The sequence below is a fragment of the Antechinus flavipes genome, chromosome 5 (assembly GCF_016432865.1).
Source record: "Antechinus flavipes isolate AdamAnt ecotype Samford, QLD, Australia chromosome 5, AdamAnt_v2, whole genome shotgun sequence".
In the NCBI taxonomy this organism is placed as follows: Eukaryota; Metazoa; Chordata; class Mammalia; order Dasyuromorphia; family Dasyuridae; genus Antechinus; species Antechinus flavipes.
The window spans coordinates 121,764,409-121,908,587 of record NC_067402.1 but is presented as its reverse complement, the minus strand read 5'-3'; the positions used below and the strand labels follow the sequence as shown (position 1 = coordinate 121,908,587).

The window sequence follows — 144,179 nt, the reverse complement described above, 5'->3', positions numbered from 1 at the left end:
AAAGTGAACAATTTTTATAATGACAACAATGAAAAGACAAACCACTGTGAAGGCTAAGAGTTCTGATCAACACAATGACTACCCATGTTTTCAAAAGATTGATGATGAAGCATGCTGTCCACCTCCTGACAGAGAGATGACAGACTCAGGGTACAGAATGTGACATTTTTGAACAAGGCCAATGAAGGAATTTATTTTACTTGACTAAAGGTATTTGGTTTTTTTTTCCCTTAGCATTTTATTTTTCCAAATATAAAGATAGTTTTCAACATTTATTTATTTTTAAAGTTTTTATTTTCAAAATATATACATGGATAATTTTTGATATTCACCTCTACAAAACTGTGTTCTAATTTTTTCCCTCCCATATGACTATACATGGCTTTAATTTCTTCATATGAAAATTGTTCATATTTTTTGACCACTTAATAATTGGGGAAAGACTTGTATTCATATAAGTTTAACTCAGTTCTCTAAGTATATTGTCATGGGACATTTTTTCTTCTTTTGTCCCAATGGGGAACAGTAATTTTAAAAAATAGATTTCTGTTTATTTAAAAAAAAACTTTAAATTTTTTAAAGTGAAAGTGTCTTTTTGACAGTGTATTTTTTCCAAATTCAGCAATAACAAAAGCAACATGAAATTATATTCAATTGTTTGTCTTAAACTTATTAATGTTATTTATTTATGTCATATCACTGCAATTAAATTTAAAATTCTTGATTATAGAATCAATATTATTGATCCATTATCATCTCTTTATTGAACTAATATAATATTTTATTAACAATAACAATAATTTGTTTTTTTAATTTTATGTAGCATTTTCCCATTTATATGTAAAAATAATTTTAATATTTGTTTTTAAAACTTTGAGTTCCAGAGTCTGCCTTTCTCCATTCCTAACATTTCCATTGAGAATGTAGGCAATTCAATAGAGTGTGTGTGTGTGTGTGTGTGTGTGTGTGTGTGTGGTCAAGCAAAACATTTTCAACAATTTGTTTTTAACAATTATTTTATTTTTAATAATGTTTAATTTTTAAAAACAATATATATTGCTCTTTAAGTTTTATAAAGCATTTTACATCTATTTCATTTGATTCCATATGTAGCAACCCTATAAAACAGGCACTTGTTATTATTCTCATTCTACAATTAAGATAACAGAAGCTTGGGGCACTTAAGTGAATTATTTAGACTCACGCAAAAAGTGTCTGAGGTGGGATTTGGACTCACCTTCCTGACTAAAAACCCAGTGTTCTGTCCACTGTACCACCTAGCTGCTTCTGCAGTAGTCTCAGAGACTCACTAATGCCTTTAAGTAAAAATAACAGTACTTGAGCTTAGTATCAGAGCTCTTCAAGTCTAGCATCACTTAGCTTTCCAAACTTATTTCTCATTGCTCTCTTCTGGGCAATGCATTCTCCATGTAGCCAAATTATCCTTCTGGGTTAAATAAAAAGCTAGATAATAAATTTTAAAATAGACAAAAAGCCTGCTTTTTAGATGAGTCATGATGATATGTGACGGAAGTAGCTTCTATGGAGCATTCCTAGACATTTTGCAATTAGATCTGCTTTGATCTAATCTGTCTTTGATTGGCTAAAAGGGAAAAATCAGAATTAAGGACATTTTCAAAAGGATCTAAATTCCCTTCATCTTTATTGTCTTCAGCTGCTCTGTCTTGGCAAGATATCTGGTAGTGCTATGAATGAAAAGGCCTTGGCCTTTCTTCCTTCTGAGGAAGATGTGAGGTCCCCTGAGAATGAAGCTTGGTCCTGTTATTTCCTTTACCTATGTTAGGTAAAAGAGAATAATCTGCAACCCTGCAAGTTTCAAAAAGTCAGGAGAGCAGGCCTGAAGGATTATGGGAACTGGAGTCTACAGCAAGGTTTTTTGAATCAGACTGTCATTACTGCCCTAAGGGAGAAAGAGTGACAACCATGAAGAATGACATTCAGTGGTCTCTGAATACCAGTGATTGCTGAGACGAAGACTCATCTGGAATCAGAGCATCTCTGGATATGGAATTGGTCAGACCAATAGTAGAAACTGAATTAAGTTGAAGCCCACTTTACCTGAAGGTAAAACAAGATAGGAAAGAGTTAGCCTTTGAGACATTGGTGAGGAAACGTTTATTTTTTTTTCCTCTTCACTCTGTCTTCAAAGTAAACTTCTCTTTGTAAATGCTCCATAGGTTTCATACATTTTTACTACTGACTCCCAAATTGGATTGACAACAGAGCTAGCAGCTTAGCCTTTTAATGGCCTCAGAGATACTGGAGACAATTTTCTTCTCCTTCAGTAACCAGGCTATCTTTAATTCCATCTGAGAAAGATATTGACATTTCAAAAAGTCATCACCTAGACTTTTCCAGTTAGTTTAACAGCTTGTTGTCAGCCCATGTTCTGAGATTTGGTCCTGGGCATTCAAGGCTAAGTAGATGGCACAGGGAACAGAGTGCAGGCCAGAAGTCAAGAGGATCTCAGTTCAAATTCATCCTTGGAGACATTCTGGCTATATGACCCTGGGAAAATCATTTAACTTCGTTTGTCTCAGTTCCATTACCTGTAGAATGAACCGGAAAAGGAAATGGCAAAAAAAGACATAAGTCTTTGCCAAGAAAATCCTAAATGGAGTCATAAAGAATTGGAATGACTGAACAATTTGAGGACTACTTGCTTCCTTTAGAATCTTTAGTTTCCCTCAAGGCTCTACTCCCATCTCTTCTATGCTCTTCTTGTACCACTTTTTTCTGGGCATTCTAATTTTTAGTGCTCTTTTCCTCTCCAAATTATCCTGTATATACTTTTTATACACATTATATCCCCAATAGAATGTAAGTTCCTTGAGAGCAAAAGCTAGTTCATACATTTTCATCTTTTGTTCCTCCGGTCTTAGCATGATACTTTGCATCATTTTTCATTTGCTTGTTTTCCTCTGTTTTACAGAATCTCTTATTAGTGACAGGAACTCTTGGAAAAGAGGTTCTACCATTTCAGGTACCATTTTCTCTACAATTTATTGTCTTGGAGAGCTGCTAGAGGCACTGAGAGATTAAGTGATTTAGCTAGTCACACAGTCAATATGTGTCACTGTCAAGATTTGAATGCAGGTCATTCTGATCCAATGATCCGCTTTTCACCAAGTCAACATGTTACCTGTCCTTACATTGAGGAGGCAGTTAATAAAAGATGGATGTTATCCACCACCTGTTCCTGACTTAGTATAGTTCTTTACACAAAATGTTTTCCAAATTGGGATTTGAATTTTACAAATGTAAAAGCTGAAAAGTATAGGGCATAATGACTTGCCAGAGGTGACAAGAAGAAAGGATGATTTGGATAACATAACCATCTTAAAATTATCATTTTAGCTAAAATAATGAGCGTTTCACCAATAAATTCATTAAATAGATTTTTCCATATGTCCTCTTTATCTCCTTTCCATAGACTTTTAATTTTCATTTAACACTTGATTTTTTAAAAGCTTTACAACATCAGGTGCAAGCAAGGACAAATTAACCAAATTGCATTTTCTTAACACCTATTGCATGCCAAAATATTTTGCTGAGAATTTTCAGGAAAAACTGTTATACCTGGTCATCAACAAAACTTAAGAAAAGATTTAGAGAAACAGCAAGAGGGTTATTCCAAGACTGATTAATCTTTAATCTTATCATTATGACCCCTTAGAATTCCTGGATTTCTTCAGAAACTCTGTATGTGTATGTATGTGTGTATATATATGTGTATATGTATATATATATATATATATGAATCCCTTTCTACTGATACATATTTAGAGTTAAGAGTTTTCATATATATATATCAAGATATATATATATCAAGATGGTTGGATTTGGGATCAGGAAGACCTGGGCCATTTGTGAGCTTTGAGAGCTTTCTTTGTCTTAAGTTTCCTCTTTTGTAAAATAGAGGTTATAATAGCACTTATCTTTTTATTGTTCAGTCATTTCCTTTATGTCTCTTCATTATCCTACTTGGAGTTTTCTTGGCAAAGGTACTGGAGTGATTTTCCATTTCCTTATCCAATTATTTACCTTGCAATTCTCTTTATCTGAAAATTAGATGGAAATTATATAAATCACTTCAAATTTATCATTATAATTTTAGCCTCATCATCATTATTATTATCCACATGCTTTTAACTTTATAACTTTCCTTTTAAATTTAAATTTCTGATCTAGAAAAAATAACAACAAAATTCATATGGAACAATAAAAAGTCGAGAATCTCAAGGGAATTAATGAAAAAAAAAATCAAATGAAGGTGGCCTAGCTGTACCTGATCTAAAATTATATTATAAAGCAGCAGTCACCAAAACCATTTGTATTGGCTAAGAAATAGATTAGTGGATCAGTGGAAAAGGTTAGGTTCACAAGACAGAATAGTCAACTATAGCAATCTAGTGTTTGACAAACCCAAAGCCCCTAACTTCTGGAAAAGAATTCATTATTTGATAAAAACTGCTGGGATAATTGGAAATTAGTATGGCAGAAATTAGGCATGGACCCACACCTAACACCATATACCAAGATAAGATCAAAATGGGTCCATGACCTAGGCATAAAGAACGAGATTATAAATAAATTAGAGGAACATAGAATAGTTTATCTCTCAGACTTGTGGAGGAGAAAGAAATTTGTGACCAAAGATGAACTAGAGACCATTACTGATCACAAAATAGAAAATTTTGATTACATCAAATTAAAAATCCTTTGTACAAACAAAACTAATGCAAACAAGATTAGAAGGGAAGCAACAAACTGGGAAAACATTTTCACAGTTAAAGGTTCTGATAAAGGCCTCATTTCTAAAATATATAGAGAACTGACTCAAATTTATAAGAAATCAAGCCATTCTCCAATTGATAAATGGTCAAAGGATATGAACAGACAATTTTCAGAGGATGAAATTGAAACTATTACCACTCATATGAAAGAGTGTTCCAAATCATTATTGATCAGAGAAATGCAAACTAAGACAACTCTGAGATACCACTACACACCTGTCAGATTGGCTAAGATGACAGGAAAAAATAATGATGAATGTTGGAGGGATGCGGGAAAACTGGGACACTAATGCATTGTTGGTGGAGTTGTGAACGAATCCAACCATTCTGGAGAGCAATCTGGAATTATGCCCAAAAAATTATCAAATTGTGCATACCCTTTGATCCAGCAGTGTTTCTATTGGGCTTATATCCCAAAGAAATACTAAAGAAGGAAAGGGACCTGTAATGTTTGTAGCAGCCCTGTTTGTAGTGGCTAGAAACTGGAAAATGAATGGATGCCCATCAATTGGAGAATGGCTGGGTAAATTGTGGTATATGAATGTTATGGAATATTATTGTTCTGTAAGAAATGACCAGCAGGATGAATACAGAGAGGACTGGCGAGACTTACATGAACTGATGCTAAGTGAAATGAGCAGAACCAGGAGATCATTATACACTTCGACAACGATATTGTATGAGGACATATTTTGATGGAAGTGGATTTCTTTGACAAAGAGACCTAACTGAGTTTCAATTGATAAATGACGGACATAAGCAGCTACACCCAAAGAACGAACACTGGGAAACAAATGTGAACTATCTGCATTTTAGTTTTTCTTCCCAGGTTATTTATACCTTCTGAATCCAATTCTCCCTATGCAACAAGAGAACTGTTCGGTTCTGCAAACATATATTGTATCTAGGATATACTGCAACCTATCCAACATATAAAGGACTGCTTGCCATCTAGGGGAGGGGGTGGAGGGAGGGAGGGGGAAAAAAATCGGAAAAGAAACGAGTGCAAGGAATAATGTTGTCATTATAAAGTAATCATTAAATTAAAAAAAAATTTTAATTTCAACAGATTTGTGGGAGGGAAAATGTATGGGAGTGGGTTATGTATGTGTGCAAAACCTTACTATACACAATTTTCAATTCTCCACACTTACACACACACACACACACACACACAACAACAACAACAACAACAACAACAACAACAACAGCTTCTTCAAGAACATTCTCAGGATAATTACTTTAACTGTACTAGGTAAGCCACTTGCAGCAGAAAAAAGCTTCTTCCAAAGGTTGCTGAATGCCAAGGTAGAATATCCTGGAGGACTAACTGTGAGTTCAGAATGACTGCCCATATGCTTGGTCACCTATACTATTATTCAGCCAGTGTTCCCAACTCTTTCAAGGCCAAATCAAAAGAGAGCACTTAAGGATGAATAATAAGCCTTATTTCTGAATGGTTTATGTGAGTGAGAATAAGGTAACCTCCAATCACACTGCTATTGAATATTCATTGCTGCTTCCTCTGTAGAGCGAAGCAGAAGATCATCATGAAATTATATCTAACAGGAACAATGAAGACAGTTGCACTCCAGTACTCTTCTCCATAACCTCAGGAGCAGGACGTGCTATATTCTTTAATAAAGCTTACCTGAATAGATAATTCATGTGGGGTGGAGCCAAGATGGTAAAGAGAAGCCAGGAAATTGCCTGAGTTCTCTGTAGTTTCCCTTGGAAGCAACATAATCAAGCCTTTAAAATAATTCTGGAGCAACAAAATCCACAAAAAGAGCAAAACAATTTGCCAGCCCAAGAAAACTTAGATGAACTTCAGGAAAACCCTGTCTCACTTGAGGAGCACAGCTCAGCTCAGATGGAGCTGGGACAAGCCACTGGGAGATTTTTAGCCATGACACAGGTTAGTAACCAAGCCACTGAGATTCTGGCTTACAGGTTTGTGACACTGCAAGCCAGATGTGGGGCCTCCAGCCCCAATGCAGCAGGCAAAGTGCCAGCCCCCAAACCAAGGGTACAACAGATGTGACTAGGCAGTACCCACTCAGTGCAGTGTACAAGCCACTAGAACCTTAGGCCCTGGAGCAAAAAGCCAGTGATCAGATTTCTAGAACTCAGCATAAGAAGCTTAGCACTGTGTCTCCTGTGCTTCAGGAACAGAGCTCGTTTAAAAAATGAGTTAAAAAACATAAAAGAGTGCTGAATTTAGAAAGCCACATTAAAGAATCAGAGGGCTCATAAAATGATATTCTGAAGAGAAAAAGAGCCTAGATTACAAATACAAATCAATTACTTAGCAAAATTGTGAATGTTTTTAATAATATTTCATTTTTTAAATACATGCAAAAATAGTTTTCAGCATTTACCCTTGCAAAATCTTGTATTTCAAATTTTCCTTCCTCTCTCTCTCCCCTTCCCCAAGACATTAAACAAGCTGAAATATGTTAAATACGTGCTATTCTTCTAAACATATTTACATATTTGTCAAGCTGCACAAGAAAAAGCAGACAAAAATTGAAAAAAAAAAAACATGAGAAGGAAAAAAATTAGCAAACAACAATGACAGCAACAAAAGGTGAAAACATATGTTCTGATCCATGTTCAGTCTCTATAGTTCTCTCTGGTATTTTCTCTCACTTGCTTATAGGAATTGTCTCAAATCATCTCATTGTTGAAAAGAGCCAAATTCATCATTTTTGATCATTGCATAATCTTGTTGTTATGGTACACAATCTTCCCTTGGTTCTGTTCATTTAACATCACTTCAAGTAAGTCTTTCTAAGCTTTTCTAAGAGTAGCCTCTCATAATTTCTTGTACAACAATAATATTCTATTATATTCATATACCACAATTTATTCAGCCATTCACTAACTGATGGCCATTCAATTTTCAGTTCCTTGCACTACAAAAAAAAAAGACTGCTAGCAATCTTTTTTACACAAAACATCCGTTTTGTAATCTCTTTGGGATAAAGCATAATATTATAAGGGAAAAGATAGATTCAATGAAGTAGGGACTTTCAAATTTTCCTGATGAAAAGACCAGAGCAGAACAAAAAAATCTGATCTTCAGATGCAAGATCCAAAAAAAAACATAAAAAGAAAACAGGAAAGAAGAAAAAACAAAACAAAATATGTTATTCAATAAGAATAAACTGTTTATATCTCTACACAGAAAGATATTACTTTTAAGTCTTGAGAACTGTATCTCTATTAGTATAGTTAGAAGGGGTATACATAGGCAGAGGGTGTAGATGTAAGTTGACTTTGATGGGATAATATAAAAAATTAAAAGGTTAAAAAAAGGATGGTATAGGAGAAGAATAAAAGGAGAGGTAAAATGGGGTAAATGATATCACATGATAAGAACCAGTAATATAATAGAGGAAAAGAAGGGAAATAGGGTGAACATTATTTGAACCCTAATTTCACTGGATTTGGCTCAAAGAAGGAATACACACTCAGCTAGGTATAGAATTTTATCTTATCCTATAAGGAAGTCAGAGGAGAAAGGGGGAGAAAAAAGAAATGAAGCTAATTGAAATAAGGAGGACTGAAGAAAGGGAAGAAATAGGAAGGAAAAGGGAAAGAAAAGGAAGAGGAAGCTGATAGAAGGGAGGGCAGATTTAGGGAGATGGGGATCAGAAGAAAAACACTAGTAAGGATGTATATATATGGTGAAAGGAGAAAGAAAAGCATGAATAGATTAAAAAAAAGAATGGATGGAACTACATAATTAATAATCATAACTATGAATATGAATGGGAAAAACCCCTCCATAAAATGGAAGAGGATAAAGAGAATTAAAAACCAGAATCCTGCAATATGTTGTTTACAAGAAACAAATTTTAAAAAGAGAGATACACACAGGGCTAGAGCAGAATATATTATGTTTCAGCTGAAGTTAAAAAAAAAAACACCAAAAAACAAAAAAAGCAGGAGTAGCAATCCAGATCTCAGACAAAGCAAAAATAAAAATAGATTTAATTGAAAGAGATAAGGAAATAAACGACATCTTTCTAAAAGAGACCATGAAGTAATATCATGTCCCAAGTAGGATAGCATCCAAATTCTTAGAGGAGAAAATAAGTGAGTTACAGGAGGAAATAGACAGCAAGACTATACTAGTGGGGAACCTCAAACCTTCCTCTCAGAACCAGATAAATATAAACTCAAAATAAACAAGAAAGGTTAAGAAGATATATAGAATTTTAGAAATGTTAGATATGACAGACCTCTGGAGAAAACTGAATGGAGTTAGAAAGAAATACACTTTTTTCTCATGGTACAAGGCAATTGCACAAAAATTGACCAAGTATTAAGGCATAAACATCTCTCAAATGCAAAAAGGAGAAATATTCAATGTATCCTTTTCAGATCATGAAGCAATAAAAATTGCATGTAATGAAGAATCATGGAAAAACAGACTAAAATTAATTAGAAACCAAATAATCTAATCCTAAAGAATGAGGGGGTCAAATAATTTCATCCAAGAAAATAACAATAATGAAACAACATACTGACATTTATGGGATATAGCCAGAATAATATTTAAGAGAAATTTTATATTTCTAAATGCTTACATGAATACAATATAGAGAGAGGATGTCAATGAATTTGTCATGAAACTAAAATTTGAAAAGGAACAAATTAAAATTATATACCAAATTAGAAAGTTGGAATGCCAAAAAAGGAATTAAATTGAAAATAAGAAAACTATTGAACTAACAACACTAAGATGTGTTTTTATGGGAAGAAAACAATAAAATAGATAAACCTTTGGTTAATTTGATTAAAAAAATAAAAACAATTACCAGTATCCTAAAGGAAAAGGATAAATTCACCACCAATGAAGAGCAAATTAAAGCAATAATTAGGAGCCATCAAATCTGACAATGTAAGTAAAATTGATGAATATTTACAAAAATATAAAATGCTCAGATTTTTAAAAAAGGAAATAAAATATTTAGATTAGCCCATTTTAGAAAAGAAATTAAATCAGCCATCAATTAACTCTAAGAAAAAAATTCCAGGGCTAGATGGATTTACAAATGATAGTACCAAATATTTAAAGAACAATTAATTCCAATACTATAGAAACTGTTTGAAAAGTAGGTGAAGATGGAATCCTACCAAATTCTTTTTATGACATAAATGCGGTGCTGATACACAAATCAGAAAGAGTCAGAACAGAGAAAGAAAATTATAGACCACTCTCCCCAATGACTATTGATGCAAAAAAATTAAATAAAATATTAGCAAAGAGATTACAGCAGTTTGTTACCAGGATAACACATTATGATAGTTTAGATTTATATAAGGAAGGCAGGGCTGGTTCAATACTGGCAAACTGTCAGCATAATGAACTACATCAATAGAAAAGCTAACAGAAATTATATGATTATCTCAATAGATACAGTGAAAGCTTTTGACAAAATATAGCACCCATCCCTATTAAAAACAGAAAGCAAAGGAATAAATAATCTTTTAAAAAAGATTTTAACTATCAAAATTGAAATGACTAAATGTACAACCAATAAAGATGAAATCAAAGCAATTATTAGTGTAGTTTGCCCCATGTTATACTGATACTGACAATTTAAATGAAATGAATAAATGTTTATAAAAACATAAATTGCCAAGATTCACAAAAGAAGAAATGGAGTTCACGAATAGCCCTATCAAAAAAATGAAAATGAAAAAGACATAAATTTGCAAGTGAATTCTACCAAGTGTTTAAAAAATAAATCAATTCCAATACAATATAAACTCTATAGCAAAATATGAAAAGAAGGAATTCTAACAAGTTTCTTCTACGAAGTCAATTTGTGATAACTAAACCAGGAAGAGGAAAAATCAAAGAAAGAAAACGATAGGCCAATTCCAATTTCCCTAAAATTGTGAATAAAATACTAGAGATGAGATTACAGCAGTATATCGCAAAGATCATATACCGGGACTAAGTGATATTTATATTAGAAATGAAAGGCTCAATTAGTTCTAGGAAAACTATCAACAAAACTGATCATATCAATAATAAAAACAAAAAGATCATGTGAATATATTAGTAGATGCAAAAAAAAACTTTTTGACAAAATACAACACTCATTGCTATTAAAAACACTAGAAATCATAGGAATAAGTAGAACTTTCTTCAAATGATAAGTAGTATCTATTTAAAACCAAGAGCAAGCATGTATAATAGGGATAAACTAGAATCTTTCCCAGTAATATTAGAATGAAGCATGGATATCCATTATAATTATTATTATTTAATATTTATATTATAAATGATAATTATAGCAATAAAAGAAAGAAAATAAATATAAGGAATAAGAAAAAACAATGAAGAAACAAAGGATCATTCTTTGCAGACAATATAATATTTTATATTTAAGGTTTAAAAAATGTATATTTAAAGTTAAAAAATATTTATATTTAAAGAACTCTAGAACTAGAAAATTAGTTGAAATATTTAATAACTTTACTATAGGTATAGGACATAAAATAAACACATATAAATCATCAGCATCTCTGTATGTAATCCAAAAAATCCAAAAGCAAGAGATAAAAAAAATTCCATTTAAAATAATTGTAGACTATATAAAATACTTGGAAGTCTACTTGTCAAGACCAACAGGCACCATATGGACATAGTTACAAAACCTTTTTTACACAGATATATTTAATTAGTTAGAGAAAAAATAATTGCTCATAGGAAAACTGAGACAATATAATAATGATGACAAATATATTTAAATTAATTTGTTTGATGCCATACTAATCATACTTCCAATGAATTATTTTATAGAGCTAGGAAAAAATGAATAACATAATGAAAGCTCAAAAATATCAAAGGAAGCAATGAAAAAAGTGAAAGGAAGGTAGTCTAGCAGTACCAGGTTTTAAACTATATTACAAAGCAATAATCAAAAAATATGATACTAGTTAAGAAATAGAGTGATTGAAAAAAGTAGAGTGATGGATCACTAGAATAGCTTAAGTATATAATATACAGTAGCAAATGACCATAATAATCTAGGGTTTGATAAAGTAAAAGATCTTTGGGGGCAAGAACTTACTATTTGACAAAAATTGTTGGAAAAACTGGAATGCAGTTTAGCAGAAACTAGTCATGGACTAATATTTCATAGTATATACAAAAATTAGGTCAAATGGGTGATACAAGTATATTAGGAGATCATAGAAAATTTTACTTGTCAGATTTATAGATAAAGGAAGAATTAGTGAATAAAAATGAAATGGAGATTACCACAGGAAGTAAAATGGATACTTTGATTATATGATATTAAAATATGTTTGAACTTGCATACACACACGTGCGCGCATGCACACATACACACACACACACACACACACACACACACACACTGTGGCCGAAATTAGAAGAAAAGGAGTTAATTGAGGGAAAGAATTTATAGCAAGTTTCTCAAATAAAAGTTTCAGTTAGCAAGTATATATGGAACTGAGCCAAATTTATAAAAATAAAATCCATACCCCATTTGTTAAATGTTCAAAGGACATGAGTAAGCAGCTTTCAGAAGAAGAAATCAAAGCTTTCAATAGTTGTATAAAAGAGTGCTCCAAATCACTATTGATTAAAAAATGCAAACAATGCTTAGGTACCATCTTAAACTTCTCAGATGGACTAACATGACAGAGAAGGAAAATGACAAATCCTAGCAAAAATATGGGGAAATGGGGACATTAATATGCTGTTGGTGGAATTGTGCACTGGTCTAGCCATCCCAGAGAACAATTTGGAATTAGGCCAAAAGAACTATAAATTTTTATCTCAAAAGAATCAAAGAAAAATTTTAAAAGGATCTATAAATACAAATATTAACAGCAGCTCTTTTGTAGTGGCAAAGAATTGGACATTGAAAGGATGCCCACTAGTTGGAGAATGGCTGAACAAGTTGTGGTATATTATTATTACAGAATATTGCATTAGTATAAGAAATGATGAGAGGGTTGATCTCATAACAACCTGTGCTGACTTATATAAATTAATTCAAAGTGAAGTGAGCAGAACCAAGAGAACATTGTAATGGTAATATCAATGTTGTAGAAATGAACAACAATGAAAAACTTAGCTATTCTAATCAATATGATTTAAGATAATTCCAAAGGAATCATAAAGAAATATGCTGTCTATATCCAGAGAGCAAAATTGATGAACTCTGAGTGTAGGTTAAAGCATTCTTTCTCTCTTTCTTTTTTATCACATGGATAATATGGAAATATGTTTTATATCACTTTGCATATGTAAATTTGTATGATATTTCATGCCTCCTCAAAGGATTGTGGAGAGAAGGAAGAGACAAAGAGAGTTGGAAATTCAAAAATTTTAAATGAATTTCAAAGTAAGCATAATTAGTATTTTTTAAACACAGTTTGAATGACTGTTATGTGTACAAGGGATTTGATTTTCTACTTTTATCCAGCAGATGAACTGCCAGAGAAGCAATGGGTGGAAGTTGCAGTGAAGTAAATTTTGATTAACCAACATTTCCTAAAAATTAGAGCCTACTGAAAGTAGAATTTGCTGATTCTAAAGTTAGTGAATACTCACTAGGAGTTTTTGTGTTCTCATGGAATTATTAAATGTCAGGATGTTTCCGAGGGGATTATCATTTAGACAAGGTTTGAGTAGATGGTCTCTGAGGTCTCAGTTAAAAAACTGAGGGGCTGAGATTCTGCAGTTTTGGTTCTGTTCTTCTGGGAATCATTTGACATGCTTATCTCTTTTTACTCTGTAGGATGTCCTCTCTTTTGGTGATATCTCTGCCTCCTCCTCCCCATTCTTCACAGCATGAAAAGCTATTTCTTCCTCATTGGCTCCAGTTCATGAACAATTTTATTGGTAGGTGGTCCTTCTTTCCTTCTTTATTGTCATATTATTTAAATTCTAACACATGTTAAAATTCTCCTCAAAACCTTCAGGTTTTTTTTTTCCTTTTCCTTCTCCCTTTTAAAGTTGTCTTTTGTGATCAATCCATTAGACAGTACCTTATTTGAACTGCCACATGATTTGAGGTACTTATATATGAATTTCTACCTCTAGAAATGATGTTGAGTGATGTGGCAATATTGTATCTATTGAATACTAGTATTATAGCAAAACTTCAAGAACCACCTCCATTTTGGGAGACTATTTCTAAATAGGAGAAACATTTGTATTTAAATACATTTTTGTTTACATGTTAAATTTATAGTTTTATTCAAAGAATAGTCATTTGTAAATCATAACGTTCATGCTAAAAAACTTAACATGTTTTTCTTACTTCTTCATTTTTCTTTCTTTCTTCATTTTTTTACAGTCCCTGAGGCAATAGCTAGCTCAATGAATGTGTAACATCTTTAGGGAGAAGAAACTGGTCAAAATAGGGCTGCTATCCAACTACCACCAGTGTGTACTAAAGGCAACTTTCCTAAAGAACCAATACTGAATTTAACAAACAAACAAACAAAAAAACTATTCATGATTTTAGCTATATATACCTGGGCCAACCAGTGCTCCCAAAGTTTCAAAGTCAAAACACCAGTGAGGCTTTGCTGATAAATTGCATGAGAAGCTCAGTTCTCTCTCCGTCTCTCTCTGACTCCTTCTGTGTGTATCTCTCTTGTCTCTCTCTGTCTTTCTTACTGTCTCTGTCTCTTTATCTCCATCTCTGTCTTTCTCTCTGTGTCTCTCTGTGTCTTTCTCTGTCTCTGTCTCTTTCTCTATCTCTGTCTCTGTGTGTGTTTATATATATATATATATATATATATATTTATCCATCTCATTCTCTATCATCTCCCTTTCCTTTACCTTCAATCTTTGCCAAAATCAAGATGTTTTCCAAGATGTATCCAAGATGGATAATATATATATATATATATATATATATATACACATATACATATATATATACTCCTATATTTATTTATTTATATATTTATTATTTAGTATATATTTATATTTAGTATATATATATATATATATAGTATATATTTATAGGAGTATAAATAAATAAATATATCCAATGTAACTGATGTAAATTGTATTGCTGCCAAAGATCTGTCCTCTCATTCTCTAATGGATGCTGGTGCTTGAGTCTTGTCAGTAGTTTCCATTAGATCAGGGATTCTTACATGGAAGTACCTGAGAATGCATATCTCAGCATGTGCATTCCCTATACTCATTATCCATCCAGGACATGACCAGCAATTATTGTACTCTTCAGTAAACCCTGGTGGAATATGCAGTACACTGGACTTTCCTTTTGCCTTTTAGTGGTATGGTATAGTGTTAATATTTAGCATATAACTCTCCATATTAGAGAATGTGAAGGAGAGATTGATCACTTCTCTAATCTTTGGTATTAGGCCTTGCTTATAAGACAAAAATCAAGTGAATTTAATATAGATGCATTATTTGATATAGTGGAAGGAAGGCTGAGTGTGAAATCAGAAAGAATTATGCTCTGCCACCTTCCTTCCTGTGTGACCTAGGATAAAGCATTTTAACTACATAGGTCTCAGTTTCTTCATTTGTAACATGAGGAGTTTGGATTAGAAGACTTCTAAAAGCCTAAAATTGTGCCATAAATGTTCTATAGAAGGTCAAATACTGAACCTAAAACTTACAAATCCTTTGAACAAATAATGAAAAGATGAGTCTCTTTGGAAAACATCTTGATTTTGGCAAAGATTGAAGGTAAAGGAAAGGGAGATGATAGAGAATGAGATGGATAAATAGTGTCATGGAAATAATGACTGTGAGTTTGGGACAGACTTTGGGAGTAAGTAGAGGATAGAAGGACCTCCTGTGAGTTGGTCCATGGGGTCATAAAATACTAGACATGATTGAATTGCTGATCACAACAAACTACCTTCTAAGCTCTGGATTTATACTCTTATAAATCAGTATCCTTTCTTTTAAATTGTCCATTGAGTGCCTCTAATCAGAGCCATAAACACCCCACCAATAACTTTTAAAATGTGTATTAAAATTAAGTTCATTTCTATGGTTGATAAAAAATCAACTACTTAGAACTTAAAGCCATGAAAAATGAAGAATGCACTGTGGGAAGAGGAAGAATCATATCTTTACTTACAGAAGAAGGGAAAGAAAATTGTCAAAAGTATTAGATCAGAGGACAGCATCTTGTAAGGTTTTCTACATTATTTTTGCTGGTTTTTTATAAAGTTGAGAAGAGCACTTTATGGCATGTGAAATAAAGATAATCATGTTGTCACTTCCATCTAAAGCATAGTGGTGGGATTAATAAGACAACACTGAGAGTATTGGATGAAGGGAACTAAGTACAAAGTACTTCTCTGTGGAGAATTATTGAAAAGGATATTCCATAAAATGAAGGCTAATTAAAATAGACATGCTGTTTATAAGTGAAAGGAAGATCAGACATTTTTGCTGTGACAGCAGGAATGCAGGACAAAGATCATCAACTCCACTTATCAGCCTCCCTAGTGACTGTCAAATGTTAAAGGTAATTTAAGTAGTTAAGGTTCTAGCTACCAGGGACAAGGCAGGAGTTGAAAGGTTAAATATATGTATTTATTCCCTACCTCTGAAAGATTGAGTGGAAGTTACAGACCATATTAGGGTAAGAGACATCAAAGAAAGAAAGATAAAACCTATACTCTGTGTTTGGGAAGAGAATTTATTTACCCTGATAGGAATGGTCAGTCAGTTGGTCAGCCAATAAATATTTCTTAAATGCCTACTTTTCACTAAGCATCAAAGATGCAAAAAGAAGTAAAACAGTCCTTATTCTCACCTAGTTCACAATCAAATGAGGAGACAATAAGCAAACAAGTACGTTTGTTTGCCATATACAGGACAAATAAATAATTGAAATGATTAAAAGAGAGAAGAACTAGAATTAAGTGGGATTTAAGAAAGACTTCCAAGAAAAGACTGAAGTAATTACTAGAAACTTTTAAGTGAGGGAAAAATAAATAACCAAGGTTATGAAAGCCATCAAAACAATGGGTTTATGTGTCTATACTTTTTACTTCTGACAAAAGATTTCAAAATGTCTTGACTAGCCTTTAGTCACCACCCTTTAGTTGGAAGAGAGTGAATTCAACATTCAGGCTAATATTAGGCAGCTTTAGTGGAGGCAAGGGAAGGTGTGGGTCAATAGGGGTACAGAATGTGTCCAGAAAGTACAGTTTCAGTGGGGGCAGAATGGAAAAATAGCAGCAAGGGCTATTTCCAGAATCTTATTATTGGAGAAGAGCTACAAAGTTGGAAAGTAGTGAAGTGGAAATGCTTGCCCTGAAACAGAAGAATGAAATGTGCATTCTGGTCATGATTGGGGGGCACTGGTAGGTGAAGGGGGACTAAGCATCTATATAGCATCTACCACACATTACTTAAGTGCTTTATATCATTTGACTCTCACAATAATCCTGAGAAATAAGTGCTGCTATTTTCAGATACAGAAACAGAGGCAAGCAGAAATTAAGTGATTTGGCTAGAATCACACAGCTAATAATTGTCCAAATTCAGATTTGAACTCAGGTCTTCTTGACCTGCATTGTTATAAACCCTATTATTTTTTGGAATTTTCTGGGGGAGTTTGCTTTTTTCCCATTCTGTGGGAAATTATATCACTTGATATGTATACATGTGAAGGGAGTGGCAGAGATCAACAATAAAAAATATTTGATCCTCCCCGTTACTGACTTTGTTATTCTGTCCCAATTAGATGCCTTGTATTTTATTAATAATTCCTCATAGGACTGCTGGTAGAGAACTGGGAATTTGGGCTATGTTTGCACGATTATGATTAACCAAATATCCCATCATGAATCAAAGGGAAACAAAGGGTTCCAGGATTTGATGATGATGATAATGATGACACTAATAATAAGATAGATGTATGTATGTGTATATGAAGAATGAACCCCTGGAAGCTAGGAGTCCATATTCAGACTGTTTTTCTCAGCCAATCAAGCATCAGTGCCTTAAATCTTTGGAAGGACCTTCTGGATCTTCACTAGTAGAAGCTGAGTCTCATCTCTTTAGGTGGGCTTTGGTGTGACCAATGCTAAGTAGGAACTGAGCTACTATCCACTGGGGACTTAATGGGTAAAATAATGCCCTGAAGCTATAAGGAAAGTATTTATGAATTAGGTCTAGCTATATTTTAAAGTAAATATCCCTTTGTAAAAACTAGTCAATTTAAAATTTCACTGATCCCTAATAATAGGGGAATATTGGTGATGGGGATTCAAGTTAGTGGCAGAGAAGAAAGGGCCCACCCAAACCCCTCCGGGTATCTTGGAGGACATTTGTAGCTTTGATGTCTTTGAGAAAGTAAACCAGAGTATTCACACTAAATAGGATAATAGATTTAGGTATAGCTCTAAAGAAAATTGAGTATGATTTCCTCATTTTATACATGAAGAAATCGAGACTCAGAGAGGTTCAGTCACTTGCTCATGGAATCACATAGCTACTATATATCTTAGGCAGGATTTAAACCCATACTGTACCAATGATGTCAAACTCAAATAGAAATGAGGACGTATGGGATCCTATGGACCAACATTGACTTAGAAAACTGCTTACTAATATTCTCTATGTTTTCATGTATTTTTATTTTGTTAAATATTCCCTAATTACATTCTACTTTGATTCAGGCTACACTCAAAAACACTGTGGGCTACATATCTCCAGTGGTTGTGTATTTGGCACTTCTACACTATATAATACTGTTATGGGCCAGAACTCTTGTACTTGAAACAAGGATTCTTACAAGGTCTTAAGTCAGTGCAATTGATAAGACAATGGTTATCTAGTTTAGCATGTGAGTTTTCTAGTTCAATACATGTACTTAACACTTAATATAGTTTTACAAGATTCACACCTATGATGATATAATTATGATAGAGCATATAAAGCTGGGACAAATTCAGCCACAATCAGAGCTGGAGAGGATAAGAGGACTGGAGGCAGGAGCTCAAGCTCTCGGAGCCAAGGAGAGACATTTATTCCATCTTCATCAGCATCCTGGTGGCTGGCCTGTCCTCCTGCTCTCCCACTGAGACCAAGGCCCATCTGAAGGGCCTCAAGAAAGCTAACTGGGCCCCAGGCAAGGAGACAACAAAGAATTTGGACTCTGGACTTTTAATACCTGGCTATTCTTGTGGAAATTAATCTGCTGAAACAAAGGCTGGTCCAGAGACCTCCAGAAAACCAACCAAGAACAATACATAATACTATCTCTGAAAGGTCTGGGTTGAATCCTGCCTTAGATATTTACTGGTGGTGAATCCCTGGACAAGTTACTTGTCTGGCTTCCTTGTCTCTCAAATGAGAATGATAATAAATGGTACAATGTTATTATGATGACCAAACAATATAATGTTTACTGAGTGCTTTGCAAACTTTAAAATACAATATAAATGTTAGCAATTATTTTTCCAATGACAAATTCTTTTTATTCATACAAACAAAGCAAAAAAATAATGTTGGGTTTGATGATGGCCTCAAATTCTCACAATAGTACAAATGAAGGGCATGAAATGTACTAACAGTTCTAAGAAATATGCCACGTAAAGCCCATTTCAAGTAGTTCTTCAAAACTTCATCTCCTGATTATAGCCATTTGGGAGAGGGAAAAAAATCAATGAGAAAATCTTTAGCTTGTAATTAGGAACAATTTAAGTTGATGAAAAATTTATCAATTTCTATAATGGTTTCATTCCCAAGACTTCTCAGAACTAAAGAATATAAGATGTGTCTTTCTTTCCATTTCTCCCATTTCTCCTGCCTGCTTCTCCATTTTTAAATCTACTATATTATAAAAATTCATGTATACTTTTATCTTTATTTGGTAGCAATAAGCTTTATAAAAGCTTTATAAAAAATCTTTGGAATTCTAGAAAATACTGAACCAAAACAAATATTTTTGTTCTTAGTCTTTGTGTTGTGTGTGTGTGTGTGTGTGTGTATGTGTGTATTTTTGGAGGCAGAGAAGACATCTTGAATTGTACATGTCAGCTTTATTTTAACTGGGAAAACTGACCAATAGGAATTCAGTCCTTTGAGTATGGGTGGGATGCTCAACATGGTATTTGCCTGTGTGGTAACTTGGTACATTTTTTCTGGATATGTGTGCTAGTGACATAATGGAGAGACCCTGCCTCCAATTCTTATATTGGTCAGGCATTTTGTGGCATCTTCCTTTCACTAAATGAAGGGTGCTCCCAAAGAAAGAACACTGGGAAATGAATATAAACTGCTTGCATTTTTGTTTTTCTTCCTGGGTTATTTATACCTTCTGAATCCAATTCTCCCTGTGCAACAAGAAAACTTCGGTTCTGCACACATATATTGTATCTAGGATATACTGTAACCTATTCAACATGTAAAGGACTGCTTGCCATCTGGGGAAAGGGGTGGAGAGAGGGAGGGGAAAAATCGGAACAGAAGTGAGTGCAAGGAATAATGCTGTAAAAAATTACCCTGGCATGGGTTCTATAAATAAAAAATTATTTTAAAAAAATGATTTTTTGGAATATGGTAAATAAATAAATGAAGGGTGCTGAAAACCCTTTTAATTGGCTGCTAAGCTAGAACTAAAGGTATCTAGAAAAGGTATGAAAAATATGAAATCTTTCCCGGATGGAAGGAAGAAAAAATTTAGTTTAAGTCTCTAATTGGAAAAGACCCTTCCTGAACTAATTAGTATGCAGACTCTTAACACATGGTACTTATTTTCTTCTATTTCTATTGTATTTATTCTACCCTGATTTTAGGTTAATGAGAAAGTTTGTCCAGGGGAGCTTTAAAAGGAGCTTTAAAAGAAGAGGTCCAGAAGTGGGAGTCCAGATAAATCCACTAGCCAAGCCAACTCTGAGAAGCAAACTTCATTTTCCCACTGGACTTATTCCTCTGAACTCCTGTATTTTGCCTAAGGAACTTCTTCATCTTGAAAGATCACTTCAGCTTTGAAACTCACCTTATTAATATCCTTTGCCCCTGGATTGTAGAATGGATTAGATTCTCCCTAAGCCTCCGGTTTAAGAAGGGTACCACTTTAAGAATGAACTTTCTCTTCTCAGGGACTAAAATGGTAGATGAATGGGTTCTCAGTTTCAAAATCTTTGTACTTTGCTTTTAGTAAATAACCCATTTCTAAAAGCTAATTCAGTCTGGCTGAGCTAATTAATATCAACTGATAATCAATAGGAGAAATGTAGAGCTGTGGGAATCCAACCTGTCAGGACTTTTGGTAGTTAGAAAAGTAAATCCAGAGCCCTATATGTACTACATTAGAAAATTGTAAATCCTTGCTTACTGGAATAGTTAATGAAATCTTTTTCTGTATTTTTATGAATTATGTAAAAACATCAATAATTCATATTTAATCATTTTAGAATGTATGATCAATTGATGCAGAGGTGTAAATACTTTATATGTTTGAATCAGTAAAGGGTTTATTCCCTAGGGATCTCACAGTAGCTAGCCATAGAACGTAATACAACCGTCCAATATTATGTGTTTAGTTGTCACCGATACCTGTAAAGTGAGGACCCCAATCAACTTGTTCTTCCTCTTTGCCATAGCAGACAGATCTTTTCTCAAGCTAAACTGCCAAGCATTCAAACTCTGCTGAAGAGAGTATAACTCTGATGGGCTGACCACTTTGTTTGAATGCCTAAAGTACATCTACCTAAAAGACTTTTACAGAGAACTCATATCAGGGTTAAAAGAAGATATATAAAGATACCTTCCAGCTCTTTCTGAAGAACTTTGGATCTGATTACATGACATGGGAGACACTGGCAAAGAACCAACCAGCATGACATGCCTCCATCAAAGAAGGTACTCTATGACTAAAGTAGAGCTGTAGTGGCTCAAAAGAAATGTCAGAAGTGCGAATTTAAGACATTTCCACATATGGACTATTTATTGCTAATCTGTGGTAAAGTGTTATAAATTAATATGGGTCTGATTAACCACCATTGGACACACCGTCCCCGTTTCCAACATAATAATTGCTTTTTGATCCTCTTCAAGAAAAAGGACAACAAACTGACCATTGGGCAAACTCCCAGCTTCTGTCACTTTGATGCTCTTTTTTCTTTCTACCCTACAGTCCATATCATCCTAATGCATTGTACCACGGAGACCTAGTTCTATTTTTCGCAAATTCCTTTTCCCTTCTGAATTTCTTCATTTGATACACTTTGCATCTTCTTCTGCTAACAGAAACTTGGATCCCTATTGTGCCTACTAAAGCACTGGGCAAGGAGAGAAGGTAGACTTACTCTTCATTTCTTACCCTGCCTTTTGGACTGTCTCTTTATCATTATCACTCAGCAACCCCTCTTACTTTAAAGTTCTTTCCACACATCTTTATCAATGGATCCAACTCTTGGTCATAGTCATCTACTGGGCTCTTGTTCATTCATTCTGTCTTCTTTCTCGAGATGTTTAAGCTTTATGGAAAGAATGTAGTATTCCAAAAAATACCCAAACAAAACAAATACTATGGGAGTGGGTATCTTGAATTGTAAATGTCAGCTTTAGTCTGAATTTTTGTTGGGGAAATGGAAAGGCAGTGGATGGATTTATAGCACCATCTCTTTTTCTCTACTCTCTCCCTGCTTTTATACTTGAAAACTTTAACAAATAATTCCCTGTTCACCGATAAACTTTGGCTTCAACAATTATAACCTACATAATTACTCAACCTCAGTCAACTGTTGTCATTCTTTGATCTTATCTTTTTACTTCCATGATCCAAAACAATGAATTTTTAAAATTAGGTTCTCCTACATTTTAATCTCTCTGTTTCTTCATGACTGTGTGCTTTATTTGGCTTCATGCCTTGAGTTAAAGCAAAGACCCTGGTCCAGATTCAGGAAATTGCCACTTAGGAAGGTGCTACAAACCAGAGCTTTATTATTATATGGTGCAGCAGCTAGGCAAACTAAAACATATATACACAGTAAATGGCAACATAAACAGAGATTCATCCCCATGGATGTAAATAAGAGAAGGAAATGTGTCAGGGAAGAAGCACATTCAAAGATGGTGTTGCAATGACAAAATTTTTTACCTTAAGAACGTTTGAGAACAGGTGCAAGATTTGGGAGGGGCATTTTGAATTAGATCCAGATGTAGTAGAGAAGTTTTGAAGTCACTTCTTGATATCAGGCTTTAGTGAGGATAGGAAATGGAGAGTTTATTGGAGACACAAACAGGAGAGTAAGGGGAGTGACTAATAATACCTCTCTAAGGCAATAGAATAGAAAACTAGTTCAGACTCCTGCAGGCAGTTAAGAGTTATATCAAATCAAAAACTGCTAGCCTTATCTGCCTGACATAAAATTAACAATGCAAATATATACATTATTCATCTATGTGCTTTTATGAGCATTAAGACTTCTTCGCATAAGTGACTCTACATTGGAGTCCAACCATTATAGCCATAATATACAGTTTATAATTATTGTTATTGTTTCTTTTTTATCATGAATTACTGCCCTTCTAACTTGCATCTTTTCTCTATCACTTTATAAATCATCTCCTAGATTCACTTTCTTCCTTTCACAGTTTTTATGCTATAATTGTCCTATGTTTCTAATTATATATTATATATGATATATATATGTCTCAGAATATATATTCTCTACCTTTGAGTCATTTGCCATTTTATCTTCTAGCACTAAGATCTAGCTAAATCCCAACATTGGATTATGTTCACCATCTACCTTTTTAACCCTAACGTTTGCTCTGTTAAAACACTTCTGAAGACACACACTGTTGCTGACTGGATTCTTTATGTTGTTTATTTTTCCTGATTGGTTCTTCAATTGCTATACATTAGTCTTAATTTATTTTTCTTGATTAGTTCATGATTTTTCATGACCTTGTTCGGGGTTTTCTCAGCAAAGCTAGTGGAATAGATTGCCATTTTCCTCCCCAGCTCATTCTACAGATGAGAACTGAGGCAAACTGGGGTAAATGACTTAACGAGGGTCATGAAGCTTGTAAGTATCTGTGGCCATATTTGAATTCAGACCCTCCTGACTCTAAGGCTGGTGCTCTATCTATTGTACCACCTATCTGCCCCTCAGTCTTAACTGCCAAATTCTAACTCTGAGTTAGCCCCCCTCATCTAGTTTCTCTACTCCTACTCACCCACTGCTGAATGTTACTGGACTGAGTTTTCTGGAAATTTATGTTTATTTCTGACTGGGAGTTCACTATGGCATAGCAATCTTATTATTCTTCTCTGAGTAATTCTATTGCTTTCTCCCCAGAGCCTATTCCAGATTTTCATTTTATTCCCTTTCATGCAATCTGTATTCCAACCAAACTAGCTTAGTAACTGTTTCCCATAGTCAACTTGCCATCGTTATGCCTTTGTATGTATTATAACCCCTTCCTTCAGTAAATTGTAACTCCTTTAGAGTAGAAACTGAATTAAGGAAGACTCATTTCTAGAGTTAAACTTCAAAAAAATTTTCTTCCAATTTCTTCCTGGATAATTTAATATCTTATCATTAGTCTGTTTTCTGTGATTTGGTCCTGGCAATAAAGAGCAGATAAGTAAAGCAAGTGGGTAGACTGCCAAACCTACAACTGCCTAAAAGACTATTTTACAGAAAATTCAAACAAGGCAAGTGCTTACATAGAGGTCAGAAGAAGGAATACAACGACACTTTCAAGGTCAGGCAAGTCTTTGGAAGATTTCTGCCTGAATAAACATCCTACAAGGATAGAAATCATTTTATTGTTCATGTCAGGAAGTTCTACAAATAACCACTTTCATACTTCTCTGCAGGGACAATGACACCAAATCAAGAAATAAATGAAGATGTGAAAGCACAAAGAAGTTTCCCTCATTTTAGTTAAATTTTTAGTTTTCATGAGTTTGTGAAAATATTTAAGGATGGAGTACTGAACATCAGAAGAAATAAGAATAGCTGATTGAGAACTTTAAAATTAATTGAATTTTCCCATTATAAAAATTACCTTCAACTTCAGAGGATCTTTTTCCTTTTCCCCTTTGCTCCTTTTCTGAAAATGAAAATTTTCTGTTCTTATTTTATACACTGAAAGGCAATCAATACGGTAAATATCATAATTATTTCTGTTAAACTGGATGAACTACAAAGTTCAGTTACTTGAAACTCTTCTGTAACAAAACTTGAAGACACTGAAAAGTAAATTCAATAATACAGTTATCTACTTAACCAAAGAAGATAAAAGGGTATGTGTATGGGGGTGGGGAATAAGATCTTTATTCCAATTTTCACTCTACTGATGAAGAGTTAAGCCTACATTTTCCTTCTCAGGGTCCTGGGAATAAGGCTCAGAGCTGATTTTTCTTTTTTGCCATTGGCTCGAGGCCTCACTGATGTGCTTCCTCCAAGATTATTGGCCAAGAATAAATTTAACATGTCAGTTGCTACTGTTGTTGTTTAATCATTTCAGTGTGTTTGACTTTTTGTGAACCCCCATTTGGGATTTTCTTAGGTATTGGATGATTTGCTGCTTTCTTTCCCAGCTCATTTTACAGGTGTATAAATAATAAAGGGCCATAAAGAGACAATTAACAAAAAAAGGAAGCATAAACTCTGAAGGTATGAATTATTTTAACATTTTTAATAGAGAAATGTCCATGCATGCAACTTCAATATCCTCTCTCAGCCTCACCCTAAACCTGACAAAATTACTGAATAACAAAAACTGATGCTTATGAAACTTTGGAGAGCCATAACTATTTTTTCAAAAATGTTCTCCCCATGTTTGTTTAGCTTAGTACCTGATACCTAATAGCCACTTAATAAATACTTTATTGTTTATTATTTGAAGAAGAATCTGACATATGCAGCTAACAAGGACAAAGATCAGACTGAAACAGAAAAAATAAAGTTAGGCGTTACTAGTGTAAACATTTATTGTAAAAAGTTGTGGTCATTTAGGAACTTGGAAGATTTTCTTTTGTTTTTTGTTGACATTGCAAAATTTACAATTAAAAAATATTTAATTGAATAATCCCAAACGTCAATATAAAAATAAAATATTAGGTATCTTGAAAAGTTTTAATGCATACATACAAAGGATTTGTATTATACAGGATATGTGTGTATGTGCATATATATATACATATATATATTACAATATATATTATATTTGTATTTTATTTCATAAAAGATCATTTACTTTACTGGAATTGAGTTAGCATATTAGTTTCAGGATTCGCCCTCTTTAAATAAGTGTTTTTTTCCCTCTTTCCCTGTTATTTTCTTTGTTTTTATAATTTATGATTTCAGCTGTATAGGCAACTTCTACCATAAACTTCTCCCACTGAAGAAGCTCTGAAATTTCCAGGCAATTCAAAATATCAGACATGTCTGAAAAACTACCAAGTTAGTTGACTTGCACATAACCACACAGTTTGTATGTGTCAATGATAAGACAATGTCATGTTTTCCTGTTTCCAAGGTCTGCCTCTGTCTCCTCAGCCATGCTGCTCCTCTCTTTAAATGGCATTCATCTTTAATTTTAACATGAATGGTTTTTAGATATCTCACTTTCCTACGCATTATCATCTATGTTCCACGAATAGTGTTGGCAGCTTTCTTTATGAACCCTGGCAGCTACAGGCTTTCTCACACACACTAAGCTGGGGAGTTACCCTTTTGACATCTCTTCAGCAGCACTTGTGTGACTGGGTCAGTGAGTTATTATGCACTCTTTGCCTCTATGATTCTTGTTCTGCAAAAATTATACCTCATAGATTACTGAAATGTCAGAAATATCATGTAACTTCTCCTTTATTAAAAACAAATTTACATGTATTTCCAATACTGGGTAATAATTTGCAATTCTATTTTTCCTCATGCTTATTTCCACTAAGCTACTTCATTTTCCCTTTATATTTCATTCCCCTTTTCTATTCTTTTCTCCATTCTTTGCTGCATTTGAAAAAAGATATGTTAGAAAGCAATTTATGCAACACTTACATTGTAAAGCAAAATAATTTTGAAAGTCTTAAGAACTCTAAATTATGGGAAAATAACCATTACTCCAGAAGATTAACGATGAAGCATGCTATTTACCTCCTAACAGAGAGGTGATAGGTTAAAGATACAAAATGAGGCATACATTTTCTAATATGGTCAAAGAGTGAAACCATTTTGCTTGATCACACTTATCTGTTAGGTTTTGTTCTGCTTTGGGTTGTCAGTGGATGATGGGGGGGTAGTAGAAATAATAATGCTAAAAAAAACTTTAAGTGTACCTGAAAACATGTTAATTACATAGAAGAAAACAAAAAAATTCCAAAAGAGAAACATAAACAAGAAAGCATTAAAATCACACTATTGAATTTATTTTACACTTAAAAAACAAGCTGTACATGATTGAGATTCATAATTCCATATGCAATATTCTTTTTGTAATTTGTGGATTCAATTTTTTTATAGGTGACTGTACAAGTTTATAATAAAATTTGATTAAAACAGAAAATAAAGCTGTAAAGATTTTTTTCAGAAAAGTTTTTTTTAACATGTTTATTAAAATTTCTGAGAATGTATTTCTTTCACTGTGCAACTGCCATAACTCATGCAAACAGAATAATCCAAGATCTATTCCACCTACTGGCCATTCAGTAGGTCTCTTCTGATTATAGCCTTCAATCTTCACTTAAAGAATACATCCTGAGTAAAATAACCTAAATCAAAAATATTCGCCTTGCATACTGTAAACAGGAATATGTTGTCCTTTGTCCTAAAAATATACCTGAATGAATAAATAGGAAAAAAATAAAGGCTTCTTTAGTAACCCTAAGTGATCCTACCTTCTAAGGGAGCAATTCTGCAAAAGATCTGCTAATTATAAGTGTAAATTCCTTTCACTTAAATAAAAACCTTATAGTATGGTTGGGTGGCACATTGGATAGAGCAGGGGCTGGAGTCAGGGAAACTCATTTTCCTGAGTTCAGATCTAACCTCAGAAACTTTCTAGCTGTGTGAACCTGAGCAAGTCACTTCATCCTATATGCCCCATTTCTTCATCTGTATAATGAACTGAAGAAGGAAATGGTAAACCATTCCAGTATTTTAGTCAAGAAAATCCCAAAAGGAGTCACAAAAAAGTCACAGGAATTTTGGGTTCTCAGTGTTGGAGACTCAATTCTACCCCTATAGAATTAACAAAGGACCGTTTTAGAATTGTTTTAGGTGAGGTCTACATTAAATTCACTTTCACTTTATTGCATTGAATACTTACTTGCAAAGTGAATTCTGAACTCTGATCATCCTGGAAAATGGCAAAAGGACATGCTTTTAGAAGAGTGGACACGGATAATCTACCCCATGTGCTTCTTAAAGGGTTTCATGAGTTTCTTTCTCCACTCCCACATTCAATTTTTTTATCCTTTTGAAATCTATTTACAATAAATAATCGAGTAATATTGAGGGGGCGAAGAGTAAGATTGAGGCAGAAATAGAAAAGAGAGTTAGCCCTTCATTTATAGGGAACTTTGATCTCATAAATAATGTGGTTATTCTTTTCCATGATGCAGATCACATTGAACTCATCCTAAAAGATGCTAAGTCAGGTTCCCCTATAAATTTCCACAAGATGTCCATAACCTCCTGAGTGTCCTCTTGACTTCTTAAATATACAAATAGAGCACAAAGACCTATTTTCTGGTTATTCCTCAGTCTCATAAGTTGTTTTTTTTTTCTTATACCTCTGAATCAAAAACAAAATAAGAAATTTAGCCTACAAACAAAAACAAGCAAAAAATCCAACAACAGAAGTATGGTCTAGCCCCAGCCTGTTGATTATTGTGTGTGTGTGTGTGTGTGTGTGTGTATGTATGTATGTATGTATGTATGTATCTCTAGTCTTTTTATATATATATATATATATATTTATGTATCTCTAGTCTTTTTAGTATCATGGTTTAGCCAGAATGACTTCTTCTTTGTCCATGAATTCTGGAGTCATAGTACTATCCCAACAAATCAACCTTCTCCCCATAATCCACCTGGTCCTCTCTTCTCCCCAAACCTTATATCTGAGATGATTAGATTGATTTACTATCATCTTGATAGCTCTCAGCCTACCCTTTGTTTCTGAAAATCCCAAATGGACTTCTGGAACATCACTTAATAATTTTTGATTTACATTGTAAATCACATAACTGAGAATACACAACCATTGTCAAATTACCTGAGAAAACAATCCAGTGCTTCACTAAGGTGAACAGATGTTAAGATAATTGAGTACTTCATTCAGGTGAATCCATGTTAAGATAATAGCATCAACCCTCAATCTAACTCCTTCAGTAACTACTTTAACAGTGAGACATTGACTCTACTAGAAACTGCAGATGTCAACACAAATAATGAGAGTTCTTCCTCAGGGAACTCATATGTTACCTGATGGTTACAACATGTACACAGATAAATTTAAGGCAAATGCAAAACAAATACAACTGTAAAAGTACTGACAACTGGGAGGAATAGGAAAGGCCTAGTGTTTGAAGTAACAGCTGAATTGTGTTGCAAAGGAAACTAGAGTTTATATGAGATATAGGTGAGAAGCTCGAAGGCATCTTAGACTTGTATAAAATTCCTGAGGCAGGAGATGACTGTGTTTAGTGAGGAACAGATAACAGTATGAGTGATAATATGAAAGGGTAAATAAGGATAATGTTGTACAGGGTTGTCATAAAGAAAAGAGGAAGTCAGAGAAGATTTTTTGAGCAGAAATGTGATATGGATGGTAATGGGCAGAGTCGAGATGGATGAGAAAAACCAGAAAGTTGCCAGATCTCTATCCACAGCTTTCCTCGGAAACAACATTAAATCAATCCTCTAAATGGATTCTGGAGTCACAGAATCCACAAAAAAATAGAGCGAAATAATTTTCCAGCTCAGGATAACTTGGAAGGACTTCAGGAAATGTCTGTGTCACTTGGGTAAAAGGGGAGCACAGCCCAGCTCGGTGCCTAGGACAGCCAGTGGGAAACTGTTAGCCACAGCCCAGATTAGCATGGGCCTTCCATCCTGGCTCAGTACTCTTGTGGCCTAAAAAGTCAACTGTAAGGGTTCCAGTCCCTGTATAACAGGCTAATTGCCAGCCCCCACACAAGGGTGCAACAGGCAACTATCCCAGTGCAGTGGGTAAGCCACAAGCACCCAAGGCCCCTGGACTCTAGCACAAGAAGCTTGGGATAGTGGCCCTGTGCTGCAGGAGTAAGCTCAACTTTGAAAAATGAGCCAAAAAAACAAAAAGCATCAACCACAAAAAGCTTAGAAAGCTTCTATGGCAACAAGGAAGATCAGAACACAAATTCAGAAGAGCACAACACTGTCAAAATACCTTCAATTTAAATATTGGGAAGCCAGTCAGGATTACACAAGACATAGCAGCTTCTACATTAAAGAATCAGAGGGCTTGCAACGTGATATTCCAGAAAGAAAGGGACCCTGGATTACAATCAAGAATGAACTATTCAGAAAATTGAACATAATCTTTCAGTGGGAAAGATGGGTGTTCAATGAATTGAGGAATTTCCACACTTTCCTGATGAAAAGACCAGAGATGAACAGAAAATTCAATTTTCAAATGCAAGACTCAAGAAAAGCATAAAAAGATAAATAGGAAAGAAAGAAAAAACCCATGTTATTCAACAAGGTTAAACTATATCTCCATATGAGAAGATACTAGTAATTCTTGAGATAGAATAACTACAGAGTCATTCTTGTATTTCTGTTAGTGCAGTTAGGAGTATCTATAGACAGAATGTTGTGGGTATAAGTTGCCTTTGATGTGATGATATAAAAGATGATATAAAAGAATTAAGAGGTGGGGAAAAAAAAGGATTGAATATAAGCAATCTATCAAAATGTGGAAAAGTCAAGAATGACTCTAAGTTTATGCATTTGAAAGGAATTTATTAATGTATATACATACACACATATATTAATGTGCATATTTGCAGTCTATCCAAATTTAATATTTCTACAGTTTGATAAGATTTAATTGATGATTAGATTCATGACTAAGTGTTTAATTATTACAATTTTCTAAAACTTCCTCAGAATACTCATTCTAAATAATTCCTCAGCCCATCTCATTAAGTTGTGATTTTGAAATGTTTTCCATGAAAGAATCCAAAGACATTGATATGCAATAAGAAAGAAGGATTGAAGAGGTTAAAAATATTAGTGAGGAAAACTATTCCTAGGTATACACTCTAAGATGGCAATTACTGTTGAATTCTATCTTTACATGTATCTTTAAAGGGAATTGTCTTTGTTGTTATATGAATGTTCTAAAGTAATTGAATAAACAAACAACTACTGTAGAGCCACATTAAATGCTAGACTAAGCACCTTCAGGACCCTGTGGTGGAAAGAAATTTACCACCTGGCTTCCAGGTGACTTGACTTAAAAGTGGATTTATAGGCCATCTCACCTACATAGTGTTATTATAAGGAATCAATACACTGTAAGTGAAAATTTCTGTTTGAACAGTGTAACTAAATTTTAATAAAAGGCACCTGGGATTTGAGAGCAGGAAAAGCTTCTATTGATCAAAACTGACCTTTGGGCCAAACACAATGTGTCCCTGAATGAGGTGAGAGGAGCAGGAGGCGTAATGTTTTATATTGCAGGGATTCTACTTTTCTAAAACTCCACAGTTATGAAGAGAGCAAAGAGGATTAATAGTGGGTGTCTTAGCTGATGTTTCCTTTTTTCTTTTTAAACATTTTATTGATGTTCTTTTATTTTTTCCTTTTACATTTTTCTTTTCCCAATGACTATTCCTACTAGTGAATCCCCTTTTTGGAGAGGGGAAAAAGGGTAAGTGAGGAGAGAAAGAGAACATTTCACAATGACTCTAGGCTGAGTCTATGGCTATCTATTCAGTATTCTTATTTGTGATTCCATATTGTAGTGGTCTGCTCACTCAGAATGCAATAAAAATAACTTTTTATCTGGAAAGAAAAATTATGATAAAAGTACAAATAAAGAAGGAAGAAATAGAAAAAGGATAAATTTACCCTATCTCAGTGTGGCCACAAGGCAGCTAGGTGACTTAGTGGATGGAATGCCAGAACTATAGTCAGGAAGACTCCTCTTCCTTAACTAAAATCTGACCTCAGACCCTAACTGTATGACACTGGGCAAGTCACTTAACCCTCTGTGCCTCGGTTTACTCATCCATAAAAATGAATTTAAGAGGAAATAGTAAATCACTCCAATATCTTTGCCAAGAAAATTTCAAAAAGGATTATGAAGAGTCAGATGTGACTGAAAAATGACTTAAAAACAACGGGGCTATAAGTTCTATCTAGGCAGATAATTCCTTAAGGTTGTCCACTGGTCATGTGTCAAGATAACCTGGGCCCATGTCCTCTCCTTAGGAGCCTAAATTTCCCAGACTTTTTCCTGTGTAACTTTTGACACCTCATGATCCCTCTTGTCAACTGAAGAAAAACTACACCTATCAACCACCTTGTCAATGAGGACTACATTTGTCATTTTAAAAAAGTATATTCAAGCAACATAAATCGATACATTAGCCATTTCTGAAATTGCATAAGTCATTCTTCTTACAATCCAACACTTTCTTGAGGATAAGTAGAAAGTATCTTTGATTTGGTAGTATTTTCAGTTCTCCTAATCTTCCAATTTCTTGGGAACCATGCAAGAGAACTAAGCCGATGCTTCTTGAGATTGTTAAGGATTTTCATTGTATGGGCCAAACTGAGGTGGATAGTTGTGCTGAATTTTAATAAATAGCAATCAAAATGCATCAGAGAAGTAATCCAGTCAAACAGTTTTTTGCTACCCTTTAATACACTTGAATATTTACTACAAGGATGTTAGATAAAAAGTCCCCTTAAATGCAAACATAGAACTTCTATAGAGGCAAAAAAAAAAAAAAAAATGGAAATGAAGCATGTGTTCTTGCTTGGGTTTTGAAAGAAAATATGATACAGCCATTTAACAAAATCTTATTGTACCATAAGAAACAACAAATATAAGAACATCAGAGAAAGAAGGGAAGACTTTTATACACCATTGATTAATGAAGTAAGCAGAGACAGGAAAACAATATATACAACAACATAAATGAAAAGGATAAGATTTAATAAAGTTGAATTCTGTGCAGATGTTGTGACCAATCTTTGCCTGAGAGCAGAGACATGGAAGTGTATCACTGCCCTATCACTGGAGATTATGGATGGATGTGTAATGTGGCACACTAATATATAGTAGATGAAGTTGCTGTATTGGTTACTTCAGCTTAAATTTTTTTTGCTGTTAAAAGGGAAGGTTTTAGATGATCAATTCTGACATACATGGTTTCCTTAACAGTGATGTGATTCAAACCAATTCCAATGGTCTTGTGATGAACAGAGCCATCTGCACCCAGAGAGAGGACTGTGGGAACTGAGTGTGGCTCACAGAATAGTATTTTCACTTTTTTTTCATTATTCACTTGAATTTGTTGTCTTTTTCCCTTTTTCCTTTTTTATCAAATTTTTCTTGCTCAGCATGATAATTATGGAAATACATATGAAAGAAATTGCACATGTTTAACATATATTGGATTACTTGCTGTCTAGGAAAGGAGGTGGGGGGAAGGGAGGAAGAAAAAATTTGGAACACAAGGTGCATGTTTAAAATTATGCATATATTTTGAAAATAAAAAAGGAAGATGGGATAGAGGAAGTATTGTATCTTGTTGTAATACAATTATATCAGAGAATATATTTATATATCCTGTGATATGAAAATATAAGATATTGATTGGTAAAAGTGAAAAATATCCAGGAGTTGCAAGTAATTAAAAGGAATGCAAATTTCTTATGTTAGAGGCAGAGAACTCTGGTTCATACAAGAATTACAAGTGTTTAATATCCTGGATAGCTTTGTAAGTTAGGTTTTGATTTTTCATGGTGATGTTGAGACATTTTTCAGTAGTGTCTGATTCTTCATGAGCCTGTTTGAGATCTTCTTGGCAAAGATACTTAATTAGTTGACTAATACCTTCTCCCACTCATTTTACAAATGAAGAAATTGAAGCAAACAGGGTTTAAATGACTTGTGCAGGGTCATATACCTAGTAAATTTCTAAGTCAGGATTTGAACTCAATTCCTCCTGATTGCAAGACCAGTGCTTTATCCATTGTGCCAGCTAACAGCACTAGTTTTTTGTGTTGCAATATAGTTAATCTTGCTCTGGAGTCAGAAGACCTGAGTTCCAATTCTGTTCCTGATATATAAAAGCTGTGTGTCTTGCTTACTTACGACTTGCTTGGGCAAGTCTTGGTTTGAGCTCTCGATCTATTATCCTACAGTTGGATCTAATTTTAGAAGCTTTTGTCCCAGACACAAGGAAGTCCAGATATATCAGACTACTAGAGGAAACTCTGGATGTTTATGGGACTATACAGTTTTGACAGGATTGGTCTCTCTATGGTGAAGGAAAATTATCTTGAATCATGAATGATAAAAATTACTATATGCCAAGTTTCAAGCAAAGTGCTAGGATTATAAATATAAAGGAATTTCCTGCTTTCAAAGAGTCAACATTCTAATGGAGGGAAACAATATATAAAAGGGGTGCAATATGGGGTAAAAATGGTTGGAAGTGACAGGGAAGCCAGGTTCTGGGGGAAAGGATATGAAAACTCAAATATCTATCAGGGAGAGTTAAAGATTTCAGTTTGGGGGGGAGGAGGGAAGGACAACATAGGAAAGTCTTGTCTTCTGGCTTGGTTGTCCATGTACAAAACCTAGTACCATGTCTTCAGGTGGTCCAGAAAGATGATCAAGATAGCCTTATCATTCTTTCTCAGTTTAATGTTTTAGAAACTCTAGCCTTCTTCAAGGCTTAGTTTAAGGAGCTTTGACTTAAAGACTTTTTCTGATTCCCTATTTATCAGTTTTTTGCCTTGATGTGTGTGTATATATACATGTATATGTATATTTATTGTATGACTGTGCATACATGCATGTATATGTACATGTGTGCATGTCTTTAAATATACACATATGAATATATATACATACATACACACAAATACAAATTAAGGAGGAATTAGGGATTCTAAGACATGAAGCTGAAAAGGGAGAGCATTCTAGATATGGGATACACACTTTGCAAGGTCACAAAAGTAGTCATTAAAAGGAAATTAAGAGAAATAGCTAGTAAGACAATTTGGCTAAAAAGTACAGTAAATAAGAGAAAATCATATGAAACCACACTGGAAAGATAGAGTGAAGCTAGATTATGAAGGGCTGTATATTCCAGAGGCCATAAAGAGTCTCTAAAGCTTCCTGATCAGGGAATGGTCAAGGTCGGACTTGTGTTGTGGAAGGCTATAAGCTCTAATTCTGATTTGTATTTTGAACAAAAAAGTTAGCAAGAACTAAAGAGCCAAAAAACAATCAGGAAAATCCTGGAGAAGTCATTTTTAAAAAATTAATCGTGTTATATGATTATTCATCTTTGGCTAATTTTATTTAGGACCATTCTGTGGTTGGTATATTGCTTCCTAGATTTGAAGAATTATAAGAACAGAAAAGATGCACCAATAATAAAAGTTGGCTTTCAAAAAGGCCTTCTTAAATTCAGTGACTAGTTGAATTATCTGAGACTGGGGGGGGGGGGGGAAGAGAGGGAAGGAGGGAGGAAAAGGAGGAGGAGGTGGGAGGGAAGAGGGAGAAAGAGAGGAAGGAAGGGGAGGGAGAGGAAGGGGAGGGGAAGGGGGAGAAGGAGATGGAAGGAGAAGGAGACAGAAGGACAGATAGAGAGAGAGAGAGACAGATGGACGAACAGAGAGACAGACGGACGGACAGAGAGAGACAGACAGACGGAGAGAGAGAGAGAGATGGACGGACTGAGAGAGAGACAGACAAAGGGACTGAGAGAGACAGATGGAGGGACTGAGAAAGAGAGACAGATGGACAGAGAAAAAGAGAGACAGATGGACAGAGAGAGACAGACGGACAGAGAGAGAGAGAGAGAGATGGACAGGCAGACAGACAGAGAGAGAGACGGATAGACAGACAGAGAGAGGGACGGACGGACAGAGAGAGAGACAGACGGACGGACAGAGAGACAGATGGCCAGACAGAGAGAGATGGACAGAGACAGAGAGAGACAGAGACAGACAGAGACAGACTGACAGAGAGATAGAGACAGAGATTCAAGAAAAGAGAAGCAGATGGCGATAATGGGAAGTGATGGTAAAGAATAAGGAACTGGAAGGGATGCCATTGTCATATAGATATGAAGACCACTAGGTACTCTATAAATACTCTAGTTTGGGTGTTTTTTTACCCTGAGTTTACTGAGCTAGGGGAAAAATTACATTTCCTACAGTATAAGGATAGTTCTGAGACATTTTTCTTCCCATTGCTACACTAAAGAATCCATTTATTTATCATCCCCCTAATCTGAATAGCTGAGTGCCTCTCTGAAGTATTCAGAAAGTCTCTGAGAATTAGATATACTGTGCCAATAAACACATAGTCTCAAGGAATTTCTAAATTGTTCAATTTTATTAGAGTTTGATGAAGTGCTTCCCAAAAGGCAAACGATAATGTCTAAATTATCGAAGGCATAAGTAGCAGTCTAATCTACTCAATAGTAAAAAAACAAAACAAAACAAAATAAACAAAATCAGTCAATAGGTTGTAAGTTTTGTGCTGATAAATAAAGCCAGGTCTAGTCCTTTATTCACTTTTCACTATTTAGCTGCCTTATCTAAAGGTTTTTGATCCCAAGGAGTTGACAGAACCCCCTGAAGCAGTCTATTCTGTTTTAGAATAACTCTAATTGTTGGGAAGTCTATTCCAAATAATGAGCCTCAATTTCCATCTCTCTCAACAATGGGAACTAGTTGTTCTTTCACAGGTCAAGCAAGATTAAATCTAGTTCTTTTTCAACATAAAAACCCGTATTTGAAGACAATTATCATATACTCTCTAAGTTTTGTCTTTTGTAGAATAAATATGCCAAGTTAACCTCCCCACCTTCTTTTTAATGTGCTGTAGCTAGGCTATCCCAAAATATAATGCTTAGAACTAAGCACATTATACTAAATGTTGCCTGAACAAAGCAAAATAATTTATAAGAAATCTAGCCATTCTCCAATTGATAAATGATCAAAGGATATGAACAGACAATTCTCAATTGAAGAAATTGAAACTATTTCTAGCCATATGAAAAGATGCTCCAAGTCATTATTAATCAGAGAAATGCAAATTAAGACAACTCTGAGATACCACTACACATCTGTCAGACTATCTAGAATGACAAGGAAAGATAATGCAAAATGTTGGAGGAAATGTGAGAAAACTGGGACACTGATACATTGTTGGTGGAATTGTGAACACATCCAGCCATTCTGGAGAGCAATTTGGAACTATGCTCAAAAAGCTATTAAAAAGCTTTGACCCAGCAGTATTATTACTGAGCTTATATCCCAAAGAGATTTTAAAGAAGGAAAGGGACCTGTATGTGCAAGAATGTTTGTGGCAGCCACTACAGTGGCCAGAAACTGGAAACTGAGTGGATGCCCATCAATTGGAGAATGGCTGAATAAATTGTGGTATATGAATATTATGGAATATTATTGTTTGGTAAGAAATGATCAGCAGGATGATTTAAGAAAGTCTTGGAGAGACTTAGATGAGCTAATGCTGAATGAAATGAACAGAACCAGGAGAACATTGCATACAATGACATCAACATTATGTGATGATCAACTTTGATAGATTTAGCTCTTTCCAGCAATACAATGATATTTTTTTCTTTTTTAATTTTCTTTTACTTTTTTATTATAGCTTTTTATTTACAAGATATATGCATAGGTAATTTTTCAGCATTGACAATTGCAAATTCTTTTGTTCCAACTTTTTCCCTCCTTCTCTCTACCCCTTCCCCCAGATGGCAGGTTGATCAATACATGTTAAATATGTTAAAGTGTAAGTTAAATACAATATATGTATACATGTCCAGTTATTTTGCTGTATAAAAAGAGTCGGACTTTGAAATAGTGTGCAATTAGCTTGTGAAGGAAATCAAAAATGCAGGTGGACGAAAATAAAGGGATTGGGAATTCGATGTAGTGGTTCATAGTCATCTCCCAGAGTTCTTTCCCTGGGTGTACTTAGCTCAGTTCATTACTGCTCTATTGGAACTGATTTGGTTCATCTCATTGTTGAAGAGAGCCACGTCCATCAGAATTGATCATCAGATAGTATTGTTGTTGAAGTATATAATGATCTTCTGGTCCTGCTCATTTCATTCAGCATTAGCTCATCTAAGTCTCTCCAAGTTTTTTTGAAATCCTCTTGCTCATCATTTCTCATAGAACAATAGTATTCCATTATATTTATATATTGCAGTTTGTTCAGCCTTCCCCAATTGATTGGCATCCCTTTGATTTCCAGTTCTTTACCATGACAATGAGAACTGCTATAAACATTTTTGCACATGTGAGTCCTTTTTCCCTTTTTATGTTCTCTTTGGTATATAGATATAATAGTGGTATTGCTGGATCAAAGGGTAGGCACAGCATGAAGATCCTTTAGATATGGTTCCAAATTGCTCTCCAGACACTTGTTATTTTTATTATCATGTTGGACTATCAACTCTTATTGAATTCATATACCACTAAAGTCCTCACATATTTACAAGGAATATCTAGTGCATCTTCCCTATCTGTGTGAATTGATGATTATTTGAAGAGTAGATTTTATATTTATCCCAATTAAATTTCACATTATTCAGTTAATATCATTTTTCAATTTTTTATTGTAAGTTTATTTTTAATACATATTGCTTTATGAATTACATTGGGACACAAAAATCAGAGCAAAAGGGGAAAACAATGAGATAAAAAAAGGAAAAAAAAGAAGTAAATATAGGATATGTTGATTTACATTCAGTCTCCTTAGTTGTCTCACTAAATGCAGACGGCATTTTCTATCCAAAATCTATTGGGATTGCATTGAATCACTGAATTACTGAAAAGAACCAAGCCTTTCATAGTTGATTATTACAAATTCTTGCTGCTATTGTGTTCTTATATTATTGTATTGTATTCTGCTTGTATTATCGTATTGTGTTCTGCTTATTTCGCTCAGCATCAATTCATCTAAATTTCTCCAAGCCTTTCTATAATCAGCTCATTACTCATTTTTTACAGAACAATAATATTCCATTACCTTCATATACCACAACTTGTTCAGCCATTCCCCAATTGATGAGCATCTCCTCCTTTTCCAATTCTTTGCTACCACAAAAAAGGAGGTGCTACATAAAACTACAAAACACTTTGCACACAAATAAAGTCAGATCTAAACTATGGGAAAAATATCACATGCTCTTGGATAGGTCAAGCGAATATAATAAAGATGACAATACTCCCTAAAATAGTCTATTTATTTAGTGCTATACCAATCAAACTCCCAAGTTTGATTTCCAGGTCTACTGACCTAGAAAAAATAACAACAAAATTCATCTGGAAGAACAAAAGATCAAGAATTTCAAGGGAATTATTGGAAAAAAAAAAACAAATGAAGGTGGCCTAGCTGTACCTCATCTAAAATTATATTATAAAGCAGTGGTCATCAAAACCATTTGTTATTGGCTAAGAAATAGACTAGTTGATCAATGGAATAGGTTAGGTTCACAGGACAAAATAGTCAATGACTATAGTTATCTAGTATTTTACAAACCCAAAGGCCCCAGCCTTTGGGATAAAACTCACTATTTTTATTTAGAAAAAAACTGCTAGGAAAATTAGAAACTAATATGGCAGAAACTAGGCATTGACTCTCACATAATGTCATATACTAAAATAAGGTCCAAATGGGTTCATGATCTGGAAATAAAGAATGATATTATAAACAAATTAGAAGAAACCTTTGATCCATCAGTATTTCTGCTGGGCTTTTATCCCAAAGAGATCTTAAAGGAGGGAAAGGGACTTCACATGTGCAAAAATGTTTGTGGCAGCCCTTTTTGGCAAGAAACTAGAAACTGGGTGGATGCCCATCAATTGGAGGATGATTGAATTAATTATGGTATATGAATGTTATGGAATATTATTATTCTATAAGAAACAATCAGCAGGATGATTTGAAAGAGGCTTGGAGAGCCCTACATGAACTGATGCTAAGTGAAATGAGCAGAACCAAGAGAACACATGACAACAAGATTACATGACAAATGTGATTCTTTCTAACAATGAGATGGCTGATGCCAGTTCCAATGATCTTGTGATGAAGAGAGCCATCTCCTCCCAGAGAGAGGACTGCAGGAACTGAATGTGGATTACAACATAATTCTCACTCTTTGTTGCTGTTTGCTTGCATTTTGTTTTCTTACTTATTTACTTTTTTAATCTGATTTCTCTTGTGCAGCAAGAGAATTGTATAAATATGTTTATACGTATTGGATTTAACATATATTTTAACATGTTTAACATATATTGAATTGCTTGTCTCTAGAGGAGGGGTAGGAGGAAGGAGGAGAAAAATCTGAAACATAAGGCTATGCAAGGGTCAGTGTTGTCAAATTATCCATGCATGTTTTGAAAATAAAAAGCTTTATTTAAAAAAAAAAAAAAGAAAAAGAAAAAGCTTTAATAAAACAATTTTTAAAGAGATGCTATGAACATTTTTGCGCATGTGGTTCCTTTTCCCTCCTTTATGATTTCCTTGGATTACAGACCCAATAATGCCACTGCTGAGTCAAAGGGTATGCACAGTTTTATAGCCCTTTGGACATAGTTCCAAATTGTTCTCCAGAATGGTTGGATCATTTCACAACTCCACCAACAAGGCATTAGTGTCCCAGTTTTCCCACATCCCCTCCAACATTTATTTTTCTCTTTTCCTGTCATTTTAGCCAATCTGAGAAGTATGAGGTACCTCAGAGTTGTTTAATTGGCATTTCTCTAATCAATTGTGCTTTAAAGCATTTTTCATATTACTATAAATGACTTTAATTTCTTCATCTGAAAATTGCCTGTTTATATTCTTTGACCATTTATCAATTGGTGAATCACTTTTATTTGTATAAGATTTGCACAATTCTTTATATATTTTAGACATGAGAATTTTATCAGAAATACTGGCTGTAAAAATTTTTCCCAGCTTTGTACTTCCCTATTAATTTTGTTTTTGTTGGTTTTGTTTGTGTAAACCCTTTTTAATTTAATGTAATCAAAGTTGTCAATTGTGACTTTCATAATGTTCTCTAGTTCTCCTTGGGTCAATCCAAAGATCTAATTGGTAAATTATCCCTTGTTCTCCTAATTTGTTTATGGTACCATCCTTTATGTTCAAATTATGTATCCATTTTGACTTTATTTTGGTATGGGATGTGAGATGTAGTTTTATGCCAACTTTCTAAAATATTATTTTCCAATTTTCCCAGCAATTTTTATCAAATACTAAGTTCTTATTCCAGAAGTTGAAGTTTGGGGGTTTATCAAATACTAAATTGCTATAGGCCTTGATTACTATGTTGTTTGTACCTAATCTATTCCACTGATCCACTACTCTATTTTTTAGCTAGTACCAAATAATTTTGATTATTGCTGCTTTATAATATAGTTTTAGTCTTGTCAAAAACTAAAAGCCACCATCCTTTGTATTTTTTTCATGAATTCTATTAATAGTCTTGACTTTTTGTTCTTCCAGATGAATTTTTTTATTATATTTTCCAGTTTTATAAAATAATGTTTTGGCAGTTTGATTGGTATGGCATTGAGCAAGCAGACCAATTTAGACAGAATTGTCATTTTTATTATATTAGCTCAGCTTAACCATGTACAATTGATATTTTTCCATTTGTTTTAATCTGATTTTATTTGTGTGAGAAGTGTTTTGTAATTGTGTTCATATAGCTCTTGAGTTTGTCTTGACAAGTAGACTGACAAATATTTTATTTTGTCTACAGTAATTTTAAGTGGAATTTTTTCCTTCCTCTTGCTTATGGGCTTTGTCAATGACTTTTGTTGCCATAGAGTTGAGCAAAATAGATTCTAATTATTGCTTCAATTTCTTCATTGGTTTTAAGTTCGCCCCTTTTATTTTTGATGCTGGTGATTTGTTTTTTTTTTTTCTTTCCTTTTTCTGATCAAATTAACCAAAGATTTATCTATTTTGTCAATATTTTCATAAAAATCTTAGTTTTATTTATTAGTTCAATAGTTTTCTTAGTTTCTATTTTATTAATCTCTCCTTTGAATTTCAAAATTTCTAATTTGGTATTTAATTGGGGGGGTTAGTTTTTCCTTTTTTTTAGCTTTTTTTTTAGTTGCATGTCTATTTCATTTATCTCCTCTTTCTCTGTTTTATTTATGTAGCTATTTAGAGACGTAAGAACTTCCCTAAGAACTACTTTGGCTCCATCCCATAGGTCTTGGTAGGTTGTCTCATTATTATCATTTTCCTGGATGAAATTATGTCTTTCTGTGACTTATTGTTTGATCCACTGATTCTTTAGAATTCAATTATTTAATTTCCAATAGGTTTTTAGTCTATTTTTCCCTGATCCTTTATTGAATATAATTTTTATTGCACTGTGATCTGAAAAGGAAGGATTTGTTATTTCTGCCTTTTTGCATTTGATTGTGAGGTTTTTATGCTTTGGTCAATGGTCAATTTTTGTGTTCTATGTTCTTCTGAAAAAAAAAAAAGTATATTCTTTTCTGTCCCTATTCAATTTTCTTCAGAGATCTATCAAATCTAGGTTTTCAAGGATCTTATAGTTTTGCTATCTATTTCTTGCTGTAACTGGCTTAAAATCTTCTCTAGGAATCTGCCTGATCTACCACTTGGTACATATACATTTAATATTGTTACTACTTCATTATTTACAGTATCCTCTTTCAAGATGTACTTTCTCTCCTTATCTCTTTTGATAAGCTCTATCTTTACTTTTGCTTTATCTGAGATCAAATTTCTACCTTTTTTTTTTTTAGTTCAGCTGAAGCATAACAAATTCTGTTCAGCCTTTTACCTTTACTCTGTATGTGTCAAATGTGTTTCTTTACAAGATATTTTAGCATTCTGTTTTTTAATCCACTCTATCAGCTTCTGTTTTATGGGAGTGTTCATTCCATTCATATTAACAGTTAGGATTACCAGCTCTATTTCCCTCCATCCTGTTTTCTCCTCTGTATATACTTTAGTTCTCTTTTTCAACCCAGTCCTCAATAGTGTTTTTTTTACCCACCCTACCCATTACTATATCTCCTATCACCCCTCCTCCCTTCTCTTAGTAGTGTTTTTTAACCCACTCCACCCACTGCCTTATCTTCTATCAACCCTTCCCCCTTCTCTTACATCCCCCCCCCCCCCATGTTTGTGCCTTCCCTTCTATTCTGTCCCTCCCTTTTCTTTTCCTCTTTTTGCTCTTACTTCATCATGGGGTTAGATAAATTTCTATACCCAACTGAATGATTAAATTATTCCCTCTTAAAGCCAAAACTGATGAGATCAAGCTTCAGACAGTGCTCATCCCCCTCCCTTCTTTCTCTCAATTGGAATAGGTCTTTTGCACTGCTTCATGTGAAGTAATTGTTCCAGTATACCTCCCCTTTCCTCTTTTTCCAGCACAGACTTTTTCCACCCTTTAATGTCTTTTTTCTTTGATGTCATCGCTTCAGAGTCCATTTACAACCACATGTTCAGTCCATGTGATGCCCCCTTTTGTCTGCCCCAGTGACAAATACAGTTCTCAAGAGTTATAGATATTGTTTTCCCATCTAAGGATGTAAATAGCTTAAATTTTCAATATTATATATTTTCCCCCTATTTACCTTTCTATGGTACTGAAGTCCTGTGTTTCTGGATTAAATTTTCTGTTTAGTTCTGGTGTTTTCAGAAAAAGTGATTGAAAGTCTCTTACTTTTCTAATCTGCTGACTCTTTCATACATACTTCTCATTTCTTTTCTTTTGTTTTTCTTCTACCTCTCTTATTTGCCATTTGAAATCTTTTATAAGCATTTCCAAGAAGCCTTTTGGGGCTTGAGGCCAATTTATTTCACTCTTTGAGTTTTCTTCTTTGGATATTCTGTCCTCATTTAAGTTTGTGTTTTTGTCTGTCCTGTAACCATAGTAGCTTTCTATGGTCAAGTTGTTTTTTTGTTTCTTGCTCATTTTCTTTCCTTTTCTTTTGGTATTTCCTCTTTTTTATTTTACTTTTAAGATGGAGCTCCTGGGGTAAAGATGGCAATGTCCCAAGCTTCCTGTGCAGCTCTGGTTTTGAGCATAGGAGCCCCTTATGTTTGTAGTTATGCCTGCTCTGTTCAGGAAACAACCTCATTTCCCAGAGTTTGCCTTCTGAACTGGAACTGGAAGCTGTCCCACTGATTTGCTCCTGTACTGAGCCAGGATTGAGGATCTTAGTTGCTAAGATCCTCTCACAGGATCTCTCAGAATCCCAGCTATCTGACTTGAGCTGAACACTTTTTTCAACCCAGTGACACTGACCTCTCCTGCAATTTTTCCAGTTTATCTTGAGCTGGAGAATGGTTTCATTTCATCAGACTGTTCAGAGGCTGGGTTCATGTGGTTTTCGAAGGAAATAGAGAGCATGAGACAGCTTCTTGACTTTTTTTTATGCCATATTCTAGTAGGTTTTTTCATATTCCAGTTGATATTTTTAATAACCTATCTATATCCTTTTACATACTAATTGTCATTGTGTCAGTTACAAATTTTACAGATGTGCCATCTACAGCTTTCATCAAAATCACTGATAAAAATGTTGAACAGCATCGTTCTAACAGAAAAGTGAAATTAAGTAACTTATCCAGCATCTGTTACATCAACATTTATCTCTTCTCCTATAATAGCCCTATGCTTTCTTTGATGCATTTCTTTTTTTTATATCTAACTTTAAAATACCCTTTTTTGTTGTCTTTTGTTCTCGCTGACAGTACCAATTAATTCTAAGTTTTGGCAAACTCATGAAACTGTTTTAACCTCTTCTTGGATACTATCTTTGGATTATTGCTCCTTTCCATCAATTCCTTCCTGCATTCTATCTGCTGCTCTCTATGGGGCCAATCTTGACAAGACCTTGTAGATAATTTTGGTTTTTTTTTCTTTCTTGTCATTTAAATTTAATATTGTTTTCATTAAATTCCAAAGATTACAAGTAGACCTCCATTTTCTAGGCATTGTAAGGTATAATTCATGGACAATAATCTTTGATTACCATTTTATTTATTTATTTTTTTATTTTTTCACATCCAGGCATGTGAACAGTTTATTATTTAAATAATATTTATTTTCCCCATCTACCTTTTTATGTTTCTCTTGAGTCCTGTGTTTAAAGATTAAAATTTCTGGTTTTGTTCTTTTTTTTTTTCAATAGAAATGATTGAATGTCTTTTACTTCACTGAAGCTCCATTGCCTCACCTGAAAGATGATGTTCAGTCTTGCCTGGTTGTAACTTAGTTGCAACTACAGCTCCTTTGTCTTCTGGAATATGGTACTCCAGGCCCTCTATTCCTTCATTGCATACTCTGCCAGATCTTGGGTAATCCTGACTTTTTCTCCTTGATACTTGAATTGCTTTTCTCTGGCAGTTTTCCTTGAAATTATAGTTCTGGAGTGTTGCAATAAGGGTTGTAGGTTTTCCTTGTGGGATCTATTTATGGAGGTGATGGATTCTTTCAGTGAGTATTTCTCCCTGTATTTACAGAATATGGGGGAAGTTTTCCTTGATGATCTCTTGAAGAATACTATTCAGGCTCATTTTTGGTCATGGTCTTCAGATAAACTAATAATTTTTAAATTGTCTCTTCTGGATATATTTTCCAGGTCAGCTGTTTTTCCAATGAGATATTTTACATTTTCATCCATTTTTCATTTTTTATTGTTTCTTTATAGTCTCATAAAGTCCTTAGCTTCCATTTGCTCCATTCTAGTTTTTAATGTGTGATTTTCTTCAGTTAAATTGATTACCATTTTAAAAAAAATTATGATTCAAAATAACCAAATGCCATCTTATCCAACTTTTATCTCTTAAATCTTCCTTTCATTACTGCAAGTCATCATTTCAGTCATGTCAAACTCACCATGACTGTATTTTGGATTCTTCTGGCAAAGATATTAGAGTGGTTTACCTTTTACTCTAATTACTGCTTGATATATAGTTAATTGGTAGAATTTCTGAAAATACCCCTATAATGTTCAAATTTTGCCTAAGGTTTAACATCCTTAGCATCCTTTCTAAATTCTTTCTAGTTGTACCACAGAATTGTTAATTTAAGTATTGGAAGCACCATCTATTGCAAACCATACTTGATCAAAAATCTACAGCATTATCAAAGAGGGAGTTATCCAACCTCTATGTTAATATCTCTACTAAAGGAGAATACATTGTCCTGAGCCAACTTATTCAACTTTGGGAAATCTCTTCATTTTTTTTTAATTTTCAGTAGTATTTTATTTTATAAATACATGTAAAGATAGTTTTAAACCTTCATTTTTGAATTCATGTTTGAATGAATGAATGCTCATTTTATCACTTCTATCTGTATGACTTTAGCCCTCAATTGTCTCATTTGTAAAATAAGGAGGAAAAGACTAAATCATCTTTAAGTGTTCTTCTAAATTTCAACATTTCATCTCAAATTACTTAAGAAAACACACATGTAAAACCTTAGGATTTGTTAGGAAGAGTGCTGAGCTTCCTCCAATACTAATTTTTCAAGTGAATGAGTTTAGAATACGTTATGGTTTATGGATAGACTGGAGCTGAGAAGAAGTTACCTATAGTCAGTTCTAAAGAAAAAATAGAATGTTTGAGACTGAAAACATATTATAATTATCTTAATTTCTAATCTGCTATATATTGTATGCCTATGGATGTCAATTTTAAAAGTTATAAAAAATTTCAAAGAGAAGATTTGTACACAAAAAATTTCTTACCAATATTCATGTGACAGGCAAAATTAGGGTCCTAGTTCCATTTTTCTAAGTAGGAAGGTAATTTAATATATATATATATATATAAAATTAGGATATATATGTACATATAATTAGGACATATATATATATCCTAATGATAGATTTGTTGTCTAAATTTGCTTGGACTGTATATCAGGGAGAAAAACTGAAAAATACCAACATTAATTTTTTTTAGGAATTGAGGGAACATATAACTGCAGACAATAATGAAAAAGCTTTTAAACTTTAAACAATGTGTTAAAGGAACATCTGTTGCTTTATCAGAAAAATGGTTAAGTAGAGATCCTAAATGGGATTTTCAAAATGGGATTCAGAGTCATTCATGCCTTGAGTTAGGCATTCCAGGCAGCACAGTAATTAGAGAGCTAGATTTGAAGTCAGAAAGACTAGGTTTAAATCTCATCCCCAGCATTTTCTATGCATGTGATCCTGAAGAGGATTATTAAATAACATATGTTAAGTATTTTGAAAACCTTAAAGTGTACCATAAACATTAGCTATTTTAAAATATTATTTTTATATTTTATAATACATGTTAATAGTTAAAATTCTGATAGTTTGTTTCCATGAAGCAAAGGAAGTCTAATGGGATAAAGGGAAGTGAGAATCCAGAAGTGTGGTAGTCACTTGCTAATATTGTGAAAATAATGCTTCTTTAGACAGGGGAAGAATAGCCTTCACTTTCATAGACTTTCTGGAATTTCAAGTTTTTGTTTATCTCCTGAGGCAAGGAAATATTACTGTATGTTTGATTCAGCCACAAGAGTTTATGAAAACCAAAATTAGTTCTATAAGCCACTATTTATAACAGAATAAAGAAATTCTCTTGGAAATAAGCATCATCCATAGTATGGGGAATAACAATAGCTTAGTATGTGATTGGATACAATTATGTGGAGTACTTTACCTCTTTGAATGTCCCCTTTAGTCTTGCCTTCATTTTCCTTTAGCCTGGAAAAAGAGAAACTTACATTTCTGGCTGCAGTTAAAACTGCCACATTAGGTCTCATTTTATCAGTTTTTTTAGGTCTCCTTTAACCCCACTTTTTATCTCTTGTTCATGCCCCTAGCATGCTGAAGGGAAAGACTGCAGAGGAAGTATGACTCTCTCCTGCCAGTGTTTCCGTTTTTCTCCTTTCCCAATCCAGCCACAGTCCCAAAAATGACATCATATTTCCCTGCCTAAAGAAATTAGTGACATCTCCAAATCCTAGCAGTCTATGCAGGTCTGGGCAAAACTCCCTCTACTTTCCCCAACAGGTTGAATTACATGAACAAGATTATTGGATATTTATTGATTATTCATAAATGATTAGATGTAGCAGAAGGTATATTTTCTTCCTCAGCCATAGCTAAAGGAGAGATCAGTACACTAGAGAGTTTTTAAGGTGAAAACCAACAAACATATTTGAAAGGTGTGGGAGTTGATGGGGGGGATGTTTCTTGAGATGCTAAGATTTGTGGAAGAAGATTGGGTGAATGATGGGAATTGCTGATGGAGCCCTGCAGTTCAGGCACAGATACACAGTGAGTAAGCACTTAGTGAAATTGCTTCTATTATCTAGACTAGAAGTGATCACAAAAGAGATACATGTATTTAGAGTGACAAAGCTTACCTGTAAGTGACTGTCAAAGCTAAAATAAAAGCCACCATTTATCTTGAGTAGGAGGACAGAGGCTTTTGTTTAGGAGTGCCCTGTGAAAGTCAAAGTTAGGTCCTGACTGAGTGTAGGTGGGAACCTGGATTACTAAACATGATGCCATCACAAAGTTCTGGAGAATGTATTTGCTTTAATTCAGTTATACTAACGTTTGTTTTATGTTTGAAGCAATGGGGATACAAAGTTTCTGGCCTCATGGAGAGTATATTTAACTGGTGAGGGATGAGATGAAGAGGCAGTAAATATACCATATACACAGCGTAAATACAAATAAATTTCAGGTAGAGAGGTGCCTTGAAGAGCACTAATGAGTGGAGGAACCTAGAAAGACCTCAAAACAGAAGCATTTGAATTATTTTTCCCAACTCAAGTTTATTGTATTTTCATGTCTGAATTTTTTCCCTCCTACCTCTGCTCCCTGCCCCCCATCTCACTAAAAAAGCAAGAAAAAAAAAAACCCATTCCAAATATGTATAATTAAGCAAAAAATGTCCTACATTACCCATATCCAAAAAATTAAATAACAGCAACAAAACAAGCCTCAATTGACAGAGTGTCCCACGACACTCTATCTAGAAAAGAGTAGTATGTTTCATCATGAGTCTTTTGGACTTTTGGGGGCCATTGTTGATCAGACTGAACTGCTTTAAGAGAGAAGCTAGGGATTTTATGATGAAAAAGTGAGAAGGAAAAGCATTTCAAGTATGGAGGAGAGTCCATACAATGGCAAGGAAGAAAGAGATAGGTTGCCACATACTGAGAATAAGAAATGGCTAGTTTGTCTGAAAGATAGAATTCACAAAGGGCTACAATATGTGAAAAGTCTAGAAAAATAGGTAGGGGGTAAGAGAGGTGAGAATCTAGAAATGATTGTGAAGAGTCATAATTCCAGGCAGAGAAATTTATAGTGAAACTAGTGAAGTTTCTTAAGCAAGGGATAGATATATTCACATCTATTCCTTAGGAATATCACTTTTGCCGCAGTATAGAAGATAGTTTAGGAGAGAGAAGAGGCTGGAGGTAGGGAATCCAATTTGTCAGATTATTACAGTAATCTAGGTAATAAGTGAAGAGGAAGTGAATTTGGGTGATGGTTTATGTGAGTGGAAAGAAGGGAAAGGAACAAGAATTTATTAAGTACCTACTTTGTGCTAAACAGTGTGCTAAATACTTTATAATCTTAACTCATTTGATCATCACAACCACCCTGAGAAACAGGCATTTTTATTTTTAATCCCTATTTCATACCTAAGGCAATTGAGACAGACAAAAGTGACTTGCTCAGAGACACAAAGTTAGTGTGTGTTTGAGATCTTTCTAATTCTAATTACAGGACTCTGTCCAAAGTAGTAGCTAGATGCTTCTAAAGCCAAAAATAGATGTGGGAGATATTGTGGAGTAAGAATCCACAACTGATTGTATAAAAGGATGAGGAAGAGTGAAGATGACTCCTGGGTTTTCAATCTGGATAATGATAGTCCCTTCAACTGAAATGGGAGATTCAGAAAAAATCATGAGTATGGCAGAGAACATGAGTTCTGCTTAGTTTATGTTGAGTTGGAAATGTCTACAGGATATCCACAGTGATGGTTTTTCCCCATCCTGTACTGTGTATTTGGTAGAAGTTGGGAGTAATTTAGAAAAATTGTTCATGCTGGAAAGTTGGCATTATTTTTCTTGAGAACAAAACTAAACTACTTATTATAATTGGTAAAGTTATTTTTATTTTCTCATAATGGAATATGTACCAGGCTATATGTAAGGAACTATTAGGTTTTTTAAAAAGGGCAAAATTACAATAAATGGTATTGGTCATAAATAAATGAGTTTACCACATGAAATGAATGTTTGAATAGAGTTTTTGTGAAATGTTTTCTTGAAGCCACAGAAGACTGATATACTCAAGAATTTTGTAAAAAAAAAATGGATTTATTTTTATATGAATATATTGGTAACCTTTACATAAGATTCATGGAGATAAATACTAAATATTTAAAATGAATAATTTAAAAATCCCTTAAATATCTTCTATAACTTATACAACTACTCACTCACTTACAGACATCTAATTTTGCCAGGATTTCTACTGTGATTTTTATTTTTACAAGACCAAACCAAGCCTAACAAAGCACTTTTGATAATATATATGTATATATGTGTGTATGTATATATATATATATAAATTTAAAATAGCCAAGTAATGGTCAGGGTTGTTTTTTTTTAACTTTTCCTACATGGATTCATATTATTAGAGCTGCTTTTTTGAACATAGTTTTTGTCACTTTTGCCCCTTTAACAATGTAGTTATCAAATGCCAATCTTGACCTTCCTCTGGAACCTTGCTTCTTGCTTGTAGTTCCCAGTTTACATAAAATCATGACCTATTTTTTCTCTTTGTCTTGAACTTTTGTTTTTTCCCCCAATTGTTATACCTCCCCTCTTTTAATTTATGCCTGTCTGTGAAGCTTAGTGAAAGCTTAAATTCTGTCAGTTTTTTCCTCTGTTTAAAAAAAAAAAAAAGATAAGTGTGTGGGGGGGGGAGCAAAATAAATGCAATTTGAGATGGTGATTAAAGCAATGATGAATTATTTTTGTTTGTTTTTTCCTCTTGGTTTGTTGTATATATATTACAGTAGTGGCCCAAATCACATCAAGCCTTATTTTTCATACAGTTGTAAAACATATTCCTTAACATTGATTAAAGACATGAATTACATTAAATTCATTTAATGTTTGTGGAAAAATTAAACAAGAATTGGATTCAATTTTTTTCATGGTTTCAGTTTTCATGCCAGGATGATGGTCAATATCACACTCTTTTTATACTTTTTTTTTTTTTAACTTCAAATAAATGATAGGAATTTAAAAAAAAATAAAAGTTCATAGCTTCATGCCATGCCTCAAGTAAATTCATATATGAACCAGAATGTTAAATTAAACCCCAATTTGATGATAATGCAAGTTGACTGATATCTTTGGAAGACTGAAGAGTAAACACTTCTATAAACAAGCAAATAACACAAGTTCAATGTCAATCATGGATTGCTTGATGATGCTTTGTATGATGGCAAAGGAATTATATTGCCTTCTTCTCAAAGGTGTTGTGGATCCTGCTGAAGTAATCATAATAAACAAATACATAGTCTATGATTTCTTTTGCACAAGGAATCTTCTTAGTATCAGTATCGGAATTCCATCAATATAAAATTCAACCCTCTTAGTAGAAAACACCTAGGATATCGCCTAAGGCACAGAAAGGTTAGATATCTTGTCCAGAATCATACATTTATAGCTAAGAGTTAGGATTGGATCCCAGGTCTTTTTTTTAACCACAAACTCAACATTCTACTATGCTTCCTTGAGAGTAATTACAGTAAATGAAGGAATTCCTGGAATGTTCAATAGAACAGCAATTATGATTTGGAGGGCTTGCACTTTTTTCTTAACCCCTCAAATATTCTCCAACTTAACCATTTATTGTATGATCTTGATGTGCTCTTAATGTTTATCAAAATGGCTTGTACAATAATTAGAAGATCCATTCTGCTTGATGGTCATGGCAATGTATTATTATTCGTTCCAGAAACCCAACTTGGGTATGTATGAAGGTCAAACATGGGTACCATCCACGTGAAAATGCCAAGCATTACTACAGCAACACCTATGATATTAATGCCCAAACCAGCTTTAACCTTAAACAAAAATAAAATACAAAAGTTAATTTCTTGAAAGCAAAACCAAAAGATGATTTGAACATCATTTTTATGATTTACTATATTGAATTTTTACACAGCCTTAAGGAGAAATATGAGTCACTGTTCTGTAAATGAGAGGTTCTTCCTTCAATAATACAGGATGTTCTAATCTAAAGAAATCATCATGGAGTTGTAAGTAACCTGGAAAGGATATCTAAGACTATAAATAAGCCATTTTTGAGCCATTCTTAAGAAGAAAATTCTACAACTTTTGTTGGTAACTCATTTTAATGTTTAACAACTACTTGCATTAGGAAATTCTTATTTTTTTATTTTTAACATGTGTAATCAGTGTTTTGTGGCTTTTGTTATTATATTTCATGGGGTATTATTTAAAGGCATTATCTATGCAAAGCCTTAATATAATCAAATGTAATATAATTGAGTTGTACAATATTTGATAAATATTATTTCAGAAAAGATGAGGCTTCAATGTTCCTTTCTCCATGTTTAGTAATACTAATTTTCACTGACTTTTTAAAATTATGGTTACATTTTTTAATCTTTACATCATCTTAAAAACTTCTTTAAACTGTTTATTTGGTGACTCAAACCAGACACAATGGGGAATTGACTATTTCTTATTATTCTCATTCCAACTTGTTTTGTTGTTATTACTTGTATCCCTCCCAAATGTCCCCACATTAAAAATGTAAATGGGTAATGCAGATCAAGGATCAGCAAATTACTATGGAAGCCTGTATTTCATATTCCCACAGCTAAGAATCATTTTTGCATCTTTAAATATAATTTTAAAATACAAAAAACAAAAACAAACAAGCATGCAAACAAAGGTTAGCCTAATTTGATACTGACCTCTAGTATAGATTGTGATAAAATGGATCCTTTACATTTATGATTCATTATGACTCCTATATCAATTTATTGGTATATAGAAACATAAGCTATTTCTTTTGTTGCATACATGAAGATTTTTTGTTGTTAAGTACAAAACTTTTTATTATATTAAGCTATTTAGTCTAATACTTGTTAAAAGTGCATTTAACAACTACAAATACGTACATATTTCCTTCATAAGTATTCATTGGTATTGGCCTAGGTGACTGGATCACTGCGCCAACTCTTAAAATGTGAATTTCAAGGGGATAAGAAACATAAAAATCCTTTATTTTATTTACTGCATATGAAAGCATGACCTTAATGAATACAGATTGATAGTTTATATCCTTAAGTTTTTTTTTTTTTAAATAGAGACCTTTTTAAAAGTAAAGTATCATTCCAAGTTCTATCAATCATGCAAGGCACTTAAATAACACCTAATCATAAATTTTATTCCCAATTCCATGAAATCATTAAAAATGATTTCATTAAAAAAAAAAAAACCTGTAGGCCTGAGAACTTAATAAAATAAGCTCCTCTCAGATCATCTCCTTTAAAAAAACAAAACAAACAAAACAAAACAAAATCCAGTTGCTTTATCAATTAATAGTGGAATAGGAATCACATTTTTCCCCCCAAAGAAAAATGAAAACATACCACATGCAAGTCAAGATCTTATTCTTTGTAATCACTTACCATGTCAATGACTTTCAGATGGCCATAGGAAAAGACAATGGCATTGGGTGGATTTGAGATTGGTAAGAGGAATGCAAACGAAGTACATAAAGTACAAGGTAACAAAATATAGAGAGGGTTCACATGAATAGCTTCAGCCTATTGAATAAGAAAAATGAAAAGATGTTAAGGACATCTGAGACAAAACATTGAAACAAAAACTAAAATTAATAAATTTTCAAAAAACTTTCCCAGCAGCAGGTTAAATATTGATTTATAAAATAATAAATGTACATTTTACAGTTACAACTTTCAAAAATTAAAAAAAAAGATTTAATCTATAGAAAAGTTCCTTTTTAGATCAGTGAGTTGTTTTCAAACTTTTTCAACGAGCAACTTGGGCACAGAATACAAGTGTTCTTTGTTACTACAGAAAGAAAAAAATGGTTACACAATTGTGTCCCTTGATGAGACAATATAGCAATATCTCTTTGGATCTTTAATATCATAATAGTTTCACTTAGTTGTATCTGATTCTCTACAACTCCCTTTGGTATTTTCTTGGCAAAGATACAAGAACGGTTTGTCATTTCCTTCTTTGACTCATTTTACGAATGAGAAAACTAAAAAAGAAAGATTTAAATGGCTTGTTCAGGTCTAATAATCCTGTATGTGTTCCATCTAGCTGCCTCATCATAACAAAGAGATTATTTCAAATAAGAAACTAAAGTTGAGATTATCTTTTAATTTATAAATAGGATGTATTCTTCAAAGTTTGCCAGTCATTTATTTCAAAGTTAGACTACATTTTCCCTTTGAAACAATGTTTAAGGGAGCAGCTGGGTGGCGCAGTGGATAGAGCATCAGCCCTGAAGTCAGGAGGATCCTGAGTTCAAATCAACTACTTAACACTTTATAGCTATGTGATCTCGGGCAAGTCACTTAACCCAAATTGTTTCTTTTTTCCCCGAGACAATGTTTAAAATAGTCCATGACACATCCCCTCATCCCCTCATTAAAAATCTATTTAACTTACAATGTACCTGAAATATATAATACTAATGTCTTAATGGTAGCCAGAACTAATTACTATTAATAATTTTTTTCCTATGGCAAAAACATTTAAATTTTAAATAGGGTCATAAAGACTGGAAGTCACAACTTTACTAGACTCTAATTTCCTCATTTGTATAATGTGGGGCTTGAACTAGATATTCTATCTTTATTCTTTATACCTCTGAATCTGGTGATTATTTTTTAATTTCACCTTCCATGAATCTAAAAGCATGGGAGTGGGGGAAAAGAGAGGCATAAAAATGTTTAGACACCAATTCAGTTAAATAAATCTATAATTAATGTGTACTATATGCAGATTGCCAGTAGCTTGTTGACTATACTTCCATATTTGCATAAAGGAATGCATATTTTAAAACAAGTTATTCCTCAAATCTTCTAATTGAGGCTCATTTGAGCCTCGTTGATAGTGGTTCCTCTCTCCACACTCACACCCTCACCATCCCCAATATTAATGAAGATTTCAGACCATGAATCCCCTTATTTGTAAGGATAAATTGTTTGTAAATTAAATGTTAATAAGCCAGGGACTGACTGTAGGAAAACTGTCATGGCAATATATTTACCCATATTATTTTGTTCCCCACATAATTCTCCCTTCCAATTTTGAAAAGAAAATCAATGAAAGTATTTTACCCACACAATTTTCCCCTATTTGACATAGCAACATGGCAGCTAGCAGACACTGGTTGGCAGTTTTAAGAATACCAATCAGTTTTTACATCCAGAGAAAGAGAAATCTTCATGTAAAGTACTTTCTTTTTACTGTAATTCACTTGTCACACTAGGAAATGTGTTTCACATAGAAATGACTGCACTGTGTGCTAGACAGAGTTAAGTAAAAGTAAGTTGTGCTTAACTACTTGCCAGTGTTAGGAAAAAAAAAATGAGGAAGGGAAAAATGAGCATCTCACATCCCTTCCTATGGTATTCACCCTTTCTTTCTTATGCTTTCTTCTATGTTCCTTTTCATCTTCTTTTCCTTCCTAGTATCTCCTCTGGACCATAAGTGCCAAAACTCTAAGCACAAAATAAATGCTTTTCGGTTGTTTGTCAAACACTTTATGTTATCCTTCAGGGAAAGAAGGAGAAAGAGAGAAATATGGATTAAGGTGCATTTGAGTGAGAGATGTTTATATTAGATCTAAATTCCAATTAACCTGGTCACTGATTGCTACATAACTTTTAAATTCTGATAAAAGCTCATGAAAAACCTAAAAAACTAAAAGATTTCTTATTGTAGCAATGAAACTAAAAACCAGGGGTTCTCATAATCTCCCCTCCCCCTTCTTGTAATGGGCATGAATATAGGCTATATAATGAGTAAATAACATCATTATTTATTGTATATTTTGTTATATGTTAAATTGTACTCAAATAATTTAACATATAACAAAATATACAATGTAATAAATATATAATGAATTTAATAGATATTCTAAAGAATATTACTACTACTAAAGACTAATGGACAGATGACCTGAAGTGTCCATGGGAACCACAATGGTTCTACATTATGTATTAATGAAGGAACAAAAAAAAAAAAAAAAGCAGTAATGAAGGACTTACCAAATGCCAACCCCTATAGTAAGCACTGAATAATAAAGATTAAAAATACAAAGACATACAAACCTTCAAGGAATTTACATTCTAATATATTGAGATGAAACACATGTAGAAGTACTAACTAGAGAAGGGTATTTTGATTTAGAAACTTGCAGATGGTAAATGGAGGCATAGAAGAGGAGATTGGCATCCCCTTTCTAGTAGCAATGGCTACTTGACTTGATTATAATCTTTTCTCTCACAAGATTAATAATAGTAAACCAACTACTTACCAGAGGTGCCAGTATAGGCAGGAGAAGGGTTATAGTAGCTGCATTGCTGACTACCTCTGTTAAAGAAGTGACAATTAAAGAAGATATAAGGATAGTAGACCAAACTGGTAATGACCCCAGAGGTGTTAGTTGTTGGCCAATCCAATCAGATAATCCTGATATCTACAAAATAAATAAAATTATATTGTTAATATTTAGTTCTTATGAAAAATTTCTCCTCACATAGTAAGTTCTTCAGAAAAGCAATGTTCTTATCTATAAAAATAAAACTCTTTTTTCCTATCTCAAAGCAAGTTTCCAGAATATCTAGATCTGTGTAATAACTATAATTCTCTGTAGTTTGGTTCTAAGAAAAAGGAGTTCTCATTGACTCTTATTCTAACTGTACCTTTAGGTCTGGTTTTTTTCTGTTCATAAAAAAAGTCAGTTTGTGGAAATAGTTTATGGAAGGAGATTATGGAAGCCAGACTATCTAAGTCAGTCAGCTCATATGACTAATATATAATTGAATCAGGCAGAAGTTCACTACATCAAATTTTAGATGATACATTGATAGGTAGAAAAAACATGAGGCCATTTAATCCAATTCCCTCATTTGACAAATGAGGAAACTGAGATTCAAACAAGTTTAGTGACACATTCATATATATAGAGGAACTTTTAGGAGTTTCAAAATCCAAATATGAAGATGCTACAAATTGATACCCAGAAGCAAATTGCTCCTTAGTATAGACTGCAAAACACCATTTGTAATACATGTTCTAGAGGAAACTTTTCTTCCTGAATGTTCAACACAATTATTCTCTAGAGAAGCCAAAAAAGTAATAGGCCCCTTATTGATTACCAAGGGTCTTGAAGAATACAAACGACCAATATTCTTAAAGGGTTTGAGTTTATATCCAAGGTATAATAATACCATTTTAAACTTGGCTGTATAAAATGAATTCCATCATTTTGTACACATATATCAGTGAAGGCTACATATCTAGAAGACAAATTTGCCTTTTTATATCTAATTTTCCTATGAACTGAGTATTTTTTCTATGCCTTCACTATACTAATATTATTTCATGGAGTGAGACTTTTAATCTAAACTGCATTATTTCCTTTTGTCATGCTGAAAACTGTAAAATAAATGTGTTATGCTTATACTCTGTAAAAATCCTTGAACTTTGATTTCATTTGTGTTGTCTACTAGGTATATGACTATTTAAATCTACATTATGGAAATGATAGAATGAACTTGAATGTAGGGGAAGATTGAGTCTCTCTGATTTTTTTCTATTTCTTTTTTCTTTTTCTTTCCTTCTTTCTTTTTGGACAGGCACAATTAGTCCAAAATTTACAGGATTTATTACCTTACATCCTTCAGCCAGGGCAAACCCACCACCCACAAGAATAGCTATGTCCCAGGGCATGAATGACTGGAATTCTTTCCAAGTAATCAGCGGAGAGTAATCAAAGGCAGCTAGAAAAAGAAGAAGAAGAATTTGATGTTCAAATATTGTTTGAAAAATAACTATATGACATGATACTTAAAGGTAACCTCCTTTTCAGCACTGGAAACAGTTATAATAGCTATTGTCCAACAAATATAGAAGATTCCTTTTCTATTTATAAAGAACATTCAGGAGGAAAGGTGATTTGGATTTCTATAACCAAGAAAAGGCTTGGATTTTGAGAATGTTGCATAAATCATGCTTAGATAGGAAGCTGTATTGTAAAAGGTAAAAATAACATAACTTGGGGAAAGGGGAGTAAAATCTCTTTAATGTTATTTCCAAAGAAATCCAATATCACATGCATAATGAAATTCCCAGACTATAGAGTTTGTTATGCAACATTCCAATGGGTATTCTAAGCAAAAAGATCTAGGAAGCCAAACTTATCCTAAGAACTTTTAGGCAGAGATTTAATAGGTAGCTATTATTTATATGTATCCAAGGTTCTGTTCTCTATGTATTTTATAAATATCTATTGATATTTATGTTGTCTTCCCCATGCAAATGTGAATTGTTTGAAGGCAGGTATTATTTTTTTCTTTTTTCTTTACTATTACTAGTTCGTAATAACTGAACTTATGCTTGTTTGATCTAGGATTTTCTAAATAACATCATGAAAAGACAGTATCCACTTGTGTCATACTTACCAAAATTCCAGCTAAAGGAAAGCATGGAGAAAAGAAAAAATTAATACTTGCTAGTTACAAGTCATCAGCTAGGACAATAAGAATGTTTGGAAAACTTTTGGCATATAACATTCATCTGCTCTCTGATCCCTTTTGCCTAAGTGTGTTAAACACTAGTTTGACCCAACATAAAGTGGTATGCCTATTAATCTATATGACTATCACGATGCAATCAACTGTTTAAACAGTAACAAATCCTACTGTATTCTGGTGAATGAGGAAATCCTTCTGACCAAATATGAGGAATCAATTGCTGAACAAATGATAGACATCTTGAGAGAAAGCAACTAGATCATTTCAGAGACTATGGTAAATAAGGAGGTTGATCAGGGGAAAGGGCGATGGTTAAATTTCATATTTTGGATGGCATTCTAGATTTTAAGAGAGATAATTTTAGAGCCACGAGATAGAGGAATAGATTAGATCCCGTGGTCAAAAATTCAATGGGAGAAGTCAATTCAAAAGGAAAGGAAGACTTAAAAGAAAATGAAATCCTTTAAAAATAAATAAGCTAAATACCAATGATGATAATGAATTAGAAGCAGAGAGTAGGGGAAATATTATTTAAAGAATCAATTACAAATGTCCAGGGATTTCACTGATGAATTTAAATTTTTAAAGAAACATACAGAAAATGGAAGCAAGGATGGGAAACTGAGAATGAAATCAAAATAGTAGCATAGTCCTTTAAGAACAAAGTCATGAATATGAAAAGCCAGAGAAACAAAAGTTTGAGCATACTAAGGAAAGAAAAAAAGTTAGCAATGGTACCATGACTTAAGATCAATGGGATAATAACAGACCATGGACTAAAAATGAAACTATACTACTCAGCTGAGTTGAATGTAAGATGTGGAAATTTAATAGGGATAAATTTAAAGTCCTATGTTTTGCATCAAATATCAACAGTGATGTGAGAAATGTGATGAAGAGATAGTTCCTGTTGAAAAGGGGGACAAAAGAAACATTAAGTAGAGATGTTAATTGGTCTAACTGTTCTGGATATCAGTCAGGGATTTGGCAGGAAAAATGATTTGACTTTTCATAACTTTTTACTAGAATGGTGGTTCTGTGAGTGGATAGAAAAGAGAATGAAGGAATGATAAAATTTGGAAATTCCTTGTAATTGTGAGATGAGATAGTGGAAGTAAGAGGCACCACTAAGGTAAGACTAAGTGAGACATGTTAATTAAGTATTTGAATAGGCTTGTTTTGCTTCTTTCCCAGATGTTAGAACTAGAATCAAGAGGTCAGGTGACAGGCAGGTCTTAGCTCAACATTAGAGAAAAATCATAAAAGTTTGATCTATCCAAATATGGAATGAACTCAGTTGAGAGGTAGCAAATCCCCTTTTGCTGGAAGCTTCCATTGGAAACTCATTAACTACTTGTTGGGGATACTATAAAGAGCATTACTATTCATGAATGTGGTTCCTTTTCAATTCTGAGAGACCTCTTCCCTTATAAGAAATATGTACCTTAGACATTTATAAGAAGGATCTCACCCAAGAGTGCAGATGACATGATACTGGTTCCCCTGCAACCTATGATAATGATAATAACCTCATTGTAGGGATTACTTAATATAAGCTTAATATAGTCATTTAAGAATTCCCCACAGATTTAATTTTTTAATTTCCCAAAGAGAAAAGATTAAGGATGAGAAAAAGATAAGCAAAACTGATTTTATATTAGAGATGAGGATTGATCAAAGTGTTTGAGGTTGTATTGGAGGGGCTATGCTAACACAAGAATAATATATTTCATCAGGAAGATATCTTCCCTACCAAAGCCCCCTGAGTAGTTACTTCACTCCCCATGAGAAAGGAATTACTTTAGTAGTTTGTGAAAACAGGAAATGTCTGTGAGCCTGAGAAAGGAGACATGACAGTAGCTTTTGGTGGCTCCACCAACCTGATTGAGAACCCCAGACCTAAAAATATAACTCCAAAATAACTTACTACGTGGGGTGGATTAGGACTTCTCTTTGATAAATTAATATTTAACAAGGGATCTTGTTAATCACAAAGTTATCACAAAGCTAACAACAACTGTTTCTGCTCTTTCCCAATCACCCACTTAGTACCAGACAAGAGAAATATATATATATCCTTGACCTTGATAGTCCTGTTCTTTCCCTACTCCTTCACTTAATAATAAATCTCAGTTTCTTCTTCATTCATAATTCTAATAACTACTCTGATCACTGTCCATGAACATGGCTTACTGGCCACCACTAGAATATCAAACAGCAAAATGCTTTTGGATTGTACTGCTGATGGAGATGCCTCTAAGCTGAAGTTTTCATATTCTCTGAAGATTCCCATGTTTATACCAGTCCAGGAATCCTTATCAATTCACACTCATTGATTCATCCAGCAAGTGCCTAATGTACACTTTTTAGCAACCACGGGAGCCAGGAAACTATTTATTTATATGACTGGAATATCCATATAAAATATATATGGAATGGCCATCTTTTAAAAAAGAAAACCTTTCAATGGAACTGAATTTGGAGTGATCAGTTTTGATCTCAGATAAGAGATGATGAAATGTGTCTCCTTCCCTGTCACATGCTACAAAGGAAGGTTCAATATGTGTGGTGGAAAGTGAAGGAGTTTAATTAGTAGAAATGAGTGCCATAAAAAGAAAGGCATAACAAGCTATTTTAAAAATATTTGAGCAATACATGTGTAAAAATGTTATACTGAAAAGGTATATGTATATCATGTATACACATATTTCTAATTTATAAAAAGCCCTAAATTACTCCTTTTCCCCCTAAACTCCTATGCCCCTTCTCCATATATCTGTAGGTTTTTAATATTTAAACCTTTACCTTGGTTTCTGTTTTTTTTCCTTCATTTCATTTCTTTTTACACACACACACAAGAGTACACATACATACAGATATACCTCTGTTTACACTACAACTTTGTGTGTCTACTGAGATTGTTGGGCCTGCCTGTTTTTATTGTTTTGACAAAATGGATTAGGTTATCCACAAATATGAAACTGATATAACCCAGAATTTTAAATAATACTCAGCTGATTTCTCCAGTAGGTGTAGTTTTAGTCAACTTCTTGACTGGAATCAAGAAGAAAAAAATGCCTATGGTTAAGGCAACAGTTGCATCTGTAATAAACCTTGAGTACCTAAGGAAAATAAATAATGTATTAAATAGTGTTCAAAAGTTACAGGAACAAAATACTAAATGAACCATCTTATAAGTAATGGGAAGCTATTTGTGACTTATTTTATGGAAAAAAAAATCATAAAAATGAACATCATTTAAGTCCCCCAAAATCATTTGCATACAAATGGACATCTCAAAATCTCAGAATTATTGCTTAATGTTAGTGTACCAGTCTTTGTTGCAGTCTCAATACATAGGATTCAAGTCTTGCTTCTGATATATTGTAGCTGTGTGCCAATGACACATCTTCTAACTTCTCATTTTAAAATCAGCCTGCATCAGTAAAGGGAGTTTCTACACTGAAAGTTCTCCACATTGATGAAAGACAGAGATCTGGAGGAGGAAGGTGTCTGAGGAAGGCATCTACCTGTAGCTTTAAGTATGTCCCCAAATTCCTGGTACTGTCAATATTTTAGGATCCATTGTATAACATGACAGTGCAAAATCTATCTCCTCAATCTGTTTGCTATTCTGCACTGAGTATGTTTTGATTCAGAAAATTAGTACCATGATGTGAGGGGGTGTAAACACTGTATTTTAGTGCCTGTATATGAAGGAAAATAGCTAGAAACAACAGAGAGAGAGAGAGAGAGAGAGAGAGAGAGAGAGAGAGAGAGAGAGAAAGAGAGAGAGAGAAACTATAATCAATGTACAGTCCAACACTTGGAAGCTTGTCTCTATATTAGTGATATTAGTGGTGGTGTGGAAAGGGTAAATAATAAGGCTAGCATGCTTTCCTGGTGCTTTCAGCTGGAATTATTTTTAGCTTTGGGTTCTAGTTTCTTTTCCCACTCCAACCCTTCTATGTAGCTATACCAGCATTCAGGAGAGAGTCATTCAGAGATATGGTGGAAGGGAACTCTGAATGACACAGTTCATACACATCCATATTCTACACACTAGGAGAAAAGCAGTTTTCAGGTACTCAGAACCTGTGGGCAAGCACATTAGGGACAAATGGTGATACTCTTATGAGAGTGAATATGTACATGTCAAATTTCAGTCTTGAATTACACAACTGAAAAGTTTTTCCTTTGATTTATTGCCATCAATTCTTAATTATATTGTAAGCAGATCGAAGTTGGAGCAAGTATAGACAAGGCCTAGCAACATGTTTTACAACTCACACCTATCTTCATTTATGCCAGACTCCAGTGGGAACAAAATACAAATGTTTTTTATAGGCACTGAAAATAGCCTCCTCTTCAAAATAAATCTCCAGTCTTATAATGAGCATAGTTGAATCATTTCAACTGATGACTGGTTTATTTATTTTTGGTTTCAATTGGTGATTTCAATATTATAGGGACCTCTAGTAACCTAGGTGTCAACAAGTTCAGTGAGTTAGAAGCAGAAGCTCTCTGTGTTTCTATTAACTCATAGAAATTCATTTACCCTTATAAAAAGTGCACTGAATTTGGACTTAATTGAAGTTCATGTATTACTTAATACTTGTGACTATGAGTAAGTCATTTAATCTTCCTCCATGTCAACTCATCTGTAAAATGAGGGGATAGTTCTAGATGGCTACTGTGGTTCTTTCTATCTCAAAATTTATGAATCTGTGACATACAATTTGGGTTATTTTATACGGCTGTAATAAAAATAAAAGAGAAAAACAGTTTGTATAATGGAGTGACCATTGTGTCTATAGTCAAGTGAAGCTAGATTCAAAATCCTGTCTGACACACTACTCATATGACCTTGGGAAAAACCACATCCCACCTTGGGCTAACTTCCTCTCTCTAGAAAATAAATAGTTTGAACTAGATGACATCTGCAGTGCTTTTAGCTCTAAAAGATGTTTTAAGAGGGTAAACCTAAAACCAGATGTCTTTAGAACCATTTGGCAGTCAACTGTATGGCAATCTCCAAAGACCTTCAACTCTTTGAAAACTAGAAAGCTACAGATTAGCAAGTCATGTGTATAGAGCTTATCTCCCAAAGTCAATACCTTTCCATGCTGCTTCCTTGAGAAGTCTAATACAATACAAACATAGTATGTATCTAATTAAATAAAGGTTAGGGAAACAATATAGTATTGTAGAAATTTGACCAATTTTTTTCTCCTTTAAATAAGGAGAATATGGGTTTAAAAATCTTGCTTCTAATATATATTAACCCTTGACCAAAAGCAAATTGAATAACTCCTTAATGTCCTAGATAAATCTACATGACTATAATTTGCCAGTGGAGAGGCTTTACATAGTGAGAGTTATCTACATAGGTGTAATCAAAGGCTCAAACCATATATGTATGTGTATACACATAGAGAAGGTGAGGAAAAAAGAGGGAGAGATATTATTTGACTATCTCATAACATGGCAATCCTCAGTATCTACCTGAAAATCATAATCATCCAGATAAAGCATTTTCTTTTTCACTATAATACCTTATCTAAAATGAGTCTGACTTGCTTGAAAACAAATTTATTTTCTTTACTGACCGAGCAAAAAGTCATCATGGAGTGAGTCATTCTATTGAAGATACCAGCATCTACAGCAATAGTCGTGCTGGGTTTCTTTTATTTCAGTTGTAATTGCTGCTTCTATATTTTGCCAAGATAGCCTAAGCTTCCCTGTAACCTCATTTTGTTTAATATGAAGTGACACATTGCTTTCTAACCAGGTCCAAACAGATGGGATGAAAACACTAGGAGGTAGCCAATAAGACATGGTATTTGGATAACCTATGAATAGATCCAAATTCCAAATAGAGAAAAGGTATGTCATATTTTCATAATCACACGTAATGAAATTACCTTTTTTTATAATATGTTTATATGTGTGTACACACAGATACACATATAAAGCTACCATTATTTCCTATAATGGTTTATATAGAAAGTGTTGTTTTAATATGTTACAAATAGATACCAAACCATACAAGGTTTGCAGGAATTTTATTTGAGTCACAAAATTGATTTGAGTTCATCTTCATTTACAAATTATTTTGTATTCTTGACTTTTTCTTTTTTACCTGTCTCTATTTATACTGCTCTCCTAGATCAATGGTCTTAACACATGGGTCAGCAAGCTTGTGGTCTCAATCCAGCCTGCCATTTGTCTTTGAACAGCCCACATATGCAGGCCATTATTTGCTAATCCCTGGTCTGGGACAAGATCATATTCTGACATCAGGAAGGTGCTTGAATCCAAGTTGTATGGCATTGAATAAGTCACTTCCCTTCTCTTATCTATTTCCTTCGCTTTAAAATGGGGATCTTAGGATCACCCATAGGTAAAGGGTCTATATGACTTTAAATTCCTCAACTTAAAGATAAGGATACTGTAGCCTAGAGATCAAATTATTTGTCTAAAATCATAAAATTGGGCCAGCTAGATGGCACAGTAAATAGAGCACCAGCTCTAAAGCCAGGAGTTCCAGAATTCAAATCTGACCTCAGACATTTAATATTTCTAGCTGTTTGATGCTGGGCAAGTCACTCAATCCCAATTGCTTCAACAAAAATAGTAATAATAATAAGATAAAATAAAAAAATAAAATCATAAAAATAAGTGACAGAGAAAAAGTTCCCAGTTTGATTCTGAATTCAAATTCACCATTTCCACTGTAACATCCTACCATTAAAAAAAGAGGGGGCAAAGAAAAAGTGCACTGACATTCACATAGAAAAGGTTTACAAAGCACTAGAGGTAAATTCTCATTTGATCATCACAACTATCATCATGTGATGCTTTATTTAAATGAATTTAAGTTCTCAATCTGGGTATGCCCTTCTATTATGCAAATTATAACCCACTTATACTTTGTCCATTCTCTGTGCTATTTATATGAGTCACTTAAATTCTTTATACCTATACCACTTAACACAGTGCCTGGCCATACATAGCAACACTTCAAGAAATGCTTGTTGACTTATTGATAAGTAATAAGTAATTATTTGGTACTAATCAATGGGATTTATGCTCTAAGTGAGGTTTGAACTAGGTGATCTCTGAGGTTCCTTTAAACTCTGAGATTCCAATTGTTCCATAGGAACTAAAACCACAAAGAGTTTGGATAAATTCATGTGGTGATTTCAAAAGAATTTGGAGTAGAACCCAGAATATCAGAACTAGAATGTGCATTAGAGAACAATTAACCCAATTATACTCTCATTTTGTAGGTGATTACACAATGATTTTTTTTTCAATTACAGATGTCTGCAGAAGAAAAGTAAAGAGAAATTAAGACAATTTGACAGAGGGCCACTTACTGTGGAAAAAGTGAGGACCAACCAGGAAGAAAGCCAGGATCTCGGGTAAACCATAACAGGGCCATTATGGAGAAGAGGACCAAGGTTATAATTTCTTGAAACCTATTGTGACAAAATCCAAGTCCATGTTGTAGCATGGTTAATACTCTAGAATGCAAACCCCATAAGACCACAGACTTTATCTGAAAGTGCTTCCTCATGGTAAGTGCTTAATAAATATTTGTTGAACATAACAGGTTGTGTGAACATAATCAACACATTATCAGTTCATCTTTTGTTTATGATCTATGATTTCACTGGTTTTAGAAACTCCTAAATAGCAATACCCTCTACCAAGGCAGAATGGAAAAATTGCTATAGCTCAATGGTTCTCAAAGTATGGTCCAGGAATCTCTTGGGGTTCCCTGAAATCTTTTGTAGGAATCTATTTTCAAAATAATACTAAAATGTTTTAATATTTAATATATATTACTGTTAAGTCATTTTCATTCATATCAATCTCTTTGGGATTTTCTTGGCAGAAATACTGGAGTTATTTACCATTTTCTTCATTTTACAGATGAGAAAACTGAGATTAACAGGATTAAGTTACTTGCCCAGAGTCACACAGATAAAGTGACTGAGACCAGATTTGAACTAAGAAAGGAGTCCTCCTGACTCTAGGCTTGACTTTCTAGCATGACCCAGATGATTTCCAGCATGATAAGGATCTATATATCTATAGTTATTGCTATAGATATATAAATACATCACTCATGTAAAATAAAAGTTTTATGGGGACAGGTCCTCAATAACTTAAAGGATGTCCTGAGACAAAAAAGTTGGAGAACTGCTTTGCTAACATAGTCTTAGAGAATCACTGAAAGGTTGTGATTTCCCAAAATATCCATGATTCCAAGGCCATTCTTCCATCCCAGGATTCAACATTAGTTTTATTCTGCCATGAACTCTTTGGTATTCTAGTGAAACCTGTGAACTCCTTAGAATGTTTTTAAGTTATGTAAAAGAAAATACTTTGGATAAGAAGTAATCAATTATATTGAAATATAGTTTGTTTTAGAAAAGTTTATAAACCTCTGGTTAAAGGGGGGAGGGGTTTCTATATGTGTCTTAAGTACATAGAAAAAATACATCCTTGCATGCATGTATACATGCCATAAGTTTCTTTTCTTTCTTGCTATATAAGCAATTACCTCATTGGTCCAAGTTTTTGATACTCTTCTTTAATAACATTTTCACAGGCTTCTTCTTTTACTGTTTTGTTCTTGCCACATTTGAACATTTCTTTTAGACTGGAATTAAAGAATTATGATATTTTAAAGCACCAATAAACAAGAGTATAGCATTCTTTTACCCACACTTCTCTCATCTGAAAATAACTATGTAAGCTTTATAAAATAAGACTCAACTGCCCTGTTATTGATAGAAAGAAGTTTGTGTCCTCCTCCCACTCATCTGTCTACTTCTCAATTTTTAAGGTCCACTTTCAGCTCTAGTTCCTTTGTGAAATCTTCCCTCTTCACTGTAAAGGATTTTCTTTTTTAAAATTATTTTTTTGAACAATGAGCAACTTGTTCTATACTTCCTAGTTTTCTAATTCAGCATTTTATTATGGATTTCCTTGTCCCTAACTGTTTGCTTGTCCATATGTCTTACCATTACAGGATGACAGTAAAGTCCTCAAGGGCAGAGATTTTTTGGTACACTTTTTGTTTATCCAAAATGGGAAACTAAAGGAGAATCTTTCAATTTGGGAATAGCTCAGCAAATTGTAGTGTGTGAATTCAATGGAACATTATTATGCCATAAGCAATGATAAAATGGACAAAGAGAGGAGAAATAGGAGGAACTTTTATGAAATTGTATAGAACAAACATAAGTAGGAGAACAATTTACACAGTAATAGCTATATTATGAAGAAAAGCAATATTGAAAAACTTAAGAACTATGATGAACATAATGATAAAGCACAAGTCCAAAATAATGTAGATAAAATATACCACTCACCTTCCAACAGAAAGATTTTCATATATTTTCAGACATGGCTAATATAGCAATTTATTTTGCTGGATTATATAGATTATTGGGTTGGTTAATGGAAAGAACTAATAAAAATACTTGCTAGTTGAAAAAAGTTTAACTATACAAAAATTAAAAATTTTATATTGTACTTCTTTTCAAAACATCTCATTCTTTGGGGTCTCAATCATAGTACCTCTTAGTCTTAGCTCCTACCCCATTTTGTCCCTAATAATAATGTGTTTTGTGGGGCAAGATGGTTGATGAAACAATGATCAGAAGGCCAGAGAATAAAGAGATCACTTACTCTATACCCCTTCTAATTTCTAACATATTACCCCCGCAGGAAAAAAAAAAAAAAAAAAAACCTTTAAACTACCATCAAAGGACAGAACTAACAATGGAATTGAATTTGATAAACCATTTAAATGTTGAATGCTTATTATTGTAAGTAATGCTTACATAGCACATCATCAGCAAGATGAGTCTTTCACATGGCATAACAGAGATAATCAACTGATAACCCTTATATTCTATTGGTATCTACATAATACTGAGAGACCTAGAGGAAGGCCTCTGGATGAGTCTTTTTGTGGAGGATTTATGGAGGAATTAGAGAAAGGCTGCTCAAGATGAAAAGATATGAATAACTAGTGATTTTTATTATTTCATGGAGTACTGATGTCTATCAAATCACAAATATATTAAAAGAGTGACGTTGTCTGTAACAAAAACTTATACATTGTCATGTGAAAAATGCTAATATCACTAGAAAACAATCCCTAGATCATTTTGAAAGGACAACTTAATGATAAACAAGTAGTGATTTTTATTATTTCATGGAGTACCCATGTCTATCAAATCACAAATATATTGAGTGACATTAAGTTAGTAACAAAAACTTATACATTGTCATATGAGAAATGCTAATATCACTAAAAAACAATCCATAGACCATTTTGAAAGGACAACTTAATGATAAATGTCACTTTGATATCCATAACACTGCAGTAAAAATACAGCTGAAAAACAACAAGCATCCTTCCTATGAATAGTTACCCTAATACTAGCTGGAATATGCTGCTTGATTCTGGGACTATACAGAGTTAAGTCAAAAACCAGATTGGCTCTCCTGAAAACGAAGGTTAATGCCTTCACAAAGGAACTGATGAAGCAAATGACAATACATCAACCTCTCCATTTAAAAAACTTCAGTGGCACTGATGAATGGGACTCCCTTCCCAAATATGTTTGGGTCATTTATAATGGGTGAGTTAACTGTGTTAACAGCCAGCCCACTAATCAGAATGTATGGTACCCTGCCAAAAGAGCCAGCTTATGATTTCTGTTTTTCGATCTTTTGCCTCTGGAGGTGTGTACCCTGGTGGGCTGAAAAGGACACTGAAAAATTAGCTTAAGAATGAAACTGTGCAGCATCTAACCAATAGCAGACAGTGAGGGGAACAGTTTAAACATGTCACTGATTGTGATTTATGGGCTTTAACTAATTTATGTACTTCATGGGACTTTTTTTTTAATTCCATCACAGTGAACACATTTCAATACATTTGCCCTTTAGCTCTTAATTTCTCCTCCTTGCCCTACATTGTTTTTAAATAACACTAATTGCATTCAAAATTTGTAAAGTTGTCAGTTGCCTTAAAGAATAGAGGAAACTACTGTGGTTCTTAAGTAAGATATATTCACTCCTGAATTGGAGTTCTTGTCCCCTCTCCCTCTTGCAGCACTTAATATGAAATTATTTAGGCTCACCAAAGAACCAGATTTCCAATAGAGCCATTTAGTATGCAGATGTCCTTTCCCTGCTGCTGCTCACCTGCTGATCTCAGTGACACGCCACACATTGGCTTCCTTGGGGGAGGTTGCCACACACTGTGTACACAATCTGGACAAATACATTTTTAATTTTTCTAGCGCTATCCCCCACGCTCTGATAGAAACTGGCAGCTCCGGAAAGAACCCAGGAAAGGGAGGAGGGAAAGAGCAATATCAGCAGGCAGGCAGGCTATGAAAATCTGGGCAAGGGGCTGCATTGTGCCAAGGCCTTTGTGAACACATCCCAAGCCTGTTAGCAAAAAATGTTGCTGCCTCTATAATCTAGTTCCTACTTTACTTGTTTAGGATATCAAATGTTTTATTAAAGAGCCTTGAAATAATTTCAATACAACACTATTCTCAAAATGAATTTTATGTTAATCTCCTTAAAAATAATTTATAACATTCCCTTTTGGATTTGGATATGTAAGTGTGGGTACTTTTTTTTTTCTTTTGCTAAAAATTATGTTTATATCTTAGGTTTTTCTGAAAAACCATTCCTTGTGATATATTAAACAGGGAAATCATTTGATCTATCTAAGACAGTTTGAAGTTTTTCCTGTGTTGAACTCAATTTATTTGATGTTGGATTACTTTAAAAAAAATTTTCCCCAGAAATTATAGCATAAGATAGTTCTTTATTGATATAGATTGGCCTATTTGGGGAAGTAGTGAGTTCCTCCCTCAATGGAAGTGAGGAAGTCTTCAAGTAGACTAGATGACTATCTGTTAAACATGTTGTTTAAAGTATTCTTGCTTAAAAATAGGTTGGGCCAAATAGCCTCTGAGATCCCTTTAAAACCATAGCATGCTGTGATCCTGATCATAATTAACCATCCTATCTTATCTATAAGTAATATATACCCATTTCTTTTTCTATTGAAGTAAAATGCCAAGTGGGAGGTGGACCCAGCACAGACTATTTCCAACTTACTTTTCCAGAAATGTAAAATATGATATCTGATAAATTAAATTCTCATATAAAAAATAGAATAAAAATGTTTTAATTTTTTGAATTAACAGCAAGTCTAGTTTTATAATGTCAAGACAAAGTATATGAATACTAGAACCTCACTTTAATAAATGGTAATACTGTAAGATTGCTTTATAAAGACAGCATATAAATAGGATATTTGGCTATTTTAATAAAAAATATTCCATAAAATAAGGTTTGAGATTAACTAAACTTAGATCAAAATATAGTTAATAGTGTTAAAGCAACATCCCTGTGCATACTTACATGTGTACATGGTTTGTAGGTGATTAATTTACTTTTAGTTATGCCATGAATAGCAAACATTAACTTACTTAAAACCAAGGAAAAGCCACTGAAGCCAAATCCAGGACAAGAATAGAAGAATAATTGCAGCAGGAAAGGAAAGCAAAAACCAAGATCCAAAATTGATGCAGCGACAGTCTGGATAGCGCCTATTAAAAAAAAAAAAAAGTCATAAGCAAAATTAACATCATAACACAAACAAATATGAAACTTCAAGGATTAAGTAGACATCCGGCCTACCATTTTCCCCTCTGTTGATAGGGGAGGTCCTCTTGTCTCTTGGACCATCACTGAGAACAACCAGCTACAAAATTATTGTTGTGCCTCAGTAAAATCTGGATTTTATAGGATTTCACTTTTGTGTTTGTACCTAAGACTATGAGAATAGTTGCCACTATGTGTTGGAACTAAAAATGAATATGTGAAGGAAATAAAGCAGTTGAGAGGAGATTGAGAACTTATTCATATTAGATATTGTTCTCATGAAACAACAAACATCTAGTTCAATTTTAGTTACAAATGGATCCTGAGTAGTTCTATTCCCATCCTCCTTCTTTATCCTCATATGTCCACAGCAGCAACTTGCATTGTTCTACAAATAAAAGTCTTTCTTTTATTTTTCTACAAAATGAATAAGGAGGGGAACATAGATATTATATATACATACCAGTATAGGTTGATAGATAGATATATCTATATTGTGTATATAGATTCATAAAAACATATGTATATGTGTACTGATATACACAGACACTGATAAACAGACACACACACACATATATATATATATCACAATATACAAAAACATACATATACCTGCATGTGTTTGCATATGCATTTATTCAGACATTTTTCAGTCATGTCTGACTCTTTGTGATCCCATTTGGGGTTGTTTTATAAAAGATATTGGAGTGACTTTGCCATTTCCTTCTCGAGCTCACTTTACAGATGAGGAAACTGAGGCAAAGTTATGTGCTTTAGGTCACACAGGTAGTAAAGGTCAGACTATACTTGAATTTAGGGAGATGAGTCTTCCCTGATCTCAAACTAGCACTCAATCCATTATGCTACCTCACTGTCCCATGTACTATATAAGCCTATATAACCCTTTTTTTATGAAGGCCTTTAACTGTAAATTTAAAGTCATTCACTATAGTTATATGCAGGAACATCTAAGAGTCCAAGATCTTATTTACTTTCAATATCCTTTCATCTCTTATAGGCTGGTCCCTACAAAGACCTTGAAAGCTAAAGGTAAAGAATTAGAAACTAATTTTTCTACTAAATATTTCTACATTAATGAACAGATGGTAGAGTAGTAAACTGATCCCACCATTCTGGAGAACAATTTGACATTAAACTCAAAAGTTTATAAAAAATTTTTTCCCAGTGATATCAGTCCTAAATCTGTCACAAAGAAATCAAAAGAAAAGGATACTCATCAATTGGGGAATGACTAAATAAGCTGTGACATATGATTATGATAGAGTATATTATACTGTGAGAAATGATGAGGGGAGTGGTTTCAGAAAAACATGATCAGACCTATATGAGTGAAATGAAAACTGGGATATTATTGTGCACAGTAGCAGCAATTTGTAAGGATGATCAACTGTGAGAAACACTTGACTGCTCTGATCAATACGATGATCCAAGACAATTCCAAAGGACTCATGATGAAAAAATCACTCTCTACCTGCAGAGAGAGAACTTTTAATGTGAACTGAAGAATCATTTTCTTACATTACTTTTCTTGTTTTTTTTAAAAGTATGGTTAATATGAAATATATTTTGCATGATTTTACATGTATAATTAATATCATATTGCTTGCCTTCTCAGTGGGTAGGAAAGCAGTAGGAGGGAGAAATTTGGAACTCAAAATTTAAAAAGAAAAGAATGTTTAAAAATAATTTGTGTGTGTGTGTGTGTGTGTGTGTGTGTGTGTGTTTGCATCATTTATCTTACTTGGAAATGTCAATTATCTATGATTTTTGACCCTTCCTCTCTGCAACAGACAATGTTCAAACATTACTGTAGTAAAAATATTTACTATCCTCTTATTATAATGGTGCAACTTTTTGTTTTCTATTTAAAAGTAGAGCTGTGCTTCTACTGGTATAGGGAACTCAGTAAGAAAACTCCCACTTCTAAAAGCAAATTTGGTTGATCAGGTCACTCAGAGCATAAAAAGAAGACACATGTCTAAGGTCACACAGTCAGTATTTGACAGAAGAGGGACTTGAATCCCCAGGGTTTCTTGACTTTGAAATTGGTTATCTTATATACCACAACTCTATATCGAAGCTGGTGATAGTATATAAATCTCTGTATCAGTCCTTGATTAATAGACATACAATTTGCCAAATCCACAATTAAAATATTGAATAGATCTCTCAGACCTTATATTTAGCTATAAACTCTAGAAAACTAAAGTCACTTCCATTCAATAGTAAGGTACAGAAGCAGGAATGTACTCTAACTTTTAATTGAGGGGAGGAGATGTAGGGGAAAAAAAAGAAAAGAAAAACTGGTTTGATTCCAAAGGATTTATTGGAATTTACTGGAATTGGATTAAAAACTAAGTCTATTATTTTTGTTCATTTTACAGAATTGCATAACAATGCTCCTTTTGTGTACATCTATATCCCTAAATACAGCTTCCTTTATCTCATCCTTCCCCTTTCCCTTCTTTCTTTCCTCCTTCCTTCTTTACATTTGTAGATTCTACCTTGATATCAATCTATAAGCTACACTACAAGGTTATTCTTATCTATCTATCAGAACCATGACCTTCATGGATATCAATCAAAAAAGGATAAAAAGCCTGGGAAAACTAAACTGAGAATGGTTTTTCTTCTTTCCCCTTTCTCTTTCATCCCAGATTTGAGAAACAGAAAAGAACAGATTACATTAATAAATGTGAGTTCTGGTTCTTAGAAATGAGTTCCCATTCTGGGTCCCAAGTTCAACACTACAAATTTCACTTCATTAACAAATTATAATCTGTTTATCCAAAATAAATAATAAGATTCATGAATAGTTATAGGCTCTCATTATAAACTTGGTGCTGGGGACAAACATATTGCTCATTTTTTTCCATAATAAGAAAGAATATTCACTGTATATCACTGTGTACATGATATATATGATTTGACATGCAATATAACTGAACCAATGGTCCAGGGCAGTGCTTTCTAAAAGGGGCTTTTCTATTTTGAAGCCAAGAAAATAATCTCTTTCAGAGGAAGTCTGGAATAACAGCTTGGCTGTCACAACTTTCAGGCTGACATTAAAATGATGAGGGACTTTAATACCAACCAAATCCCAGGAAATGATCCTTAAGAAGTATGTGATCATGGAATTTTCCAGCTTGATGGTAGATTCTGGCTCTTTGGTTCACTATAAGCACATGTCCATACCGATTACCATCCTGTTGATTAATGTGTGTGTTGAATATTTCTGGGCCAAAGAGACTTCCTAGCTTTGTTATTCTGCTGTTTCAAAGGTCTGTCTTCATGATACTAATATATGTTATATATATTATATTATATTATTATATATTATATTACACATATAATATATATATATTCACACAAATAGGGATTTAGATATAGATATAATTAGGAGAGGCATAGATACCTCAAGAATATTTCCCTGGGACCTCTAAATATGGACCTCTAAATAAACACACACATTTTATCAATTTACCCTGTACTTGGTGGATTTTCATTTGGATAATTCTTAAAACTGAACTCCAGTTTTATGAATCAAAATGGTCTTATTTGATATATAAAGAACATAATGCATTGCTAATATATAAATACCCAACTGTTTTATGGGCTTCAAGGTAGATAGTACAGTGGACAGAGTGCTTGACCTGAAGACAGAAGTCCTGAACTCAAATCCAATCTCAGACCTTTACATGCTGCTAATGACCCTAGACAGGTGACTTAGCTCTATTTGCTACAGTTTCCTCATCTGTAAAAGAAGCTGGAGAAGGAAATGTCAAACCACTCCAGTACCTTTGCCAAGAAAAATAGAGCAGACATGACTGAAATAGAGTAGGACATGACTGAAATGATTGAGTAACAATTCAAATGTTGATATAATCACTGCTCTCCAATGTTTTTTGTACTTGTGGATATCACAAAGTCCACAAATTGGCAAAAAAAAAAAAATCATCAATGGAAAGTAACTTTTAAAATTATGTCTGCATTGGTATTTCTATTCTTAACCTAATGCCTTACTTGCTTGATGAATGTCTTTTTTAGAGATATTGAATATTCAGAGTTATAAGCAATGCTTCTTCCTAATAGTCTCTTTTTTCTTTTATTAGTTTAGTTCTAATAACAAAATGAACCTGTAGGATAAGATTCAGATATGGAGAATATCCTCTTCTTATTATCAAAAGATAAACCTCTCTACATTAGATTGTTGTCACCTTTTCCTACACTATGGCAATAGTCTTCTAGAAGAAAATTTAGAAACCATCTTAACCAATATCCTGATTTTATAGATGAGAAAACTTGTCTACAATCACACACATAGTAAACATCAGATCCATGCTTTCTATATATAACAGTATCTTTCCAGATTCTCACCTATTTTATAACTTTCTAAAAAAATTTAAGCTTCCCAGAAGTGAGATAACTAATATCCTCAAACAATACAAATGAAAATATTGCTAAATGGTTCTGCCTTCACAAAACTGGAACCTATGGAGAGAACTTATAAGACTTTTTCAATAAACTCAGTTCAATCCTATTAATGTTATACAGAAATGGAGCTGTCCATACTGATTTCCTAGTTATATATCAACAGACAGGATACAAAACCAATGACTATGGTTTAGTTTAACCAGTTATACACTGATCTTCTCATCCATAGGTAAAGTCATTTCCCCCCCTGGGCTGGATCTATCAAAGAAAATTTCATGTTAAAATATGTTTTCTCTCCCTCCCAGTGAATTGTCAGGGTTATCATAACAAAACAAGTAGCCTATCTGAGACTTAATATAATATATTATTTGCATTTGTATTTGACCTGTTCACAAAGCAATTTTCATCTACTATAAAGATTAAATAAATAAGATACTGTCAGATTTTCTCTAGTTCCCATGGATATTATGGTTTCTGTGAGATAGCTAATCATTAATTTAAGCAGAGAGTTTATCTACAAAGAAGAGGGGGGGAGAAGAAGAGACCTCCCCATCCAAATCCCCGACTAGATTATGAAGTTCTGAATGCTCCTTGCCTAATATTTCTTGATTTCCACTTTAAATGTAATTGATTTAGTAGATCATAGGATCATAGTTTTTAAATGAAAGGAACTTTGCAGTCCATTGAGACCAACTCCCTTATTTTATAGATAAGAATATCTAATAGAAGAATAGTTAAGGGAACTTAAGGTGACAGAGCTAGAGTCTAAAGTAGCATTTTCATTCATGTCTTCCTGATTACAAGCTCTATATTCCTTCTACTTTACCATTTATGTGCCATTTTCAATAAGCATTTGTTGAATGAGTGAAGTACATACCAACTATGTTGAATCTGAGTAAATTGGTAGCCACTTTGAGTCCAAAGGGAAGCTATAGATTCCTCTATCTGGTTCTTATGTCAGGAATGAGTTGGCTAATCTCTCCCATTTTTCATTCTTTTTAAACAATTGTCTTTTTTTTTTTTTTTAATTACTAAATGTAAATGAGAGAGGCAGACATTACATCTGAACATGGAAAAACCATATGGATCCTCTGGAGACATAGGACATTCAAAATGAAAACCCACAAAATGAGCATTGATATTGCTGGAAAAGATTCTAAGCAATGTCAAGAGGATAAGATAGTGAGATAGCAGTTGCTTTGGAATAAAGGGAAATCACCATCCAATTCCGATCTTCAGTAGACAAAACAAGAATTTCACTTTTCTTGTCATTGTTTGAAGCTCCTACAACTTTTCTTCTTGAAGCTAAAAATATTTGAATCAACAGTTGCCATGGAATTATATGTTGATGATTGATAATATTTTGATAATTGATAATATATTGTGATATGGATAGATTTTTAAAAGTTATAACAAATATTCATATAACTAAAAAGCATAAAAATAACTCAACATTCACATGGCACTTGAAAGTTTGCTAGATATGCAGTGTAAATATTTTCTTCATTTTACAAATGAGGAAATTGAGGCTCTGAGAGATTTAAGTGACCTACAATGGTTAACCAAACTACTCTGAGGCAAGATTCCAGCCCAAGTCTCCCAAAGTAAGCGCCTACCTCATGATTTCTCTCTGCATTAATGTAGAATAACACCATTTCTCTTATTTCTAGAATTAGTTGGCTTTTCTCATTTTAGTTTTTAGCCTTTTTATATGTTACAAGAGAATTTTTTATTTTAAGCTGTACATTATCCTTTTTAGCAAAAGTAAAAATAGCAAAGAAAGAAACACTATAGAATTCTAAAGGTTTCATTTCTACCCCCAATATTCTCATCTTTGTAGTGACCTTTGGCCTTTTGACAAACCCCCATGGTTAGGGTAATTTCTGGACTGTTCTTTTCTTTAGAAAACCCAATCTAGTATCTTTAGCTCTAGCTAATTTAAAGCTTTTACTAGTAGCCTAATATGGATCTCAGAGGCCATCTAGTCCCACCATCTCACTTTACAGATCAGGGAAATCAAATTGCAAAGAGGTTAAGTAACCTAAGATATTACAGACAGTAACGCCCAGGTTCTGAGACTGAATTCTCGCCTCCAAAATTGTTGTTCTTTTCACTAAGTCCAATTCCTTTGTCAATAAAATGCTTGTAATCTTACTCTATTTAGTCAACATTATCTTCACCTACCCAATGCCACTTTAACCACCTTTCCTTAAATTGCTTCCTGAAATATTCTACCTTGCATTTCTGCCATTTCAATGCCTACCTATCTCTCAAGGCTCACTTCAGAGGTCTCTTCATTCAGGTAACTTTCCCTGTTCATCCCAGGTTAGAAGTCATTCTTCCTTTTTTTTGAATTCTCACAATGTACTTCTCAAGTACTTTTATATGTTATTTTTTATTCTCTTGATTGTATATTTGCCACTTAGATTTAAAGCTGTTAGGGACCTTAGAACAATCTGTTTTCCTTCTTCCCTTTTATAAATGAGGAAATTAAGTGATGAAATAAAGGTAACATGAATAGTAAGTGGCAGAACTAGGATTTGAACTCAAGTCTTCTGACTCAAAATCCAGCACACCTTTCCACACATTTTCCATACTACTCTTCCTGAATATAAAGTCCTTGAGGGCATAGTACTTTGTCTTCATCTTTGTTGTATTTAATTTCTCCTCTGAGTTTTTCATTCAGTAACTACGTGTTGTTGTTAAGTTTATCAGTTGCTGAGTCCCTGCTTTTTTTCCTATTCCCCCAAAAAAGCTGAATTTTCTATACCTGAATTCCTATTTTCCCAAGACTGTACCCTGACATTCCTGCCAGAATTTTGATTAAATATACACTTGAACTTCTTCCAACTTGGTGACACTTGGACTTGTATCAATTATCTGCCCAATTCTAGTTTGAGCAAATAGCCATCTTGGAAGTAATTAGAAATCTTGTTGAAAACTATTTGCATTCTACTTATAGTCTGCCATATATTATTTTGAATTCAGAAGTTTTCATTATCCTTCTGAATCACTAATCTGGACATTCAGTTCTAATCTTAATCTGGTTTAGACCTCTGACTTTCATATAACCCAATAGATATCCCTGGGGAATTTTGATCCCCTTCCCAGATTTACTATACATTGCCACTGGCCAAGGTACCAAAGTCTCAGTCTAATAATAATAGTGGGAATAATAATCCTGAAGTAGAATAATAATAATGCTACTTTAGCTAACCAATTTTAAAATTGTAATGTTGAAGTTAAAGTTGTAACTTGGTAACTATTCATATAAAATAAGGTCCCAGACAAATCACTTCCCATTTCTGAATTAGGAAGGGTAATCGATTTAGATTTAGAATTCAAAGATACACATTTGTATTTACAAGTCATTAGTTGGCTTTTTATAAGTCAGGAACTTTCTATATATAGAGTCATAAACTCATACTCTACTTACGAATTGAAATGTTCAGCAAAGATCAAGTTGGTGGACGTGCCTGTGATAGTGGTCAGCCCTCCAATGGTAGAAGAGTAAGTGACGGACAAACACATTAGTTTGCACATCATGTGGTCCTTCCGTGTCCGATATCTTCCAGCTTCTGAGTTCTGTCCAAGAATAAGAACAAAACATTTTTGTGAAAAGCTTTTATGTGGAGAATGTGCTTTGTAAATCATACCATGTGACAGAAATGCAAATTCTTCTTTCATTTATATTTCCATCAATATCACTATATTAGTGCAAATAACATTCTGTTTGTAACCATCTAATTTGTCTCATGAATATAAAAGCTCCAGCCTAGAATTCTAGTTTTTAACTACAGTGACAAAGGAACATTTTATTAAGATAGAACAGTCTTGCCAGAAGTCATGATGGATATGAAGATGTTTATGTTGGCAGGGATTGATAAGAACATTCAACTATTTTAACCTCTTAATGCCTACTTAATTGGAAAACTGGCCCAGAGGCAGCTTCTTTCCTGAGATCAAATTAATTTCTTTTGTAATTCATCCCCTACTTGGAGATAACTTTTAGTTTCCATATTCAATGCAAGTTTTCCCTGAAAAATTATATTACAGTGAAAAATGTTTAGAAATTTTTAATAAAACAAAATTCAAAATCATCTCTAATGAGTATAAATAAAGAAAATATTCGGCTTGTAATGACTAAAACATCATTTTATGATAGAACTGTGAAATAAGAAATTGATTTGGATATATCTATATTTATACATTAAAATATTCATGACTTCTCTGTGTATGAATATGAAAAAGATCTGTTATTATGTCACCATGGGAAATTTCCAAATCTGAGAATTTCTGCCATTAGCACAGATTCCAACCCAGCCAACTAGCAGATGATGCTGTACTTATTGCACCAAATCCCAGGACATTACAGAACATCTGGAAAAAGTTGTATAATCACTGAAAAGTTTCACCTGTGCATCCACACAGGAAAGACCAAATGGATGAAGAATTACTATTAGCAACATATAAATATATCCCTGCATGAATACTCTATAGAATTTGTCAAATAGCATGTATATCTGGGATGGAAATACTGATGGAAAAATGAATTATATCCAGAAAAAAAAAGAAGAGAAAGCTAGATTGCTGACCAACAAAGGTCCATCTTTTCAATTCTAAAATTTTACCAGTGTTGCTGTATAGGAATGAGACCCAGAATATCACAGCTACTAGAAATGACCACTAAAAATGATCAAAGAAGGTGATGGAAATGTGAAGAATGCAAAGTCCAACATATAACCAGCAAAGAACTCTTAAGATAAGGAGAAGTAGAGGTCATGACCAAGGAATTATATAATAGAAAGAGAAGATAGATTAGTCATGTGATGAGAGTGAGGGATGATAGGCAAATGACCAGAATGCTCCATTGGCCCTTTTACAATATAAAAAGAAAGCAAAAGGATCTTCAAGATGGACAGGGTTAGATGGATTGCCTCAATTGAGGGAACCCCAGAATTGTTTAGATCTCAGATTCTTTTGAATATTTAAGAATGCTATCTTCAGCTATACCCTCTTTCTCATTTCTTTACTTTTCTGTTTTCCAGCTGAAGGCAATCTAATAGACTACATCTCTTTGTCTATGTAGACACCCAAATTTACATACTCAACTCAGTTGACTCCAGTCCCACATTACCAATTGCCTATTAATAATTTATGTTAATAGTAGTTAGGAAATAATATTGGTAACTTTTCACTAGGCATCCAACTAGATATTTCAAACTAAACATGCCTCAAACATAAGACATTGTTTTTCACTTATATACACACATTCACACTTTTCTAAATTTCCTGTTTCTGTCAAAGATAACCATTATCCCTCCAGTCACCCCAATTGTGACCTAGAATAACTCTGATTTTTCCTTCTTCCTCGATCTCCCACATCCATTTAGTTGTCTAATACTATTGCTTTTACCTCCACAATATTTTTGACATCTATTCCTCTCTCTACTTGAACAGCTGCTTCTCTGGTAGTTCAAGTCATTACCTCCCACTTAGATAATTATTGTGAATTTCCCTGCCTCAAATTTCTTCCTTCTCTGATCCATCTTTCACATAGCTGCCAAAGGGATGTTGTTCCCTGAAATATAAGATTGTCGGTATCATTCCCCTATTTAAGAAGTTCTAATGTATCCAAATTTTAGAATCAAACACAAACTCTTCCTTTTATCAGTTAAAGCTCTTTATCTGGTTCTATCCTACTTCCTAACCTCTCCTTCACCATGAAGCATTAATTTACTTCATGGATTCTGTTCCAGTTATCCAAAAGAAAGCAAGTTTTCTTCTCATATATGACCTTTCATATCCTATCTTGGAAACTATGCAGAAATTGTTCCCTAGCCCAAGAAAGCCTAGAATGCACTTACTTTGCCTCTAAAATTTCCTAATTTCCTTCAAAGCTTGCCATACCTCCTATATAAAAGCCTTTCTAGCTGACTCCACACACAAACATTCTGGTGATAATGGCTCTGCAAAAGATTAGTTTAATTTGTATGTGTGTTCTTATTGTTGTTGTTGTTGTTTTTAATTCCCAATAGAATATAAGTTTCTGGAGGGCAGGAACTTATTTTTTCCTTTCATAACCTAAGTACAAAGCATAATGCCTAAGAATAGTTGTGCAAGAAGTCCTTGAATAAATAACTTACCCATTACCATATCCTGTAAGACCTCAGGACTTTCTGCAAACATTTTGTGCATTACATTGTGTTATAATTATTTATATAGGTATTATTTTCCATAATATAATAATTCCATAAGGGCAAAAAGCATATTTTAAACTTCATCTCTCTCATAATACAGAATACTTTAGTAGTTGTTTAAGAAATTTAAAATGGAATTAAATGAATAAATTGATAAAAAAAAAAGTTCAATTGGAAATTTTGGAATAAAAATAAAAACAGTTTATTTTGTATGTTTTGATCTTCCATATTAAAAGGTCACCTTGCCTGCCCTTTCTAAGTGTACAGAAATGCCTAGGCATTGCAAAAGCAAGATGGTAGCAAGGAAGCCAACTAGAACTCAGAGGATACTGGTCAAATAGGAACTGAGCACTACTGGACAAATTAGCCTTTTTTAAAAAGAGGCAATTGGGGTTAAGTGACTTGCCCAGGGTCACACCACTAGGAAGTGTTAAGTGTCTGAGACCAGATTTGAACTCAGGTCCTCCTGACTTTAGAGCTGCTGCTCTATCCACTGCACTATCTAGATGCCCCACAATTTGGTCTTCTTCCCTAATTTTCTTTAGTTACTGAGACTGCACTGTGATATGAGGTAACAGAATCTGTCTCATTATTTGCCTTTTCAATGATATCATAAATTCTCTTCTTGAGTGTTGTCTATATGTTCTTTGAAGACTTAGGAAATATGGGTCAATATACTATAATGAATAAAACAATTGGCCAGAATTCAAGAGACCTAGAATCTGAACCTGGATTTCCCTTGAACTGGCTATGTAACCTTATACATATCAATTAGTTTCTGAGTCTTGAATTTTTCCTATAATGATAGGGTTGGTTTTGATGATTTTAAAACTCTTTTCTATTTAACAGAAGGTCTTGCTTTAGTTCCAGCAATCCAATCCAATAAATATTTATTTCAGTATCTACTATGTGAAGGGTACTATGAGTTGAATCATTTTTTTAGTCTTGTCTCACTCTTTGTGACCTTGTTTGGGGTTTTCTTGGCAAAGATACTGGAGTAGTTTGCCATTTCTTCTCCAACTCATTTTATAAATGGAAAAAAACAAAAAAAACAAGCAAAAAAGAGGGTTAAAAGACTTACTCAGGAACACAATGCTAGTAAGTGTCTAAGGCCAGATTTGAATTCAGGAAGAGTAACCTGTTGACCTGTTACTTTGTCTTACTAGCTGTGTGACCCTGGACAAGTAATCTAACCTTGTTTATCTCAGTTATTTTTTTTTTCATTTGTAAAAGAAGCTGGGGAAGGAAATGGCAAACCACTCTAGTATCTTTGCCAAGAAAACCTTAAATAAGGTCACAAAAAAGTCAGATGTGACTAAAACATTTGAAGAACAATAAAGAGTTTGAGGGAATGTAAGAGTAAAAACATACTTCTTACCTCTTTACATTTAAAGATGGCACATATTCAGAACAAAGCAAGAAGGATTTAGCATTTTATATATACAAAGGATTTTATTTAAAAGGATTGAGTTTCATAATGGAGAAAGCTGTAAAGCAACTAGGTAGCACAGTAGATAGAGAACTGGCCTTGGAATCAAGAAGAGCAAAGTTCAAATCTGTCACAGATACTTCCTACCCACAGACAAATCCCTTAACCTCGTCCTCAGTTTTCTCATTTGTCAAATAGGCATTAATAAACAGTACCTCCTTTCCAGAGTTATAAGGATGAAATGAAACAGAAATTTATAAATTGCATTGTAAATCTTAAAGTTCCATAAAAATGTTAGCTGTAATTATTAATTGTTAGTAATGTTAAAAGAAAAGGACTTCTGAGGTCACTATCACCTAATTTACAAATGCAAAAACTGACCCATCTTTATTCAGGTAATAAACAGGAGATTTAAGATTCTACTATAGGTACTCTCCAATTCCAATACACTCTTCACTATTTCTTTACCACATTGAAACTGTCATTTAATTAGACTTTTTCTTTTGTGTTTGGCTGCTTGAAATTTTTAATATTTGGAGTTAGGAAATTATTTTCTAGTAAAAACAGTCTTGTCACTTGGAATTATATTTTCACTTGTTTTACTGAGGGCATTTGGACCCATATTATAACCTCCAAAAATAAACTTCAATATAATCTTTTTTGCTCTATTCACTCCTTTTTGTTCCTTTTTCTCTTTGTCTTCTTCCCGTCATGGCTCCACTACATTTTGGATTGACTAAGTTTTCATGGAACAGTCTAAGAACCTACCATCTCACTTCAACATTGCTTCACTGAGGAAATATACTCTGCTATGAGAAAGGAATCTAATGTCTTTTGTTAATGTTGTCCTGCCATTTTTTAATCATGTTTGATTTTTTTGTGACCCCATTTTGAGATTTTTCTTGGGATCCAGTGTGCAAACTAGGGTCACACAATAGTTAAGTATTTAAGGCCAGATTTGAAACAGGAAGATAAGCTTTCCTGACTCCTGTACACACACACACACACACACACACACATACATACATATACCTGTGTATATGTATATACATATGTATATTATATGTATATGTATATGTATATATACAGACACACATATACATGTTTCATATATATATACACACATACATATACAAACACACACATACCTAAATATACATATATATGTATATACATATATATTACACTTATAGTATCTTAGTGTCTTAGACACTTATAATACCTTAGAGAAAGTTGATGTTCTTTGCTGTTGTTGTGCTCCAAGAAGACATCAATAACCCATATATCCAGTTTGCTATATATCTACAAAATCTTCATGAGAATTATCTAAATCCAGAAGTACTGAGGACATATTGCCAGGTTCCTTCTTTTTTTTCTCTACCTATATCAGAATCCTTTAGATTATATCTCCAAAAATCCTTTTCTCTCCCATCTATAACCTAGTATATTAATCCATTAAACTTTGAAACAGTACCTTAAAGTTGATCAACTCTAACTAGTAAGTGATCAAGTGTCAATTCACCTAATCTATATATTTTGCATATTTTGTAGTCATCCAACTATCCACTTTGGACATCTTGTCATCTGCCCTGCCACCAGGTACATAATCCATATCCACTCCACCTTTCCCCTCTTCTGCCAAAACCATTTTCAATGTCTCACTCTGTGAACAATAATCCAATCAATACTAATATTGCTTCTGGAAAAAGTATGACAACTAAATGCCCCAAAGCATCTCTTTACTAATTCCTGTAATTCCCCAAACCAAAACTTCCTTCCCTGTTCATTGTACTAGAATAAAAGCTCCTTAAGGGAAAAAACTGTTTCCTATTAATTAATCATTATCATTAATGCCTATTACAATATTTATCACATAATATTGCTGTTCTTTTTCACTTAGTTTCTTCATGACTCTATTTTGGGTTTTCTTGGCAATGATATTGGGTGGTTTGCCATTTCCTTCTCCAGCTCATTTAAAGTGGAGGAAAAAAAAAAAAAACACAACCCAGAGGCTAACAGGGTTAAGTGATTTGCCAAGGGATAAACAGCTGAGTGTCTGAAGCCAGATTTGAATTCAGGAAAATGAATCTTCCTGACTCCAAGCTTAGCACTCTCTCTACTATGCTTTTTAACTGCCCCTTCATCACACAGTAGATGCTTACTTTGTATTTATTCCTTCATTTATTGCCTTATTCCTTTCTTGATGTAGTCTAGTATTGCATTAGCTTTCTCTCATTTTCTTCTCCAGGAAGACTCCTTCCCTTTAGTTCCATCTTCTTTTGTTTTTTTGTGTTCTGCTTTAGTAAGAATTTCTACTAGAATGCTAGACAAAGACTATATATTTAAAGTAACATCAGTGATTAATTTTTTCATAGATTATATAAAAAGTATGTGTTTCTTAGCATTCTCTGACCCTTTCTCCACCCTTCTGACACTTTCACTATAGGAGTAAATGTATAAGGTAAGGTGGAGGGATATTTTGTGATTTTTCACGAGTTTTGATGGCCAAAGAATATATTACCAAGTGTCCAGCTCTATTGGTAAGAAGTCTTTCCACACCCACTTAGGCTAGTTCTCAAAAAAAATTTACCTGGAATGTACTTGAAGACTTTTTTGGTATGATAAGATGTTTTCTTACTATAGCTTTCAAGAAAGGATTATCTTTACATCACAGTGAGGCACTAGAGTAGAACACTGGAATAATGAGTTTCATTTTATCAAACCATTGAAATCACAGATCTAGGTTTAAAAAAAAAAAAAAGACTTCTATTGATGTTTTGTGACTGTGAGTTGTGAAAGTAGCTAAGGAATTAATATTTTAGATTGCTCAAAAGACAAGATAGAGGGACATGGATATGAGCAGACATATTATCAACAAAAAATTACGTAGGAAAAAAAACATAAATGATATCAGGGAGGAAGATGTATATCTGGGGGGGGATGGGGGGGTGGGAAGAGATAACATATTAAATGTAGAGTGAAAACAAGGAAGGAAATACAGCCTGTACATCCCAAGAATGAGTATGAACTTTTAAGACATCCAGAGGATATCCCTTCCCCAATCCAAGGACTGAATTACTTGGAAAAGCTTTATTGAAAGCTAAGAACAAAAATTGTATGGGATGAGCAAATGGCTTATAACTTTAAACTTAAGAGAAACTACCCATATAGAGAAAAAGTAGTGATCAAAATAGTAAATTTGAAATTTCATACTAGTATAGAAGGGACAGGATAAAGTGAGACTGACTTTAACCTAAGGTCAAGAAGACCTGTATATTTTTTGATTTATACAAGTTGTGTTTCAATAAGAGGATTAGTTAACCTCTCATTCTACTAAGAAAGTTGTAAAGACTAAATTTCAGATGACTTACCAATGTACATTGATGGAGGGATTTTCTGTATCAGGAGTTCCAAAAAGATTGAAGAAATGACAGTGATGACCAAATGTGTATGTTTATATATCTATGTGTGTGTGTGTGTGTGTATATATATATATATATATATATATATATATATATACACACACACAGATACATAGATTATACATGTATATACAGTCACATATATACATATATGTACAAAATGAAGGATGTCTCATTTATTTTTCAAGCCCTGATTATTATACAAATTACTAAAATATTTTAAAGTTTCTTATATCAAAATATTTTCCTCAATAATATGTTATTTTTCCAAATACACATAGTCTTTAATATTCATTTTTGTAAGATTTTATGTGTCAATTTTTTCTCTCTCCCTCCCTTACCTTCCCTCTCTCCAATTTAACAAGCAATTTGATATAGGTTAAACATGTACAATACTTTTAAATATATTTCCATATTTATCATGTTGTACAAGAAAAATCAGACCAAAGGGGGGAGGGAAACATGAGAAAGAAAAAGCAAAGAAACAAGGGTGAAAATACTATGCTTCAATCTACATTCATTCTCCACAGTTTTCTCTGTGGATAACAATGGTATTTTCCATTCCAAATCTATTGCACTTGTCTGAATCACCATTAGTTCAAAATCTTGAAGATATATTTATCCTCTCTTCCTTTACATGGTCATTAAGTTTTGTTACTTCTCTTCCTTGGTAATATTTCCCTATATCTTTCTATAATTTTCCCTCTCACATCCTCAAGGCTTGTTCAGAATTTTATCAACCTGTCCCATTACAGTAGGTTTGAACTCATCTTTCCTTTCTACTGTCTTCTTTTCAAAAATATAGATCCTTGTCTATTTACCAAATTTAAGCTACATGAAAAGAATTTCTAATTCATCCTTTTTAGGCCATCTAAATGTCCAAAAAGGTTTATAAAATTATTAGCATTGGATAAGTAGTATCTCAGTGCCTAAAACATTTCTTTAAAATTTTAACTAGCAGAAAAGGTGTCAATTTGTATTGACAGAGAATGTGTCAGATCTGGGAAGATGATTGACTAAGTCAGAAAATTTCAGCCTCTTCGGATTTTCCTTGCAAAAGAACAAATTTGTGTCTCAGAGTGAACATAGACTAGAAAACAAAGGAGATTTGGGACAGAACAGGAGTAGTTCTGAAAACCCACACACTATATCCATGAAGGTTATAGCACTTTCCAAAATCTATGAGGAAGTGAAGGAGAAGGGAATAGGATGAAATGGCAATAGATAAAGAGGGAGGAAGGGGGTAGTGAGAAAGTAAGGGAGAAATCAATGGGTGGGAGAAGGTTAAGTAATGTTCAGGCAAGATAAGGGGCCAAATTAAAGTAGAAGAGTTAGCGGGGATAGGAAATAAGAGATACACAGAAACATTACAACAAGGATCAAGAATAGAATTTATTGAGGAAAAAAAAGTAGGGCTAATAATCATTGATCTTAGAAAATGTCAAACTTAAAGATTCAATCAAGAGAGAAATCTACTTTATATGTCAGCAATATTAATAGTTTTAAATGCATGTTTATATATGAGTAAATGCATAAGTATATATATATATATATATATATATATATATATAATATATATATATATATATCTGTGCTTAACTGTGCCTGCTTAAGGAATTGGGGAGAGGTGAAAAAGGGAAAAAAGAATAAAGTAAAAAGTACACAGCAGAGAACAAAAGAATAATCTATAAGGAAGCAAAGATAGACATTCATGAATACAATTTATTCTGTTATTATATATTGAAATGAAAATTATTATTATATATTTTGAATTCTCCCTGATGTTCTGCTGCACATAACAATATTTTGTTTTGTTTTTTCTGTTTTCCTTTTTAATTTTTTTTTAATTTTATATTTAGTTCAATAAATAAATTTTAAAAATAAAACACATCAGATTACAAAGGGAAAAAAAAATTATGTCTCACATGGACTTCCTACACAGATGAAATCTCAGGTTCATTTTTTTTAAAGTAGTATAACCCTTCAGTATTAAATGATTTAATCTTTAGGTGATTGTTAATTTTTTCATAATATTTAAGATATCTTTGAGATCAGAAAAAAAAAGTTCAACTTATACAACTTTGGATATAAGCATTTTCAGTTATTTTTCCTTTATAGCAGAAGGAAAAAAACCATTATTCTTTAAGATTTCTATTATGCAACTATTTTCCCCCTCAGCACATTGATTTATATAGTAAGGTATTATAGTCTAAAAGAAACTAATGTTCCCCTACTTCTACTTCCAATACCATGGTTACCATAGGTCTATTTCTATGCAATATTATTTTTTCAGTGTTATTAGAATATATATATATTTTTCCCTAAGAAATCCAGTAGAGTCTTTTTTATATTAGATATAGCATATTGATTTATTTTGAGAACTGAATTTGCTGGGATAAATTCCTAGCTTTTCTTTCTTTCTTCAATATCTAAAGTTATTTTTAGCAATTCTTCCATTTTATATTTGACAGTAGCTACTTCTTTAAACCTAGATATGCTCTATTACATCATAAATACAGCTCTCTAGTAACTATAGAAACATTTTCCATCATTAGACTCATAATTAGGCATTATAACCTGCAATGAAGATTAACAGCATCCCACACACTAAGAAGTGAATAAAAGCTTAATTAAAATCCAACTGCTTAATAAGCAAAATCTCATTTTAAGAAAAAGAAAAAGAAAATGCCAGTCATGGATTTAATACTATACTTCTTTTTTAGATTCACACTGTGGCTATTATGATGCTGGTGGGTGTGTAAAAGAGTAATGACAACTTTTTTTTGAGTGGAAAAAAAGTTGCTAGCTGAGAAATTTTTTAAAATCTACCTTTGGACTGTATGGAACCTTAGGACACCAACCTGACATAAGGAAGCAAAAGAACTCTTAATTTGTTATATGAGTTTAGAAATATACACTCAACTTATATATATATATATATATATATATACCCAACTATCTGCCTACCAAGCATATTGAATTCACACAAACTTATTTAGAAAGAATCACATTTAACATACCTTTTCCAAATCTATCTTGCCTGAGCTTTTCCTTGCATCGTTACTATAATTGAAAAAAAAATAAATTGGCTCAGGTCATAATTTATTAAAATATGATTTGAAAAATATGAATCAAAAAAATTATCTTATTTACCGTGAAAGTGGAATGTTTTTTTCTTTCACTTCATTTTTTTCAGAGCAATTATCACTTTCTGAAAGACATTAATTGAAAAAAGACATTAAATAAAATTGTCATCTGGGAAAGAAGGAGGGGTTGCAAAGAGGCTTGAGAAAGGGAGATTGGTAGGAAAATGCAAATAAATTCTACCAATAAAACATTCTTTATCCAGCAACTTAATATAGCAATCAACTTCCATAAACATGATCCCCTCCATATTTTTCCTTGGTTTTGGGAGGAGACATATATAAATGGCAGCAATATTTTTGTGAGGACATCCTAACAGGCAAGCCATATTAACAAGCAGACATATTAAGGACAGGCACAGAATGCAAAGGTTATAAGACCCCAGATAGCATACTGGTGGGTTTAACTTAGAGCAAAGTGTGAGGGAAGGATAATGGGCATTCTACAAGAAGAATAGGTAGTAATTATAAAAGTCCAGCTATTTTGCTCCTATCATGGCAATTTTTGCTAATAATTGTCCTTCCCTATATCTGGAATGCCTCCACTCTACTTTTTAGCTTATTGAATTCAACTGTTCCTTTAAAACCCAACTCTAGTACCACTTCTTTTATGTTACGTTTCCTAGTCTCTCATGTTGATAATAACCTTACCCTTCCCTCTCTATTGAGCATTTTATTTTGCTTTTCTTTAATGCACTTACCATATAATACCTATTGTAGTCCTTACTTTCTTGTTATATACACTACCTCCACTAGACCATAAATTCCATGAAAACAGGAAAATGTTTTATCTAAACCTTGAATCTCCCACAGTGCTAACATAGTGCTTTGCATAACGTAGGCATCTAATAATTATTGACAAATGCGTACTGTATGAAGCAGTAAGGGACAATGGAAAGAATTTTAGATTTGGAATCACAAAACCCCGAATTCCAGTTCCAGTTCTGCTATTGGCTACTTGTGTAACCTTGGAAAAGTTGTTTAATTTCTCTAAAATTCCTCATTTATAAAATGAGAATTAAAATACATGAGCTCTATTCCCATGCTTCTCATCCTTGAGCATGAGATGCATTCAGCATCCTTCTCATGCTAAATGTGTTGATCTGATCATGAATGAATGAGTTGACTTCCCTATAGCCATTTACAAACATACTTTCTTCACAACTTTTTAAAGTAGTGAAACTAGCAATAATCCTACCTCAGAGAATAAGAAACAAAAGCTAAGCCATTAAATGACTAAATCCCACTAATAGTAAATGCTAGTCAGGATTTAAATCTGATTTTTCCTGATTCTTTCAATTACATATATTATGTATCAATTACATATAATATTATAATGATTTTTCCTGATTCTTTCAACTATATATATTATGATACAAATATCAATTAAATATAGTATAATAATATGATTTTTCCTGATTCTTTCAACTACATATATTATGATATAAATATCAATTACATATAGTATGATAATGATTTTTCCTGATTCTTTCAACTATAAAATATCAATTAAATATAGTATGATAATATGATTTTTCCTGATTCTTTCAACTACATATATTATGATATAAATATCAATTACATATAGTATGATAATATGATATATTATGGAATAAATATCAACTACATATAGTATGATAATATATTATGGAATAAATATTAACTATATATATTATGGATAATTTCTAAGGAATAAATAAAAGCACTGATTATCAGTAAAATCTGCTGTGCATGAATATAGTGTTATTCCTTTTGTATAGGTTTAAAATCACAAAGTCCAGAGAAAGTTAGCTGGGAAATCACCCCCGAATTTCTGAGTTTACAGTTCCTTGCCCTACTAGACCTCACTGTGGCCATATTGAAGTTTGATACCATTAATTTCCAATCCATAGTTGGTAGATCCACTGAAGTAAGTCATCTGGGTGGCTTCGATCTCTGCTTCAGCACTGATGAGCTGCTGAGCGACAGCCTCGACAATGGGCATCACCATGGCTGTCGTAGAGGTGTTGCTAAGCCACATAGACAAGAAGGCAGTGCTGATCATGAACCCCAGCGTAAGCCTGCAACGAGAGGACCTCCAGTCTGTTATTGCTCCAGCAGGATTAATTAGCCAGATGTTATTTCATTATTAGGAATTTTGGGTGTGCATTGGAAAGTAGCCTTTTAAAATCACACAGCATTAGCATCTACCAAGATGGGCAACCAAGAATACAGTCAGAGCTGTGCAGAAACCAAAGCATCATGTCACAGGGACACCTGTCCTAGTGCAGCTCAAAATGGTCTTTTCTCTTCGGCGACCTAGGAGAAAGCTGCAGAGAAGCACGTTTCATCAAATGGCACATTTATCTGAATATCTCTGAACACAGACCATCTCTTCCTCTAGCTACAGCTGGCCAAGACAACAAAGAAGTCAGTTCTTGAATTGGGGAAGTTGATAATACTGCTCCGTAATTTGTTGTTGTTCATCCTTTCTTTTGAAAGAAAACCAATGACTCCCTGGAGTGAAGTGGTTGATTCATTCATGAATTGTATTTAAGTGAGGTGGAGTTACACAAGCTTGTCAGCCTTATTTTATCTTTCAGTCATTGAAATCCGGTGGTAAAACAAAAATCGGGAGGACTGTCTCTGGTCCAAGAAACACTGGATGACCTTGGGGTCTTTAATGCTTCCTCTTAGAGTAATATGAAAGAACTAAAAGACTGCCTAGCTAAGATCCCTCATTTTGTAGGTAAAAGAATAGAGTGCCAGAGAGATGAAAAGAGTTGCCCATGTCACACATAAAGTAGTAGAGTGGGGATCTTAACTCGGGTTATCTTTCTCCCAATCTACTGCTCTATCTACCATGCCATATTGCTTCTCATTCTCGTTCTCTTTACTTCTTGGGCATTCCTCATGTCAAAATCGCTAAAAAAGAATGGACAAGGAAAGGGAGGATGAATGAAAACTAGTCAATCATTTGCTAATCATTCTGGCAAAGTTTGGTGTTGGAAAAGGTAGAATTTATGATCAAAATGAAATTTTGAAATGAAATGAAATTCCTTTAAAACACTCTTATTAGTCAAGATCTAACTTTTCATAAGTAGACTGTCCCTATCAAAAATCATTTGGAAGTATCACCTCACATAATCTTAGAAAATTGTTTAAATGACTTATAAATACATGTACATCAAGTAGCCCATATTCTCTTGGATGTAATGATCACCATGCTGACTGCACAACAGTCTAGCACAATAAAAAAAAAAAATTAATACAAAGTGATACTTCATAATAAAAGTATAAGCCAAAAGATGTTAGTGCATTTTACTCATGATGCTGACAAGCTATTAATGGACCCTTCAAAAAATGGCATTGAAGAGGAACAATAGCTCTAGTTAAAATTCTTGTTGGTGAAGGGAAAAAAAAACACGTCCAATTAAGTACTTCTCAAACAACATAGCTAATGGGCTCCCCCTGGCAATCAATTAAAATATCTCTAGATTATGGTGAAACAAGAAGAGATATTGATGATTTGGCTCTTTTTTTCTCAGTGGTATTTCACCTGTCCTTTGGATCAGTGCCATTTTTCCATAGGAACATAAAAAATCCTCAAGAATATTTCCTTTTGATGGGGAAAAAATCCATTTGAAAATAAAAACAATAAAAAATTTTAGAGAACAAAGTTGAACTATATATATATATATATATATATATATATATATATATATATATATATATATATTACTTTGAATAGTGACCACAAATGATCCCCTTTGAAAGGTTTTTTAGGAAAGTTACTTTGCTTTATAATTGATAGCACACCAGTAGGTACCTAAGATGAAATGGATTTTTGCATTAAATTCAATACCATTTTATGACATTCAAATAAAGAGTAAGACTGCTAAAGAAGGTCTTGAAGCATAAAGCTATTCCTCCTAAACCTTTGAGATTAGAAGCTCTGTTTTCCTTGTAACCATGACCTTACGAAGGGCTGGGGATTGCTAGTCTATAATTTGCTAATTCAACAAAAGGGGGAAAAATTAGCTCACTCGGTAAAGAAAAAAATTTATTAATTCACATTCTTCAGATGAAACTGGTTAATCAAGTGTTTAACTTTTCATCTACTGACTTTAAAAAGTGATATTTTGACCTAAGACTTATTCAATTACAGTTGAGCTCTTCTATTTCTTTAGGTCATGACAGCCTAACTTAGGATGATCAAGAATAGTATTATACCTCCCATGAGGACAGTATAACCAGTCCATAAACAAGTTCTATTTGGGAACAAATTTGAAGGCTATCAGTTTTGTCTGCTGTGGTTCATTGCTTTCCTCAGCTTTGGCTTTCAATGAGAGAGAAAGGTGAGACAAAGGTGGGCATTTATTCTAACTCCCCTATAATTAGAACTGCAATGAAAGGGAAAAAGTTCTCTCTCTTCTAGCTCAAATGCTTCAATATCACTTTCATTTCAGCAGAGGTAAAGAAAAAGGATTGGGAATTATACTGTGAAACAAATAATTCTCTGGCTTACATTACTTATGGGCTTGTTTGTTTTGTACAAAATGTTCTGTTCAAAATATAGACCTGAGAATAACATATGAAGGACTTACCATGCAGGGTTCACACCCACCATCATCACCATTCTTAAAGCTATTCTCTTATGTAAATTCCATTTTTCTATTGATGTTGCCAAACAGATGACTCCAATTAGCAGTAAGTGAAAATCATTGAAATAAGCAGATGCCAGCTGAAATTACAATTAAGTCTATTGTTAGTGTTATCATTTTCTTTGACAATAACTGTATTGAAAAAACTTAGTTCAAGAATGAGTTTTGCATCCCGTTTTGTATACTGTTGGAGAGCTTTGTTTTCTCTTTTGGCTTTTTTGTAATAATTTTGTTTAATTAGATAAACTGCTATGCTCACGAGGATCCAATGTCATAACATTATACAATAAGAAAAAGCTTTAACTCAGCTCTTCACCTTGACCTTCAATTACAATCTCTTTATTATATTGAGATGGAATGGGTATGTTTTCAATTTTTTGAAATATTGAGTTTGTTCAAAGAGACAATATGCTATAAAGGAAATTCTTAAACCAGGAATTAAGAAACGTGTCTCTTACCTCTATTATCAACTAGTATGATTTTTGGCAAGTCACATCTGTTTTCTAATCTGTAAAAGAGCTAGAGTGTGACTGGAAGACAGTACTATGGGTTCAAATTCCGCTACTAGCTGTGTAACTTTGGTTAAGTGACTTAACCTCAGTTTTCTTATCTTTCCCACATCTCCTCCACTAACCATTTCATTCTTTTTATACTTATGTCTACTTCCCCTATAATCTGTGACCCACGCATAGTACTGCTGTTTTTTGAACAAGGTACTCCATTTCTAAATTCTGGAATTTTCACTGACTTTCCCCGTGCCTGGAATGCCCTTTTTACTTAATTCTGCCTCCTGCCTTCCTACAAGTCACATCTCACATCCAACTTTCTACAAGCGGCTTTTATCAATTATCCTTAATTTATTGCCTTTCCTATTTCAATGACCTTTTTGAACACACATATAATACATTTGCATGTCTTTCTTATTATATTGTGAATCCCTTGAGAGCAGGGACAGTATTTGTATCCTCAGCCCTTAGCATAGTGTCTAATACAAAGCTGGTTGGTTGTTGTCCATCATTCTCAAAGGGACCAAAATGACATCATTATGTTAAAGTTAAGTTAGTGTGTCTGACTATGGCTGACCAGACCAATATGTGCTTGGGGTGCTCGACACAAATAGTCTCTATGAACATTTGGGTAAATTCTAACTTTGCGCATCCCCCATTTCTCCTGAGCTAATTAATTTGGTTTTGCTCCCAGAGCCCATCACTTTCTCTGAGGAGGATAGCATGCGGGCTAGTCTCTCCCATGTCATATAATCAGTTCTAAAGTTCTTAAGAGAGACCTTGAGAGTGTTCTTGTATTGCTTTTCCTGAGCACTGTGTGAGAGCTTGCCCTATGTAAGTTCTCCATAAAATAATCTTTTTGGCAAGTGTATATTTTGCATTTGATCAGAGTGGTCATCCCAACAGAGTTGTGCTCTCTGCAGCAGAGTCTGAGTGTTTGGCAATTTAATTCAAAAAATTGTCTTCTCCTGGTGTCTTCTCCTGCCAAGTGATCTTCAGAATCTTCCTGAGACAATTTAAGTGGAAGTGATTCAGTTTCCTGGCTTGGTGCTGGTAGACTGTCCAGGTTTCATAGCCATACAAACATGAAGTTTGCACAATGGCTCTGTAGTCCTTCAATTTGGCAATCAACTAATATCTCTTCTTTCCCACACTTTCCTTCAGAGCCTCCCAAACACTGAGCTGGCTCTGGCAATCCACGGGTCAGTCACATCATCAATGTGGATATCTTTGGAAAGTTTACTGCCAAGGTAAATGAACTTACTCACAGCTTCACCATTTGCTGTGATGATTCCATATATGGATAGTGTGGTGCTGGCTGATGGAGTACCTGTGTTTTCTTGGCGTTAATTGTTAGGTCAAAATTAGCACAAGCAACAGAGAATTGATCCATACTTGGTTGCATTTCAGCTTTGGAGGCTGCATTGAGTGCACAATCATCTGCAAACAAAAAATCATGTACCAATGCTCCCTCTACTTTAGTTTTGGCTTGTAGCCTTTTCATTTTGAAGAATTTACCATAGTATGGTAGCTGACTTTTACGCCATATTTGTACTCATTGAAAGCTTTTTACAATATGTCTGAAAACATCATGCTAAAAAACATGGGAGCAAGCACAAATCCTGTTTCACTCCATTGTGACTGGGAAAGCTCAAGAATATGGTCCATGATCCAGAATCCAGGCAAGCAAGCCATCATGAAATTAATATACTACACTGATGAACTTCTTTGGGCACTCAAATTAACAGAAAGAAGGCACTCAATAAATGCTTATTGACTGACTGATGGAGCTTTCTCGGAGCTCTTCAAGCTCCAAAACTATAATATTATACCAACTATAATATTATACCACCTTCTATCAGAGCAAAACTTATAAGTAGGTATAAAGGGGCAGAACCTATAGATGTGATTTGTGAGTATGCTCTGCAGGGGATAGTATCCCCAACATAGCCATTCTCCCACATCTTTCTTATTCCTCATCATACCACTAGAAGTAGGATGATAATTTTTTGAGCATTTGAAAGCTGTTTTTCTTTTAGAATTCTCTATCAAAATATAAATATCATACCTTAAGCTTTTATCAACCAACACCTTAGCAAGAACAGATTACTTATCAGTAAAATAGGAGACAAATGGGAAGAGAAGTTTGAATCAGAGTTTCTTAACATTGAAAATTCCAACTTTTTTCCAATATTTTGAGAACTACATTTCAGTATAATTGGTTTTCTATGTAATTCAATGTATTTCATTTAAAAAAAAAAAAAAAAACATCATTCTGAGAAGGTGTCCATAAGTTTCCCCATACTGCTCAAGGGTTCCATGACCAAAAAAATGTAAAAACATTGGTATCTGTTGGATCTCTTTCATCTCTCAAAACCTGGTGATGCATGTAAATCTGAAATTAGGCAGCAGCCAGTTCAGAATAAGAGTTTCAACAAAATGAGCGTCAGATAGAAAGCAGGGGAAGAACTGATATTTTGGGAAAGGTTAGATTTGTGTGAGATTTCAGGAGGGAAAAGATGATAAATGAGATGACATCAAACATTATGTCTACCTCACAATTTTTTTTTCAAGAATTGGCCCTGTCTGACTTCCTTCACCATTGTCAGGATCACACTGATATTATTAAAAAAAAAAAAAAAAAAAAAAACTTTTGAAAAGTCTAAAGCACCATAGAAATGCAAGTTATAATTATATCTCAAGAAAATAGCTAGCTACAAAACAAATATTTGGTCTGTTAAAAGCCCTGCTACTAATTTCTTTAGATAATTAAACCATGCAAATAAGCTTTGGCCTATAGCCCAAGATCTTAACAAGAATCAGGTGCCAGTGATAATGGAGAAATTTAATTTCTTCCACCTTCCATTTCATCTCTTATCATATGATTTTCATTGCATCCTGAATCTATGAAATAAAATTACCCATAGGCAGATTCATTTATTTTCTTAGCTTAAAAGTAAAAGTAAAAGAAGATAATATTCTGAAAAATACAAGCAGTAAAAAAAAAAAGATCGTGTTCTCTTTCAAATTTATATGATGGCTTAAATCTGCATCTTTTAACCTTTTTTAATGCATCATGCATCTTTTTGACAGATTAGTTAAGCTAATTGTTTAACCTGATGATAATGTATAAATGAATAAAATAAAACATAGATTATAGAGAAAACCAAAGTTGATGAAAATTAAGATTTTTTTTTTCATCCAACCTCATAAACCCCCCCGAAATCTGTGAATCCCAGGTTAGGAACACTAAATGCATTGATAAATATGACCAATGAAAACTTAATATGCCAAATAAAATTTCTAATGAAATACTCTGTTTTAAGACTGCCTCCACAAAAGTTCTTCATCAATACATTTTAATCATTCAGATATATGATATTATGTACCAAAAAAAAAGTTTTAAAAGACTAAATCACTTATAAAAGCAAATTATAATTATATCATGATAGAAAAATGACTCTGCATTTAAAATTTAAGCCAATGAAACATAAACTCTGTGACTCTCAAATTCTCAAATTAAATTGGCAAGATTTCAATATAATTCTAAAAGAACCAAAAAAGTAGGCTGCTAGAAAATGGACTTTGGTCCCAGTGACCCATGAAATGAATAAAAGTACAAAATTTCCCTCAATACTGAGTGGCCCCCCTTCTTTAGTGCACTGGCAGAAAAAGAAACTGAAAGTACTAAGAATCACCATTTAATTATAAGTAATCTAAATGTGAAGTCTTTGTCCAAATAACCACTGAATATAATATACCTGAAGAAACTAAATCACTTCTATGAATATTCTCTTTATAAAAATAAACCCCATAAAACACAAGTAAATTGAAGGATGGGTCTCCAGGTGATATAGAGGATAAAGTACTGGCCCTGGAGTCAAGAGACCTTACTAGCTGTATGACACTGGCTGGGTAAGCCACTAAACACCAATTATCTCAGTTTCTCATCTAAAAACGAGCTGGGGAAGAAAATGACAAACCATTTCAGTATCTTTGCCAAGAAAAATCTCAAATGAGTTCACAAGAATTGAACACAACCAAAACAACTCAACAATAACAATAAAATTGAAGGATCATAAATTCTCTCTCCTAAAAAAGAGATAAAAAAGGAGTGAAAGAGATAGATTGTATGTCCAAAGGCATCAAGTAATATCTTCTCTATCTTCTCATGGCATATTTAAAACATCTTCCCTCATATTCATGATTTACATGATAAATGCAACTTAAATATAAATGTCTTTTGTAGACAATGTAAAAGTAGAGCATTCCTTTGAACTTAAGAATCAACTCTGAATTTAGAATGTTCTATTTTACTGGGTTGTTGTGAAGATTTAATGAGATAATGAAGTTTTATAAGATTTTGTAAGCCTTAAAGTAATATATACACTTACACACACAAATGCTAGCTGCTACTATGAAAATGTCCACAGCATTTGATGAATAGATTCTGCTACCAGGTATATACTCCAAGGAGATTAATAATGAAATAAAAAGTTTCTGTATACACCAAAATGTTTATAGTAGCTATATTTCCATATGTTAAAAAGTAGATGCTTTATTGATGGGGGAATGACTACTAATTGTAGCTCTTGAATTTTGTAATAGAATATTACTATACTATAAAAATTGACAAAAATGATTACTATGAAAAAGCATGAAAGATATAAGAACATATCTAAAGGAAGCACCACCAAGAAAACAAATGTCAAATGGAAAGAACAACAAAACAATTGAAATAATTGCCACGTAATTATGATGACCAAGCTTGGTGGTCCTAGAAAGATATGAAAAGATCTCCTTTTGTGGGGTAGGAGAAGAAAAAGGAGAGAGTTTAAGTGTAAAACACTTCAGATGTCAGCCTTTTTGATAAGTTGATTGGTTTTGAGGAGGTGGTGGGGAGGGAATAAAGGGAGAGAGGCATTTTCTTTTCTTATTCTTTATGATGAGATGTTTCTTCAGGAACAATGGAAAGAAGGAATACTTTGGAAATATAGGTGATACAAAGGCAAAAGCTATCAGTAGAATTATTTTAAAATTAAAGTTTATCCTTTGACCTGAGTCAAAATATGACCTTATTCTTGGTGAATTTAAATCAAAAATGGATATTTAAAAAAAAAATAGTATTTTGGAAGATATAACTATATATTAAGCCCTTGTACATGCCTGTACATTATAAATAATTTAGGAAAAGATATGGTCATGGTTAGCATTGGACATTAACCTACCTCCCCAAAGATGAAATTGACTCAATTTTAAAAGTTAAGAAAATACTAATTATCAATATGGGAGTAATTTCATAAGTATCTAGGTATAATAATAACATTATTGAATTAGAACAAGGTCAAAATCAATATCAAATTTTTAAAAGAATGATTACACTGCATGTAATTTTAATAGTTGCAAACTAGCCTTTTTAAAGGCAATGTCAATGCCAAAAGTGGGAAACTGACAAAAAAAGCCACTAATTGTACTATCACCATTATTTTGGAAAATTTTAAATAATACATAAGATCAGCCATACTATGGAGGCACAAAGATTTAAGAAACTCCTGCAATCAGCAAATACTTGATCTGTTTGTCATGTGGAAAGAAATAACAAAAAATACATCAATTTGTATAAAAACTTATTGGCAAAATATTGTAGAAGAGAAAATTAATATTAGTTTTCCTTAACAAATTGGCAAAAAGCAGTTCAGAAAGCTTGGCGTGAGGTATGAGTAAGACAGATCATCCTAAGAGATAATGTAGATGAACCTGGAGGTAGGATAATGAATAGTTCTGATGGTATTTCTGTGACACTTCTTTCTCATAGGTGAAACTGGTGGAACCAATGAATTTGGACTCTATCATATTATCATCATCTAAAGTGTTATTTAAGGATGTGACAATAATATTTGACAAAGATGAAGTCAGAAAAATCAGCTGACCCTAGACAAATATATATATAGAAGACATATGTATTAGAGAAATATCACCAATTAAGATCGTATCTAAAAGCTATAAAATCTTTATTATTCAATTCATGCATTGAAGATACCCATAATTTATAAAATATAAGAAGGAAACATAATCATTCATAGATTATTTCCCACAGTGGATTAGATCCTCTCACTTAAAATTGACCAAGAAATACTTTGTAGGGAATATAAGGTCCCCAAGTATTTATTGTAAACTGATTTTTTAAAAAGAATTTAATTTATTAAAGAAAAAAATCAGCCTTAGAGATTCTCTTCAATTAAAGTACAGTCACATTCATATGTTAGCATCATACAAAAATTTGCAACAAACGGAGTCCCAAAAATTACTTTCTCATTAATACTAACATCAAGCAAAGAATAAAACAGGGAGATACATGTTTACTAAAGATGCTTCTGCATAATATCCAGAAAGAAGAGGGAATTCTTTATAGATGAAAAGATTTAACAGATGTTTCCACCTGCAGATGGCATTGTTTATTATGAGTGTGGCAAGATTATAAAATCTTCTGAATACTGTCTACAATTGTTTAGCCAAGGCTACCCATGTAAGAATACTAAAGGACTTCATTAAGAGCACAGGCAATACTAACCAACTGAAATGGATGACAAAAGTTATTATAGAGATTATAATGTTCAATGAAATGAGGAATCTTAAGTTAGTTTTATCAATATATACAGTTAGGAATGAGGCTATAGACAAATAGGAAATGGAGGGTAAGATCAATTATATTTGGAAAAAATCATAGCAGAGCATCTTACAACTATGTGTTGCAGAAGATTGTCAGGAAAGTCAGGAAAAACTTGAGTTCAAATCCAGTCGTAATGACCTTTGGTTCTGTATAAATTCCATCTATCTGTAGTTATATATCAATTTGAGGTCCTAGAGAAATATCTTGAATAATAGATCCTGTATTTCTTTTCAAAGTAACGATTAAAGAAAAGAGGAAAAAAAGAAAAACTAACAAGGTACTTTCCCCCTGCTTCCTGGAATTCTCCCTTACCCTTTCCTCCCACTAGGAATGGGAGGATTCCAGGATAGAAGAGATTAGATAAAGGGATAGGTACAGGAAATAAAATACTCACATATAATAAAGCTGAAGGTACTAAAAGAAGTATCCCTCCCTGACCCATCCCACAAGACACATGCATTCAGTCCTATGTGAGAGGGTTTGTTACAAAAGAAAAAAAAATCCAGATATACTGGAGAAGAGATGAGAGTCTGCAGATTGCAATCCTGAGTTCAGACAGAACTCCAAAGGTAATGAATTTCAGCAACTATCATCTTGAACTTTGAGTACTCTCTTCCTTGCCTGCTATAGCTGCACTGTTTAGACAGCTGTCATGGCCTGGTTGACTCTCAGAGACTGCAAGGAGACAGATATATACTGGTACCAACGGATTTTATGCTTTTAATGGGAGACTGAATCCATTTTCTTCAGACGGGTACCTTAAATTGTACACCTCTCAGCATGAATAAACTCCTCTCAGCAAGAACAAAATAGAAATACATGTGAAACTTAATTTGCCTTTATCTTGTGAAATGGCAGGTTTCTGGGGAAGAAAATGGGGAAGGTTTTTCTTCATTTAGAAAAAAATGTCTTTCCAACACTATGTAAGGGAGAAAAGTTTAATAGCAATGGTTTGTTCAAAATGCAAGAAGGGGTTGTACCTTTTAGTAGCTTTGTTGGGAGTGACAGGTAACTAATGTCAATCAGCAAATAAGTGTATGACTCACATTTCCCCTTGCTGACTAAGGTGGCTATAGAGGTACAATCCACCCTTTTTTGTTTTAAAGGAATGAATCTAATAGCAGCATGTGAAGCTGCGGGGAGTAGATAGGGTGGTTTGAGCACTCATAAGGGAAGCTTTTCAATGCTATTACATAATCATAAAATAGGGGAGTTTGGTAGCCTAGTGGATAAAGGGCCATGGGTGGAAGCTAGAAGACTCTTCCTGAGTTTAACTCTGGCCTCAGAAACTTATTAAGTATATGAACTTGGGCAAATCACTTAACTCTGTCTTAGTTTCCTTATCTGTAAAATAAGCTAAAGAAGAAAATAGCAAACTGCTCCATATTTTTGCCAAAAAAAAAAACAAAACAAAACAAAACAAAAAAACAAATCCCAAATGGGTCACAAAGAATCATACATGGCTAAAAGTAACAACAACAAATGGTGGATAGATGGGACTTTTTTATTACTATAGGAAACTCCACCTACCAAAGAAGGCTGGAAACTTATGTGCAAATTATAGTCTTGGAGAGTTGGCTAGACTACTCAGAGGTTAAATAACTTGCCCAGAATTATCCAGTCAGTAATTGTCAAAAGTTAAACTAAGTTTTCCTGGTTCTAAGACTAGCTATCTATTCAATATACCACATAATAGCCTTACATTTATATAGCTACTTATATTTTATAATAATATAACTTATATTCATACACACACATACATACGTACACATTTGGGTACATGTTATAAATTGCTTTTTCCACAGCAATCCTAGAAGGCAAATAAAACAAATGTGCTACTATCCCCATTTCAAGGATGAAGAAATTGCGGTTCCAAGAGGTGACATGATTTGCTAGTAACTGTGTAAGATTGAGACTTGCAAGAGTTGGTTTCTAATTCAATTCTAATTTCTTTTTAACTCCATCATTCTATCTTACAAATACTAGCAACTAGCCGAGGAAGAAGATGATCGAAAGAGCAATGGATAGAAAAGGAGGAAATGTCAGTTCCAGTCACAGCACTGCCATTTTTTAGCTGTGGATTACCTGGCAGTCATTTTACTTTTCCAGAACTCAATCCCTTGTAGAAGGAGTGAGTTGGACTCATTGAGTATTGGTAGTCCAATCCCAACACCCACTTCAGTGAGATTTCCAAAGTAGATGAAGGTACCCCAAAAGCACTAAAACATTTCCCTTTCCAGGATTCTCCATATCTAAAAATACCATGCTGGAAATTTTTAGTCCATTGTCATAATCAATCGGAAATTAGTAATCAATTTTTGGTTTCTACTTATTATAACATTAAAGCTGGAAATTCAGTATGACAAACCTGAATAAGATCCTATGGTTCAATAAAAACTAACAAACAAAACAAAAACAAAAAAAACCTAATTCTGTTGGCCTGAGGGTCTATAAATGTGTGAAGGAAATAACCCAGACATCATCTACCAAACTTATTTTTTTTTAATTATAGCTTTTTATTTACAAGTTATATGCATGAATAATTTTACAGCATTGACAATTGCCAAACCTTTTGTTCCAATTTTTCCTTCCTTCTCCCCACCCCTTCCTAACAATGGCAGGTTAACCAATACATGTTAAATATGTTAAAGTATAAATTAAATACAATATAAGTATCCATGTCCAAAAAGTTATTTTGCTGTACAAAAAGAATCGAACTCTGAAATAGTATACAATTAGCCTGTGAAGGAAATCAAAAATGCAGGAGGAAAAAAATAGCAGGATTGGGAATTCTATGTAATGGTTCATAGTCATCTCCCAGAGTTCTTTCGCTGGGTGTAGCTGGTCCAGTTCATTACTGCTCTATTGGAACTGATTTGGTTCATCTCATTGTTGAAGAGGGCCGCGTCCATCAGAATTGATCATCATATAGTATTGTTGTTGAAGTAAATAATGATCTTCTGGTCCTGCTCATTTCACTCAGCATCAGTTCGTGTATGTCTCTCCAGGCCTTTCTGAAATCTTCCTGTTGATTATTTCTTATAGAACAATAATATTCCATAATATTCATAAACCACAATTTATTCAGCCATTCTCCTATTGATGGGCATCCACTCAGTTTCCAGTTTCTGGCTACTACAAACAGGGCTGCCACAAACATTTGTGCACATACAGGTCCCTTTCTCTTCTTTAGTATCTCTTTGGGGTATAAGCCCAGAAGTAACATTGCTGGATCAAAGGGTATGCACAGTTTGATCATCTACCAAATTTAAAGGAGATTTGTACTAACTGTGCGAAGCCCAGGGGAGAGTCTCTCTCTCAGGACCACTGTTGATACCTCTTCTTCCTCCTGCCATAGCCAGAGGTTCTGGCAACATCCCTGCTTATATCCCAAAATGCTTCCTTCATCTCCCTCCCTCATCAGTCTCATTTACCCTTGATTGAACTTGATGCTGATTATGCTTCCAGTCCTGTGACCCATCCTCAGGATTTTCCTTATTTATGACTTACCAAATGTGAGTAAATATAGGCTTGTGATAAAAGCCACTATGACTCTTCTGTGAAAGCCTGTGCAATCCCAATTTTTTACAATAGATAGAGACAATGAATCTATGGTCCCTTCTGGCTGACATTCTATAATTATTGAACAGAGAACACATGAAGAACAATATAATTGAGGGTGGGGAGGGTGGGTTTGTGAGAGAACTTACCTGCTTAGAAGGCAAGATTCCAAACAAGGGGAACATGAAACCAGGCAGCAAAGCTGTTATAGACAGAGGTAAAGCTTCAGTGATCCAAAAAATGGCCACAACAAAGAGGGTATATGCACATTTTGCTTCCTAAAATGAATCAAAGTAAAAACACAGAGTGAGAATGGGACTGGAAAAAAAAATCATACAAACTACATTACTGGGTTAAAAGGCAGGAGTTTGTAAGATTTTAATGTCCATTTGATTCATGAGAAATAATCATTCCCAATGTGTTTAAACAGAAATCATCAATGAACAATAACAAAAAAAAAAAAAAATCCAAAGCAGAGAAAATCTCTAATGACTTCTTCATAAAAGGAAAAAATCATGATTAATTTTCTATAACATCAATATTTACAGCATGTCTACACTCCTTTTAACATATAACACTTGCCAATTTCTTAAAATGTGGTTTGTGACCTCTTTTGGGGTCTCATAACTGAAAGTGGGGGTTGGGAAATTGATTTCTTATCAGTAAATGTTTGATTTGTCTACTTATTTTTTATGTTTTTCTATCCAGGGTTTTCTCAAGTGAAAAGGGATAGTAAACGGAAAAATGTAAGGAGACCTTGCATAGAGTATGCTACTGAAGCCTAGAAAATTCAGCCATGATTTTCTAATTTATGGTCAGTGCTAAAGTTAGACTTTTCACATATGGTAGCTTATTCTCAATCCTTTAATTTAGTTCCTTTGTTCATTTGGAGTGTATCTAGGTGGATTGGTCTTTTTTAAATGTTATATTTCTATCATTACACCTCAATTATTTTAATTCCTCTTCTCTCAGAATGAATTTTGCTTTATGACAAAAATAATAAATCACATGGACAATGTAGATATATCTAATATATAAAATATAGTCTTGTAGGGTTAAATGATAATGAATCTCATTTCCAGAAGAAGGGAGATACGTTTCATTTTCTGTTGTCTAAGATGTAAGTTGTTTTCAATTTGCTGATCCTTTCATTTATATTTTTGTAATCATTTTATGCATAGTTATGTTGGTTCTGCTTGTTTTGTCTTGCATTAGTTTATATAAATTTTTTCATGAAATGCCTCATATTCTTCATTTCTTACTGATTAATTTTATAGGAAAAAATTATCTTTTTTTCCCCCTACTTCTCTCTGATCTCCAAACCTTTCTTTCTTTTGACCTATTGCCTTGGAAAATCCAAAGTACTCCTTAGAGTCACTGATGTTTCCTCTGCTGTCTTGTCTCTCACAGTTAATTATGAAGTAAAGACAAGAATAAACATTAGAATGAGAACCTTCCCTATGATAATTAAAAGTCACTTCACTCTTGTGGTGCGCTTGGTGTCACATAGAATAAAATGCTAAGTTGAGGTGGGAGATGAGCTCAAATTCACCCTCAGATACTTACTAGGTGTATAACCCTGAGTAAGGCACATAATTGCTATCTGCCATAGTTTCCTCAACTACAAAAATGATGACAATATTTCCACCTGTTGTGAAGATCAAATGAGATAATATTTGTAAAGTGCTTAGCACAGTGCCTGGAACATAGTAGGTGCTTACTAAATATTTGTTCTTTCCCTACTCTTACAGTCTTATACCATCGCTTCTTCATTCCTTCCCTATCAAGGGGCATTCACTTTGTACCTGGTCCTTTGCTTCCACCAAGAAGTATTTGGAATTTGTTTCTGCCTTTCACTTCCTTGATGTATATGTCCAGTGATGAGACTATGAAATAATTAAGTCATTTATCTATGATTTCTACTTAAATCTAGGCTTACTCAATAAACATTACAAAACCTTCAGTTTTTTTTTAATAGTTCTAAGACTGAAATGATGGGTTATCATATGATTTTATTTTAAGGAATAACAGAAAGGATACAGTCTCTGATCATAAAGACTGGGATTGAACCTGACATGTTGACCTTGGTACCAGATGCTGGCCAGCAGAGCTGGGACATCAAAAAGGAACAATAATCATTCATTCATTCACTTAACTCCTTCAAGACACCTTATTGAGCATTGCATGTATAATTATGTTACCTTCTGGAGAATAACACATATTCCTTGTCCTAAGAAACTTACATTCTAGTACACAGATACTCTGCTTTCAGGCAGCTGTTATGACTTCTTTTCCTGCCCCTATCAGTGATCCTGATATTCATTTTAAACCTATTTCATTGTTTAAAAGATGTGGAGGAATTGGGAGAAAGGATGAAAAGATACATGGCATAATTTGCCAGGGTCTTGAACTCCACTCAATTGTTCCTATTCAAATTAATTAGCTTTATTTCCTCATTTACATACCCGTTCCCTAGCAATATTTAAATTATTGTTGTTGAGTCATTTCAGTATTATCCAATACTTTGTGTCCCCATTTGGAATTTTTTGGCAAAGATAGTGAAGTGGTTTGCCATCTTTCTCCAGCTCCTTTTATAGATGAGGAACTGAGGCTAAAAAAATTAAGTCACTTGTTCTGGATCACACAACTAGTGTCTGGGACTGGATTTGAGTTTAGGTCCTCCAGACTCCAGATCTGGTGCTCCAACTGCTGTTATGCCCCATTTAAATGATACTGTGAGGTTAACAAGATTATTACAACAGGCAGAGAATATTTATACTTCCCTTTCCTATCAACCACCTTTAAATTGCCCAGAAATACATTTAAATGATATCTATCCACTAATAATAAAAAAAAAAAAAAAAGTAAGAATTTCCTTCCTGGCTTCTGCCTCTCATAAAGAAGGTAATTCTAAGTAGCCTGAGATAAAGTTTGAGGGTCATCTCTTGCAATGACTCTGGCATATTGGAATTTCAGAATCTGAAGCAGTATAAAGACTTAAGGGAGAACCCCAATTTACCATGCCCAAAGTTTTCTAGGTATCAGAGAGGAAGACAGCAGGTAGGCTCCTTTAATTATCTTTTTCCCCCCTACTTCTCTCTGATCTCCAAACCCTTCTTTCTTTTGACCTATTGTCTTGGAAAATCCAAAGTGCCCCTTAGAGTCACTGATGTTTCCTCTGCTGTCTTGTCTCTCACAGTTAATTATGAAGTAAAGACAAGAATAAACATTAGAACGAGAACCTTCGCTATGATAATTAAAAGTCACTTCACTCTTGTGGGTTTATATTAATCCTGGCATCTGTAAGAATTTTTTTTAATAAAAGCAAGCATTATAGTTTTTTTTTTTTTTTCCTGACTAGACCTTTGCTTTCACTAGTGTTTTGAACACCTAAAAAGGAAATTCTTTGGCCAATGCAGACTGGCACTTTCTACTCTTAGAAAGTTGCTTGGGCACTGAAAGTTTGTCACTTGACCAAGAACATACAATCAGGATGAGACAAAGACAAGACTTGAACCCAATCTTTCCATATTCAAGACTGTCCTTCTATCTACAATCCTTATGCTGCTTTTACTTCAATTAAAATTCAATATTAAATTCAATTAAAGAAGCCTGGTGAGTTGGAACCTTTCTGACTCCAAGACCACCTTCTCTATCCACTGTATCACTTGGATTATTGACTTTGCAGATATAATAACTGAGCAACCACACTGTCCCTTCTCAGATCTAATTAAGAAATTTTTCTTATTGTCATGTTAGGCCATCTTTTTATTCCATAGGAGTTCCTCAATCTGAACCACTTCATTCTTAACTTATTTCTGAAATTCTTTTTTCCCCCAGTTTAATATCTCTTTTTTTTTCTTTACTCTCAATTTGATTCTTTCCTTCCCATGTCTTCCAATGCTTCGTTTCTCTTCCTCTTTCAATCATCTCTAAAGGTGGCTATGAATTTATATTAATTCTAGTAAATCTCTTCTGTTTTCTTTTGTGCACATCCATCCTGAAATTCAAACTCCCAGCAACTCTTGGGAATGATTTTTTCCTAACTAGACCAACTCACCAATCTGACCTGCCACTTTACAGCCTTCTTTCCATTCTCAGCCTAACAATAGACCAACTGAACTGGCTTACCTTTCTCAAGGAAAAAGAACCAAAAATCTGTCACAGAGGTAAGAAATGAATGCTATGACTAGGCAAATTGGAGATTAGAGGACATTTCAATAGAATTCTAACCGACTGAAATTAGCATGGGAAATGTGGCTGATTATATTTTAAAAATCCCTTTCATTCTCTTTTAAATTATAACCCCAAATGGAAATGAAAGGTAAATTACAGTTAAAAAAAGTTTTCTCCCTCCCCCTCCTCTTTATGACATAGTGACTGATATTAGAGAGAATAATTTGGCTGATGAATTAAGACCCAAGTGGGCTTGATCTCATCTAAGCACAGTTTGAGAAATCCTGGGCCAATCACAGGCCTCCCTCATTGCAATTCATTTTCAAAAGAGAACATGAAGCAATTAAGGAAGGGGGAGAGGAAATAATGCATTCTGAATCTGTGCACTACAAGAAAAACACTATTATTATTTGACAGAGGCTATGAAGAGCCTCATGGCTCAGGATACATATGTACTCCTACTGCTGCAGTAGTTTTAAACCACTCAAATTCAAATTAATATAAAAGCTTTAAGTGTCTCAAAATGTCTCCATCCACAAAGATATGGAGAAAAATGAGCCAAACTACACAGGAAGAGAAAAAACAGTGAGCTTTTCTTTTTTCTCCTCGCAAAAAAAAAAGGGGATACTGAATAGTAGGAAAATTTTAGTGGTCCTGCCTTTTATCAGACAGCTGGGCTCAAAAAGCTTTGATTCATTTTTGACTTCTTCTTTTCCTCATTCTCCAGTGAATAGTCAGTCATCAAATCCTTTGAACTCTTCCTTCATAATAACTTTTACAATGGAATCTTACTTTATAGTCCCATTGCCACCCCCACTCTCCAGTATCCCAATCCAAGCTCTCACAACTCACCAAGTCAGCCCAGAAGAATTTATTAAGGGCTTACACAGTATGCTATGTACTAGACCTTCCTCCTCCTGAGATTAATTTTCCTAAAATCCCACGCTTTTTGCTATGTCACTCCTCTGCTCCGCAAGTATGACTCTTGTGAATTCCTTTGCTTTCAGAATAAAGTCTAGAGCAAACCCCTAAATTTGATACCCAAGACCCTCCAGAATCTGGATCAAACCTTTCTTTACAAATTTATATCCCAGGGGCAACTAGATGCAGTGGATAGAGCCCCAACCCTGAAGTCAGGAGGACCTTAGTTCAAATTCAGTCTCAGATTTTTAACACACTTACTAGCTATGTGACATAGGAAAGTCACTTAACCACTTTTCCTCACACACACAAAATTATATCCCACTATTCTGTAGTATAACCCCCATTCAGGAATTATACTCCATATAAGGCTAATTTGCTCACTTGTTCCAAAAACTCATTCTTGTTTTTATGCACAGCCATTAAAGTAATATTTCTAAAACTAAAAAGTACCCATATTTCTTCTTCTCAAGAAGCAATACTGGCTCCCTATTGCCTCTAGGAGAAAATATCTTGCTTTTTGGCATTTAAAATCTTTTATTTACATTCTAGCTCCAACCAGTCTTTCTAGCTAACTTCAGATTACTACTACTTTTTACAAAGGTGGCCCAGTGGACAGAAGACCAGGCCTGCAATCAAGTAAACCTGAGTTCAAATCTAGCCTCAGACACGTACTAACTGTATGACCCTGGGCAAGTCACTTAACCCTGTTTGCCTCAGTTCCCTCATTTGTAAAATGAGCTAGGGAAGGAAATGGCAAACCACTCCAGTACTTTTGCCAAGAAAACACCAAATGAGATTACAAAGAATCAGAAATAACTGAATGAAAATGACTATATACTCCCTACCTCCTACATACTCTATTTTCCACCCAAAATAATTTACTGATACCCATCCATTAAATTCCATTTCCTTTCTCTTTACCTCTGAATAGGATTCTACTATCTTATGCTGCTTCTTAGAACTCTAACCTCCTCTTCAAGACAACTCAAGTTGAACCTCCTTTAAGATGTTTCTTTGTGAATCCTGCCAATTAGGTTGCCCAGAGTATAGAATTTGGAGTCAAGAGGACCTGAGTTGAAATTCTATCTCAAATCCTGAACCTCTCAGACTTAGTTTTCTCATTTATGAAATAGGGATAATAACATTACCTTCTTCACGAGATATTTGTTTATTGACTGATTGATTCACCCTGAGAAACCTTCAGAAAATTTCATCATTGTACCTCTGGAATTATAAGTGGTCTTTGTATTGATCACAGGCCTTATACTTGAGCTACCATATGTCCTAATGAACTTTTCAGTCTAATTTTTTGTAGAAATCTTCTATTTCTTACATTTTATAATCAATTTTTCTGTTTTTTTAGTGATTCTTATAATTCTTAATAATTATATTCTTAATAATTTTTCATAATTAATTCTTAACAATTATTTATTTTAATAATGCTTATTGTTACAAGCTATTATAATCATTCTTATTTATTACACATTTTGGTTGTTTGCTATGATTCTTTAAAATGACATTTTTTGTTAACTTTCTTTTCACTCTTTTCTAGTGTTGTCTCTCCTTTATGCTTTCCTCTAAATTCCTTTTACTGAGTCTTCCTCAACCTTATTTCTTTCCCTCCTAATTAAGGCTCTTCAAACTTTGAAAAATACAAATTTGAGCTTCTCCCAAAATTTACCATTTTCCTGATTTGTCTCATTTCCCTTATCTTTCCACACCTATTCTTGACTTTATCCCTCTCAAGCATTGTTAATTCACTGTCTCTAAATTTCCTCTCATTATGTGCCTGTGCTTCCATCTATTATGTTCTCTAGTCTTTTTAACCTCAGAAACCTTCCATCAAGAGAATTTGTTGTGAGGGAAAAAATAATCAGCACAAAACAGCTTGCATGTTAACTAGAACTAGCCTATGACATTGGCTGTTTTTCCTAGCCCAGTGATAGTACTTACTCTCAATAACTTTATTTCTTGTTGCTGTTAATATGTACTCCTTTCACTTTAATATCACTATATTAATTTCTTGGTTTCAATTGTCATATCCTTAGTGGAAACCTCCAGTGTTAGTGTCTGTTAAAAATTTTTCATGTTGCCTTTCAAAAGGATTCCTCAAAGTAGCTCAATCTAAGAAAACATACAGTTATAATCCTAGATCTACCACATCAATTGATTAGGAGTAAACATTTTAATTTCTGAGATTTAGTTTTGTAGTCTGTAAAATAGACTCAGAATTGAGGCAACTAGCAAACTAGTCCAAATTAGGAATATTTAGAAGAAGAAATTAAAAAAAAAAAAAAAAAAAAAAAAAAACCTAGGACACAAACTACTTTTCAATTTCCTTGTAGTATACCCTTTTTAAATTTTTCTTTCATTGTACATAAGTAAAAAAGCTAAGTAATAATAATACTAAAGGAAACCAAAAAAGCACAGAATAGTGAGGAAAGAAAACAAATGCTGAAAAAAGCATATTTTTTTATGCCAAGGAAAATGATCTTTGGCATGGAAAGGGCAGAACATAAATGACTAAAAGGAATTTGAAAACCAATTTAAATAGTGAGATAGTAAGAGAGCACACATCTACAGGACCTTGATGAGTTCAGGTTATCAGCCCCAGATGAACTATACCATAGAAAAGCAAAGGAATTGTCAAATGAGCTGAATGCATTATGAAAGATCACAGAGAACTGGAGACTGCAAGACTAGAGAAAGGAAAATTTCCTTTTTTTTTTTTTTAAAGTAGAGAGTGAAAAATATATTTTAGTAAGTCTTTCCCACTTCCCATATCTGGAATGAATATCCTCTTCTGCCCCTGATTTTCATAATCCTTATCTTTCTTTAAAGATAGCAACTCAAATTCCATTTTTTTCTCTAAAGCTTTCTCTAATTTGCTGAAATTTATCACTCTCTCCCTCAATTTACCTTGAGAGCAAATATCATTTTTGTCTTTGTACCCTCAACACCTAGCACAGTGCTTATCATATACGATATAGTTTAATTAATGACTATTGACTGAATAAATGAATGCTTCTATAAGGCATCTGATGAAAAAAATTACCTCCTGAAACCGGCCTAATGGTTAGAAATTATGTCCTAACCTCAAGCCTAAGTCTACTCCTCTAAAATTATTTTTTAAGTTCTATTCTATTGACTTATTTGATCTTTACCTTTCCAACATTTATAAAATATCCCTTGCTCAATAAGAAGTCTTATAACAAAATAGGAAAATTAAGCAAAACTAACCTACTCATCACTCTTCATTATGCCAAAGTTTGACCAAGACAAACATATCTCATCCTTCTTCTACATGAAAGCTTTTGATTGTTCAAAGATAGGTAGCATGACTTGTAACTAAATCTACTTCATAATAAACATTTCTGTATCCTCCAAATGATCCTCATAAAACATCAAGAGGTCCTTCATGCTTGTATTCCTCTATGTGATATATTCAGATTATTTTCTACTCAATATATATTTCATCAATGATCTTCCAAAATATGTCCTGATACTAAAAATAATACTTCAGATTCTATTTGACCTGAATAGAGGACACAGAGATTATCACATTCCTAGTCCTGGACATTGCGTCTCAGTGCAGTCTAAGAAAATATTAATTTATTGGCTTCTATCTCACACTATTGGCTTGCAAGTCACTGAAACCTCCAGATGTTTTGTAAATAGCTGCTGAGCTGTATCTCTCCCATATCATATTTCTAAAGTGAAGTTATTTTTTGATGCAAATGAAAAGCATTTATCCATATTCAGCTTCATCTTATTAGATTTGATCCAATGTTCCATCAATAATCAATAACTATTAAACATTTATTATCAATATCTTTCTATGGATCACGACTGGAACTTCAAATGTTGGCTCCCTCATGTAGTTCTGTGGCATCTTCATATTTGATTATAATGTTATTTATATCTTTATCAAAGATACTAATAAAACCATTGAGTAACAAAGCCTAGAGACCTCATCTCAAGTTGACATTAAGTCAACTCTCAGTGGCTCTGATAATTTGACCAATACTTGTACTAGCTGTTCATAATCTTGAAATATAAATTGTTTATTATAGTAAGTTTATTTATTTTTAATACACATTGTTTTACGAATCATGTTGGGAGAGAAAAATCAGAGCAATAGGCAAAAACCATGAGACAGATAAAAAAAAAAAAAAAACAGAAAAAAGAAGTGAACATAGCATGTATTGATTTACATTCATTCTCCTTAGTTTTCTGGATTTCTGGAAAATGATGGCATTTTCGGTCCAAAGTCTATTGGGATTGTTTTGGATCACTGAACTGCTGAGAAAAACCAAGGTTTTCTGTTATTATATACAATGTATTCCTAGTTCTGCTTGTTTTGTTCAGCATCAGTTTACATAACTCTTTCCAGGACTTTTTATAATCAGTTTGTTCATCTTTTTTATAGAATAATACTCCATTACTTTCACTTACCATAACTTGTTCAGCTATTTTCCAATTGATTTAATTTTATCATCTGAAAATTGTTTATTTATATCCATTGACTATTTATCAATTGGGAATGATGTGTATTGTATTGTTATAAATTTGACACAATTCCTAATATATTTTAGAAATGAGACCTTTATCAGAAATACTGGCTATAAAGATTCTCTTCTCAGCTTTGTTCTTCTCTTTTAATCTTGTTTCTGTTGGTATTGTGTAAAACTTTTTAATTTAATGTAATTGAAGTTGTCCATTGTGCCTTTCATAATGTCCCCTAGTTCTTCTTTGATCATTCCATTATGTAATAGACAAACTATCCCTTCTTCTTTTGGATTATAGTATCATGCTTTACACCCAAATCATGTATCCATTTTGATCTTATTTTGGTGTGGGGTGTGAGATATAAGTTTATGCCAAGTTTATGACATATTTTCAGCTTTCCCACCAATTTTTGTCAAATAGTGAGTTCTTATTCCAGAAGCTGGAGTTTCGGGATTTATCAAATACAAGATTGACATGGGCCTTGATTATTGTCTTGTGTATATCTAATCTATTCCACTGATCCACCACTCTATTTCTTAGCCAGTACCAAATGGTTTTGATTATTGCTGTTTATAATATAATTTTATGTTTGGTACTGCTAAGTTACCATCCTTTGTATTTTTTTTTCCACTAATTTCCTTGATATTCTTGACCTTTTGTTCTTCCAGATGAATTTTGTTTTTATTTTTTCTAAAATAATGTTTTGACAGTACAATTGGTATAGCCCTGAACAAGTAGATGAATTTAGGCAGAATTGTCATTTTTATTATATTAGCTCAACCTAGTCATGAGCAATTGATATTTTTCCACTTGTTTAAAACTGTTTTATTTGTGTGAGAAATGTTTTGTAATTGTGTTCATATAGCTCTTGGATTTGTTTTGACAGGTTAACCCTCAAGTATTTTATTTTATCTACAGTAATTGTAAATGGAATTTCTCTTTCTATCTCACTGATAGAGTGAGATGGACTTTGTCAGTAATATATAGAAATGCTGATGATTTCTGTGGGCTTATTTTATATCCTGCAACTTTGCTAAAGCTGTGAATTGTTTCTAGTAGATTTTTAGATGATTTTCTAGGATTCTCTAAGAATATCAACATATTATCTGCAAAGAATGATAGTTTTATTTCCACATTGCCTATTCTAATTCCTTTAATTTTCTTTTCTTATTGCTAAAATGAAAATTTCTAGTACAATGTTGAATAATAATAGTGGCAATAATGTGCATCCTTGTTTCACCCCTGATCTTATTGGGAATGTGTCTAGCATCTCTTCATTACAAATAATGCTTGCTATAAGTTTTAGATACTGCTTATTATTTTAAGGAAAGCTCCCTTTATCCTTATGCTGTCTAGTGTTTTTAATAGAAATAGGTGCTGTGTTTTGTCAAAAACTTTTTCCTGCATCCATTGAGATTATATGATTTCTGATGGTTTGTTATTGATATAGCCAATTATAGTAATAGTTTTCCTGATGTTGAATCAGTCCTGCCTTCCTGGTATAAATCCCACTTGGTCATAGTGTATTATCCTACTGATGTGTTATTGTAATTTCTTTACTAATATTTTATTTAAAATTTTTCCATCAATATTCACTAAGGAGATTGGTCTAATTTTCTTCCTCTTTTCTCGTCCTTCCAGATTCGGGTATCAGTGCCATATTTGTGTCACAGAAAGAATTTGGTAGTACTCCTTCCTTACCAGTTTTTCCAAATAGTTTACATAGTATTGGAATTAATTGTTCTTTAAATGTTTGGTAAAATTCACTTGTGAATCCCTTTGACACTTTTTCATAGGGAGTTCATTAATGACTTGTTCAATTTGTTTTCCTAAAATAGGACCATTTAAGTATTTTATTTCCTCTTCTGTTAACCTGGGCAATGAATATTTTTGTAAATATTCATTCATTGCAATTAGATTGTCAGACTTGCTGCCACAAAGTTGGGCAAATAGCCCCTAATTATTGCTTTAATTTCTTTTTTCATTGGTAATAAATTCACCCCTTTCATTTTTGATGCTGGTGATTTGATTTTTTTTTCTTTGCTTTGTCTGATTATATTAACCAAAGATTTATCTATTTTGTTAGTTTTTTCATAAAACCAACTCTTAGTTTTGTTTATTAGTTCAATAGTTTTATTAGTTTCTATTTTATTAATCTCTTTTTTGAGTTTCAAATTTTCAAATTTGGTATTTAATTGGGGGGTTTTAATTTGCTTTATTCTAGCTTTTTTAGTTGCATGCCTACTTCATTGATCTTCTCTTTTTCTATTTTTTTATGTAGCTATGTAGAGATATAAAACTTTCCCTAAAAACTGTTTTGGATGCATCCTATAGGCTTTTTTATGTTGTCTCATTATTGTCATTTCCTTGCATGAAATTATGAATTGTTTCTGTGATTTGTTGTTTGATCCATTTATTCTTTAGAATTAGATTACTTTATTTCCAATTGGTTTTTAATTTACCTTTTGCTGGCCCTTTACTGAGTATAATTTTTATTTCATTGTGGTCTGAAAAGGGAGCATTTACTATTTCTGACTTTTTGCATTTAATTGTGAGGTTTTTATATCCTAATATATGGCCAGTTTTTATGTAGGTGCCATATACTGCCAAGAAAAAAGGTGTATTTTTTTCTGTCCCTATTCAGTTTTCTCCAGACGTTTATCACACCTAGGTTTTCAAGGATCCTATTAACCTGCCTAACTTCTTTCTTGTTTATTTTGTGGTTGGATTTGTCTGATTCTGAGAGGGGAAGGTTGAGCTACCCCACTAGAATAGTTTTGCTATCTAGTTTTACCTGTAACTGGCTTAAAATTTTCTTTAGGAATTTGCCTACTCTATCACTTGGTGCACACATATCTAGTATTGTTGCTGCTTCATTATTTATGCCACCATTTAGCAAGATGTACTTTCCTTCCTTATCTCTTTTAATAAGATCTATTTTTACTTTCATTTTATCTAAGATAAGAATCGCTACCTTTGCTTTTCTTGTTTCAACTGAAGTATAATAAATTCTGTTTCAGCCTTTTACCTTTACTCTGTGTCAAATATGTTTCTTGTAAACAACATATAGTAAGATTCTGTTTTTTTTCAATCCACTCTGCTACTTGCTTCCATTTTATGGGAGAGTTCATGTATTTTCCTCCTTCCTATTTTTCTCCCTTGTATATTTCTTGCTTTCCATCCTGTCCTTAAGTTGTGTTTTTTTTTTTTACTCACCCCATCCACTACCTTATCTCCTATTACTCTTCCCACTTCTCTAAATTGTGTTTTTAAACCCATTCTATCTACCTTAGCTCCTATCTTCACTCCTTCCTTCTCTTAGTAATTTTTTAACTCACTCTATCCACTACCTTTTCTATTATAAACTTTTCCCGCTCCTTACATTTTTTCCCTAATATTTCTGCCTTCCCTTCTATCCTGTCCCTCCCTTTTCTTTTTCTCTCTCCTCCTACTTCTTTGTAGGATTAAATAAATTTCTATATCCAACTGAATGATTAAAGTATTCCTTCATAGAGCCAAAACTGATGAACTCAAGCTTTAGACAATGGTCACCCCACTCCCTTTTTTCCATCCATTATTATAGGTCTTTTGAGCCTCTTAGTATGAACTAATTGTCCCATTATACCTTCCCTTTCCTCATTTTCAAGTATAGACCTTTTCCCATCCCTTAATGTCTTTTTCTTTGATTTTATCACATCAGAGTGCATTCACAACCATACCCTCAGTCTATGTAATGCCCTTCTCTGCCTGCCCAGTGACAGGTACAGTTCTTCAGAGTTATAGATATCATTCATTTATCTAGGGATGTAAAAAGTTTATCCCTTAAATAATAAATCTTTTCCCCATTTCTTTTTCTATGGTTCTCTTGAGTCCTGTGTTTGTAGATTCAATTTTCCGTTGAGGTCTTTTCAATAGAAATTATTGAAAGTCTCTTACTTTATTGAAGCACCATCTCCTCCTCGAAAGATGATCTGAATCTTGCTTGGTAGTTACTGGATAGTCCTGACTATTGCTCCTTGATATTTGAATCATTTTTGTCTGGCAGCTTATACTATTTTTTTTTTCCTTGAGATTATTGTTTTGGAGTTTCACAACAATGTTCCTTGGGGTTTTTCTTGTGAGATCTCTTTCCAGAGGGGTCAATGAATTCTTTCAATGAGTATTCCCTCCCACCCCCATTTCTAGAATTCCTTATTGACCTCTTGTAGAATGCTATCCATATTCTTCTTTTGGTCATGAAATTCAGGTAGGGCAATAATTTTTAAATTGTCTCTTCTAGATCTATTTTCAGGTCAGCTCTTTTGCCAATGAGGTATTTCACATTTTCTTCAATTTTTCTTTCTTTTTAGTTTTTTTTTAATTGATTGTTGCTATCTCATAAATTCATTAGCTTCCATTTGTCCTGTTCTAGTTTTTAATGTGTGATTGTCTTCAGTTATCTTTTGTATCTCTTTTTCCATTTGGTTTATTCTACTGTTGAAGAAGATTTTTTTCTTCAGATAATTTTTTTTCTTTCCTTTTCCAAACTATTGACTCGCTCAAGAATACCTTTCATTTTTTTCCTCATTTTTTCCTCTCTCTCTCTTTTATTTGTTTTTTGAAGTCTTTTATGAGCATTTCCAAGAAGCATCTTTGGGCTTCAGACCAACTTATATCACTCTTTGAGATTTTCTCTGTGGACATTCTTTCCTCATCTGAGTTTGTGTTTTGGTCTGCCCTGTCACCGTAGTAGCTTTCAATGGTCAAAGTTCTGTTTCTTGCTCACTTTCTTTCCTTTTCTTTTGGTATTTCCTCTTTTTTACTTTTAAGGTAGAGCTCTACTCCTGGTACTGTCCCAAGCTTCTTGGGCAGCTCTGAGCTTGGCTTTGAGTACAGGCACCCCTTGTGTGTGGGGTCTTGCTCACTGCAGGGGATAGCTTTCAGCCTGGTTTCCCAGAGTTTGCCTTCTGAGCTGAGACTGGAAGCTGCCCCACTAATTTGCTTCTCTACTGAGCTATGACTGAGGGTCTTAGTTGCTGATTCTCTAAGATTAATATTCTTCCACCAGCTTTCCCAAAGTCTATTTGACCTAGGCTGAACACCCTTTTCACCTCAGTGAGACTGATCTTTCTTGGAGTTTTTTTCAGTCTATTGAACTGGAGAGTGATTTCATTCTGTCAGCCTCTGATCAGAGGCTTCGTTTCATGTGTTTTTAGAGGGAAACCAGGAGAGGTCGAGCAGCTTTCTGACTTTACTCTACCATCTTGTCTCCACTCCTGGATGAAATATAATTTCTAATTTTGTTGAGAATCAAAATTTAGATCATTGTCCATAGTTTTCAGAATCCATTTTACTCTTCACAGAGTATGGAGTGAGTGGCATCTGTAATTTTTGTGCTCTTTTAGTTGTCTCCAAATCTAGCCCTCTTTCCACTATACCATTGCCTTCCTTTAATGACTTTTCCATTACCTCTAGGCTAATATACAAACTCCTTATAGAGTTTATATTCTCATTGTAACTTACCTTTTTTACCTTTATTTTACATTACTTCATTCATTCTGCAATCCAGTCAAACTATTAACTAATCTTTGGACTATTAACTATTATTTGACCTTAACCTGCTATCTCCTACCTTTGTGTATTTATTACAGAATCTATCCCTCCATTTCTGAGATACACTCTTTCCTCATCTCCTTAAACCTGTTTCCTTCTGTTGACTATGTGTAGAGGGAGGGGAAAAACTGGAGTGGAAAGTCTCTTCCAATCCTGTGAATATACATTCATATCAAGTAAGGAATAGATAATAGGCAATAGGGTATTAATATGTTAACATCAATCCTTGACTAGCCACTGTCCAGCTACTCTTTTCAATTCCATTAATGATTTTTTTTTTAATATTTTATAACATGGTAAAAAGGCATAGGCTCTTGAAAACAAACTTCTCTTTCCTCAGTTTCCCTGCCTACTATACTATGATTACACATTTATATACCAATTCCATCATGGAACCTTCCCTGAAATCTCATAGCTGAATTGATCTCCAGTTTTCCAATTTTTCTTGGAATAGTTTGTCTTCATTTCTCTTTTGTTAACACATTTTTCTTAACATTATATACTTATCTGGATACAAGTTATATATCCTTTGTCCTTGATATTATAAGCTCCTTAAGGGAAGAGGCTGTAAACACTTTCTTCTTCCTCCCTCCATCCTTCTTTCTCTTCCCCTTTCCCTTCTCCCCATCCCCTGGTGCATTAAACATAGTGAGTACTCATATGTTAGCTGTTGTTTGTTGTTAATGTCTTCATAACATGTTTTTTTCTCAATTAAAAAACACTTATTTACCCTCTCTCATATGTTCTCTTCCCTTATACACACTGAAAAAACAACAAAAGCAAAACAATACCCTTTTAGCAAATATGCATAGTAGAGCACAACAAATTCCCACATTAATCATGTCCACAAGTGCAGAAATCATATTGAACAGAAAAAATATATTTGCAAGGTCATGAAAACTGGAAATCATTCTATAGAAGCTCATAGAGAGGTGACCCACCATAATGGGGAATTAAGCTAAGATCCTGGATTGTTATCCAAGTTGGTTGTCCCATCATTGTAGTGGCTACCCTTAGTAACAAATTATTTTCACAATACAGAATTTGAGGAAGTTGTAATAAAAAAAAAGAAAGTTGAAGATGTAAGTTAAAAGTAAGTTTAAACTCTTTTTGAATATTTTGCATGTATGATGAAAATCTATTTATTTCCACTAAGCATGAGATGAAGGTATATGGACTTGCAATTGTATGTAGAAATGTAAGCCAAATAGGAGAATGGATTTGAAAGAATAAATATAAAAATACATATCCTAAATGCAAGAGTAGAGAGGCGCTGGCATCCACTTTGAAATCATTGAATTGTCTTCTCTAAAGATTTTAGGAGAAGGATTTATAGTATCCTTATGAGGATGATTACAATGCAGTATTCCTCAGAGACAGAGAACTCAGCAAGATCAGTATTTCTCAACTGCTGATCTATAGCAAATTTTTACCAGTACATAGTGTATTTCCTTCCAAAGTTCTTTTCATCTCAAAACTCATAAACTTGAAAAATTGATTCTCCACAGACAAGGTCAATTACATACAGGCTCAATGTGGACAGGCATTAATTCTCAATTAGTGTCTTGGGTTAAAGGTAGCTGTGACCACATACCTTGGCAAGAAGGGTCTGCACAAACACTGAACCATAGCATGTTTACAGCCAGGAGGAAATGAAGGATATTATTATTTTTTAGTGGTATCCCACAGTTTTTCAATTCAATTAAATATTGATTAAATGCCAATGGTATGCTGAGAATTATTCTAGGTACTAAAGGAAATAGAAAGATTAGGTAAGACACAATAACTGCATTTGTGGTTCTTTCTACTTATTAATCAAATAAGAAACTTACACAAATAAATATATCATGAAATAATACAGAAGTGCACCAGAGAACTATTAAAAAGTATTATGTAAGATTTTATGGGTATAAAAGGTATCATTCACCTGTGTTGAAAGACTTACTTGTGAATAAAGAGAAGGGTATAGATCCTTGAAATATTTGGAGGTAATAATAGGACTTGATACCAGCTGAATAAGAAGTAAAAGAAAGGCAAGAATCAAATTAATTGCAAGGAGAGATTAAAGAGAAGAGAGGAGAAAAAAAGTAGATATGGGATAAAGAACACAAGTGGAAAGGCTGGCCTCACCTTTTGAGAGTCTAGAACAAAAAGATCACAAGAAATGAGGAGGTTTATTGAAATAAGAATTAAGCTCATGGTTGATAAATTCTATTTTATCAATAAAATAGGAGGTGAAGTTTTCTGCTGATAGGGAAGGGGAAAAGAAAAAGGTAACAAAATGGATCTTAGAACAGTAGAGGGAATTTGGAATAGTTGCTGTGGAACATACAATAGAATATCAACCAAGGAAAAATGAAAAGTTTATTGTATAGACAAAAAAATGTTGCAAATAATCAGTTTAATTTTCACCAGAATCATGCACAAGCATGAAGGAAATGGAAAAAGAAAATAGAAAATGAAGTCAGGATTGGGGTTACCTTGAAATGACTAAGGACCAAGTATTCAAAGGTAGTTAATGTGTATGTTTAGACTGGTCAATGTTAGAATCAATATTTTTAGTAGCAAAATAAAGCCAGAGTCCATGGGTTGTCATTATTTGGATCTTAAATAACATCCATGCAGATTAAGGTACCATTGACTACCATGAAAACCAGTGCCTATAAGAATAGAACTCACCCCTTCTACTTGCAATTCACTCAAGGGAGAAAATAGGTTAAAATAAAATACTTAAAATCTTTCACAACAAACTGATTTTTGAACTTTCATACCTAATCAATAATGGCATTAGATATAATCCCTTTGATTTTTGACACCTCTCTTTCTGTTTCCTCTTACTAAGTCTACTTCTCTGTTTTCATCATTTGTATATGGATGTCTTCTCCAGTATTTCCCATTTCCTGATGACTGAAAAATTCTTTATCCTGATTTGCATGGAAAGGAAGGTATCCTAATATTTAGTTTACTCATTTTTAGTCCAACTCTTTATGACCCCATTTGAGATTTTCTTGGCAAAGAATTGTAATCATTTTTGTTTCTTTCTTCAGATCATTTATTTGTAGGATTTAGTGACAGTCTTACTTTGCCTTTTAACAGACTTGAGATTCTGATAGAACCAGAGTATTGATCTTGTAGCTCAGGATCAAACAGCTATTACGTGCCTGAGGCCAGATTTGAACTCATGAAGATGAATCTTCTTTATTTCAAACCTAATGCTCCAATCCACTGCATCACTTAGTCCATAATGTATCATCCTGCACATAGTAAAGTGTGGTATCATTTGCCAGACACATGTTACAATACATTTACTGATTTTTTAAGATTTTTTTCTTTTCTTTACAAAACTCCCAAGAAGTTTAAGGCAATAGGAACCAGATCAGACCTATCTATTTTTATAGTATTTGGAGAGAAAGGAGAAAATGAGAGGTAAGACTTTTTAATTATTTCTTTTTTACTTGGCTTGCTTCATATAGATTTATTTGCATGTTTTCATATTGTTTCTTTGAAGGTAGGGACTGATTTTTACCTCTTTTTAAATCATCAATCTTTAGCATGGTACCTAGCATATAGTAAATATTTAACAAATTTTTATTGATACAATTAGGGGAGAGTTGAGAGGAAAGCAACAGTGTTTCTTTAATTTTTAGTTATTCTACATGTATGAAAAATTTAGTCATTTTATATCTTGAAAAGAATATTAGAGTTGGCACCAAGACACTACTGTTTTTTTGGTTAACTAGCTGTGTGATTTTAAGTTATTTAACTTCTTTGACTTTTAGTCCTCATCTGTAAAATTAGGAGCTTAGACTAGATAATCTCAAAAGTCTTTCCCAGCGATAACTGGAAATTAGTATGGCAGAAATTAGGCATGGACCCACACAACACCGTATACCAAGATAAGATCAAAATGGGTCCATGATTTAGGCATAAAGAATGAGATTATAATTAAATTAGAGGAATATAGGATAGTTTATCTCTCAGACTTGTGGAGGAGAAAGAAATTTGTGACCAAAGATGAACTAGAGACCATTACTAATCACAAAATAGAAAATTTTGATTATATCAATTTAAAAGCTTTTGTACAAACAAAACTAATGCAAACAAGATTAGAAGGGAAACAACAAACTGGGAAACCATCTTTACAGTTAAAGGTTCTGATAAAGGCCTCATTTCCAAAATATATAGAGAATTGACTCTAATTTATAAGAAATCAAGCCATTCTCTAATTGATAAATGGTCAAAGGATATGAACAAACAATTTTCAGATGATGAAATTGAAACTATTACCACTCATATGAAAGAGTGCTCCAAATCACTATTGATCAGAGAAATGCAAATTAAGACAACTTTGAGATATCACTACACACCTGTCAGATTGGCTAAGATGACAGGAAAAAATAATGATGAATGTTGGAGGGGATGCGGGAAAACGGGGACACTGATGCATTGTTGGTGGAGTTGTGAACAAATCCAACCATTCTGGAGAGCAATCTGGAATTATGCCCAAAAAGGTATCAAACTGTGCATACCCTTTGATCCAGCAGTGTTTCTATTGGGCTTATATCCCAAAGAGATACTAAAGAAGGGAAAGGGACCTGTATGTGCCAAAATGTTTGTAGCAGCCCTATTTGTAGTGGCTAGAAACTGGAAAATGAATGGATGCCCATCAATTGGAGAATGGCTGGGTAAATTGTGGTATATGAATGTTATGGAATATTATTGTTCTGTAAGAAATGACCAGCAGGATGAATACAGAGAGGCTTGGAGAAACTTACATGAACTGATGCTAAGTAAGATGAGCAGAACCAGGAGATCATTATACACTTCAACAACAATACTATATGAAGATGTATTCTGATGGAAGTGGATTTCTTTGACAAAGAGACCTAACTCAGTTTCAATTGATCAATGATGGACAGAAGCACCTACACCCAAAGAAAGAACACTGGGAAATGAATGTAAACTGTTTGCATTTTTGTTTTTCTTCCCAGGTTATTTATACCTTCTGAATCCAATTTTCCCTGTGCAACAAGAGAACTGTTTGGTTCTGCATACATATATTGTATCTAGAATATACTGCAACATATTTAACATATGTAGGACTGCTTGCCATCTAGGGAAGGGGGTGGAGGGAGGGAGGGGAAAAATCAGAACAGAAGTAAGTGCAAGGGATAATGTTGTAAAAAATTACTCTGGCATGGGTTCTATCAATAAAAAGTTATTATAAAATAAATTAATTAATTTTTAAAAAAGTCTTTCCCAGAATTAACATTCAGTAAAATAAATTTCAAGGAAGTCTCAATTTCTCAATTCAGCAAAATTTTATTTTTTTAGAATTTTATTTCATTTTTGCTCCTGATTAGTAAATATTTATTTTCTTTCCCTCATACTTTCCTCTCTTAAGTGAATTTTTAAAAATACATATGGAGATTGCTTACAAATGAAAGACACAGAGTAAAATGAATATACTTTTTAAAAAATTAATATCACTTTTCAGCTCTACGATAAATTTTTAAGGTTGGGGTTGCCTTGCTCTCCGTTTTTTTCCTTTTCTTTTTATCTGCTTGTTCTACTGAGATTTCAAACAATATATACAATACAAAGAATTGGGATAGAGAGTTGGACTTGGGGTCAAGAAGACCTGTTTGCAAGTCTCGGCTCTGAGAGGTACTAGCTATGTCATGTTGGGCCAACCACTTAATCTTTCTATCCCAAGCAACTCTTTAAGGTTTTAAATTACAGACTAAGTGACTGTAAGTAGCAGTGGTAGAAGGCTGACCATTGGACAAAATCATGGATTAGGTTGAAAAAATAGAAAAATTCATATTTCCTATGAATTCCCTGATTTTGCTGTCTATGAACTTAAAATTTTTGTTTAGACATTTTGGGTTTTTTTTTTTTTTTTGTATTTAACTGGTTTCTTTTGTGATCTTATGTATTTTAAGTATTTAAAAAATCTACCATAACTTTCCTCAGACTGCCAAAGGGGTCATCCATCACATATATACACACACACATTTAAAATGCCCTGGACATGTAAAAATTAGCATCAAGATCTATCTGTTCTTCCTTTGAATTCTGTTAGCATTTTTCAGTTTAGGAATGAATGACAGAATTTCTGATTGCCCTACTTGCCTTTTAACAATCTTAAAATTCTGTTGATATCAAAAGAATCCATGATATCTGTGGGCCCTGGGGCTAACTGTATTGTTGTTGTTGTTGTTGTATGTTTTTCTTGAAGAGGACCATAAAATCGGAAAGGTGATAACAAGTGTTGCAAATGAATTGGATTTAAGGGAGGGAGGCTACAAAGTTAGCAGACTTATGCTGTCATCTGGAGTCATCTGAGTTCAAGGGCAATATTTAAATCAGATGACTGGAGATGGCCCCAGATGATGGGAAAGACTGTAAGCAAAACTTTGAAGTAGGTGAAGTCTTTCCTCATCATATCCCTCATGACTACTTAAAGCACTCCAACATCTGGAGCAAGTCCTCCCCAATTAATGTTTTATGCTTCCCTGAGACTTATTATTGTATTTCCCTCACAACTTACCATATAACTCCATTAAAAACTTATCTCTCCCAAATTACACGCACGCACACACACACACACACACACACACACGCACGCACACACACTAATACAACAAGCAAGAATTGGCATTTCTTTCCAAATAATTATAATTTGGTAATCTAATAAATTAATCCATGCTGACACACTAATGGGAGAGGCTTTCTTCCCTTTCAAGTAGTAAATAATGGCATATTAGTGTTAATATTCCAATTTTTATCTCTAAAAAATGAAGTAAAAGCATAAGATTACACTAAAAATGAAAAATAGCAAGATTTTCTTTCCACATAGAACAGAAAGGTGATACCGTGATAGCTGTATAAAGAAGATAATTTAGGCAGGAGGGGGATCTTGCAATATACATCAAGTTATATGATATTATCACCCTTCAATTTAATTAGTTCAGTAACATCTCTACAGGTTAGGATCATTTCCCTTAAAGAATAGAAGCCTTTCTCTAAACTACTTGGACTTTCCTAAATTTTACTTCTACTAAAAAAAAATACAAGATTATTTGAGGACACGATGACAATATATTTGACCATATCTACAGTTGAGCCTGTATAAGCTATTTTCATTAAAAGTAAAATATCAAAAGCTGATCATTAACTGTTACAAAGAATAATTAATCTTGATGAATACTTTTTTTTTTTTAATGCTAAGTAATTTAATGGAGCTTTGGAGTAGAGGCAAAAAACTTGGATTTGAATTCTTGTGCAGCAACTTGCTACAATTTTAGAATTGTCATCTCAATTCTCTGAATTATAGTTTCCTCATCTTTAAAATGAGGAATTAGGTGGTGAAGTAGATAGAGCTCCAGACTTGGAGTCAAGAAGATCTGAGTTTAAATCCGGCTTCAGATACCTAGTAGCAGTGTAACCCTGGACAAATCACTTAATCCTATTTGCCTCAATTTCCTCATCTGTAGAATGAATTGGAAAAAGGAAATGGCAAACCACTCTAATATCTTTCCCAATAAAACCCCAGAGTTATGAAGAGTTGGACATGACTGGTACTAATGAATGTCTTTAAAAGATTATTTTAAATTTAAATTTAAAATTATTGGTAAGGTTCCTTCTAACTAGAAAGCCTGACAATCCTCTCTGAGAGATAAAATATCCTTAAATATTAAATAGCTAACTCCCTGTTTCTTTCTTCAGAAGTGGAAGACTATGGGTAAAGAATATTACACATATTGCCAGGCATTGCTCATATATTAGTTGGTGCTGAATTGATTTTTTATTCCCTCTTTTTTAAAAAAAAATTTAAACCAAGAATGGCTTATTGGGCAGGGAAGTTAAGAGATATAGTCATAAATGAAGGTGAAGTAAAAGCATAAGATTACACTAAAAATGAAAAATAATAATATAGCTAAATAATTCAGAGATTTTATCATAGTAGTTCAGACCATGATAGTTAATATGAGGCTATTTCAGGCTGTTTTTACAATCATACAGCTAGCAGTTGAAAAATAGAAAAATCAGCAAACCAACTGATAAGTCTACATAAGTGTAATTTCATGGCTATGGTTTGCTTTCTGTTTCTGTCTCTCTGTTCTCTCTTTTCTCCCCAGCTCTCTTCTTTTCTTTTTCTCTCCTTCCTCTCTCTCCCTCTCTCATAATAATAAATTGGAAGAAAGGATGTTTGAATTAATCTCCATGAACCTAAACTGGCCATCAGAAAAACATCTAGTTTCACTTGTACATGATTAGGAATCCTCTCCACCATATCATCTCCGAATATTCATCTAGCCTCTGTTGGAAAGCCATAGGGAGTCCACTCACTATCACTGATGGCCACTCATCCCACTTTGGGACAATTCTAATCATTAAGATCTTTTCCTCAGTCAAGCCTAAACATGCTTTCACAACTTTCAACCAATGATCCTAATTCTGCATAATTGGGGTTCATTTTGAAAGTTGTCTAGTTTTAGTCCACTGAAATTTATATTAACTTGATCTGTGTCTACTTGAATGGCATATTTCCAGTTTTATAGTCTTCTCCCTGCTCCCCGCCCCCCCGCACCTCCCCAGATAAAGACTTTTAAAAACAACAACAACAACAACAATCCTATACCAAAAGATACATTCTTTTCAAAAACATACTGCTTTTTTTGTAAGTTACTATAAGACATTATTCTTTGAGTTTAATTAGTGGCTGATTGAATGATTAAATATGTATTTAAAAGTAGCCAAAAATGAAATTACTTTATTGTATAAGGAAAAAGCCTTTCATTACCATTAATTGAGTTTTCACAAATGGCTTGATTGGAAGGGAAGGTAAAAGGAAAACATTTCATCAAATGCCACCTGATTTCATGCCTTTAACTTTCCACAAGGGCCATGTACATTATAGCCAAGACTCCATAGAAAAGCCAATGGTACATCATGTACCAATTACACATTTTCTAAGAAAATAATTTTGTTTCAACATAAGTGCTTTTATTTACTTGTCTTCTTTGTCAAAGAATTTGGATCAAATATCTCACTGAAGTACTTGAGAATAAAAAGAGCAATCAATTTTTCAGACATTTCAGTAAGTCAAAGGTTATAAAAAGCTGAGTAGGGCCAAAGAGACAGTGTTGCTTTGTCATGACTAGTTTTAGCTCTTATTTACTTTTCTCAATCCAAAATAAATGATATTGAAACAGACTTGGAAAAAAACAGAAACATAATAATAATGATTAGGAGTCAAATTTATTAGAAAAAAAAACAGGGGTAGTATTAATTGTTGATCTTAAAGCTAAAATAGATTTAAAATCAAATATAGGGAAACTATATTATATGTTAGCCATATTAATTAATATTGTTTATGTATTTAATATTTAAATATTTAAAATCCATAGATAACATAAGGTTAGACTATTGTTGTGGTGTAGGAAATGATAAGTTAGTAGAAAAAATTAAAAATACTTGGAATAATGAAGGATTAGTCACCTTCAGAAAAACAAAACAAGCAAGCTCAGTATGGCCTTACATAGATGTATATGAATATATTTTGTATGACTATAGATGTCTAAGTATGTGTATATACGTATGTGATTTTATATATGTGTATATATCAGATATATAAATATATATGTGTGTATATGTACATATGTGTATGTGTTTATATAAAATACAGTAAAAAGTGTACAGCAGAAAACAAAAAAAACCTTATAAAGAAGCAAGGAAACATGGACAGCTATGAACACAGTGTGTAGTATTTATTATATAGACTTTCTTGAAATGGAAATTTGTTTCACATTTTGAATTTTATGTTCATATGAAAGAAAGTAAGAAAACAAAACTAGGGAGATTGTTCACTTTTTTCTTTAAAACTTTTTAAAAATTAACAAATATTTATTTTCTTTCTCCCATCTTACTTAACCTTCTTAATAAAAACAAAATCAACCCTCTCCCCAAGCCCTTAAGAATCTTAAAAAGAAATTTTGAGGGAAAAAGGTGTGAATGAAACCAAAGAGTTCCAGACTTCATACTAGTCTATAAAATAGTAATCATCAAGATGATTTGGTACTAGTTAAAAGATAAAGGGGTTGATTGGTGCTTAAAGTTCAATGAACACAAAGATTCCAACTACTGGGTTAAAGATTCACTATTTGATAAAACTGCTGGGAAAAGTCAAAATCATTGTGGCAGAAATATGATACCATATATCAAGATAAACTCCAAATGGATAACTAGTACATTAAAAGGTCACATTATAAACAAATTAGAAAACTAAGGAAGAAGGTACTTCTCAGATCTATGATTAAGGGATGAGTTCAGGAGCAAACGAGAAAGAGTGGCTCACAAATGACAAAATGGACAATTTTATTTGCATAAAATTTTTAAAGATTTTTTTTTTTACAAACAAAACCACTGCAGCTAAGTTTAAAGAGGAAATAATTGAAGAAAAATATGTGTTTCACTAATAAAAGTCTCAATTTAAAAATATATACGATACTTGTTCAAATTCTCAAGAATAAAGTTCATTCACTAATTAATAAATGATCAACAGGAATTTCTTAGGTTAGAATTCTCTTCTGATGAAAAAATTCCAAATATAAAAGACTGTCTTACTTTCAAAAATAAATATTAAAAAACCCACGATTCTTTCAATGCTGATTTTTGCTGTAATTCCTCTATGACTTAGTGGATATTTTAATGAGTTGCTATGACCAAAAGAAATTCATTAGATGGTGATCAATACCTTGGTATAGCATTAGGTAGGTTCTCATAGTTGTTTCTGATCTTCAAATCTTTTCTAGTTCAAGAAAATGAACCATCTGACTGAGTTGAGAGAGGCTTATTTCCTTCCCCTCTCCCCCATCTCAAAGCTTAGCTAATTAGTACTAAATTATTTTGACCATAGCAACACATGCTACTACTATCAAAATGCAAATGTGTGATTGATATTGGTGATAGTACTTTATACTCACCAGAGTGCTTAATCTAGTCTAATTCACTCACATTACAAGTGAGCAACTCACACACAAATTAAAATGATTTAATTGATGTCACATAAATATAAAGTAATAAGTAGGATTATGACTCCAGGAGGCAGCTGGTGAATAGAGCACTGGGACTGAAATCAGAAGACCTGAATTCAAATCCAGCCTCAGATACTTCATAGATGTGTGATCCTACTCAAGTCGTTTAACCTGATTGCCTGACAAAATAGATCCACTGGAGAAGGAAATAGAAAACCTTTCCAGTATCTTTGCTAAGAAAACCCCAAATGAGTTCTCGATGACTTGGACACAGCCAAAACAACTGAATAAACAACTTAGGATTCTAAAACTTATCTCTTTTCTATCAAACCATACTAAAAAATGCCCACACTAAAGACACCATAGACATTATTTACAATACATCTCTTTATGAGATAAATGCTTTTTCTGTTTATCATTTTATCATTGAAAGAAAATTCTACTGCCAAAACTTCATTTTTATTTCTGAATGGACAAAATCTTCTGCCTATATTTAAGAAAGAAAACAGAGCTAAATCGGGTCTATTGCTTTTATGTATGTCTGTGTCAATTTAATTATTCTTTTAATTCTCAAATAATTACACTTTAATAGAGAATAATATTTAAGCAGAATGTCATATGAATCAGAGTAAAATCTAACTTGGATGTAGTATTGTGATTAGCTTACTTTTTATATGAGGAATAATACTACATTTTCCGAAGCAATTTCATTCTCAGTGTCTCATTTAATTCTCACAATTGAATACGGACATATATCCACTTGACATGTAAAAAACAGAGAACTTAACATGTAAAGAACAAAGAAGTAACAACTCACATTTATAAACATTTCCCTCACAACAGCTTTATGAAATACTGTAATTATTATGAACACCATTTTACATACCACTATCCCTGTTTTACAGATAAAGAAATAAAGGCTTAGGTAACTTGAGGAACTTGCCATGGTCACATAGCAAATAAACATCACAGCTGGAACTATAATTTATATATCAACTCCAAAGCTGGCTTTCCCCTTGAAATAGAGGAGATAAATCTGATTTAAAGATATTTTGCAAAAGTCACCTTTTCAATTCATCCCAATTCAACCTTTTGTCTCACTTTTTTTCCCTATATTCTCACAAAATCTTAATTCAAAAAAAAAAAAAAATCTGGTTAATTGAACATTCCTGTTAGTTAAAATGATGTTAATCTCAAAATTGTCTTCTCATAGAGCTAATCTTAATCACTAAGAAGCAAAAATGGATAAAGGTCTATGATCCAAGTAAATTTTGAAACACCAATAATTTCAGCACATTCAAATCTGAATCAGGTAAATCATACAATGAAAACACAAGGCAATTGATACTAGTCAAGAGAACAATTTTCTCATCATTTACTTACTTTGGTTTGGATTATTAAAGGCAGTGGCAATAAAAGCAGTGGGGTGAGGATGATGAGGATAAGCCTGCGATAAACCAAAATGATGTCAAGAAGCTTCATTTCTGTGAGCAAAGATCTCCAATTTCTCATATGAACTGTCTAAAAAAAATGATGCCAGCGTTAAATAACCAACCTGGATTAATATTTCTCTAGTCTATCATCTTGAGTCATTGCAACACTGTGGTCAACATTAGTTAACATTAAATCTGATTTTTTTATTGCTTTAGTGCCTAACATGTAGAGAAAAGTAAATAGTGTTTTGGTGAAATCAAAGAACAGAAGGAATAGTGACTAATAAAGTTTGTCTTTAAAGGGTGATTTTTTTCTCTACTTCTTTCCCCTCCCCCAACTTTAGTGTAAAAATATTTTGACACTATAACTAGAAAGCAATCTTTTTACCAACATGAAAAACTAATTCTACTAAGGGTTTAATGAGTGGTCAATATGTTACTTCTTCCTTTGGGCAGCAAATTTAACTTTTAAAAATAATTTTCTATAAAGTCTTAAACAGCATTCAAATAGCTAATATTTATTACATACATTTATTAATTTTTGACTTTACAAGGAGCACTGAAAGACATAGCTTTAAGGTTGGAAAGTTTTAGAGATATATGGAATAAACAGATTTGGTTTTGTTGGTAAAGCATTTTTCTGTTTGTTTTTTCTTTGTTTTCTGTGGGAGAGGCAATTGGTCCTCTTAAAATAATCCTTTTAGGCAGTTATTCCTAAATGTAAATTTAGATTTATGTATGGATTTCAGGATTATTCCATTTAAGAAACTTTTAGTCTTGTTGAAAATAAATAAAACTTCAAATCCATAAACACCACAGGATAGATGATATAGGAAAATGAAACTTAGAAATTATTTAATCAAGCCATACTCCACTTTCTATTTATAGATAAGGAAAATAAGACATAGAGAGATTAAATGATTGACCCAAAATTGAATAGATAGTAAATGGGTGAGGCAGACTTTGCACTTGAAAGTCTATATTGTTTCTACTACACTCTCTTAAAGTTAATAACAAAAGGATTTGTTTTATTTATTTATTTTTGGGGGGAGGGGAGTATTCTTTTTAATACAAAACTAAGCACAACTATATTTAGTGGTCTTAAAGGTTTAAAAATAAAGCTCTTTGATCATGATTTAGGGTTTTCTAATTAATGTGTATAAAAAAGAAAAGTCACCATAAAGTCTCATGTGAGCTATGTAATTGAGGTACATCATCTTAACATTTTTGGAGTATCAAATCTGTGGACAGACACATAAAACAAATGATTTAAAAGACTGGGTGATTAAATATGCATTATATAGTAATCTTTGATTTCTGTTGTAGCACATAGATATTAGTGTCAAGTTAGTGTGTCTGACTGTGGCTGATCAGACTAATATGAATTCAGAGTGCTCTGTCACAGGTCCAACACAAGTAGATCCTATGAACATTTGGGGTGACTTCTCTAATTCTGCATATTTCCGTTTCCTTTGGGCTGATTCAATTCTGCTTTACTCATACAGCTTCTGCAAGATGCTGCTCTGATAGCTGTGTAACTTCTCCCAGAAACAATCAAATGTATTTCCACAAAGCATTAAATAGTATGATTTTTTTTTTTAATTTCTGGCTTCTTGCTTCAGCGGGAGTTCCAGGCTATGGGCATTTTTCTTACTTTATGAAGAGTGTGAACTCTGCCATGCCCTTTTAACTTCAGGCCTTGAGATTTTCCAGGGCTATATCACAGGTCTTTGGGGAAGATTTCATAGAACTAGGTAAAACAGCAACTAAGATGGATAGAGAGTTATACCTGCCTGGATTCAGATATTTTCGGTTTTGTGACTCTGAGCAAGTCACTTCATCTCAATTTGCCCCAGTTTCCTCAACAGGAAAATAGGCATTAATAATAATAGTAGTGTAGTAGTAGTAGCAACAACTACCTCCCAGGGTTGTTGTGAAGCTCAAATGAGATAATGTCTGTAAAGTGCTGAGCATTCTGCCTGCCACACAGTAGGCACTGTACATAGAGATAATATTTTTAAAGTGTCTGTCACATAGCAGGGACTAAATAAAGACTTCTAGAAATCTTCCCTAGGAAGAAAAAATATCTTTTCTGGTCTCCACCCCGATTCCCCACTTCTCCTGCCAAGAATTCTTATCAAATTATTTGCTAGAAGGCCTTTCATCTTCAGCAAAATATTCTTTACCCTAAGTGCCAGGCCTTTGATCTATGTACCAAGCACTAAGAAAGTCCTATCTAAATAACTAGTACCTTCAGGCTTGTTTAGCTTTGCAATCAAATTCCCGGTCTTTAGCCACTTGATTTTCTCTTGGCAAACCTGACTTGAGCTCAGGGTGGCATTTCCTCAACCTTCCTAATTGTCTCTGACCCTGGACAAAGCCTAATCAGCTTTAGCTTTCAAGGCTGGTGTCCTAAGCACTTCCAGGGCTCTCCAGACCATCTCTCCATACTCACCCTCGGCTTCTCTGTTTCAAAAGGTCTTTCAAGAGCTGCTGAGGGCAAAAAGTGATTCAGGCCAGTTCCAATAGACTTGTGATGTAGAGAGCCATTTGCATCCACAGATAGGACTAGGGGGACTGAAAGTGGATCACAACATAATATTTTCATCTTTTTCTTGTTGTTTGCTTGTTTTTTCCTTTCTCAGTTTTTTCCCCTTTTGATATGATTTTTCTTGTGACTCATGATAAATATATAAATATGTATAGAAGAATTGCACGAGTTTAACATATATTGGATTACTTGCTGTCTAGGGGAGGGGAAAAATGAGGAGGGAAAAAGATATGGAACACAAGGTTTTGCAAGGTCAAATGTTGAAAATTATCTTTGCATGTATTTTGAAAAATAAAAAGCTATGCTTTTTTTCTCTCATTTTTTTCCTTTTTTGATCTAATTTTTCTTGTGCAGCATGATAAATATAGAAATATGTATAGAAGAATTGAACTTTTAACATATATTCAATTGCTTGCCATCTAGGGGAGGAGGAGGGAGGAATAGAAGAAAAAAATTTGAAACACAAGGTTTTGCAAGGGTGAATATCGAAAATTATGTTTGCATATATTTTCAAAATAAGCTATTGTTTAAAAAAAGAAGAAAAATGAGAAGCTATTATTTTTTTTTTAAGTTGTTTAGAAGGCAGAAGGAGAAGCTTAGAAACAATACAGTCTCAAGGGGATTTAGACCAGGCACATTCCTGCTTTTGTTATGTATTTGTGGCCAGAGAAGGCAAAAACATTTTCAGATTTTTAATTCCCAGATGAAACCATTGAGAATTTTTGTGGTAGTATTGGTGTAAAGGTGGAGTGGAGAAGAAACATTTTGCAATGCTTATGAAGAGATCCATCATATTTACCCAGTACTTTATTCTTGACCCTCTAACTTTGCTCTGTGGAGAGATTTAGCACTCTCAGCATGGATGGATCAGCCTTTTCTATCCTCTTTCCTTCCCCAACAATCTTGTTTTAAAATAGTCTCCCTATCAAAATCTAGTTTCTTATAATAAGTGAGTAGGATAGGACTTTCTGAACTAGAAAAAAGCAAATGAGCATTGTTTTGAGCACTGATAAGTCTTATATTAGAGACAAAATTTAAATTTACAGTGAACATTTAAGGAAGCAGTGCTGCATAATAGAAAGAAGACTGGTTCTGGAGTCAGAAAATGTGGGTTCAAATCCCACCTATTGGGCCTCCAGTTAAGAAAAGAGGGAAGGCTCTCATCAACAATGAGGTGATTCAGACCAATTCTAATAGTTTTAGGATAAAAAAAATTGTCTGCACCCAGAGAAAACTGTGGGAACTGAGTGTGGATCACAACATTTTCACTCTTTTTGTTATTTGCTTGCATTTTCATTTTTCTCATTTTTTTTCTCTCTTTGTTCTGATTTGTCTTGTGCAGCACGATAATTGTGGAAATATGTATAGAAGAATTGCACATGTTTAACATAGTGGATCATTTGCTGATTGGGGCTGAGGGAAAGGAGGGAAAAAAATTAGAACACAGGGTTTTGTAGGAGTGAATGTCAATAATTATCCACGAATATATTTTGAAAATAAAAAAGCTATAATTTTAAAAAAAGAAAAAGAGACTAAACAAGCCATCAATAAATTCCCTAAGGGTAAAATAAATTAAAAAATAAATTTGGTGGAGAAGTTAAAAAAAAGAAAAGAAAAAAGAAAAAAATTCTCTAAATCATTATTGATTAGAAAAATGAAGATTAAAACAACCTTCAATATTATTTTACACCTACCAGATTGGCTAAAACAATAAAAGGGGAAATTGATCAGTGTTGGAAAAGATGTGGAAAAAATTGAGAAACTAATTCATTGTTGGTGGAATTATGAAATAAACCAACAATTTTGGAGATCAATCTGGATTTATGACAAAAGAATTATTAAACTACCTATATGCTTTGACTCAGTAATTACTACTTGACTGTTTCCAAAGATATTAGGAAAAATAGAAAGGAATTTATATATTCTAAAATGTTTAAAACAGCTCTTTTTATGATGTCAAAGTAGAAATTGAAGCAAAGAAATGCTTATCATTTGGAAAATGGCTAAACAAGTTGTGTGGTATACGATTATGTTAAAATACTATTGTGCTATAAGAAATGATGAGTTGAATAATTTTAGAACAACATGGAAAGACTTGCACAAAATAATGATGAATGAAATGAGCAAACTCAAAGAACACTGTAAACAGTAGTAACAATATTGTTTCAAGCATGAAGAAAAAAAAAGAGAGGAGGGGAAAAAGAAAGATTAAGGCTTAGTTCTTGGCACATTTGAATATGAGATAATGGTTAGTTTATAGGATTTCTATAAATCTGCCTATTTTCCCAATTTTAATCTCTTCTGCAGATCCTTGAAATCAGAATTGTCAGATGAACTCAAAGGTTATGTGGTCAAGCCCCATGCTGAAAGCTTGAACTTCCTGAGAAGTGGTCATCCAGAATTCTGATGATTCACTGATTCACTGTCCCCCCAAGATAACCACATAAAGTAACTTAAACTTGTTAGGCTTTTTTTTTTTTTCCTTTTATTGAACCAAAAAGTTCTTCCCAGATTTCTCTCCATTGGTCCAGTTTTGCTCTCCAGAGCTAGGTAGAACAAATCCAATCCATCTTCTACACAACTCTTTAAATATTTGAAGAAAATTTTTGTTATCCCCTTGCCAAACTTTTACCCCAAATCTCTTCTTCAGGTGACATATATTCCTCTTTTTATATTCCTCTTTTCTTCAACACAAATTCACAAGACATTATTTCAGAGTGCTCGACCTTTCGATCGCCCTATGATAACACAAGATTGGTATCATCCCTGCTAAAATATACTGCTTATAAGTGGATCTAATACCCCAGTAATGGTCCTATTAGAGCAGAGCATAGATACTAGTAGGCTCATCCCTTCTCCTGTTCTGAACATTGTAGCATGATCCCTTCCACATCACTACTTTCCCTGTCTCAGTTTCAATATATTGCAGACTGACATAAGAACTTCAAGTGGAAATTTGGGGGGAGTTTTGAAGAAGCTGCAGACAACAGGCAAAGGTCGGCGGATGACAGAAAAAGTTTAGAAACTGAGAAATATATATTTTAAATATATGTATAGTATTGTATAAATATCAACCCAAATTTTACAATAAAGTGCTATAAACACCCAATAAAAGAAAAAAGAGAAAAATCATACTTCTTTTCTTATACTAAGGGAGAGCCTAAAATAATTTTATTTGGATTTCCAGATTTGGGATGGAGGGAGAGGGCAGATCACCATAGAAAGTGATTACTGTACTTCTAGAAGGGCAGCCTGAAATGACCATGTCTCTCACTAGCTCATATAGAAACTTACACTATATTAATATCTTTAGGTCCTCATCATATAATTTTCTTTCCAGTGATATGTTAGCTGTACTATAGTTATATAAATTACATTTTGAACCCAGGTTTAGAACTTTTCCCTTTTTTTTTTTTTTTAGTTTTTCCTCTATGATAATAAGACAACATCTTGTTCCATAATTTCATTTATATCTGACTTTTGGTGACCCCATCTGGGGTTTTTCACAAATACTAGGGTGAATTGCCATTTCCTCCATCAGTTCATTTTACAGATGAGAAAATTGTGACAAAGAAGGTGAAGTAATTTATTCAGGGTCATACAACTAGTGCTTGAGATTGAAGTCGAACTCAGATCCTCTTGACCCCAGACCCTGCACTTGATCCACTGTGCCACCTATCTGTCCATATGTATCAATACACTGTGTAAAACTGAAGCCAATATTAAACCTTACCTCCCCATATTTCTGTCCAAAGCAATTTTCTCAAAACAATATGGCAAAGAGAGTATAGCAAATATTATTTTTACCTAACTGCTCTGGATTTTAGTTTTACTAAGTAGAAAATAAGAGGGTTGGATTAAATGGTCTCAAAAATTACTTCTAGTTCAGAGTGACCTTATAATGCCTTTCCTCTCTCCAAGTTATTAGTATATATGAAATGAATCCATGTTTTCATTGTTATAAGACTCATCAACAAGGATAATCCTTTTACCAAAGCCAGTCAACATCTTCTCTGCAACTTTAAGTCTTAGAAAGTTACCTGAACATTAAAACATTAAGTAAATAATAGTAATAATAATAATAGGACAACTACATAGCATAATGGATAGAATGCTGAGCCAAATTCCAATTCCTAGCTGTGTGATCCTGGTCAAGTCACTTAGCCCTATTTGCCCCAGTTTCCCTATCTGTAAAATGAACTAGAGAAGGAAATGGCAAACTCTTTTGGTATCTTTGCCAAAAAAAACCCAAAATGAGGTTCACAAATGACTGACCCAGATCACACTACTATTAAGTGTCTAGGACTAGTTTTGAACTTATTTTCCTGACTCCAAGTCCAGCAGTCTCTAAATCTTAAGTAGCTTGAGCTAACAAAGCTAGAGTAGTCAGTGGTATGCCTTAAGTGACTAATTAAGTGGTTTTTCTGACTCTGATTTCTGTTTTTTGCCCTCTGTAGCATGTTGCTTTTTCTGTCTAGCAAACCAGGAGCAGGCTTTGGGAGTGAGACAATCAGCAGCTCTGCCTCATACAAATCCAATTCACGGGCAAGTCAAAATACCCTGGAGAACAAAGGACAAACAACAACAATTATGGTAGGCAAAATTGAGAGCAAGGTTAAATGATTTATCTGAGCTCTTGCCACAGTGCCAGGATTCCAACTGGAGTTTAAATCTGGGACTATCTATTGTAATACGCCAAACAGGTAAACAACAGTCTCCTTTCTATCTGGGGCAAAGAAAATTCTGATTTCTACTTCAGTGTTTTTGTTCCTCCTGATCTTCTACAGGGCTTAAACTTTTTCCACTAGCTACCCCTTTTCATCCAAGAAATTTGATGTGAAATATTTGTGGCAGCCCTTTTTGTAGTGGCAAGAAACTGGAAACTGAGTGGATGCCCATCAGTTGGAGAATGGCTGAATAATGTGGTATATTAATATTATGGAATGCTATTGTTCTATAAGAAATAATCAGCAGGGTGATTTCAGAGAGACCTGAAGAGACTTACATGAATTGATGCTAAGTGAAATGAGCAGAACCAGGAGATCATTGTACACAGCAACAAGATTATGCAATGATCAATTCTGATGGATGTGGCTCTTTCTAGCAATGAGATGATTGATGCCAGTTCTGATGATCTTGTGATGAAGAGAGCCACCTACACCCAGAGAGAGGACTGTGGGAACTGAATGTGGATCACAATATAACATTGTCACTGTTTGCTTGCATTTTGTTTTCTTATTCATTTACTTTCCTTTTTTAATCTGATTTCTCTTGTGCAGCAAGATAATTGTATAAATGTTTATACATATTGGATTTAACATGTATTTTAACATGTTCAACATATATTGAATTCCTTACCATCTATGGGAGGGGGTGAAGAAGGGAAGGAGAAGAAAATCTGAAATACAAGTCTATGCAAGGATCAATGTTGTCAAATTATCCATGCATATATTTTGAAAATAAAAAGCTTTGTTAAAAACGAAATTTGATGTGACTTTGTTCATATAGTTATACAAAATAGGCCTGCAAATCAAACATTTACTGATAATAAATCATAACTTCATGAGCCTCACATTCAATTATGATATACCATATAGGGTTGCAAACCACAGTTTAAGAAGCTGGGTTCCATAGGACACATTCTCACTATGTATTCAAATTATATATATATATATATATATACATACATATATATATGAAGACTTGTTTCAAATTTTCTTCTTGATACTTCCCACCCACACTGGTTCTACTTGTATTCATGTAGTATAAATTTCTGTAAAATGTATTTGGCATATATTGGTATTCTATCTTTGTTCATTTTCTATTTCATGTATTAGGACCTTAACTTCCTTTATAGTTTTTCTATTCCTAAGTCTATAACATAAGGCAAACAATAGGCACTAAATAAAATGCTAGTTGAATAAAGGGTCTCTATATACTTATCCTGTGACAATAAAAAGTTTGGGTCACTTGGCTCAGCATTCCATTCAGATTCACACAAAGAAAAATTTTATTCTATAATTGAAGATGTCATGGAATCCCAGATAGCTTTTCTTTGAATGAACACCACTGATCCTCCATGTTTTTCTTTCTCTCTGGGTTTCATTCCTGATTCTCTGGACATCTACATAACGATATACTTCTCACTTAGTAAATTAATTGATCCTGGGGCCTTCTTACCCTAGAATATCCTTAGACCTTTGCAGTCTCTCCCTCTGATTGGTCAATTTCCTCTATAACCTTTATTTTAGAAGTGTTCAGGTCAGCCTTGTTCATGCCTTTATCCTACTCCAAGCTCCATTCTTTGTTTACTCTCTAAACTTATTTCTCTATTGTATATCCCATCCCACCACAGTACCTTCTCTTTACCTACATTTCCCCTACCTCCTTAGCTTTCTTTTTTATGTATTATTTTCACTTATTAGAATGCAACTCTCTGAAGGCAGGAACTGGCTTTATTTAATGTCGAGTGCTTAGCACAATTTAGTGTTTTAACAAATACTTCTTGACTTAATCCTCAGGATAATAAGAATTTCACATCACCTTCTGATAATCAAAACTTAATTAATTTTATAATTTTGCTCTGAAATCATAGGAGAGTATGTTAGTTAACTTATTTCAATTCTAGGGAAATAGAAATATGTGTGTGACCCTGTACAGTTTAGCAGAATGGTGGATAATTGCTAAATTCTCCATAATCATAAACCTGAGAAAAGGGATTAAGAATACAGTAATCTGTACATGTTACATGGCTGAGATTCCCTGTCCCTGCAGCAAGGATTCATGCCTTTGGAAGTTTCTTAATAAGACAGATGACATAGGGATAGAGTGTCAGGTCTGGAGTTAGGAAGACTCCTTCCTGACTCCAATCTGTCTTCAGACACTTACTAGTTGTGTGATCCTAAGGAAGTCACTTAATCCTGTTTGCCTCAGTTTTGTCATCTGTAAAATGAGCTGGAGAAGAAAATGGCAAACTATGCTGGTATTTTTGCCAAGATAATGAGATCACAAAGAATTGGGCACAACTAAAAAAGAACTGAACAACCAAAGTTTCTTAATAATGGTACATTAAGCTAGCTTCGGCAATGAGAGTTGAGAAACAGATTAAAGGAATTAGAGTAGGTAATGAAGAAATCAAATTATCACTCTGCAGATGATATGATGGTTTACATAGAGAACCTCAGAGATTCTACTAAAAAGCTATTAGAAATAAACCAACCTTTAGCAAAGCAAAGTTACAGGATACAAAATAAACCCACATACGTCATCAGCATTCTTATATATCACTAACAAAATCCAAGAGTTACCAAGAAAAATTTCATTTAAAGTAACTGCTGATAGTATAAAATATTTGGGAATCTATCTGCCAAGGGAAAGTCAGGAACTAAATAAGCAAAATTACAAAACACTTTCCACATAAAGTCAGATCTAAACAATTGGAAAAACATTAAGTTCTCTTGGATAGGTCGAGCAAATGTAATAAAGATGATAATACTACCTAAACTAATCTATTTATTTAATGCTATACCAATCAGCTCCCAAAAAACTTTTAATGATCTAGAAAAAAATAACAAAATTCATCTGGAAGAACAAAAGGTCAAGATTTTCAAGGGAACTAATGAAAAAAAAATCTAATGAAGGTGGCCTAGCTGTACCAGATCTAAAAATATATTATAAAGCAGCAGTCACCAAAACCATTTGGTTTTGGCTAAGAAATAGACTAGTTGGGGGCAGAGCCAAGATGGCAGAGAAGGCACACACAACTCTCTAAGCTCCTCTCATTACCCTCATAACCAACTATTTAACTCAGCCTCAAAAATAGCTCTTCACTGCTTAAATTCATGAAGATTAGAAGCACTACAACTTACCAGCTGAAGTCAATTTGGAAGCTCACCAGGAAAGGTTTGTCCTGAGGGGCCAGGAACAGACTAGCACAGGCAGCGAGAGACTAGCGTCCTGAGCAGACCGGGCGGGGGTGATCTCTGTGGGCTAGAGAAGTTATAGGGACCAGTCTGCTATAGGCTAACTGCTCTGCCTTGACTACAAAGCAGTAAACTGGCAGAGAAATTAAAGCCTAAAACAGAGGGTCCTCTAAAAAACGCCGGAACCTAACGAGATCTGGCTGTAACCCCTCAAACCCGGAAGTGACTCAGGCAGACTTTAAGGCAACCCTGCGGCCACATCCTGCAGTTAGGGGCTTTTACGCAGGCAGTTACTAATCTGCACGACAGTGGGGCACAGCCTGGGCAGCCT

The 144,179-nt window shown here is 33.6% G+C and overlaps 1 protein-coding gene across 1 annotated transcript; it reads right to left on the bottom strand.

Moving 5' to 3' along the window:
* Nucleotides 1–51,116: 51,116 nt before the first annotated feature.
* SLC13A1 (solute carrier family 13 member 1) lies at nucleotides 51,117–133,438 on the bottom strand. The gene is made up of 15 exons (XM_052001207.1): nucleotides 133,326–133,438; nucleotides 105,849–105,977; nucleotides 94,906–95,042; nucleotides 92,192–92,379; nucleotides 90,330–90,387; nucleotides 90,197–90,239; nucleotides 79,562–79,710; nucleotides 71,496–71,615; nucleotides 67,526–67,624; nucleotides 66,333–66,434; nucleotides 61,966–62,072; nucleotides 58,088–58,197; nucleotides 56,730–56,891; nucleotides 53,839–53,976; nucleotides 51,117–52,239 (listed from the first exon to the last, which is right to left on the bottom strand). The coding sequence occupies exons 1-15, from the start codon at nucleotides 133,422–133,424 to the stop codon at nucleotides 52,102–52,104; spliced, it is 1,779 nt and encodes a 592-aa protein (XP_051857167.1). The 5' UTR covers nucleotides 133,425–133,438; the 3' UTR covers nucleotides 51,117–52,101.
* Nucleotides 133,439–144,179: the final 10,741 nt, after the last annotated feature.

Bases quoted from the DNA above. Each gene is read 5' to 3' on its own strand.
- SLC13A1 (XM_052001207.1), bottom strand. From the start codon at position 133,424: ATGAAGCTTCTTGACATCATTTTGGTTTATCGCAGGCTTATCCTCATC. The intron at 105,978-133,325 runs GTAAGTAAATGA...GATTCATTTTAG, and splicing joins CTTTAATAATCCAAACCAAA to GAAGCAAAATGTGCATATAC. The intron at 58,198-61,965 runs GCTGAGTATTAT...TTCTTTTTCTAG, and splicing joins TACACCTACTGGAGAAATCA to CTGCCTTTGATTACTCTCCG.